Below are 136210 nucleotides of genomic sequence, written 5' to 3' on the forward strand. Positions count from 1 at the left end.
CCATTTTTTACTTTTCCATTTTGAGTCAGGGTCTTGCTAAGTCACTGTGTTGCCCTGGGCTAGGCTTGAACACGTGAGGCCCCTGCCTCAGCCTCAGGGTGCTGGATCAAAGGTATGCGCCACCACACTTGGCTGAGAATACAAGAGGCAAATCAAACAAATCAAACTAATCAAACTAACTCTCTTCACTCACTGTACCCTTCTGGTCCCCGACGGACAGTGGTTCTCAAACTTTGTGGTCTCGGGACTCTTTTACTCTCTGAAAAACTATTAAGGATCTCAAATAGCTTTTGTTTTAAGATTTGGTAGGTTATATCTACAGTTTCTTAATGTATTAAAACTTGAAGAGCTGAGATGTAGCTCAGTGATAGAGCGCTTGCCTAGCATGAGCAAGGCCCTAGGTTTGATTCTCAGTACCACAGAGAAAGAAGGGGAGGGGGCTGGATGTCAAAGCAGGCTACACAGCGCACAATCCATTAGAGCAATGATGTCATTATTGAAAAACTCCACGTGTGCTCATTAGAGTGAAAACAGCAAGTGATGTTTTAGGAGTTTCCTCCTTGTGGAGCCCTGGAAGGAATCCCTGGCTCTTACTCAGAACCTTCATTAGGCTTTGGAGTGTGACCCCTGTCTTAGGAAGACTCCAAGGAGAGGGAACTTTGTTTAACTTTTGTCCCCTGAGGTTACAACATAAATTCCAGGTCTTTTGAACTGAGGAAAGAAGGGAAAGAACAGAAAACAAATTTGTTTCACCAAGTTTCTTGGCAAGGTGCAGCACACAAGAATCCAGTATATCCCATTGAGCTCTGGCCCTAGCAAGGCAGGGTCCAGGATAAGGCCCTGGCATAAGCCCCTGGTGGGGAGAAAGGACAACAGACACTCCAGTTTGAAAAATAAAAGAAGCAGCCATTTTATTCCAAGACCGCTATTGGAGGGGGACAGGAATAAATAAGGAAGGGCAAGGGGGTTAAGGCAGGAGGCTCTATGTCTTGCAGCATATCCCACACCTTGCGTTCTTACAGCAGCCACAGCAGAAAACGCAGATGGGAAAGTGAGTGTCCCGCCTCCTTAGCCTGTGCAGTGTGGGCTGTGGAAAGGAGGGGAGAGTGAGTGTTTGGGTCTGGGAGAGGGCAAGGCGTGGGGACCAGAGCAGGAGTCTCCCCGGCTCTTACCGTGAAGCTGACCTTGGCTTCGGCTGTGTCATGGGGCTGGAGGTCTGCAAGCTGCCCTGTCTGAAAGAGAAGGGGTACTGAGGATGGCAGAGCTCTCAGGCTGCCCCACCTACCTGCTCCTGTCCCAGTGGTTGAGACCTCATGGCCCGCTGGACTCCTGGGAGGGGCCTTGCTTTCTTGCTCTTCTCTTGCTCCCTTGGGCATTCTCCTTTTTATAAACATCACAGATCTGTCACCTCCTCTCCCACAGCCCCTACTCTTCTTTGGGATATCACCCTCCCCTGTCTGGATACCAACTTCAACCTCTTGGAGCATCTGCCTGCATCTTGCTCCTAATAATACCACCAGTGACTTCTAATGTTACCAGTCTGATCGTGGCTTTCCCCACTTTAAAAGCCAACAGGATGTTCCTGGTACTTCGAGGATAAATTGGTGTCTGCAGGGCTGCACTCTGCACACCCTTGACCTCATCTCCCAGTACCCATGCTTGTCCCACCTTGCTGCTTGTTTGCTCGTCACCTGTTACTCTCCAAGGCATACAAGCACAGTATCATTTTTCTCAACGCTCTCAGCTGCCAGCCCCTTGTCCCCAGTCTGGTTGCCCTGTGGTCACTCCACACCATCTCTTATGCTATTCATGAGTAGTATTTACTAAACACAGTTGTTCATTTGTCTGAATTGTTCACAAACTAATGCCCTGACCAGGATGTAAGCTCCGTAAGAGCAAAAACCTGTCTCTCTCCTACCGGTATGGCCCACTTCATCCTATTTGCAGGAAGGCTTGACACAGAGCAGCACTCAGTGGTACAGTACAATTAGCTCAGGGATCCCCCCACCCCCACCCCATCCCTGATACTCTATCCCATCCCTGTTCCTCCAGGAGGTACCATTTCCCCAGAGCTGGCCTCAGCTCAGCAGCAGTCCCCCACTGCCACCGAGATCTGGCTTTCCATTCTAGCTGCCCTGCTGGGAGCCCGGCCTCCAAGACTCTCACCTGTGGCTGGACAATGGAGCTACTGGTCAGGCTGGCAAGGAGGAGGACCAGTAGGCAGGCAGCCTGGATCTGAGTGTTTATTGCCATAATGCAGTCTGTCTAGCCAACCGACTGTTGGGTCTAGGACTTGCTCTGGTGTCTGGGGCTCAATTTCAGTCCTTTTTATGAGGCCCACTGGAGGAGGCGGTGGTCTGAGCCCCCACCCCTTTGCCCTAGCTCATTTCCAAGAAGGTAGTGGCGCCGTAAAGGCGGGAGAGATAAGCGGGAACAGTGACAGGGGACAGAGTTGTGTCACCCTCAGCCAGCAGAGGTGTGTCTAGGGGGTGGAGCAGACGGGCCCACACATCCCTCTGGCCAGCTACTTGAGAACAGTTTTCCCCAGTGTGATGTAAACCTGTTGATCTCAGAAAAAAATCCCACTTTTTCCCCAGAGGCTGGAGGACAGAAGCAGGGTGCCCCTCTCCCACCCTTCCTGGATGCCCTCATTCATGCCAGCATGGCTGACAGACCCAGCATGGTTGCAGGGAGGGGTATCCCATTGTCCTGGGGGCTCTGTGCACATGCACAACTTCTGGGAAGGACACTGGATAGCCAGGTGACTACCACACTCGTTGGCTGAACCTCCACCATGCAGTTTCTGAATGTCAGACTTTAAGATGTGGCTCTAGTGGCTGGAAAATGACCATAGAAGGTAGCATCAACATCAGCATCTGATGTGTCTTACATGCTAGAACATTACTTTTTGTGATAGCCAGTGCCACCTGGCCTCTGTAAAGCGCCTGGGCTCTGCCAGTATTTTGGGGTCTCAGCTGCCTCCTCAGGCACTGACCCGAGTTGACTTCTCTGATGCCAAGGCTTGTGATCTTCATCACCAAGCTCTCTACCTTCTCAGAACAGAGGGGCGCAGCAGACTGCAATGGACCCTCTTATCCAAGTTCCCACTCAATGGCATCAGGACCAGCAGTGAGGGAATTGACAGCACAGAAACTGGCAAACACAGGGCTTTTTAAGAGCTGGTTCCCCAGGACATCACTGGCCGGGGGATGAACCAAGGCTGACTGCAGTACCTTTATTCCCATCTACCTGGACCACCTTGCAGTACACATGGCCCAGGGAACCCACAAACCTTGATTCCTGAGATGGGGTCCTGGCCATTCCACCTGAGCCATGCCAGAACTATCATGTTACCCGTCGCCAGAGCATGGGGAACAATACTGTCAACACTTCCTGGCCACTAAACTGCCCAGACTCATTGGACACCATGAAAATGGATGGGCCCTGGGGAGGGAGGGCTGCTCTCTCCGCCTCTTCACTCCACATGGCAGCTAATCATACCACACACTGAGATGGCCTCACAGGGGAAAACCCAGGAAAAGGGGCCAGGGAGACCAGTTATGGCACTGGGGGTGGTGGCAGGGTAGGGAGCTCAACAAGGTGACTGGCAGGCAGGCCCAATCTCAGGAGGAAGTGAAGGAGGGCTGCACACTGACCTCTGGGGGACGCAGCAGCAGCATCCTCCAGCCCCAGCAAGTGTTGCTGCACTGGCTCAGGCCAGGTTTCATCATCAGCCAGGGGCAGGGGTCACAGCACAGGCGCCAGAGCCCCGGTGTGCGGCGACAGGCTGACGGGCCAAGCCTGGCTTGCTGGCCATCTGCCCTCCCTGGGGGTGGGGGGCTCAAGGCCAGGCCCCATCATTGGCTGGTGCAGAGGGGAGGGCTTCAGCCCACAGGGCAAGGCCAGGAGTCAGGCCTATTTTCAGGAACTGGTGACATGGGAGACCCCAGCCTCTCCTCCAACAGCATGGGACATGTCCTTGACCCTAGGTCCTCCCACCCCCACCCTGCATCTGCACCCCTGGGGCCTCAGAGAGAGTATTCAACCCTTAATTCCTCCATCTCACCAACAGACTGGGCTCCAGGAGTGTGGGATGGCAGGGACTGGTACACTGCCACCAACACAACAGCTGAAGTCTTGGCCTTGAGGAGCTCTGCACTGACCCCAGTCCCTCCCCAGGCCTGAGATGGACAGACACTGACAGACAAGGCGGGGGCCACATGGGGCCAGTTTATTGCAGTTAAATACCTCTCTCTCTCTTTTTTTGCCCATTTTTCCATAAAGAAAATTAAAACGCACACACACACACACACACACACACACACACACACAACACACGCACGCGCGCACACACACACACACACACACACACACACACACTCGCGCGCACACACCCAAAAGGGAGCAGGGATCCAGAAACAAGAGGTGGAGTGGGACACGGCTTTCCTGCTTAGGTCCAGGCCCTGGGTGGCCCCCCAAAGCTCCCTCCTTCCCATAAGCACCCTGTCTCAGTACCTCTAAAGAGACCAAGGAGGCAGCAGGAAACAGCAAGGCCTCTGTCCTCCTCCCTCTGGCCCCCTGGTGAGACCACCAGGAGTGCTGAGGCTTGGGGAGGGCTGGAGAAGGGAGGCAGACAGACAGGTTGTGAGGGGGTCATTTCCAAGTCGAGCAGGATAGTGGGTAATGTATCCACAGAAATTCATCATTTCATTTCATTTTTGTTAAAAATCTACTATAAAAAAACGCAGCTGGGGGAGGGGCATGTGTCCCTCTCTGTGCTAAGGGCTGGGGGCGGGGCTTCATGGTGGAGCAGGCATCACTGCCGAGCACTCTCGCCCACCATCTCCAGGTTGTGCTGCTGCAGCTGGGCTCGAAGCAGGGCATTCTCATTCTTCAGCTCCTCAATCTGTAGGTGCCACAGGGGACAAGTGAGCCAGGGGCTAGCTCCTGGGTCCCAGGAATCCTGGGGCACCCATACTCACCTGCTGCCTCAGGAGCTCATTGTCTACCTGCAGCCGCTCGGCCTCCTTGAAGGTCTCCTGCATGCGCTGGTTGGTCTGGCGCAGCTCCCGGATGTAGTCGCAGGCCTTCGACAGGATGCCCCCTTTACTCTGGTGGGCGAGAGCATCAGACGGAGCACTGCCCACCAGCCCACCCAGGACAGCATCAGTGCTGGGGGTCAGCCAAGCTTCCCGGAAGGGGCTGGGAAACTGGGGCCACTGCAGCAATGCAAGGCCAGGTGGCCTCCTAGCCAGAGGGCAGGGGACACTTACCGCTCCTGTCTTGCTATTGTCTGTGTTACAATCTGGAATGATTTTTGAAAGTTGGACAATCCAGTTGTTGATTTTGTCCCTCCGCCTCCGCTCCACTGCAAGAAATGGCAGTAATAATGGCTACCCAACAACACTTACTGGCCCTGCCCTGAGCTCAGTGAGGCCTGGTACAGGCCCCATCCAAGGCCACAGAGCTAGGAAGTGCAAAGACAGAGCCCTGGCTGCACTGCTTCACAGGAGCATAACAACTAAAACCCCAACCTCGAACACCACACACCTTCAGGCCAGAAATCAAAAGCTACGGACTACTGGGCATGGTGGCACATCCCTGTAACCCAGTACTCTGGGAGGCTGAGGCAGGAGGACTGAAAGTTCAAGTTCAACCCAGGCAACTTAGCAACTTAACAAGATTAGGTCTCTGGGCATGAATGCATGAATGAAAGAGTGAGTGAATGAATGAGCCAGGATGTAGCTCAGTACTGGATTTAATCCCCCTTACACCAAAGCAAAGCAAAGCAAAGCAAAGCAAACCTAACCTAAACTAAGCTAAGCAAAGCAAAAAAAAAAAAAAAGAAAAAAAAGCCCTAGGGACTGTGATTGTTTTCTTTGGCCCATCCAGCATACTTATGAAAATCTGAGTAATTTAAAAATTGGGAAATTTCATGTCATAATGATCATTTGTGGCTTCTTTTGAAAAAGCAGCTCTGGACAGAGCGGGCTCCTATTCTCAGGAGGTGAGGAAGGGGTCAGAGCTCCTTTACACAGGACCCAGCAACACTCTGGTTCCCACATCCCCTGTATGGATTCTCCACCTCTTCCCAGAAACTCTGGTCCCCTGATCTTGCTTTTCTCATCTGTAAATCAAACCTGATCATGCCTTGCCCCTGGTTAAAGTCCTTCTCCAGGGCTCTGGCAGCAAGTCCCAGCTCCCCAGGCTGGCACCTGTAGCTCTCAGAGGCCTGGACCCACAGGCTCTGGCTCCTAGGAACAATATGGCCCTACACCTCGAAGGCCAAGGAAGGCAAAGTGATGTAGAAGTTCACTTCAGAAGCCCAGATTTGGGATTTCATAAAACTCCACAATCTCCCTCAGAGTCACATGCGCAACCCCTCTGGCCCATGTCACATCCTTAGGACACCTATATGGGGGAAAGCACACATCTGAGCCAGAGACCCCAGTCTCATAGCCTGGAGGCACAGCTGCCCAAACCTTCAGAAACTTCTGAGCTCAGGACTACACTGTGGGGCAGAGGCCTGGGTGTCCCCTCCTTCCATACACCCCGCCTTCTTGCCGGGAAGGTTTAAGAGGTGTATGGTGTTTGTGAAGGGAGAAGAAAGCACCTTGCGGGGGGAGGGCAGACATGCTTCTCCTGAGCTCAGCACCTCCCCAGCCCTGCCCTGCCCTGCAGGAGTGCTCCTGGCCCAGGAGCAGGCACAACCCACCTCCTCTCTTGGCCCCAACCCTCCACTACTGTGGACCAGCCCTCACCACCTCCAAGTGCCCCCCACTTGGACTGAGCGAGTCCCCCGTGAGGATTCTCCTTCCTGTGCTCTGTCCATTGTTCCCTGCTCCCAGGCCCATCCTTTCACTCTCCCCTTTCTCAGCACGATGCACCATGCTGAGTGAGACTGTGGAGGCTGGGATGCATCTTAACTGGACTCTGGAGAGAGCTCGGGCCCTATTACTGTCATAGTGAGCAGAAACCTGCCATCAGGGATAGCCACCTCTTACGCAGTAGCCAAAAGCAGCAACAAAGCTGAGAGTCCCCAGCCCAGACCTGGTGTACTACTGCCATGTCCCCCTGCAGTGTGCTCCATCCATCCCCAAGCTTTCAACAATAACCCCATTCCCCGAAGTCCAGCGCTCATGGAGCTGGGCACTGAGCTGCAGCCCCACACTCATTTCAAGCCATTTAGGGTGAGGGGGGTGACACATGCCCTTCCGTGTGCACTTCTGAAAAACCTAACCCCCTCTGCCCTGCCATGGGCAGGGAGGGACCAACCCCACTCTGTCATGCTGATGCCACAGTGCCACTATGAAGTGCCAATCCCACTGTGTACAAAGTGCCTGGGGAAGGCAGAGGGTGGGAAGGAATGTTTCCTCCACAGCCTGGGGGTGGGATGAACACGGCTGGGCTGGTAACCGAAAGGAGGCACATTAGGTAGAGAGCCAGCAAGACCCCAGAAGCAGTGACGTGAGAACATGCTGGGGGCTGTACGAGTAGACCTGTGTGCCTGGCCTGCTCTGCCCAGGGGGCGGACCTCGTCTCCTCCTCCAGGGCCTCGCTCCTTGCGTTCAGGGCCTACACTAACCAGGCTGTGCCATGTCAGGCCTGTGCCTTGGGAAAACCACATTGGCACATTTGAAACAGAGGATGGCCAAGGCCACATCCACTCTACGAACGCACTTCAGTAACACTGAATGACACTAAACACTCAATTCAGTAGCAAAGTCTGCCAGGACTCAAAGCAGAAATGGCCAAAACCACAAACAAGTTGGAGACATCGATACTCTTTTCTTAACTGACAGAATAAGTAGACAAGATTTCAGGACAGAAAGTACAGGGCCGGGGATTTAGCTCAGTGGTTCTGCTACCTGCCTCACAGGCGCAAGGTCCCAAGTTCGATCCCTGGTACCAAAAAAAAAAAAGAAAATACAAATATACTCAACCAACTCAGCCTCTGTGATCCTGAGGGAATCCCCACCCTATAGCAGCAGACACACGTCCCTGTCATGCACACAGGCCACCTCCACCAAGCCAGACCATATTCCAGCTCTGAGATAGGCCTTGATATGTTTCAAAGAACTGAAGCCATACAGTATGTTACCTGACAACAAAAGAACTAAATTAAAAATCAGCAAAAAGATATCCAGAAAATCCATAAATATTTTGGAATTAAGCAATACGCATCTAAATAATTCCAGGGTCAAAGAAATTACAAGGAAAACAAAAATACAATGATGAAAGCACAACAAATATAAATGGGATGTGGCAATAGAGGGAAATCTGCAACAGTAAACACTCTAATTAGGAAAAAAAAAGATCTAAAATCATATGAAGTGAAAAGGGGGAAGCCGGGCATGGTGGCACACGTCTGTAATCCTAGCACCCAGGAGGCTGAGGCAGGAGGATCGCTGTGAGTTCCGGGCCAGGCTGGGCTACATAGTGAGACCTTGTCACAAAAAAAGGGGGGAGCAAAGACTAAAACTTAGCAAATTAAAACTCAAGTACCGTAGAAGGAATGAATTAGTAACATTAATAATGAAAACCAATGACACAGGAAAACCAATTCAGTCTGGCCTTTAGAAGTCAGATTTCACATAAAGATGTGAATTTCTGGTGACACTGGGCCTAAATTCTGCCATGGCAGCAGTGGACTGACCTTGGAAGCCCAGTTCAGTAGGGTCCCCTCCCCTCTGTTACACCAAGTGCACTCTGCTCCTTCAGTCCCTCTTCCCCAGGGCACCAAGAGAGAGGGAAAGAGACACTGGCTTGAAACCCACTTCTGCACAGCATCCTGAGGTATGCGGACACAGGTGAGAAGAGGGCACAGCTGAAAGCCATGCTGGCCTTTGCTCCTGTCGTGGTAACTGTGACAGGGCTGCCTTTTGCTGTTCTGGAGAGAGAAAGGAGGCACATGTGCATTTAGGGAAGGAGACAGCAAGTTCTGGGTTAAGGCTGGCCAGAGGCAGAGATTCGGAATTGCACTTCAAACAGGGGCCTGGAATCTGAGAGAGGATGGCATAGAAACAGCTTTGCGTATCACTGGGTTCTGAGTGGTGGGTGAAGCCTGGGAGGACACAGAGAGGCAGTTCTCACCTCACTGTGAGTGACAGACTTTTGGAGAAAAGAAAGAATAGATGCCTACAACTGGGGATGGAGTTTTGGGAATACCAATCAACCAGTTAACCCCATGGGCCATACCCCTGGGATGGAGGGAAAAAGAGGCCAGATCTTAAGAATCCCAGCAGCCAAAGAAAGCCATTCCCTAGCCTGTCTAATGTGAAGAGGCTCCTGAGAAACTTGGAAGCAGATTCCCAGGCCTCCCCTCTGATAGAGTCATTGTGAACCTCCGGGGGAGCCCTGGAGACTGACTGTGAACAAGCCTCCCGGGAAAAGTTAGGAGGCCTTGCCCTGAGGTACAAGAGGCAAAGGAGAAGAAAAGGCGGTAGGAAAACTGAAGAACAGAAGGGAACATTCCAGAAAGGAGGGGAACAGGCAGGGTCAGATGCTTGGAGCTCAGACAGGAGAGGAAGCCAGTGGATTTGGCAATGAGGTCATCACAGGTGACCTTCAATAGAGACAATCTGGTATGGCCACATGGCCAAGGGGACAGGGAGGATGGGCACACAGCAAGTCAAATGTTCTGCAGGTGAAAGGCGAGAGGGCAAGATGCAGCTGGAAGGAAGGGGTCACGTAGAGGCTGGGAACTGTTGAGGATGACCTGGATGGAGGTGGATGGATCCAGGTACAGGTAGAGTACATGGGGCAGGAAGCCAGCTGCAGGCCACACATGTGCCACCACGCACTGTCATGTCTCAACTTGCAGCACGTCACCAGGAGCCTTGGAGTGGTCAGTGCCAGTTTAAAGGGGACAGGTACAGAGAACAAAACCAACCTGAGGCTACATGGCCACAAAGTGGTGGACCTGGGGCTGCCTTGGTAGCCAAGCTCCAACTCATCCATCCCCTTCAAAGCAGCCTGACCTCAACATGAGGCTGTCTTGAGCTGTTTTCCCCAGGCTCATCCTTTTCATATCCTACAGTCTTAGACCAAACACCTGTGTTTACCTCCTGCTTTCCTAGAATCTGGCTCCCCCTCCCACCCTAGCAGGGCTTCTCACAAGACCCTGAGTGATCTGCTAGCTGCCACCTCAGCTCTGCCACCTTTTCTTTCCTGAGTTCTGTCCTGTTCTTCAAACACACTCAGGCCCCGGATGTTTGCACACATTCTTCCTGCTGCCCACGACTCTTCCCAGGTCCCAGAGTGGCTTGTTCCCTAAGGTATTCTCTGGCCCTTGCTCAAATGTTTCCCCTCAAGAGGCCTTCAGAGCACACAGTTCCTGTTCACTTCCTCACTTTCTCCAAGAGCCCTATCATGCCACCTAATGTCACGCTGTGGCTGTATGCATCTTCTCTTTTTCCCACCACAGTGAACACTATTAACAACTGAGACCACATCTGTCCTATCATCCAAGCCCCCAAGGGCCCCAGGGAGGGGCCAGCCCAGGTGTGTGCACGCTGGCCAGAGGTCTGAAGTCAGCAAGCTCCTTAGTGCAGAGCCCATACAGGCCCCCAACCCCCACCCCATATCAAACAACTACAGGACGCAGGACCTTGGCCTGGCACTCAAGGCCTTTCCTGACCCTGCTGGGTCCCCTCCCAAGGCAACCACAGGAACCTCTGCCCCACCAAGCAACCTGACCCTCTACTCCATGCTCCCTCTAACTGATAGGTGGGCAAAGATTCAGGGGAGGCCTTGTCCAACACCCTCAGCCACATGCCCTCTGTCTACTGGGCCTCTGACACTCCTCATCAGGCTCCAGACCTGACACAGGGCCCACAATGCCCAGCCTGGGACCCAGGGTCAGTAAATATTTGTCAAATGTTAGCTGTATGGGTGTCAGTGCTCCCTTGGCACCTGCAGGCTGCTATGTCCATAATAGAACTGATCAATTGAGGTGGAAAACAACAATACTGCAGGACAAAAGGCTTCAGGGTGTGATGTGTTGTTTCTGGGAAGGGAAGGCTGCCTTGTCCTTGGTTGGCCAGAGGCAGGTCTTCCTGTGGCTTCATCCCTCAGGACCTGAAATGTTGCCGGCTGGGAGGCAGGTGGCATGGGAATGAGAAGCAAGGGCACAATAGCTGCCTGTAGAAGGTTGGCCAGGGGTAGGCAGATCAACTCGATTTTTCAAAAGGAGCAAGAGATTCATATGTGAACATTAAGGGTGGCTACTTTAGATGTTGGCTATTAATTAAAAAGCACGAGCCAGGCATGACCAAACACTTGGTCAATTTCAGTTCATGCCCTCTACCTCTGTTCTTGACACTATTCTGTCCCCATTTCAACCTTTCTGACATTCAACAGACACATCTCAGATGAGACCCAGCTGGTAACAAGCCAGAGCTGCTTCCCTGTCTGAGTCCAGATGTCAGGACTGGCTGGGGCTGGGAGGCTGCGGCCTGAGCTGGCCCTGCCTACCCCTTGCTCTTACCTTCATTGTGCTGAGCTCTCCGTCTCTCATCTCGAGGTGTTCTGGTTCCGTCAATTTTTCTAGAAGAGAGAGAAAAAAAATGGGGCACATATTATCTCAGGCCTGCGTGCCCAAGCACTTACTACAGTCAGACTTGATAATTATCTTTGCAAGGCAAACCCATACACAAAAAGGGAAGAAACATACTTTCCAAGCAAAGAAGGCTAAGAAACACATCCCGTGCCTGCTGGGCGCCAACCTGCCCAACTCCTAGGCCAAAAAACCCTCCATTCCTTCATCCCCAACAGCAGACCCTCCCAGGGTCCCCTGCTCCTGGGGCAGACACTCCTGCACCTACGGAGAGTAGGGGTGTGTCCGGGGTGCAATCGTCCTTTGCGTTCCTGTCTGAAGCACGTCCTGAGGCGTCATCATGACATAGAACTGGCCTGCAGTGACAGCGTTGGTTAATGGCAAGACAAGGGCAGAGCTGGAAATGGCTAGGGGCTTCCCTGCCTGCCAGGCCCATTGCTTCCCCTGCCTTCCATCCTGGCCTTTCCTCTTCTTACCTCCAGCCTGCAAGCTCTGGTCTGTGGTCTGTACAGACACTGCCGTTGTATCTCCCACAGTGGACGCGGGGAAGTAGGCAAACCGTGCCTCACCACTGACAGCCTCAGCAGCCGGGCTGCCACCATTGCTGAAGGGATTTTGGATTACAGCCTGGAGAACAGGAGAGAGACTGCCCTTAGCCATCTCAACCCCATTCATCCCCCTTGTTGCTGTGCTTGGTGGGTAGTACATGCTCTGCAGAGAGGAGAGTCCCTCTGTCCTGTGTCTCAGATGCCCTGAAGCCACACAGGTACTCAGCCATCACTTGCTGGGTCCCTTCATTTTACTTTAAGAGGCTTTCCTCGGAGAGACACATCTTCTTTTTCCTTTAAAGTTTTCAAGACAAGGTCTTACTATGTAGTCCAGGCTGACTTCTAGCTACACACTGGCTTCAGCCTCCCAAGGGCTGGGATTACAGGTGCAACCACCATGCCTGGCTCATCATCCCCATTTTATACAATAAAGTCAAAACAACAACACAAGGCACAAGAAGTCACTGCACACAATAGGGATCTGACTCCACAGGCCTCATCACCTGAGAGCAGCACCTGTCAGCCACCTGCCCCACCCCCTGGGGCTCCGCAAGGGCAGAGCAGTGCTACCTCTCTGCCCCCCACAAGATGCTGGGCACCTACCAGTGGGAAGGGTGCGGCGGGACCTGGGGGCACAGAGGCAGCAGCGGGGCCGGGGCGCTGGGCTGCCCCGTCCACACCCACCTGGGTCACAGCCTGCTGCCCCCCCGCGAAGGCAGCTGTGGACACGACGCTGACGGCGCCAGCTGTGTCGCCCTGGCCATCCAGCTGACCATCAGTCACCTGGACTACGCGGTATGTCACCTGCAGGGGGCGGCAGAGCAACAAGACCAGCGCTGGGGCTGGGGCTGGGGCTAGGGCTGGGGCCAGGTCTGAGCCTCTCCCAGCACGCGCGCCCGCCTGTCCTGGCTCAGCCTTCCGCCGGCCCGCAGGCGCCCAGCCCGCGCCTCACCTGTCCTCCATTATTCTCTGTTCGAAACTGGTACTGGATGTTGTGGTCGCCGAACGCCGCCTGCTGGACGCTGGCGATGGCCACCGCCGTCTGCTCCTCCGCCCCAGGGCCGTCCCCGCCTGCGGTCGGAGGAGGGTCGGGAGGGTCAGCCCCGCGCGGGGTCCACACGCCCAGCCCCTCCGCGGGCACGGGCCCAGCCCCGGTGCACCGCAAACACTCACCTTCCTGCAGCTCGACGCCCTCCTCTGCCTCGGGTCCCTTGTCGTGGCTGCGCGGGCAAAGGAGGGAGAGGGGTCTGGCCGGGGTCGGGGCAGCCCGCGCCCCCGCCCCAGCGCACGGCCCCCATTCAGACGGTGCGGTCCGACCCCAGGCGGGCGCCCGCGGGCCGGGGGACAGGGGCGTCAAGCACCGGGCGCCCCCTCCCTTGCGGCCTCCATTTTGAGCCGGGCCCGGCGGCCCTCGGGATCATGGCGGCCCGGCCGGCGGGCCGAAGGGCCGGGACCCGGGAGCGCGAGAAGACCGGCCGGCCGGGCGCTCTTACCTGGCGGCGGCTGCAGCGGTGGCCGAGGCAGCGGGATCCAGACCCGGGTCCAGCATGTCCATGGGGGGGGCGGGGGCGGGGGGGGCGCGGGGCCCAGGGGGGGAGGGGAGGGGAGGGGGAGGGAGGGAGGGGAGGGGGCGGGCGGCCGGGGGGGCCCCCGAGCCCGGCGCTCACGCCGCGCGGCAGGAGGGGACGGAGGAGACACGGGAGCCGCTCGCGCTGATCACGGGGACAAACAGTGGGGTCATGTGAGGAGGAGATGCCGCCGCCGCCGTCGCTCCAGCGCCCGCCGCCTCCTGCTCCAGCCTCAGCTGCCGCCTCCGCCCGCCCGCCGGCTCCGGGCGCCCGAGGCTCCGGGACGCCGCTCGGCCGCCCCCAGCCCGCCGCACGCGGCCCTCGGGCCTCCTTCCCTGAGCGGCCGCCGCCGCCGCGACTTATTTTTTTTTTTCACTCGGCCCGCCCTGGATTGCCGCTGCCTGTCCCCTGGGTCGCCAGCTCGCGCGCCCACCACCCAGCCTGGCCCAGTCCGGCGGCGGATCGCTGCTGCCGCCGCGGCCGCTTTCTATTTTTCCCCCCCTTTTTTTCCTCCTTTACTTGAGCTGCGCGCGCGCGGCGGCGGTGGCGGCGGCGGCGCGAGCGCGAGCCCGGGGCCGACGCGCGCGGGGGGAGGGCTGCCCCCGGGGAGCGCGCGCGCTGTCGGTCTCGGATGGCGAGCGCGCGCGGGCCCGGGTCTCGGCGGGGCGCGAGCGAGGTCGCCGGCTGGAACGCGGGTGCGGGTGGAACGCCGCGGGGCCAGACACGCTGTGGGAGTCTGGAGACGAGAAAGTAGGTCGGGTCTGAGGGGGAGGGGGACGGAGTAGAAGGGGAAAGACTCAGGGGCGCGCGCGCGCTCCCGGCGGCCTGGCAGGGCGCGCGGAGGCGCATGCGCACGTTGGGGCGGGGCCGGGGCGTGCACGCAGGGCCGGGTTGAGGCTGCGCGGGGCACGTACTCTAGGTCTGGGGAGAAGGCAGGCTGCGGGCCGGCCTGGCTCTTCCTCCCGACCCGGGACTTCAGTTCGGGAAGGTAAATGGGATGTGGCGTTTTCCAGACAGGAGCCGAAACCGCTCGGGACCCCCACCTCCTGCAGCAACAAACGCTTCTCTCAAGACGGGCCGTGTGTTTATCAATTTTATTAGGTTTAGGAGATCTTCAATATTCTCTCAAATCAAAAAAAGTATCAGCTCCGTGAAGTGGCGCAAGTTAGTGGCACGCATGCCTGCAATCCCAACACAGGGAGGCCGAGGCAGGACTGTAAATTCGAGCTCAGCTTGAGCAACTCTGCGAGACCGTCTCAAAACTTTAAAAAGTGAAAAAGGGCCCGAGACGTAGCTCAGTGCGAAAGCTGTGGGTTTAGTCCCCAGTACCAAAAAATAAAAAGTACAAAAGCTACATACAAAATGTGAGATCAGACGACTAAACTTTCCCGACTGAGGGCCAAGTTCTGCAAGAGAAAGAAAAGGTGTGAACTGGGCGGGCATGGAGAGGGGTCTGCAAGGGCTGAGTGGGGTACGGTTGTTTGCTCACCTTCTTCTGCCTCCGCTCCCGTGAGGCCTGAGACTCCGTCTCAGAGTATGGGGGAGGCGCTGAAGGGTAGTAGGCCTCTTCTTCCTCTTCCTCCCTGAATGGTCTCTTCCTCTCCCCTGGCCCCTTTCTCCTCAAGGCCTCTTCTAGCAGCCGCCCATCATATTGGGGATCCCTGGGCCTGGAGCCATCATCTCGAGGGTCCCGGGACCGGTAGCGGGATCTGGGGTCAGCAGGAGGGCGGTCCCTGCTAGACTTGAAGTCATCACAATGGGGATCTCCAGAGTGTGGGAAGTCCCTCGAGACGTCTGGGTCGAAGAGGTCATCACGGCTGCGGCTTCGAGGGGGTGCATAGGCCCGTCCTCTCCTCCCGCTACTTGCAGGAGACCTTGCAGATTCTGCGGAACCTGGCCGGGTGAGATCATCCAGAGCATCCACAGAGCGGGCTCGGGGCCGGCCACCCCCCCAGCTGCTCCCTGGCCTCTCTGTGTGGGGCTCCTGCTCCCATCTCCTAGGACTCCGAGGGGGAGGGGAGTGGCGACCCCACTCCTCATCCCGGATCGGGGCGAGGGCAGGACCCCGGGAAGGTCTGGATCGCCAGTCGTCCTCATGGAGGGAGGTGACTTCACTCATGGCTGTAGGGAAGGAGGATGTCACTGATGGTGGGAGGAGCCCAAGGGACTAGGTCGGAGATCTGTAGCAAGCATCCCCAGGGCAGGTATCAAGGAAACATGCTTCCCCGCCGCCCCACTGAACCCCAGGTCTCCTGCTTACCCCGCTCTACACGGCCATTGGGGGGCCCGGGACGAGAGGGGTCAAAGTTGGCCAGCTCTTTCTCCATGTAGTACAGGACTCTCATGGAATCATCCTGCTGATTGGCCTGGATCCGGTAGCCACTACGGACTTCTAGAGACAGAGGCGGAAATGACCAGGTTGGCAGATAGGATGCTCACCTACCCACCCACCCCCACTGTCCAACCTTGGAATGATGGGCTCTTACCAGAGGTCGAATTGCTGTCCGTGTCTCGGAGCAGGGGTACCTGGGAGCTGTGGCCGCCCACTAGAGGAGACTGGCTGTCAGTGCCTGCCCAGCCCCCTCCCCCCAATCTACTTTTCTGGCCCAGCCCACCCCCCGTCCACCCAGGCTCTCCCCAGGTCTCACCTGAGCTGTTCCTGTCGAAGTCTCCAGGGTACCCTCCAGGGTAGCCATTGTAGATGGGGCCCATGGGAATCATGGCTGGCGGTGGGGGTGGGGTCTTGGCAGGGGAGAGGTGGGCGTAGGTGCTGGGGGCATAGATGCTTGGCACGCCTGAGGTGGCTGCTTTGCCAGCAGCGTACACTAGGAAGGCACAGTGGGCATGAAAAGGCATCCAGGAGCCAGGCTGTCCTATACCATTACAGTGCTCTGGAGGGATCTAGGGCTGGACCTCCCCACTCATTCCATTTCTTCAGGACCCCTGAAGCCAGAGGACTTCAGCTTACTGAGTCCCATCTCCTACATAATTCCTGAAAGAGCTTTTGGAATAGAATGCACACTGGTGGTCCACAGCCCTGATCTCGCAGCCCAATATATTTAACGTGATGGTAGTTTGCCAACATTTGACAATCAAAAGGTTTTACACAGAACTCCAACTTTCCAGATACCTTAGCAATAAATGCCTCTGCCCTGGACCTGTGTGCTTTTAGCTGATGGTGTGCAGAGCCACCCTTCTAGGTAAGGCCCACATGCTGGGCCCACCACTATCACCACAAGCAGGAACCAAGTTTCTCCTTGGGTGGCTGGGCCCCTCTTCTAGACCAGGGACTCATCTGGGGGATCCCATGACCACGCTGCTGTCATGCCTGTTAGGTGCCCCTCCCCTCCACTAGGCACCCCATCTCACAGCCAGATGCAGCCAACAGGAGTGCACAGGGGCCTCTGGAGTTCACTTGTCTGCCTCTGCCAAGCAGCAAAATAACTCCGGGCCACACCTATTCCCACCCTGCCCCGCCTGGCTCTTAAGTTTGACAGCTCAAGGGCAAATCCTTTCTTGCTTCCTTCCTCCCCACGCAGAAGGTCTGGATGGCTGCTCCTTCAACAAAGTTACTTCCTCCTGGGGACTCCACAGGCTGCCCCCTGATTTAGTTCAGAAGGTGGGAGACTAAGGATTCAGCCCCGCCTACAAGAAACCCCTTCATTATCTCAGGTGACTTGCCCATGCTGTAATTAGCATCGAGGAGCTACTGCTTCCTGATTAGTCAGCAAGGGGCTGGGACTGCAGCAGAAGTCAGGGGGTGCCTTTGGACGGCTCCAAACTGACAGGGTCTTGGAATAGAGAAGTGCGGCCTTGGGACATAGGGCTTTGAAACAGACTTGTGCCACACTGGCCATATTCTTTCTTAGTGGTTAATTGCCAACCTGGTGGCAGCCCACCCTTGGGGCACAGCCTGAGCCAAAGCTGTCAACTGAAACAATGAGATGGGACAGGATGGCCAGCATCATCCTGCAGAGAGCAGTGGGGCCTGCTCAGGGAAGCAGCAGTCCCAGGAACAAGGCTGCCCACCACTGAGTTCAGTGACCACAGTGCGAGACAGCATGGGTGGCGCGGGGGCCTGGTCCCACACACTTTCACAGGCTTCTCTTGAAGCTCACACCGCCCCATGAGACCTGGGAGAGAAAGGGCTGTTGCCTGTCAGTCACACGGCAGGTGTGGAAGTCCCTGATCTGCAGTCATCACTGATACTGACTGTGGCAATGGCCAACAGCTAGCAGGCACGGTACACAGGCCCAGCCCTGTGGTCAGGGCTGTGCACATGAGCTCACCAGATCCCTACTCACCCGGAACAGTGAGCTCCACCTGGAGCCCCACTTTACAGGGGAGAAACTGAGACTCCAAGAGGGCAAAGTACTCACTGGGCCGCAGCCTGTCAGCCATCCGGGCATCCAGCCAGCTGGGAACCTCCACCTGCCCCCACTTGTAAATGCCTGTCATTCCCATGAATGCGTGCACTTTGGGCTGTGTGCCAAGAAGCTGGTCTACCCGACACCCTCCTGAAGGACATTAAGGAATTAGCAACAGCTGCTGTCCGTGCAGAGTGGCCTAGGGCAGTGATGAAAGGGAGATCTTTCTCTCTTCCTGTGGTGAGAGGGAGATTTTCATTTGGTTTTTTGTTTGTTTTTTTGGTGGTACTAAGGGTTGAACCCAGGGAATGCTGAACTACATCCCTAGCCCTTTTTATTTTTTTGAGAGTCTCACTAAGTTGCCCAGGCTGGCCTGGAATTTAACAATCCTCCTGCCTCAGCCTCCCAAATAGCTGGGATTACAGGCATGGGCCACAATGCCTATCTTAACTTTCTTATTTTCTTTCCCTCTATTTGTCTTTGGCCCCTTCATCTCTTGTCCCACTTCTATTCCAAATCTTCCACAGATGCCCACTCTGATGTGCTACATAAATAGGCTCTACACAAAATGTGCATTTGGTTTTTTGAGGCAGGGTCTCCCTTTGTAGTTCAGGCTGGCCCTTAAACTCACTGTGTAGCCCAGGCTGGCCTTGAACTCTTGCAATCCTCCTGCCTCAGCCTCCTGAGTACTGGGATTACAGGCGTGCACCACCACATCTGGCTGAGATTTTATTTTGGGGGGGAGTTTCAATTTCCTGTGGATAATATTTTGTATTAATTGGACATTTTCCTTTTACCACGTGCATAAATTATACTTTCAAGAAAAACCTCAAGGTAAATGAAAATTAAGTTGAAGTAAGTGAATGATAATGCAAAATAGCAGGTACTCATTGACCTATTTTCTCACTGCTAACCTCCTGCCACTGGCACTGTCCTGAGGGACAGGAAGACGTGTCCTACTCCATATAGGACATACTTGAGGGGTACTTACAGGCCTCTGGGCAGCAGCACTTCTGCGGGCAGCAGGGGCACCTAACGTAACAGCAGCAGGTGTGCGGGCAGCACTGGCACCAGCAGATGCCCAGGAGGAGGAAGACGAGGAAGCCAGCCAGGCACACCACGACCACGAAGAGCCAGTCTGCAGAGATGAGGACAGGCCCTGAGCTGGGAGGGGCAGGGAGGGACAGAGAAGGAGGGACAGGCTCCAAAGGGCAGTGCGGAGCTCACACTTGGGAGAGGGGACCCATTCTGCAAGCTCATGGGGGAACCTGCAGCCTCTGCTGGATTCTCCATGCCCCAAAGAGATTGGGGCGCAATGGCCGAGGGCTGCCCAACCCTCTCCAACCCAGCCCAGTCCCCAAGTGAGGGACTCCCCTGGCTTCAAACAGACAAAGCAGAAAGCAAGAGGCAGCCTGGCCAGAGCAAGACAGACTGTAGCCTCCAGAAGAGGGCACAGAGCCACAGCCCAGACCCTAACCCTGAAGAACACAGAGGACGCCAGTCACTTGAGCCCCTGCCTACACGCCAAGCCCATCCCCAGCCAGCCCAGTCCACCCGCAAGCCTACAGCAGGCCACTACATGTCCCAGAGTCAGGCAGGTTAGTGGGGGTCCACAGCGAGCAGTGGTTAGGGGTCGGGGAGAGTAACAGAAGTGGTGTTGGGGCTCCTGGGAGAAGCCCCCTACTGAGGACTCCACCCTCCCGTACCTTCCATGGGCCCCGCCTGAAAACCAGGTAAGAGCTCAGTCACCCCTGAGGTCCTGCCTGGAGGGACAAAAGAGAAACAGGAAATTATGCTGGCCAGAGCCAGCCCGTGCCACCCCTGCCCCTAAAAATGCCCAGCTCCAGCTGGGCAAGGGACGGTGTGCCCTGTGGTACACAGGGAGGAGCTGGTGGCCCAGGAGGTGCCTGTCCTCCACCCCTGCTGGGGGGCTTCCTTCACACCCTCCACCCACACTCTCTGGCCCCACAGGGACCCCCGCACACATCCCGTGGGCTCCTGAGAGTCAGACCTCAGTCCCCGCCTCCGTCCTCCCCGCCTATGTGGACCCTGTCATCCCGTCAACCACCCTGTTCTGTCAGGCCCAGTAGGCACAGTGCTGCTGTAGCCCCTAAGAATATTCTACAGTCTAAAGAATATAATTCTGTATATAATAATGGATTATTTTTATGAGTCATAAAGGATGTATGCTATCTTTAAATAGAAGAAAGGGCCCATGAAGGCAAAAGTACCTGTGGCCCAGAAAAGTCAAATGTGGTCTTAGTTCTGTGACCCATGGGGTATCCAACCTCTGTTCATGCATTCTGTCAGATACGCACATTGCCCAACCCAGTTTTTGCTTTCCCTCAGGTGCCACAGGAACAGCTCTGTGCCCCACAAGCATTGTATCACACAAGCCTACACACACACACACACACACACACTGCCCCACAGCAACACAGCCTTCTCCAAAGCTCACATCACGTGCCCCGAGGAGAGGGCAGAAGCATGTCAAATAGTGGGTCCCAAAGTGTAGCCCTGTCTGCAAAGCCAAAATTCTTCAAAAGAGATTGGATCACTTGAGTTTTAATCAGTGGGTGAATCCACTGATTAGGTTACATTTTTCGGTATCTTTGGGAGGTGATGGAAATGAGGTGTGGCCTAGTTGAAAGTGAATCATGGGGCGTGACCTTGGAGACTACCTGGGTCCAGACCTTTCCTCTGGCTTTCTTCCTCTCTCCACTTCCTGGCTGCCATGAGGTGAGCAGCTTTCCTCTGCCATACTCCTCCCACCATGATATTTCTGCCTCACCTCAGCCTAAAGCAAATGGAGCCAGCTGACCATGGTCTAAAACCTCGAAAGTTGTGAGCTAAAATAAAATTTTTCTTCTGTAGCATTGATTTATGTCAGATACTTTTTTTATAGTGACAGACAGTTGACATACTAAGGCATTGTTTGTCTTTTTTCCTGTCCTTGTCTCATAGTGTATAGTGGGGGTTTCCAGAGGCTTGGCGACATGATGACATCATTGCCCGGATAGCTAATGGTTGTATACGTGTGTATCTCGTACTTTAAAAAGTTCCCAGTTTCCTGAAGCAGGAGAATTATGAGTTTGAGGCCAGCCTGGGCTATATAAGGCATTCAAGGCCAGCCTGGATTACATGGCAAGACCTGGCTCAAAAAAGAAAAGGAAAAGAAAACTTCGCAGTTTCAATTTCTAATGTTTAGCAACTGCAGATAGACCTCACAAAAACTTTGAAACAAAACCTCCAAGATCCTCAGTAATGTTTTAGAATGTGAACAGGTCCTGGGGTAAAATTCTGAGACCCACTGGTACCAATTGTGAGTTTTACCAAAGGTTCCTGGCCACAGGTATGTGAGCTCCACTACTGGCACCTGGGCTCCTGTCCTGCAGCAGGAGGACCCTGGGCCGTGTTCCATCATGTGCTCTGCACATGCGCGTAAGGATGCCACACAGCGCACACCACCCCAGAGGCTGTGTTGGCTTACACAGAGCACCTGGCCTATGACAACACCCCTTCCATGCACCCCTAGCCAGACCAGGGCTGCTCATGACACTCACCCTGCCCCTGCCTCATTTTAGATACTCTTAAACATGCACGCTCTGTGTAAGTCATACAGTGCCACCCCAGCAGGGCAGAAGGCAAAGTTGCCCTTCTGGCAAGGGACTTGGGTTGCACTGTGGCCCCAGGGATGTGGCAAAAGATGGATCCAGCCTCCTGTTATACAGTTGGCCCTAGGTATCCAGGCACATTAAAAATGGGAGTGGGGGGTTATCCTCCCCAAACATGGACAGACTTTCTTCCTGACCATTCCCTAAACAATACAGTGCAATACGCACTTACACAGCATTCACACTGCAGCAGGTGTCCTAGGTTACTGCTTAACATGGAGGATTCCAAGCATGCAGGAGGATGTAGGTAGGCAGATGCTGTGTGAGTACTGTCATTTTATAGAAGGAATTTGAGCATCTCTGAATTTGGTGTCCTGGAACTGAGCCCATGGATACTAAGGGACAACTATATACACAATCAAATCTCCCCACCCACTTCCTCACTTCCGATTAACTCTGATCATATCTGTGTGTTTTTTTAAAAAGAGACTGGGACGAGGCAACTAGTTCGCAATTCTATCCACTTTTAGTTTGGCTCAGGCTGACCTGAAATGCTGCAGGGGGTGGGGTCCCTGCCTGGGGTGCAGGGCAGAGAAGCCCAAGTGACTGGCAGTGCTGCAGGGGAGAGCGAAGCAGGCAACAGAGCCCAGCGAGTGGGCCAGAGGGCGGAGGGCAGACACAGAAGTGGACAGAAGGGCTGTCGCCCACCTCCCAGGGCCCAGCCCCACTCACCAAGGACGATGAGCTCTGCGTAGGCCTCATTGTTCCCCTGGAGGTCCTGAGCCGAGACCACAGAGCAGTAGTACACACCACTGTCCCCCCAAGCCGTCTGCTCAAAAGTCAGGTCAGCATCTGGGCATGAAGAGAGGTTAGAGGGCTCCTCAGGGCAGGCACCTGGCCCCACAGGGCCCGAGTCCTCCCATACCCATGGGCCAGCTGGGGAGGGGCTGCAAACAAATCAATCAAAAATTAAACCATTTTCACCTCTGGAGTGCAATGTTTTTCTCTTTTCTGGTACTGGGGTTGAACCCAGGGTCTTTGCACTGAGCTACATCCCCAGCCTTTAGTTTTTTCATTTTGAGACAGTGTCTCCCTAAGTTGCCCAGGCTGGGCTTGAATGTGTAACCCTCCTTCCTTGGCCTCCCAGAGTGCTGGCATTACAAGCGTGTGCCACCACGCGTACTTTGTTGGGTTATTTCACAAAGTCTGGGATATAGACATCGCCTGCTTTTGTAGGAGAGATGACTTAAACCACCCAAACTTCTATGGATCACTGATGCAGAGCTGCAACAGACCGACTCCAGGGCCAGCACTTTTCAACTCAGAACACCTCTCCTATGACCTCTCAAACCCAAGGTCGAACCTCCCCTGACACAGCCATAGAGCTGGGCCAGAGGAAGGAGGCACTGCTCCGCAGGCCGGGTTCCAGATAGGAAGTACCCAGGCACCGAGGGTGAGTGGGTGTGATGTGTAGGAGAGATGGACTCTCCCAGGCCCAGGCCCTGTCCTTCCATCCCTACATTCTAGGTCAGGCCTGGGGCTTGGGGACGCTCTGGTCTGCAGCAGCCCTAGGCAAGGAGCCTGTTAATTATGCCACGAATGAAAGTGTTTTTAGCACATCCGGTTTCCTAACTACTCCTCAGACCTTAATTAGTTAAAATTTCTCAACCATATACCAGTGAGGGGCAGGATGGCACCTGCTTGGCAACGCTGCCATAGGCCCACAGGGGACAGAACAGGCTAGAGATGAGCACCCCAGCCAGGAGAGCCCACAGGTGTTCTACACCACTCCAAACACCTTCCCTGGCCCACAGGGCCCTTGGGACACTCGGACCTCATACTACCAGGTCAGCCACATCCCTGCCACCTCCTTCACTTGCTATGTACCTGCTGGGCTTGGGCCTGCCTCAGCTTCCCCTCCTGTGGTTCTGTTTCCCCAACTGTGTCTCCTCATGGCTGGTTCCTTGTCAGTAACCAAGCTTCAGCGTGGAGGAGCATTCCCTGGCTGTCCTACCTTGCACAGGTCCCTTGTTCAAGTGCTGTCTCTGCCCTGGTGACACCAGGGGCTTCCTGCCCCAGAACTGAGTCTGTCTACATCAGTGGTGGTGAACCTATGGCACATGTGCCACAGCAGGCTGTTCATATCATTGAAAGCTCTCAAAGGTTTGCCATTACTGGTCTAGGTCATGCTGGCCTAACATGGGGCCTGTCCCAGGGTCAGAAACAGCCCCTCATCTCCTTCCTTAGCGTCTGTTGTCTGTCCCGGCATTCTGGACACATTACAAACAGACACTTATTCCATTCAGCCAACATTCAGTAAACACCAAATGTGTCTGATGTTTGGGCAGCATTTGAGGCAGGTGGTGTACAGGGAAGCATGGGTCTCAGTTTGGTGTGTGTACCTCTGGGCTCCCCTAGACCCTGGCAGGAGATCCCTGAGGTCAGAGTTCCTTTCATAATAATACTGAGACATCACTTGACTTTTCCCTTCATCTCTCCTGAGTGGACTGTGGCCTTTTCCACAGGATACTCAAAGAAGCTTTGAGAATCCAGCTTCTTCTTCTACTCTGCCAGTTGTTACAGAGATTTACAAAAGTAGGAAACAATGTCACTCTACTCATTAAAACTTTTTTTTTGGGGGGGGTGGAAAATAGGTTATATTTTCATAAAAAGTACTTTGTTTTTTGAAACAGGGTTTCACTATATAATTCTGGCTGGCCTTGAACTCACTATGTAGCCCAAGCTGGCCTCAAATTCATGACAATTCTCCTACCTCAGCTTCTGAAATGTTGGGATTACAGGTGTGCGCCATCACACCTGGCAGAGAAAATATGTTATTTTTATAATAAGTTTATGATTGTCTTTGAAATATTTTTAAAATGCAGTTTGCTAGTTACAAAAACACAAGCTTGTAAGGTCCTCTATAATTAAGAATGTAAAGAGACACTGAGACCAGGCCTTTTGAGAACCACTGCCGTGGAGAACTCACCCTGGTAGACCTCCTATTCTAACTACGGAGGAGAGACAAATAAAAACTAACCATATTGCATATCAGACAGTGATAAGCAGGGTGGAACAAATGAAATGGAAAGGCAGCAAGTACCAGACAGGGTGGGGGAGCTGTGCAACTGTAAATAAGGAGGCCAGGAGGCTCCCAGAGGTGACCTTCTGACCAGACATGGCGGAATGACAGCTAGGACTCCCCTCTGGAGCCAGGCATTTAGCCACCATTTACTGAGCTATTACTATGTGCTAGGCCCCTCTGCACGAATCCATTTCACTGAATCCTCAAAAACAGATTCTCCTAAATATAGGTTTTCCTGCAGTGCCCTCTTGGCCATCATTTCCATCTGTGTCTTCGAGATACATCAGTGGGTGGCTGCTGGGTGCAGTAGCCTGGGGCATCCACAGTTACTGCTCACACAGAGCTGTGCTGCAGGAGGATCTGGGGCTGTGGGGCCAGGTGAGACAGGTCAACAGAAGCTGCTCAGCCGGGGAGAAAGTGGCCAAGAAACTAGAGAACCGACCTGGCTGGAGTGTTCACCCTAGCCTGTTCCTGTCCCACAAGGGCCCAAGACAGAGGTCCCGTGAGATTCTGATCATGCACCTCCCCGCCCCAGTACCAGAGCACAAGAGCTGGTCCCTGCCCATAGCTGAAGAGCTGGACAGGAACCCCGCTGTGGCAAACAGTTATAGAGGCTAGAAGCTGAAACCTGGGTTCTCCAGGGCCGGATCTGGGCTTTGGTGTATTTTGTTTGGACTGTATGATGTTTTTAAAATCCACAAGAAATATGGCTTTCCGGCTTCTTCTGATCAATCCTAAGGCCTCAACCTACTTCCTTCCTGCAGGGTGGACCTTGTTCCTGGTCACAGTGCCTGGGCATGGTTTTAATTGTTTCAGGTGCAGGGAAAAGATCCCAGTCTCCAGCGGGAACACAGTAGGCCTCCTCCTCAACTCTGGCCTCTGCTTCCTTATCCATGCATAGCAGGGGTGGCCTCATGATTTCCAAGGTCCCAAGGGCTCTCTGCTCCAGTACTGCTGAGAATGGTAGGAACAGGGCCTCAGATGCACAACGTTCCACATTGCCTGAAGCAGGGAAGGGGAGGAGGCACAATCCACCCTGGGTGGAGGGACACCTCCAGTCTACCCAAGACTACCTTCCCTTGTAAGCCCAGGGCAGCTGGTGACCCTAAGAACACCAGAGAGGTCCACTTCGCCCTGCCCCCAAAGCTGAAGTACAGGAAGCGCCTGTGGCTACTGGGCTTCTGTGAGGACATGGTCACAATAAACATTTACCTGTCATGGCCTGTATCAAAGGTGGCTCAAGTCAAGGCAGTCTGAAAGACCCAGGCCTCCAAGGTCTCTGGACACGAAGGTCCCCCTTAGACAGACCGAGCGTGGCTCTGGGGTTTTGTGCCCAACAGAGGAGCCCAGATTCTAGCCATCCTCCACAGGCACTCTCCCTGTGTGGTTGTCCTGATGGGGCTGGTGCAGGTTGGCACAGCGTGAACCCCCAAGAAGCCTCAGGAACAGGATGGTATGGGCTGAGCTGGTCCCTCCCCTAAAACAGGACTGATGGGCTTTGCCTTTTATCTTTTATCTCCCTCCCTACTCTTTCCTGTGCCCAGGATCAACACCCTATCTTTCTGTAAGGCAGTGTAAGGACACACCCATTATGTGGGTGAGCCCTCACCCCTCACCCACTGCTGCCCATCCCCTCCCCTCTGCCTTCTGGATTCTCCAGGGCCCAGTCCCAGACCCTCCTCAGATCATGCTGACAGACGTCATAAGGTGGGCACGCCCAAGTCACTGCACACAGTGACTACCACATCTTCTTTCCACCACTCAGCACTGTCTGAAATCCTCTTACTCCTTCTAAACCTGCTTGTTCGCTGCCATCCTAACTCCCTGAGCATGCCATCTCCTGGGGCATGGACGTTGGCTGTTCTGATCTCCACTCTGTTTTCAGCACCTACAAGAACACTTAGCACCTCTTGTAATCCCAGAACTCTGAGAGGCTGAGGCAGGAGGATCAAAATTCAAGGAGAGCCTCGAAAACTTGGCAAGACCCTATCTCAAAATTTAAAAAATGGCTGAGAGTATATCTCAGTTCGATCTCCAGTACTGGGGGAGAAAAAATCATGTGTCCCTTTAGATCACTCATGTCACCTCCCCTTTGTCCCCTGAGCAAGCACAGAGTCTAGGGGCTTGGCCCAAGGTGGCTGAATTGGAACTCAGCTCAAACCAGCTGTGACCCTAGGCAAGTCACTTTATCTCATTGGGCCTGGGTGAAATAATAGTAATAGAAACAACTCCTTCCAATTACTGTGTGGTCTAAATGGGTTAATCCATGTGAACCTCGGTTAGAGTCTGGCTCTTAGAAGGCCCTTCGTCAAGAGTCATTTCTATAAACTCTACTTCTTACTGCAGGTACCATTAAGTGTTATTATAAAATAAACCCCTTCCTCTCCATCACCCTGTTTCCTTTATCTGCAAACACTTGATATTCTATATTGTGTTTGTCTCCCTCACTGTGATGTGAGCTCCATGAGGGCAGTGAATTTGCTGGTTTGGTTTATGGCTGTGTTTTCAGGGTCTAGAACAGCACTTGGTATACAGTAGGTACTCCATAAATCTCTGAGATAAAGAAATGCATGGATGTATGAAAGCAAGGACTCTTCCCTGCATGGGTCCTTTCTGACGTGGATGCTCATGCACTCTGGGCTGAGGACCAGGGAGCCCACCAGCCTCCTCTCCCGCCCTGCCTCGCCCCACATACTTCCCGTGATGGTGATCCTCCGGCCCTGGTAGTAGTCTCCCAGGGTCACAGCGTTGCCCTGCTTGGTGGCCACAACCCTGACAGTGCGCACGCTGTCCTGGCACTCCACATACGGGTTGTAGCCGGGGTTGCCAGCTGCCAGCTGGGCATTGATCTGGTTGCTCACACTGGCTGGGGAGAATGCATCAGCGATGCGGTCCCGGCAGAAGGACTTGTACTTCCAGATCACAATGGGTGCCGTGAGGGTCGTGGTCATCTGGTAGGAGCAGGGCAGGGTCACAGGCTGGAATAGGATCACTACATGGTAGGGGTTGGACACGGTCACCTGGATGGCACTGGCAGGCACTGAGGGCAAGAGGAGAATCAGCAGGGACCACTGTGAACTCAGGGAATTACTTCAACAAGAATGAGCAACATCACTTGTCACCAAGTTGACACTTACAAGCATACGGTGTTACAGGGTGCCTGACACTCATTGTTCCTTAATCCTCAGAATGGGTGAGGCAGCTCCCATAATCGTGCCCATTTTATAGGGCCACGGGGCTGAAAAGTGGCAGATATGAGGTCGCAGGGCCAGATTTCTGGAATGTGCTGTCCATCTCTCTTCCCAGACCTGGCCATTGAACCCTGAGGTTCTCTTCCTTTCACCGCTCTCACAGAAAGGGACGCCTCTCTGTTATGGGCAAGCGCAGAAGGACACACTGTCCCCAGGGCTCAAGGAAGGCCTCACTTCAAAATGAGTTGCCAGGGGTTCCAAGCTACCCGGGCTGTTGTGAAATTCGCAGTTGTTCGAATGAACAATTCATTTGAGTGGCAGACACCATCCCCCTCCATCTCCATCAGCCTCACCCTTCACCCTAGCCCAAAGCCACCTCAAATGCGTTCCCAAATGTGCTTGGTGAAAGATAAAAGACCCAGTCCCCGCCAGAAAGAACACCCGACCCAGATGGGAGCCTGCCAGCGGAAGATGGTTCAGGTCCCGAAGTCCATCTCACCGACTCCTACGTACAGATACTGTGGAGTCCGCGGGAGATGGGTGGGGTTGGGGTTGGGGGGAGTCCCCAATCCCACACCCACTCGAAGCCTAGGAACTATTTATTTCTTTTTCCAAGGAAATATCTGACCCAGACTCCAAATGCCCTCTCCCCGTTACCCCAACATTTAGGAACTCGGAGTGCGCCCAAGACCCCATACCGGACTCTCCGGTGATCGGGAAGGCCTTCACCCCTGCCCTACAAAGAGTCCCCTTCTTTCTCTAGTTTCGGGGGCTGATAGTGCCGGAGTTTCACTTCCTGCTATCTCCCAACAGAGGAGAGGTAGCGCTCCGCGAGACGGACGGGGGAATCCCCTCACTTGAGCACGCAGAGGCCTCCCTAGATCGGCGGATCTGGAGTTCCAAGTCTCTCTCCAGCCACCACCCCACCCCCCCGTACTCCCACCTCCGAGGCCGCTGAGAACTGTGTCCACCTCGCTTCTGCAGCGCCCCCCGCCGCCACGGTACCCGTACCCGTACCCCGTACCTGTGCACCAGGTGCTGAGAAGGAGCCACACGAAGGCGACCGTGGCCGTTTGGGAGCCCGGCCCGCAGGAGCGCGGAGAGGCCGCCGACGCCATCGCCACCGTCTGGGCGCGTCGGGCCCGCGCGTCCCCTCCCGAGCACCCGAGAGTAGGGGGCGCGGCGAGCTCCAAGGCCGGCGGGGTTGCGCGCTCCTCCTCTTCCCGCTTCCGTTCCTTGTTCTTATTCCAAGCCCAACCTGCCGCGCTCCAGGAGTTTTAAACAACAGAAATAAAGTGGACGGAGCGCACGCTTTCTACTCTGGGGGAGGGACACTCACTGGCCCCGCGGCCAACCTCAGGGCCACTCTACCCCCCGCGCGACCCGGGCAATGGATCGGGCCAGGTACACAGGGGTGGAGGCCCAAGGGCTGGGCTTGGGGTGGGCGGCGGGGAGGGGCTCCTCAGCCTCCCTCCCCGGAAGTGGGCTGACCCAGGTGCGCTCCTGCCCCCCAGGGCCTGAACCAAGTGACCGGCCCGCCAGGAGGGAGCCGACAGAGCGCGGGTCGGTTCAAGAGCTCCGGCCTCGGCCCAGCCAAGCGCACTGAGATTCTCGAGAGCCGAGACGCACTCGGCGTGATTCACCTGTTGACAGTGGGCGGGTCCCCCGCGCACCTGTTTCCTCCCCGCGCACACCCCCGTCCCCAGCCGGCGGTGGACCCGCCTAGGCGCGCCCTGCGGGGAGGGGTGAGTCGGAGCGCGGTCCCGGGCGCCTGATTCCCCGCTCACCCTGGGATTCCTCAGGCTCCGGTGAGCGAAGGTGCTGTGGGCTTCCTGAGCCTCCCAGTTAGGTGACTTAAGGAGTTAAGAGAAGTCCCTGAAAGGGAAGCTCTGCACCCCCGAGGGACGTCCGAGAGGAGTCGGACTCTCCTTAGCTGGAATTTATTGCGAAAGTTTTCGCCACCTCCCCCTACTCCCAACTCTTGGTTCGGCCCCAGGCCATCCCTTGCCCCAGGCCAGGCCTCCGGAAACTCAGGCTCTTAAAGGGGCCAGGCGGGGGCGCAAAGTCAGGGACCAGTTTCCGCCCAGAAATCCCGGGAACTAGCCACCTGCGCCGGGAGTGGAGCGCGGCGCGGCGCGACTCTGCTGTCCCCCGGTGGCGCCGAAGGGAAGCGCATCCTGGCGAACACTGGTCGTTTTCCCACAGAGAAGTTGCAAAGTGGCCACTGGCTGGTGGGTCAGGTAGCCAGGCGTGTTTTGTTTTACTGCATCATACTCAAGTCACGTCACGTCCCTCTGCGCAAAACCACGCCGTTGCTCCTCACTCCCAGCAGAAACCAAAATACTCAGAATGGCCTGATCGCCCCTCTAACCTCACCTTCTGCCTCTCCCTGAGGTTCAACTTCGTCCTCAGTGACCTCCTCTTTGTTTCTGAATCTGCCTGTCTGATCACCTCAGGGACATCACCCATGCTACTGCTCCGCCTGGACACCCTTCTGGAGCTGTCAGCATGGTCCTTCATCTCTTTTAGGGCCTCACTTAGAGGTCACCTTTGTAATGACCTCTTCCCTTTCTACCTATAAAATTTCAACCTGTCCACATGCCTTCACCATCTTAAATTTTATTATGATAAATTATACACACCCTAATATTTATCATTTTAACCATTTGTGAGTGTAAACTTCAGTCGTCTTAATTACATTCACAATATCGTGTGCATGTCGCTACTACCTGTACCCAAACCTTTTTCATCATCTTCAATGTAAATGAAACATTCCCACCCCTTCTTGCCCTGCACCTAGCCACTAGCACTAATTCTACTTTTGACTATCAAATTGCTTCATGTTAGTGGAATTATATAACATTTGTACTTCTGTGTCCAGTGTATTTCATGAAGCATGTTTTCAGTACCCATCTGTTTTGCAACATATATCAAATTCAAAATTTCATTTCTTTTTATGGCTGCATAGCAATCCATTGTAGATCACTGTAGGTGTGTATCACATTTTATTCAGCCATTTATCTGTTGATGGACGTTTGGATCATTTCTACCTTTTCTCCATTGTAAATAGTACAGCTGTGAACATCAATATAGAGATATCTGCCTTCAGTTCTTTTGGATATACACCTAGGAGTGGAATTGCAGGTGGTATGGTAGTTCTATTTTTAATCTTTTGAAGAACCACCCAACTGTTTTTCCACAGTGGCTGCACTTTTGTACATTCTTACGAGCAACGCATGAGGGCTGCAATTTCTCTACATCCCCACCAACACTATTATTATCCATTTTCTTGATTTTAGCCATCCTAGTTAGTGGCGTTTCATTGTGGTTTCCATCTGCATTTCCCTAATGGCTAATGATATTAAACATCTAATCTTCCTCAGAAGAAATATCTATTCAAATGCTTTGCCTTTTTTTTTTTTTTTTTTTTTTTGAGACAGGATCTTGCTGTGTAGTTTTAGACTGGCCTTGAACTCACTATGTAGCCCAGGCTGGCCTTGAACTCTCAGTGATCCTCCTGCCTCAGCTCTGTGAGTGCTGGGATTACAGGCATGCATCACCAGGCCTGGCTCCTTTGCCCATTTTTGAATTGACTTTTTAAATTGTCAAGTTGTAGGACTTCTATATATATTCTGACTATTAATCCCTTGTCAGATATACACTTTGCAGTCAGTTCCTGCCCCCTTCTCTGGGTTTTTGAAAAATATCTTGATAATCTCCTTTGATGCACAAAAGTTCTGAATTTGATACTCAATTTATCTATTTTTTCTTTTATTGCCTGTGCCTTTAACAACATGTCTATGTAGTTGTTGCCAAATCCAATGTCATGAAGATTTCCCAGACATTCTCTAATAGTTTTATAGTTTTAGCTCTTAATTTGAGACATCTTAATTTTTGTATATATGGAATAAGGATCCAATTTTATTCTTTTACATGTGGATACCCAGTTTTCCCATCACCATTTATTAAAAAGACTGCCCTGTCTCGCATTAAATGATTTTGGGTCCTTAGTCAAAAATCATTGACTATATATGTGAAGGTATATTTCTGGCTTCTCTTTTCTATTTTATTCATCTCTGTGTCTCCCCTTATGTTGGTGCCATACTATTTTAATTACTGTAACTTTGTAGTAAGTTCAGGTTGGGAAGTGTGAGTCCTTCAAATTTATTCTTCCTTTTCTTTCTTTCTTTTTTTTTTTTTGTATTCCTTTGTTACTGGGGATCGAACTCAGGACCTTGTGCTCGTGCCATGTCACCACTGAGCTAAATCCCCGGCCCTATTCTTCTTTTTCAAAGATTGTTTCAGCTATTTGGGGACTCTTCCAATTCCACTTAAATCTGAAGATTTGCTTTCATTTCTTTGACAAAGAATTTTGATAGGCATTGTGTTGAATCTGTAGATCACCTATGTTAAGTCTTCCTAGATATGAAAACAGGATATCCTTCTGTTTACTTGGACATTCTTTAATTCCTTCTAGAATTTTTTTATAGTTTCCAGTGTATAATTCTTTCACTTTCTTGGTTTAATTTATCCCTATTTATTCAATTCTTTTAGGCACTATTGTATGCGGAATTTTTTTTAAATTTCCTTTTCACATTGTTTAGTGGTGATGTATAAAAACACAACTAAATTTTATTTGTTGATCTTGTACCCTGCAACTTTGCTGAATTTACTTATTAACTCTAGTAGCTGTTTTGTGGATTCTTTTGGGTTTTCTAGATATAAGATCATGTCATTTGTGAATAGAGATAGTTTTGCCTTTTCCTTTGAAATTTGGATGACTTTTCTGATAGATGTGGGTAGATCTTCCCAAAATACCTGTGGTAAAAATGAGCATCCTCATCTTGTTCCTGGTCTTAAAAAGAAAACTTTCTTTTAATATTGAGTATGATGTTAGCTGTAGGCTTTTCATAAATATCCTTTACAGGTCAAGGAATTTCTCCTCTTGTTAGTTTTCTGAGTTTTGGTTTTTTTTTAATCATGAAAAGGTCTTAGATTTTGTCAAATTCCCTTCCTGCAGCAATGAAGGCGATCATATGTGATTTTTTTTCCCTTCATTCCTTAATAGAATGAAGGAAACGTCAGATTTTGTATTGACTAGTTTTCTTACGTTGAACTACTCTTGCATTCTTGCCCAAATCTTACTTGATCATGACAGATACTCCTTTAATATGCTAATTGAGTCATCTTGCTCAGTCAGATTTTGTTGAGGCTTTTTGTTCAGGAAGGATACTAGTCTGTAAATTTCTTTTCTACTGTGTCCTCATCTAGCTTTTTGGTTTTAGGATAATGCTGGCTGCATAGAACAGGTCTATTTCTCCCTTTGATTCTATCAATTTTTGCTTTATATTTTGAGGTCCATTATTAGGTTGTAAATGTTTATGAGCATTATATTTTCTTGCTATACTGAACATTTTATTAATGTGAAATGTCCTTGTTTCTTGAGTTAAAGTCTATTTTGTTTGTTACTTCCATAGCCATTGCACCTTTTTACTTTATTTGTTTTGGTTTTTTTGGTTTTTTGGTACCAGGGATTGAACTCACAGCAGGTGGCATAACCATTGAGCTAAATCCCCAGCCCCATTCTTTTTACTTTAAACGTATCTGTGTCTTTAGATCTAAAATGACTCTCTCATAGACAGAATATACTGGGGGATTTTTTTCCAGTGAGGGGGGGTTGAACCCGGGCCTCTGCACATGCCAGGCAAGCATTCTACTATTGAGCTATATCCCCAGCCATTTTTACTTTTTAAAATTTTGAGACAGAGCCAGGGATTTAGCTCAGTGTTTATTGTGCTTGCCTCCCAAGTGCAAGATCCCGAGTTCAATCCCCGGTACCAAAAAAAAAAAATTTTGAGACAGAGTCTTGCTAACTTGCCCAGCTTAGCCTTGAACTTTCAATCCTCTTGCCTCATCCTCCCACATAACTGGGATTATAGGTGTGAACCACCATGCTCTGGATCATTTTAAAAATCCATTCTTTCAACCACTGTCTTTTTAAAATGAATTTTATTTTATTTTATCCTTTCCCCCCTCAAGCCCCCTCCCCTCCCTATGTACAAAAGCTTTGTTTCTATTTTTTTCTATTTTCACTTTTTTTCTTGTCCCTTCCTTCCTTCCTCCCTCCCTCCTCCCTTGTTCCCCTGTGCATTTGAACACTTTCCTCCCATTTCCCAACGTCCATAATAGATTTCAGTCCTAATTTCCACTTTCGGTTTCTCACACCAGAGAAACAATGTGGTATTTAAACTTGTGTGTCCGATTTATTTCACTTAAGAGTATTCAACCACTGTCTTTTGATGTAAAGAAATTACTATAAGGAGTGACTTCTTCCATTTTGTTACTTGTTTTTATATGTCATAATTTTTTTCTTCCTCATTTTATCCATTATTGCCTTCTCTCGCGTTTTCTTTTCTTTTTTGTAGTAAAACATTTTAATTCTTTTCTCATTTCCAACTGTGTATATTCTATAGTTTTTCCTTTGTATTCATCATACAACATCCTAAAGTTATAACACTCCATTTTGAATTTATACCAGCTTTAACAGCATGCAAAAACTTGGCTCCTGTATAATTCTGTCCCTCCTTTTCTGTTGATGTTACAAATTACATCTTTACACATTTTTCCAATACCAAAGATTAATGATTTTTGTGCATTTTCTTTTATATCATGTAGGCAATAAAAAGTGAAATTGCAAGCCAAAATGACAATAAAATTAGCCTTTATAATTGCCTATATATATCTTTACCAGAGATCTTCATTTCTTCATATCACTTCAAATTATTATCTATGATCTTTTCATTTCAACCTGAAAGACTCTTTAGCATTTTTCTTGCAGGGCACATCCAGTGGTAACACATTTCTTTGGCTTCCGTTTATCTGGGGATGTCTTAATTTCTTCCTGATTGTTGGGGGACAGTTTTTCTGGTTATAGAATTCTTGGTTGACAGATTGTTCTGTTTTGTTTTCCTTTCAGTACTTGGTATGTATCAGCTCACTACCTTCTGGCTTCCAAGGATTCTGATGAGAGTTTTGCCAATAATCTTTTTGAGGATCCCTCAAATGTAACACATTATTTCTCTTTGCTGCTTTCAAGATTTCTTTCTTTTTTCTTTTTTGATAGTTTTGCTAAATTGCCCCGCCCAGACTGGCCTCAAATTCACTTCCACTCTGCCTTGGTCTCTTGAAGAGCTGGGACCACAGATATCACTGCGCCCAGCAAGACTTTTTTTTTTTAACATTTGCAAATGTATACTTTAATATGTATAAAGTATATAAACAATTAGGCAAACTTGTGGAGAAGCTGACCAAGATACATAAATTAGAAGATACAAGTATCCATCTAAATTTTCTGTTTCTTTTTTTGTTTTTGCAGATTAATTTTTTTTATTTCTATCTTTATTGGTACATTTTAGGTATACAATACATTTACATTTATCATTGGGTGCTTGTACCTGTACATGATGTATCTTAGTTCTTGTTTTTTCCCCCATTACCTGTGCTCCCTTCACCCCTTCCACCCTTCCCTATTTACATAGGCTTTGTTTCCATTTTTTTTTTCTTTTCTCATAATTTTTCCTTTCCCTTCTTCCCTTTCCCCTTCCCCTCCCGCCACCCGTACACCTTTGGACCTTTTCCTGTTTCAAATTATCAGTTATTCATTTTAATCATTTTCATCCTTATTTACACGCTCAGTTTCTCACACTAGAACAACTATTTGGTATTTACACATGTGTGTCCTATTTATTTCACTTAAGAGTATGGCCTCAATATGCATCCATTTAGCTATAAATGTCTCTGGTTTCTCATTCTTTATGACTGAATAGTACTCCATTTTATAAAAAAAAACCACATCTTCTTTATCCAGTTTCCAGTTGATGGGCACTTGGGCTATTTCCAAGCTTTAGCTATTACAAACTGTGCCACTATAAACATAGGTGCACATATATCGCTATGGTATGATTCTTTTAATTCTTTGGGGAAGATACCCAGCAGGGGGCTAGCTGGGTCGAATGGGACCTCTAGTCCTAGTTCTTTGAGGTATCTCCATACTGATTTCCACAGTGGTTGAACCAGTTTGCAGAAGATTTATTAAGGTTGTTTAATATACAACTTTTCGTATGTCATTTTAGAAGTCCTTTATTGTGAAGGTAATTCTTTTGTCTGATGACAAACAGCAGCCATGATCATTATTCTGGACCTCCACGTTGGATAAACTCCATTTCCTCTTGAGATATAGGTTTCCTTCTGTACTTCTGAGGTAGAGTCTAGTATTTCTGCAGTGTTCAGTGGACCCAGATGCATTAGCAACTCTGATGATTTACTTCCCTTAGAATGCTGTGAAATTGCAGAAGAGTGAGATGGGATCCCTGCTGATCTCAAAGCTTCTGACAGAAAAGACAATCCTAAATCCAGTGCACCAGCAAGACTCTATCTGTTCCTTGACAGCTTGATTATACTGCATCTCTATGAGTATCTCTTTGGGTTTTCCAACTTAGCTGAGTCTACTGAGCAGTTGAGATTTGTAGATTTATATCAGGAAAGTTTTCGGCCATTATTTTTTCAGATATAGTTCTTTTCTCTTTCTCTTCTTCCTTTGGAACTCCCACAATATGTATGTTGGTCCCCCAGATCCCTTCAGCTCTGTTCAGTTTTCCTCTATCCTTTTTCTTTCTTTCCTTTAGCTTTAATAATTTCAATTGCTTTATCGTTTACTGATCTTTGTTCCAGCTCATCAAATCTTTTTTTGGACCATTCTAGTGAATTTTTTTTAATTTCAGCAATTGTATTTTTCAGCTCCAAAATTTTCCTTTTTTTGTAGTTGTTTCCTCTTATATCCTCTTTGTTGATACTCTCATTTTGTTCATATATCATTTCCCTGTCTTTGTCTATGCTTCCTTTATTTAAAACAGTTAAGTATTTGTCTAGTGAGCCCCCACCCAGACTCCCCTCTATCATGGGTCATACTTTGTTTCTTTGTAAGGTGCATGTGGGGTGTGTGTGTGTGTGTGTGTGTGTGTGTGTGTGTGTGGTTGAATATAGAAATTTGAATCTTCTATTGGTGATAACTCTGGAAATCAGATTCTCCCCATCCCCTAGGATTTGCTGGGTTTTATTATTGTAGTCTGTCTCTGTGCTAAGCTTAGGATTTTCTGAGCTTGCACCCTTCCTGAGCTTGTGCAGTCTTTCTAAATTCTCCTATGTATTTGGTTGCTTTTGAATGCCCTAATCCCAAAGTGTCCAGCATCCAGGAGTGTATAAAAGCATCCAGGAGCTATCTGTCCCTTTATGTTCTCTGGAAGTCCTATGAGTTGGTGGGTATTGAAGCAATGGCAGCCTGTCTCTGAGTCTGCATCTCTGTAACTGAAAGCAGTAACCCACAATGAGGACACAGAGCCCTGATAGCTGGAGGACAGGGTCCTTATTGCTCACCCCCAGTAATAACACTGGCTGAGCACTTTATTTACAACAGCACGTCAAACCCTTACAAGAACCCTGTGTGGTCAGTGTCATTAAAATCTTCTGAAAATGAGGAAACTGAGGTTTACAGAGAGAAAGCCATTTGACCGGCCTTCCATTACAAGAAGAGGCTTCCTTGCATGTTCCACAGATATGTGTGAGAGAGAAAGCAGCTCCCAATGGCTGGGGGCTGACTGGACACTAATAATGGGTCTTGGTGTTGCTGAAAGGTGTCCTGGAGCTCACACCAGATCATGGTGTTCTCCTGCTGAGCATCAGCATTTCTCACAGGACATCATCAGCCTCTCTCTGTGACTATGAGTCAGTGCAAAAGTAAGTGCATTCTGCAATTACGTCTGCACACATAAAGAAAACAGGAACATTGTTCCAGCCACAAAACACCAAGCATCCTCCTGCCCCAGCTGCTATGAGTGCTGCTTTTGCCACCTGCAGTTTTAGCTTCACTCCATTCTGCTCACCTTTTAGATAAGATAGAATTAGTCCCATTTGTGGCAGCACCCAATCCAGAGCGACTTCCCACCTCTTTGAACTCTTCCCCAAACCACATGACAGAGCCCAAATCCTGTAAGTCTCTTCTGATAGCTTCTTGCTGAGATGCTGCACTATTCCTTGCGGTATGATATCTTGCCTCGCTTCATGAGTCGGATTTATCCAACTTACTTCACAGGTGTGTTTCTGATGGTCTCAGGAGACCGACACACACCAAACCGTTCTCACCCCAAGGCCTTTGCATGTGTTGTGTGCTTAGTCCAGACTTCACCACCTGCAATCTTCATGGCTCATCTTTAAAGACATCTGCTAAAATATCAGTTCTCCAGAAGGCCTTCTCTACTTACCAGCCCCCCACACCCGTTTGTCTGTCTGCCTGTCTGCTTGCTTGAAACAGGGTCTTGCTATGTAGTTCACACTGACCTTGAACTCACTGTTTAGCCCAGGCCTGCCTCAAACTCGTGATCCTCCTGCCCAGACTCCTGAGTGTTGGGATTACTCACCACTTCTTTGAAATACTCTCTGTACTAGTTTGCTACAGCTGTTGTAACAAACACCACAGACTATGTGGCTTAAACAATAGACACATATTTCTTCATAGTTCTGGAAGCTAAATGTCCAAGATCAAGGTATTGGCGTGTTTGGTTTCATTCTGAGGCCTTTCTCCTTGGCTGGCAGGTGGCTGTCCTAGGGAGGTATCCTTATATAGCCACCATCTCTGTGTATTTTCTGTGTCCTAATTTTCTCCTCTTATGAGGACATCAATCGTATCAGATTAGAACCCACTCTAATCACCCCATTTTAACTCAATTACATTTTAAAATTCCCTTTTCCCAAATATAGTTGCATTCTGAGATCCTGGGGGTTAGAGCTTCAATGTGGGGGTGGGGGCACAATTCATCCCACAGTAGTCTCTACCCCCAGTTTTTCTCTCCTCACTTTTTCCTTTCAAGGCATTTACTATGATCTGATGTTGTGGTAGTCATTCATTTGTTTGCCATTTATCTTCTCCCAGTATAAAGACAGTATTGCTCAGCAAATATCCCATGTGTCTCTCTACATTTTTCAGACCATCTGTAGTTAGGTGAGGCTATGTGATTAATTCTAGTTAGTAGCCTCTAAGGAAAAGTAATGTGGGTCCCTGCCAGCCAAAGCATTTAATTCCCAGTGCATGACTCATTATCCTACCTTCTCCTAGCATAGCAACTAGTGATATTCCAGGTATATTGGTAGGGATCTCATGGGGTGGAGCTATCCACTAGCCAATACCAGACATATAACATGAAAAAAGAATTGTGTTACACCACTGAGATTCCAGAATTCTTTTGTTACATAGCACAATCTAACTCATCCTGACTAATATATTCCCACTAGAAGGTAAGCTCTAAGAGGTCAGGGACTTTGCCTACATCCCTAGTGCCTGGTGCAAGGTGGGTAAGCAGTAATTATTATGGAGTAAGTGAATGTGCAGGGTATAGGGAGGTGAAGCTGTGACTAAAACCACTGTCCACAGTGGACATGGAGCATGAGTGAGAAGTAGACACTTGCTATTCTAAGTCACTGAAGTTTGGGGGAAGCTTACCATAGTAACAAATAGCCTATCTTGACTGATTCCAAAATTAGTTTTGAGACAGTTAGAGGAAACAGACTTCCAGGGACAAAGGGCAGTTACATTCCTAGGCCTTATCTTGACACCTGCTACCCATGAAAATATGGTATATATGGTATATTGTCTTCCTTACCTTCACTCTCCAGAACAATCTCATCAATCTTGAAACTTGAAGGCCAACATGCCTCTGCCATAGTGTCTCCAAGAATAAACTAGATGAAAAATAAAAGTGTTGAGCAGCCGGGCATTGGTGGTGCACACCTGTAATCCCTGCACTCTGGAGGCTGAGGCAGGTGTATCAAAAGTCTGAGCCCACCCTGGGGACTTGCGACTCTGATAACCTGTCTCAAAAATTTTTTTAAAAATTCTGGGGAGGAGCTTAGTGAGAAGGCCCTGCTTTAAATCCCAGCACCACAAATAAATAAATAAATAAATAAAACTTTAGGAAGACAGAGGACAAACAGGCTGCTGGGCTCTTAATCTGTTCCTCCTTAAAAGGATGATTTATGTTTTCTTCTGAGGCAGTCAAGGACTTAAAAGCTGCCTTTGCTAAAAACAGTGACTCTTTACTTGTGTCTACAGATACCCGATGGGTAACTAAAACAGGATATAGCTTGACATCTCTGCCTTCATTTTGTATCTGTCTCCTTGATTACCTTAAAACTTTGGGTCAGATCCCTGCTCAGCCCTGTGTGTAGGGGAATGTTTAGGCCTGTATGTTTAGGGAGTACCTGTCAAGAGCTGGCAATCCAAGGCTTCTTTGCCCTAAATTTACCTAACCTATCTCATCCTCCTTTAAGACTGAGGACACCAAGATAAGAGATTCACAGGGACCCTCAACTTTCAGCTTTTTCCCCCTAGAATGAGCACCTAGAAGTCTCTAGTCACCTTAGAAATCTACAACTTAGAAATCTAGTGGAAATCTACAGCCACCTTAGATTCCAGCAGAACCCTCCACACAGCCAAGATGGTGCCTGGAAGTGCTCATCTCAAAGGAACAGAGCTGCCCCTCAAGCCATGAGGATTTCTCCAGAGCTACAAACCAGGCCTGAGATAATCATCAACCATATCCTAGCCCACCTCAGCAGCCCCTTAAAAACTTGTGGCTCTTCCTTTGTTAGTTAAGAAGCCAGTCTGGTCAGAGCCATGCCACCGTTAGCTCCTCAAGCTGAAGTCTATTTCTTTCACTCTCCTTTGTTAAGGGGCTTCCCTAATCTCCACCAGGACTGTGCCCTCTTTAGCTTATCTTCTTCTTAAGCTGAAGACCCTTCCTGTTTTCTCTTACTTTCCAATTAAGGCTTTTGCTTGTAAATTCATGCTGTTTCCCTGGTTTTGATTTCCATTTTCACAGAAGCAAGAACTCATGCTAGCTGGTAACAGCTTTGGTAATGAGGTGCTGCTATAACGAAAACTCAAAATAGCACTATCTTAGATACACTGGGAACAAGGAAACCTCCTCCAAAGGATGGAGACTGTTGTCTGAGATGCTTTGGAATTTCAATAATGTCCTTAAAGAACTTGCAGCTTTAGGAGAATCAGTTAGAATGTAGGATATTAGGAGTGAATATTGGCAAAGTTGACTGAAAATTGAGAAAGACAAAGGCCCTTGTAGTATCTTCCTACTGGATTTTAGAAATGGTATTGACCAGAGACTTCTGAGCGTCTCGCCTTCCTTCCCTTTCTGATGGACAGGAAGCCATTTTGTCCCAGTTCATCGTAGTATATTAGATATGTATAGGGTATATAATTGGCCTTTTTAGTTCATTTGTTCCGGCTGAAATTTACTCATTTTGTTTCCTGCACAGCTCCTGTGGATATTTGAGTTTTCTACCCTACAAGCTATAAGAAGCCATTTGGTGACATTTATTAATTATATTCCTGAAAGCACATGGACTAACATTCATTCTATGCCCAGGGCTAATCCATGAGTTGCATGGGTAACTTCACAAAGCCCAGCATGGCTCCCAGAGTCGTCCTTTTGTCTCAGTCTGCTGTGCTGGCCACCCTGTGGCTGATTAGCCTTTCTTTCCCAACTCTGTGGCCCCAGTCATCAATCAGCTGTTCCCATAAGAGTCCCTGCCACGGGGCCCTACTCTCTGGCAACGAGATTGTCCTGAAGTGTGATCATCCAGGGGCACTCTGGTATTTCTCCTCCATTCTCGAGGAGGCTCTCTTCCTGATCAATTCAATGCATAATATAAAGAACCTGCCTGGGGGCAGCCTGCAGTTGATCAACCCTCAGCCTTCCCAGTCTGGCCTCTATAGTTGCCAGGACAATCACAATACCCTCATAGTGGAATATGAGATTGACTTCCAAGATGTCACCACCCTGCACATTACACACAAAACTTTGGACCAACAGCCCCTGCAGAATGAGACCCTGATGCTAGGAGGCAAGGTGCTCATCTTCACCCAGTGGGAGCCCTGGCAGGACTGTAACCACTGTGGGGTGCCCGGTGAGTGAAAGGGCCTGGGCTATTGCTTCGTTGAGGAGCCCCAGAAGAAACTCATATCCTGTGGACTCTATGTGAGAGAGGAGAAGCTGGCACACAGCCACTTGAGACCTGAGCTGCAGCTAGAAGCCTGTCTCATACCCTATGACCCTGCTAAGGAAATGGAACAGCCATACTTCATCTTTGACATTTACCAGCTGGGCAAGTTGACTGACAACATGTGACTTACCTGGCCCTTGGCCTCCATCTACAGGTAACAGCATTATGCACAACTAAGTAAGGCAAAAATATTCTAGGAACCCAGACAGGGCTAGGCCCTCAAGAGAGTCAGTGCAAAAGATGAAAACACATTACAACTGTGGCCAGAGGTGCATCTGTTAGAGGCCAGGCCTCAAGAATGACCAGGCCTACATACCTCTCCAGGGAACAAGATAATTGACATCATGTGGTCCAATAAAGTCTAGATAGACATCAGTCACCTCAGTGGGTGACCAAGACTTCCTGATCCATCCCTTCCTAAAAAAGGTCTTTGTTCTTTCCATGTACACTTGCTATGTGACCTGCTGCTCCATTGGATCAATATTACCTAAGCAGCTATACTTGTAATCTTACTGGTTGATCATAGTTTTGATCCACGTTGTACTCACCTAGTGATTTTCCTCTATAAAATTTCCTCTGTTGAAGGGGGGTCTGCAGCAACCCACTTTTCGGTCCCCTCCTATCTCTCAGGAGCTCTCTCTCTCTTTCTCTCAATAAAGTTTTCCTACTCTTAACTTCCATTGTTCCTTAAAATTTATTCTTCGATTTTGGAGAACATGAACTCAGTGTACCTCCCATCTAGCAGGTTGGAAATTATATTATTTCCCTATATCAAAAGGACCAGGGCAACCGTCCTACCTTTGGCTTTCGCCTAGCCTTTGTCTCCTGTGTCCTCCTGGGCTGAGGTTTCCCTCCTATAGAAAACCAGGCTCCTTCTCCAGTTTACCATCCTTCATGTGTGCAGGCGCGCTTATCAGGATGTTCATTTGGCAAGCATTCCCTGGTGCTGCTTCTCAGCTGGGCCTTGGGAAGGTGATGTTGGGGACACTGTGGTGATTAGAAAGACCCAGTCCCTGCTCACACAGGTGCCCAATATGCAGATGTAAAACCTAGAGACTGAGATACTCAGCCCCATGTGTCAACATGGTGAACCTAAGGTCAATAGGGACACTAATGTGATTTCCATCCCCTGATTGGTCCCTGATTTATATAGTCATGATTAGTTGATTTTCTTTAAAATACTTTATTTTCTATTTTATTGATTTCAGACTTTCTTATTTCAGATCTCTGTATTGGTTGGGTTAACTTTGTTGTTCTTTTTCTAACTTCTTGAGATGCTTGCTAGATTACCAGTTTTCATCCTTCCCCCTTAAGTACGTATTTATGGTATAAATTTCACTTACACACAACTTGCCTGCATCCTATAAGTTTTGATAAGTTATTTTTTATATTTAGTCAGTTATAAATACTTTCTATTTTCACTGGAAATTTCTCTTTTGACTCATTTGGTTATTTAGATATTATATTGCATAATTTTTCTACATCTGGGGAAGTTCTTGTTATCTTTCTGTTATGTCCAGTTTAATTCTGCTGACCATAAAATATGATTCAGTTCTTTCAGCATTTATTGAGGCTTCCTTTATGCAATAGATTATGCTTATCATAGGCAAATGTTCCATGTGAATGTGAAAAGAATGTATTTCGTACAGTTGTTGAGTGCAGTATTCCATATATTTGAGCTAAGTCATTTATTTGTCATCTGGTTCAGTTCCTATCTCCATCTCTATCTCTGTCTTTTTTGTACCAGGGATTGAACTGCCTTGCACTTGCAAGGCAGGCGCGGGGCTCAATTGTTCTCTAAGTTTGGGTTTCATGCTCCATCAGTTACTGAGCCATGTATATTAAAATCTCCAACTGTGATTGTGGACTTGTCTACTTCAACACTCAGAACTGAGTGCAGGCTGGCCTTGAACTCACTATGTAGCCCAAGCTGGCTTCAAACTCTCAGCAGGTGAAACTCCTGTCTCTGTCTCCTAAGTGTTGGGAATATAGGTGTGTGCTACCACTTTCAGCAACTGTCTGTTGAACATTAATTCTCTACTCCTTAGAATACAATATAAATTTGTACTCATAGTGTCCCTACACAATGCAGAAACTTCATAACCCTGTAGCTCCATTTATTCCCCTTCTGTCTATGATACTCTTGTGCTCAAGTATTTTAAACTTTACTTATCTTTTAAACTCCCAAGAAATTGTCCTTACATTATTATATTAAATTAGTTTTATACTTAAACTTACTTTTCTGGTGCTTTTCATTTTTCCATTACGTTGCATCCATTTGGGATCATTTCCTGCTGCCTGCGGAATTCCCTTTTGTTTTACTTTTAATTGTACTCTACCACACTGAATTTTCTACCTTTTCATTTGGAAACATACATATATGTTGGCCTTCACCATTCAAGAATGTTTTTACTGTGGTATACAATTCTTGATTGGGACTCATCTTCTTTCAGTGTTTTGAAGATGTCACTCCATTGTCTTTTAGCTACTATTATTTCTATTTAAAAATCTCCTGTTCGTCACTTTGAAAATAACTGTCTTTTCTCTTCTGGCATGTTAAAGATGCCTTGTTTGGTTTTCAGAAGTGTTTTCCTATAATGTACCTAGGCATGGTTTTCTTTATGCCCATTCTGGGTGGGATTCAAAGATCTTCAACTTGTAGTTTGATTTTTTTTGGGGGGGGGGTAAGTTTTGAAGTCTTCGTCAGTATCTTTTTAGATATTGATTGTGGTCTTGTCTCTTCTTTTCTTTTGAGTCTCCATTTACATAAATATGAAAAGTTTTCACCATCTCTCATATGTCTACTACTTCACACTCTGTTGTGTGTCCTTTACTTTTACCTTTTTTTTTGTACCAGGAATTGAACTCGAGACTTTTCACTTGCCAGGCAGTTGCAGTGCCACTGAACTAAATCCCCAGCCCTTTATTTTGCCTTTGCATGTTCCAGTAAAAATATTTTTCTACTGGTCAATCTTTCATTTCCCTAATCCTCTCTCCTGTTATATTTAATAAATATGTTGTTCCAGTGAATTCTTAATTTAATAAATTTTGTTATTTACTTCTGGTATTTTCATTTCATTTTTCTTCTGTAAAGCTTCAAACTCCTCGTCTTGTCATTCTCAGCCACATTCATCATAATTCTCTTTTTTCTTGTGTGGGCTGGGGATTTGAACTCTGAGCCTCCCATATGCTAAGCGTGTGCTCAATCACCAGCCGCCATCATAGTTATCTTAAAATCTACAGTTGTTATTAATGAGAGTGTTGGTCTGATACAAGCTACCAGATTGTGGCAGTAAACCTAATTCTTTCTTGCCCATATTGTTTGAAGACTATCAGAGAGTGTGGATTCTCATATGCAGTCTCTTGGATTGATATGTTGGCCCCTGATTTAAACATTCTCGAAGTATTCCTGGGGAGCCAATTGAAATATTCCTTCAGGCCAGATCCAGCCAGCCTGTGACTTCTCACCTACCTGAAATGAAAGCTGGAAGTGGGTTTTCTCAGAGTCTCATCACCATCCCTCCTATCTTTCTAGGAAAGACTCTCTGGGCTGAAAGACAGAGACAGAGAGAAGAAGGAGATAAAGGGAAAACAACGGGGACATTGACCTCATTTTGTCTTAGATAGAGGGACTTCTTAGGATCCTGGGAAGCAAACAAAAACCCTAGATGGTTGTGTGTTGAGAGCATGCTACATAATTTTAGGGAAAAACCATTTGGTTAGGCCTAGTTCTCCTGCCTACAGGCCAGCTATGGCATTTTGAGACAAAATTCCATTTTGGCCTCTGGTCACAATGAGACCTCAATGATCCGGTGATGCTGTGATTCTCCAAGACAAGATTACAGCAGCTGAAGACATCCTGGGAGGAACAAAATCTTCACCTACTCAGTTCCTCATTGTTCTTGGATTGTTCCACTTTGTTTATCCAGATGTACTGAATTCTCTGCAAGTCATTTGTTACATCTGTTTCTCCCGATGTACTGAATAAAATGTGTGGTAAGCTGGGGGCTTTCCTCTTTGCCGCCCAGAGCAGCACTGATCAGACCCAAAGCTCAGCTTCTTCTCTAAGTCTCATTTTTCTACCTTTCCTGTATAGTAAGTTAAATTGCCTTGTGCTGCCGTGGCTCGCAGGAGACTAGGACTTACTGCAGAGGTTCTAGTAACGTCCCCTTTCCCTGTTCCCTATAGTTGTGTAGGTCTGAAACCATCGAGGATAAGTTCCAGGGTGAGTCTGGCCAAATGCAACCTGCAGTGGTCCCCACACAGGACAGAGACATGACTGAGAGGCCCCAGACTTAAGGAGCCAGGTAGGTGAACAGCAAAGACCTAGCTGAACCTCTGACCCCACCATCTCTCCCTTGTCCTCTCCTCTTCGTCACTCTGGCCTCTGTGCTCTTCAAATGCCCCAATAAAGCAGCGACGTGGCTACTTGTGGTCCTTTCAGGTGCGTGGGGAACCCCACTTCCTCTGAGGGTACCAGGACAGCTGGGCCACCATCCACCAAACAGCTCTAATCCACACACCACTCTCTTTTTCTATCCCCTTTCCCTGCTGTTTTTCTCTTGAGCAGTTATCTCTACAGTCTACCTGCCTATCTGTGGGCTCCCAATTTATGGATCTGCCTACTCACTGGCATCTCTGTCACTTCAAAAGCCATGGCCACAGTGCATTCATCATCATTTGCAGACTGGTAAAGTGTAGTGAGAAACCTGAGTCCTCCAATGTGCATGTTCTCAGCGGAGGTCAGACAAACAAGACTGCATTCCTTGGTCCAGGTCTCATGCTGTTCACAAGCATCCTTTTTGTGACCTATTAACAGTATTTTGGGGGACAGTACTGTGGATTGAACCCAAGGCCTTCACATTGACCTCTTACCCCAGTTCTTAGCTAACTTGCTAGGCTGACCAAGCGGGACTCAAAACTTTTGATCTTTTTGCCTCACCCTCCCAGAGTGCTGGTATTGCATGAGTCCACTGGCACGCCAGGGGGTTTTTTGGGGGTCTATTCTTTGGTTTCACAGTTGTGTGCTTTTGATTTGTAAAATGGCTCTCAAGCACAGTGCAAGAGAGCTGTGATATTCGTGAGTGGAAGAGAAATTAAGTAGTGTGGTGAAGTTGTTACAAAACAAAAGGGGCCAATGCCCTCACAGCCCATGCAGCAGATTGCTGCTCATCTCACTGCCCAGACCTGAGGCCCAAGCTCATGGTGACCTCACAATGTCCTGACTGGTGCTTGGTCCACTGCCATAGTGCCAGTCCGCCATGCTGACCACCTTGAGGCTGCTTCTCAGCCTTTCTGCCCCAGTGCTGGGGTTCTATATTCCTATCAGCTGTCCTGAGGGCCACAAATGTCAGCTGGCCCTGCTCTCTGGCGATGACATCCTCCTTGAGTGCCCCTTGTCTCGGGCACACTGGAACTACTCCTTCGTGATAAGCAAAAAAAGCGGGGCCATTAACTCCATGGCCTCCAACATGGAAATAACATCGGAGGGCAATCTTGCCATTACCAACCCCCTCCTGTCCCAGACAGGCCTCTACTACTGCTGGAAGGAAAACAGCCAAGTGACCCAGTTCAAGATTGACTTCCAAGATGTCCACTCCCTGTACATTACACACGAGAACCTGGACAAGAAGCCCTTGCAGAATGAAAGCCTGCGTGTAGGTGGCATAGAGATCATCTTCACCCGGTGGGAGACCTGGCAGGACTGTAACCGCTGTGGGGTGCCCGGTGAGTGGAAGCGCCTGGGCTACTGCTACATTGCTGAGCCACTGGAGGATCCCATGCCCTGTGGGCTCTACCTGGCGGAGTCCCCACATTGGTTCTCCCGCTTGAGACCTGAGCTTCAGGTAGAAGCCTGCTTCGTGGAATGTAATGACAACCCATTTGCCCAGTTGGGCTATGTCATCTTTGACAGCTTCAGGTTTAATGAGGAGTTGGCACCTTTGTCACTCCCCTGCCCCTTAGCATCCATCTACAGGTGATGAACTCTGATGAACCCTCTGCCCCTTAGCATCCATCTACAGGTGATGAACCCATACAGGTACCACCCCTGCCTCTGTCCCTAAGCCAGCTGGTCCAGGGAGATCCTGGGTAGGGGGTGTGGTTCTTTGTCCAGCATGCCTGAGAACCATCTAGGACACCAGTGTGGCTGGGCAGGTTGAATAAGGGGAATGGAGCAGGTGAGGCCAGGCAGGAAAATAGGCCAGCACATCACTTAGGGACTGTTCTTTCTCATTCCTCCAAATAGGCTGCTGGAGAGGTAGGTACAATCATTACCCTCTTCCTCCAGGTAAGAAGCCAGAGGCCTTGGCCCAGGTCACAGCTGGTGACAGAGACAGTGGTGGGGAGCACCCGGCCATACAGTCCCCACCTGGCCATGCTAACTGCTGGCCGGGCAGAGGGGCCACCATCTCCACCTCCTTTCTCATGCCAACCCCTTTCCCCTTGAGATCCTGCAACTGACTTTGTCTCCCTTGCAGGCCTGTCAGCTGGGAGGCTAACAACATCTCCTTGACCTGGGAGAACGAGCTCTTGGGCAAAAACTACAACAGGTCCCTGAACCTGGCCTCTGGCGGCCGGCAGCTGCAGATCTTCCAGCCAGCCACTTACAGGTGCTTCATGGAGCAGGAGTTCATAGCCCAGTTCAACCCCATAGCCACCCTGGAGTTTCTGGGTCCTCAGAAGAGAGAGAACAAGACCCAGGGCCCATCCAGGAAGGCAGATTCCATTCCTCTGAGGTTGAAGCTGGTGCTGCTCATGGGCACAGCCCTGGCCTTGGGGGTGCTGCTGTTCAACACCCTCTGCTCTGCCCCAGGCAAAAGAAGAAACCAGATGCTGCTGGCAAAATAAAATGAGCCCTCAGGGCCCCAGGACCTGGCCTCCTCCCCTTATTGCCTCCCTTGTCCCTCCTGTGGCTCCTCTCCTTGCCGGTGCCACATTGCCCTGTGAAATATTTGTTATCTGACCTGGGGGGATAGCCAAAGGTGACTGAGCCCTTCCTGTTTCAGCTCTGGTCTGCCCAAGCACTGGTAATCCTCACTGTACAGAAGAGGAAACTGCGGCAAGGCTGACTAGTTGCTGGAAGGTGGGGCTTCAGTTCAAACCAGATGTGGCCTGGCTCAGGCCTGGGCTCCTCAGGAGGGAGAGGAAGGGAAGCTATTGTCAGTGAGTCTCTGAGTGGGGTCAGTGGTAGCCTCATCCCAGCCTCCAAGTAAAGACGTGTGTGTGTGTGTGTGTGTGTGTGTGTGTGTGTGTGTGAGTGTGTGTGTACAGATGGGTAAAGCTCCAGCCCCACCAGGGCCTGCATGGAGCCCCCCTGCCTTCTCTGCTTGTCCCTTGACCCACTCTTTCCCCCCTGTGCTGAGGCCTTCAGGCCCAGCCACAGCTCCCCAAGTTGGGCCCCGGGTGGCCTGGACACTCATCACCCTTCCCTGCTCTTGTGGGGGAAGAAGCCCTGTCAGACTCTCCACAGAGAAAGGTGTCTGGTCTGGCTCAGCTGATCCCCCACCAGGCCTTGCTGTTCCCAGAAATGACACGCAGTGTTCAGCCAGAGTATAAGAGTGAGAAATGAAATATTAATACCTTTTAAAATTCATTGCCCTACATTTCCACTGTGAAGCAATGACAGGACAGATGGGAAGCTTTCCCAGAGCAAAACCGGGCCCTGGAGGACAGGACAGAGCGCATCCCCCTGGGACTCACGTGGCCCAGGAACTCAAGGGTTCCTGCAGAATGAGGGAGCATCCCTTGAGAATTAACAGGGGCTCACTGGAAAGCAGAGGCCGAGAATACCAGCAATAGGTGTGGTAAATGTTGTTGGACCTCCTGATGCCACAATCATCCATTACACTGCTGTCACTATTAGCCTCGTTTTGCAGTCGGGAACATCAAGGCACAGGAGGCACAAGTGACCTTCCTGATGCCACACGAGTCAGCAATGGAATGGACAAAGGAGATCTCTGTCCCCTTCTACTCCCAGCCCCTTCCCCCTGTGTCCTGCGCCAACATTCCCCTAGCTCCAATTATGGGAACTGGTGGTGGAACAGTGAGAGGCAAGTACTCACCCCTCCCAGGCTGGTCTACACAGCTCTGAATGTCTCAGGACCCACAGCTGAGGCTAACTGCCCACTGTGGCAGCAGCCCCAAAGGTGACCCCAGTGACTTCCCACCTCCTGGTGTCCACACCTTTGTGTCATCCCCTCCACTTCATTGTGGACTGGACCTGCGACATAGCTTCTAACCGGTAGTGTGTGGTGATGGTGTTGGGCTCTCTCCCCTGTGATTGACAGATTAGAGCAGAGTTGTACCAGTTTGATGACATAAGCACTTCCTGTTGTTTGGATAAGTGTCCCCAAAGGCCCATGTGTTAAAAGCTTAGTCCCCAAGCCATGATGCTATTAGAAGGTGGTAGAACCTTTAGGAGATGGAGTCTAATGGAAGGGTGTTAGGTCATTGGGGGTGGGTCCTTGAAGGGGATATGGGGACCTAGCTCCTTTCTATCTGTCTCTGTTGGGTTCTTTGTGCTTCCTGGACACCATGATGTGAGCACATTGCCCCACCATGATGCAACTGAACTAACCAACCAACCATGGACTGATGCCTCTGAAACTGTGAGCCTTTCCTTTCTATAGCTTGATTATCTCAGGTATTTTCTTACAGTAACAAAAAGCTAATGCAGCAGCCATGATGAGAAAGCCCACATGGTAAGGATCTGTCAGCTGGAGAGACTCCTGTAGAAGCTGCAAGTGGCCTCAGGAACCTGACAATGGCCTCCAGTGGACAGCCCACAAATATCCCAGAGCCTTAGTCACACAGCCAGAAGGAAGTGAAAGTGAATCTGCCAATAGGCAGTGGAGCTCAGGAGCAGGCTCTCCTCTAGGCGAAGCTTCAAGTGAAAATGAAGCTCTGTAAACACCTTGACTGCAGTCTCATGAGACCTGACAAAGGACCCAGGCATGGCTGCTGCACTCCTATCCTCAGACACTGTGGGGTTGTAAATGGGTGCTGTATTAAGACACTAAAATTGTGGCAATTTTGCATGCAGCAACAGACAATTCATAACAACAGTCTGAAAGGTCCAAGACAGCCAGACTCTATGCTGAGAGATTCAGGATTGTGAGCTTATGGCATATTTATGACCATCCCAGATGACTCCTGTTTTTCATAGGAGGAAACCAAGGCCCAAAGAAGTAGTTCATTTGCTCATGTATACAAAGTTAACGTGTCAGTTATGGCAGCAAAGTAAATATTCCTGAAATCAAGAGATTTTAAATAAACACTACTGTTTACAGGTCTCCAAATTGGCTGGGCAATTCTGACCTCAGCTGGAATAGTTCATGCTTTGCTGATCAGCTGTGAGTTGGAGTTGGCTCTGCGGATCTTGGCTGAGGCTCACTTACTTGGGAGTCAGCTCCCAGGAGGTTGGACTAGATGTCATTGGATGGGGAGATTGAGATTGCCTCCACGAGGTCACTCTTACTACATCAGCCAACCCAGGCTTGTCCACAAGGGGGTGGCAGGGGTCCAAGAAAAAAAAGCAGTCATTGCAAGGCTATGTGGGGCCCAGGCCCAGAACTTGCACTTTCTTCAGGGACTAGGCTGGGGAGGCCTCTGCTTGCCATGTGAACTGAAGGTCAAGGTTTCAGAAGGACCAAGAAGCCACCCCAAACACAGTGGCTAAAAGTCAACATTGCTGTATTTCTCTCTCCATTCTGGGGGTTGACAGTGCAGGCTGGGTCCAGCTGGGTGGCTCTTCTGATCATGCTGGGCTCTTCACCCATCTGTGGTCATCTCAGGATGGCTGAAGAGCTCTGCATCAGGGGGCAGCCTGGCAGGTGGCAGGGGGCCACCAGCCTCCCACCCTCCAGCAGGCACAATATGGCATCACTGGTTGGCCCATGAGGCCACTGCTACCGATGGCCTGCTCATCTGGAGCTGTGTGCCCCCTCTTCCCTTCCTTAGCACCCCCCACCTCCTCATATACATTCCCTACATATTATTTGAGTCCCACCCCACCCCAGTAACCTTCTGTATTAGTCAAGATGCATCTGACTACACGTTACAGAAATCCAAGCAAAGTATTTAAGCTGAGAAAGAGTTTATGGGCTCTTGGAATTGAGAAGCTCAGTGGCACATTCTGCTTCAGACACAGTTAGATCCAGATGTTCCTACAATGTCCTTCAAAGTTGTCTTCCTCCACCTCTCTGCTCCACTTTTTTTCTGCATTGCCGGAATTCTCAAGCAGATGCTTCCCAATGAGACCAATGAGATAGACAAACAATAGGCACCTAGGATAGAGACTTAAATAAACCAAAATGGGCCCTGGAAAAATTAAAACACAAAGAAAAGGAGGCTCACTGTGGTCTTCCCTGGGAAGCTAGAGGACAAAAGAAATCTGTTCTAATGTCAGAGGCTGAGCTAAAAATGGCATCCACATTGTTTCAAAGGCAAGGCTCTGTCCCTTGAGATGAGCCCTGGGAAGCTGGCATGCAAGCAGAGTCTATTCCTCCTGATGTCAGAGCCTAGGTAAAAGCAGCAACCATATTGTTTCCTTGTTTCATTTTCATGTGCTCAACAACATAGGCCAACAAAGTGTAAATAAACCCCTACCTAAACTTGGGCCCCTCCTCGGCATCCTCTCTTGGAGCCTCTTTAGCTTAGCAAGAGTTTTTCCTTGTTCTTTCTAATAACCTATACTTAGTTCGTCCCCCACTGTTATGTCCCTGGACTTCATTCTTAAACATCTTCAGGACAAGGGCCCAGAGGGAAGAGAGAAGTGGTTATGCCAAGAGAAGATGAACTGGCCTCCGGCAGTTCCAGCATTGCTTCACAGGAGCCTAGCAACCTGGATGGAAAGAGAGCACTTTTTCTTTAATGAAGTTAGGGGTGGAATTCCAGGCCTTATGCATACTTGGAAGGCACTTTACCATTATGCTAAACCATCAGCCCCAAGAGCATTCTTCTTATAACAGCAGTGTTTTCCATGTGGCAAAAATAACGGAGTGTTCACTGTGTGCCAGCACTGTTCTAAGTACTTGGCAGATGTTAATTTATTCTCATCACACTCTATGAGGTATAAATAAGAAACCCTCCCATTTTACAGATGAGGAAACTGAGGCATGGAGAGATTAAGCTCATGATTAAGGTTATGTTGATTGTTAGTGGTAGGACTGAGAGTTGCTTGCTTTTAACCACTACGGAGTTCTAGTAGAAAAATAGTAATAGTAGCAAACCCTCATTCAGAACAGATACTCCACTCTAGTCACCATGTTAGGAAATTATCGTCATCACTGTCTCAATTACTTTCCCATAGCTGGGACAAAATACCCAATACCCACAACTGAAAGGAGAGGACTTTTTGGCTCATGGATAGAACCCATACTTGGCCAGCTCCAGGGCAGAAACAGCGTAGCGGAGGAAAGCCGCTCCCATTACGGCAGCCAGGAAGCAAAGAATGAAGGGATGAGCCTGGGAGGGAGATATTCACTTCCGGGTCACAGCCCCAGTGACCCCCTCTTCCGACCAGACCCCGTCTCCTGCAGGCCAGCTGTATTGCCCCATGATCCAGTCACCTTCCATAACCTGGCCTGTGAGCCCATGAGGCCTCTGGTGGACATTCTTGATCTGAACTGTGACAGTCACCATCCATTCAGTTCCTCCAGCAACCTACTGAGGTGGGCACTCTCATTGTCTCCATTTCACAGAGGGGGAAATTGAGGTCGCATACAGGGCAGCTGGGCCTTGAACTCAGACAGTAGGTGTGGAATCTGCACCTGCTGTCCCCACATCCCATTCCTGTCAGGAGCAGAGCCAGCCTCAGAAAACTTCATGGAGTAAGTGGGAGAAGGTCCCCAGGACAGGAGAGCCCAGTGCTCTAGCGAGCCCTGTGCCTGCCTCTCCCTCTGTCCTCTGTCACCACCGGCACAGCCTTCCCAGAACCATCCGTGGACAGACTGATCCAACACAGGCTGGGCCAAAAGGGTGAAGCTAGGCAACCAGGCCGGTGGCTGAGCCTGAGTCACTGGGCAGGGCTGGCCAGGCGTGGCCCTGCGCCAAGGAGGCGTGGGGTGGGAGAGACAACAGCTGCTTCAGGGCAGCAGAGGTTCCTTTGGAGTCTTAGCTCTGCGCCTCCACATGACCATGACCTTGACACCCAGCAGAACCCCTGCAAAACAGTCCTTGCCCATCTCCCTGACAGGAAACCTGGCCAAGACACCAAGTCATATTTAACACCTTTATGAGAAACCGAGACACGGCTATTTCTAGACTTTGGGTTTGTCTGCCAAGTGCAAACTGGGTAAACATGATGGCATCTTACGGGTGGAAAGCCACCTGCTCCTCACAAAGGCAGCGACTCACTTTGCTGCTCGGATTTGTCGGGATCTCATGCCGACCTGTGGGTGGGGGATGATGGACCACATTTGGAGTGGGGAAACTGAGGCTTGGAAACAGATGGTTAATTACTCATAGCCTCATGGTCAGAATGTGTCGGGGCTGGGAATAGAATCCAGGGGGCTCTGAGCTGGCAAACTGCCCAGCTGCACATTTTCTACCCTGGCATCAACTCCTTTAAACTCTGTTTTCAGTTGTTCCTGGGAATCTGTGGAACATTCTACCTACTTTATGCTTTCTTCTTCTTTCATACTTCTTTCTTTTTCTTCCTTCTTTCTGGTACTAAAATGTTTTCTTCTTGTCTCTTCATTCCTGTTTCTCTTCTTTTTTCCTTCCACCTTTCTTCCTTTGTTTTTTCTTGATATCTCCATTTTTCTCCCCTCTTCCTTTCCCTCTCCTCCCTTCTTGTCCCCTCTTCTCTCTCTTTATGAGATAGAGTCTTGCTGTGTTGTCTAGGCTGGTCTCAAACTCCTAGGCTCAAGGGATGCTCCTGCCTCAGCCTCCCAGGTAGCTGCAGCTACAAGTTCATGCTATCATTCCTGTCTCTTGGTTGTTATTGTTTTGAAACATGGTCTCGCTATGTAGTCCTGGCTGGCCTTGAACTCACAGCAATCCTCTTACCTTAGCGTCCCCAGTGCTGGAATTACAGGTGTGTACCATCATGCCTGGCAATTTATTTTAATATTTATTTATTATTTATTTATTGGTACCAGGGACTGAAGGCAGGACCTTGTGCTTGTGAGGCAGGCAGCGGCACCACTGAGCTAAATCCCTGGCCCTTGGCAATTTATTTTTAAATCATGGCCATAGTCCTATTTTTCACAATAGCTAACTTAGAATGGGCTCGACATGTGTCCCAACTCCTCCATACATGGAAACTCACCTGGCTTCAATTGATTCTCTGTAAATGCCATTATTAGCCCCATTTTACAGATTTTGCCAGGTAACACCCACATCAGTTAGACAGCCTGGTGGCTCCTCCAGATGGAGTTCCATGTGCATGTGGGATTCACATCGCTCATGCCGCTGATGCCCTCAGCATTTCTGCAGCTGATGTTGTGGCCACTGCAGCTGAAACTGAAGTGAGGGACCCAGAAACTCCTCAGCAGAGGGCTCACCTCTGGGGAGCTGATGCTTCACTTGTCCTTGTTTGGTAGTGGTCTTTGTGGTGGGAGGTTCACAGAGGGGTCCCCAACACAATGGCCTTGCATGGATGGGGTCACCTCTCTGTGCCTCTGTGTCACCACTGTGGGAAGAGCCTGGTACCCACACCCACCACATTCTCACTGCTGGGAGGACAGAGTGAACCAACCTAGGGGCCACGCTCAGATCAGCGCCTGGCCCAGAGCAGGGCTTCATGATGCTCCCCATTGTTAGGGCTGTGCTTATTCAGCCCGGACCTTGTACCAGGTGCAGCTCTCCCTGCATGGATCTGTCCAAGTGGGAGATTCCAGGCCTTCCCAGCGGGAGCCCTCCCTGCAGGCAGCGTGTCTGAGCCCTCAGTGCTTAGTGCTGATGTTATTGTCCCTCTGTTCAGATGTCCTGGGGAAGGGATGGGGACAATTAAAAAGAACGGGACATGGGGGTGCTCAGGGTTGCATTCGAGGAGCCCTCCAGATTCCAGGCTCTTGACTTGCAGTCTCCCATCCTGACTGGCTGGCCTGCTGGCTTTGCCACTGTGCCTGTCACCCCATGTCTACCCCGTCCTCCACTCCCCCACTTCCTCCCTGCAGAGGTGAGCAGCAGACCCAGCTTCGGCTGTGAGGCTTCTCTTCCCAAGATCATTGCGGCACGGTCTTGTGATTCACTAGTGTGACCCACAGAATTATTCTCTGTGACTTCCAGCCCTCATTCATACTGGGTTCCTTCCGACACAACAACTTGCCTCCCCCAGGAGAGGGGGACGTGGGACTTGGCTTCCTCAATGGCAGATGAGAAGCCAGCATCTGCCTCAAGGGGTAGCAGTGGGGAGTAAATGGACTAACGCATTCCCAACAGGCTGTAATTCGTGGTGATTCCTGTGTCTCCAACCACCGGTGGCGGCGCATGCACCGTTGTTTCATGCATGACTGTACCACTTCTACCACCTGTGGTGAAAGCTGCTGTTGGACAGTCACACATATGCTGCTGGTGGTGCAAGCTGAGGGAACGTGTTAATCCGTGCTAACCACTTAGAGCGGGGCTGTCCCCATACTCAGGGGTTGTGTTGCCGGCTGGAGTTACCAGAACGATCAGCATGGCCATTTCGGGGTCTGTAGTAGCTATTGTTGAGTCACAGAACCTCCGTTTCTTTTCTTTTTTTTTTTTCTTTGGTACTGGGGATGAAACTCAGGTCCTTGCGCTTGCGAGGCAGGTGGAGTTCAGAACCACCAAGCTCAATCCCTGGCCCAACCTCTGTTTCTTTTGCCTTCCCACTTCCTCAGCCTGCTGCATGGCCTCATGGTCTTGAGCCACTGAGGACCACCTCCCTGGGGGACACGACAGCAGGACACAGGGTCAGGTGGGGTGTCACAGGGAACAGTGCAGATTTCTGCCTGGTTTGAGCCATGAGTGTTTGGGATCTGCCACAGCAGTGGACTCGATTTTTGACCATGCAGGTTCCATATACATCTGGATTCAATCAACTGGGGACTGGAAATATTTGGAAACAAAATTGCATCTGTACAGAACATGTGGGGACTCTTTTCCCTTGTCCTTATTTCCTAAACAATACAGCAGAACAGCTATTTCCATAGCATTTCCATTGTACTAGGTATTATAAGGAATCCAGAGATGAAAAGTCTATGGGGGGGGCTGTGTTAGGTTAGATTATAAACACGACACCATTTTACATAAGAGACTCAAGCATTCTCAGATATTGGATCTGTGAGGGCCCAGGAACCAGTCCCTGGCTACCAAGGGCTGACTGGATAGGCTTTTTGAGGTAAAATAGAAGAAATAAAGACAGGTAGAAAAAAGACAAGGAAAATCATAATATTAAAATTGTACTGTACTTTTAAGAAAAATTGCAGGAAACAAAGTTACCCAAGATTCCTACGCTTTTATTTTTGGAGGGGAGAAACCCACACCCCAAATTCCTGAGTCTAAGAGATACAGTGAATTGGGTCCATGCTTTTTTACTTACATCAAATGAACCTGTGCTTCCCCCCCACCCCATGCTACAGATTCACAGATTCCACAGACCTCCCCCTCAGGGAAACAAAACTAGTCTACTAATTGGGTGCCATATAAGCCAGCAAACCACTATCTACTCCCTGAGTGGGGGATGCCTTGGGATCCAATCTTCTCTTTGGGGGAACCTCCTCGGACCTTGTCTGGTGACATTTTTTTCTCCCAATTTTTAATTATGAAAAATTTCAAATCTATAGAATGTTCCTATTACACTCACCATCTAGATGTTCTAATTAACATTTTCTGAATCTTGCTTTATCACGTCTACTAATCCATCCTTCTGTTTATTCATCAGTTCACCTGATTCCTTTGATATATTTTAAAGCAGATGTAAATACTCCTTGCCCCTAAAATTTCAGCATGCATATCATCTAGAGTTTGGTGTTTACCATTCTTTTTTAAAGTAAAATTTGCATGCAATAAAATGTGCATCTCTTAAACATGCATTTGCTGAGTTTGGAACAATGCATACATTTATGTATTAGTAGCTCATATTAAGAGAAAATTTCCATTAACCATAAAGTTCCCTTGTGTCCTTCCCAGATAATTCCCACACCCCAGTGCACACCCAAAGGCAATACTTGTCATGACTTTTTAATTTTTTGGTATGGGGATTGAACTCAGGACCTGGACTTGCATGGCAGGTGGCAGAACCACTGAGCTAAATCCCCGGCCTGTGGTTCTCATCTTTTATACCTTTACAGTTCATTTTTCAGGGTTGATGACAAGTACATTCAGGGTGTGACCTTAATTAAATTTTGTGGTTTGTAGCTATAGTTAATTCATGGCTTCCTTCTATATTATGGTCCCTATAATCATGCATAGCATGGAAGCAGGGACTCTCAAGGAAGACAGCTGGGACAATCCCCAGAGAGGCCACTAGTATGAACAATGACTAGCCATAGTACTGTTTTAGTTCCTGCACCACACTAGTTCCCCCATCACTCACCCTGGGTCCAGATGTAGGATGCTATTGGCTGCAAGTAAGGGAACAAATTCCAAACATCTCAAAAACTAAAGGCCTTTATTATTGTATAAAACTATACTCTGCAAAGGTAAGGAGGCACTGCAGTGGTCAATGCATCTGTTGAGTGATATCCTCATGGACTCATTCTCCTTGCCATGTTGGCAATGTCATCCCTCATGGTGGCAATGTGGCTGCCACAATTCCAGCCATCATTTCCTGCAAATGCAAAACACTACAACCTTATACTTCCTTTTGCTAAAATTATACTCTGCTCATTTCTTTTCCTTCCTTTAAGTGTTTAGATTCTCTGATTTTGTTCTTGGTACTGATAGGATTCTAGCTCTTGAAGATTATGGGCTCTTTTGAGTGCTATTGAAAGAAATTACAGAAAAACAAGAAGAAAAAATGATCTCTGTCAATGCAGCTGCAGAAACAGACCTTCCTCAGCATCACAAAACTCTTCCTGCAAATTTTCTTTTTAGGCCACAACACCCTCAAAGATCATCGATATGTTTTGTGAAAGGAAACTAACTTTCCAGAATCTGCCATTAGGATTTGCTGTCTTACTTAACAATCTATTGCCCTGGGAATAATATGGGAATTGGCATGTACACTCTGAAAAGGGATAAATATTTGTGAGTCTTTTCTTTGTTAAGCCAGAAGAATGCTATTACCACCCCCTCTTCTCCCACACGAATGGAAGGAAAGAGAAAACATATGACTGTTATAAATGTTTTAGACCAACAGTTTGAGTGCATCTACTTTCATGCCAATTAATGCCTCCTCACATTGCCACACTAGCTCTGGGAGGAAGTTTCTTTCTCTTGCATTACTTTCAAGAGCAGAAACACCCTCCCCTCCCCCAAAGCCTCCCACGCACCAGCCCTCCTCAGGGATTTCCCCTTAAGGGTCCTTGCTCCGAATGTGTCACGGTCCTTTTCTAGGGCCAGGCCCTAGCAAGGAGACGGGAGAACTGAGGCTGGCATCGACCTGGCAGAGGTGAGGTTGCTTTTCCTGAGCACATGGCAGAGTGAATAAACAGCCTAATAAAATGAGGTTTCTGCCTGCAAAGAAGAAGAGTAAAGGAAAATGGATTTGGTTATCGATAATGCAGATTCCCAGTTCCCCGCTGCTGGTTCCCACTTCAATTCTGCTCTTATGCCTCAGGCTGAATAAATCTCAACACTCAAGGTACTTCAGAACCGCAGCCTCTGCAGGTGGAGTAGTTTCTGAGAGAAGGAAGTACCTGCCCAGGTCCCCTCAGAGGAAAGTTCCTGCTCATCTTTGAGGTTTTACGATCAGAGACTGAAACCCAAAACAGCTTAAGCACAAAGGGAATTTACTGGTTCTTATAATGGAAAGTCTGGGGGAGTTCAGATTTCAGAAATGGCTGGATCCAGGTGCTGAAACAATTCACTGAGGACTGGGCCTTTCTGGGGCTCTCACCTCTGCTTTCTTTAACATTAATTAAGTGTGCACACATAGCTTCTCCTCCTTGGGGCAAGGATGGGCCCTAGTAGCTCCTGCCTTACAGCCTACCAGAGAGGTAACTGAGGCACAAGCTTTCCAGCACAAGTCCTGCAGCTGTGTCTCCCTGGCTTCACCTGGAGGAGGGGCTCATTGGTGGCCTCAGGGGGTGAGACTGGCCCTGTACGAAGCGCACAGACTTAAGAAAAAGGAAGCTTGATTCTAAAAGAAAAAACAAAAAAGGGAAATGAATCACTGTGGGGCTAATCTATCTCTCACTGACAGAGCATGATCCTGGGACCCCAGTGCTGTCCTGTTTTGTCTGGAGGAAAGTGATACAGCTAGCAGGGCATCCACAGGGCTAAATTAGCTGGGCACCTCTGAGGAGGCAGTGTTGGAAGCAGAGCCTCAAGGGGCAAGATTTTTCCTTTGCACTTCTTTGTAGGCACCTGCAAGGGCAGAAGACCCCAGGCAAATCAGACTGTGATGGATAAGTGGACACAAGTGTGCATGCGTAAGTACATGCACGTGTGAATGAATGAATGGATGGATGGATGGATGGATGAATGAATGCCTACAGGAAGGGAATTTGTGCCAAGGCCCCATTTCCCTCCTCAGAAGGGGCCCAAGAGCCGTGTGGTGATGAGGAAACTGGAGCTGGACTGTAGGCCTTACGGGGGAAGCGGCAAGGACAGACAAGGCCTGAAGAGGAGAGTGCATGGGGAGAGCCCAGAGAGGCCGAACTGGACCCTGGGGTGACCACACCCGGCACCTCCCTCCACCCTGAAGGCTGGGGCACCTGGAGGCCCTCCCCACCCTCCAAGCCTCTTGGCTCCTCCTCTCCCCTCCCCCTTCATTCTCACTTCCTCTCTGTTCCCTAGACACACCCACCTCCTTCCCACCTGCGGGCTTTGGCCCTGCTGTTCCCTCTGCCTGGAACACCTGTCCCCAGGAAATTTTGAGGCCGGGTCCTCCTCAGCCCTCTAGTCTCAACACGGGCCCTCCCCAGAGCGGCCCTCCCTGACCACCTTGGGTTACTAGTCCCTGCCCCTGGCCTTTCCCAACCACACCACATGCTCTACTTCCTCTCCCAGAAACTGTTAGGTTTGTGGGCCTGTTAGTGTCACAGTGCCCAGCACAAACCCTAGCACAGAGGAGGTGCTTGGAGGCTTGTGGCCCAGCAGCTCAGAGCCCCTCAGTGCCAGGCACCTAAACCTGGCTTCACTCCCTGTCCTTCTCCAGTGCAAGGGCGCTGCCTCAGAAAAGCACCATAATACTCTTCTCCTCCCTGCCCCACCGCTGCTCACACACACACACACACACACACACACACACACACACACACTGCATATGTACTCATGGCACACAGCACAGGGCGCAGGGCTCTGGTGCAGGTTTAATGAGTCCACACAGATAGTCACTAGTACAGGGTTCTGGGCAGAAAATGGAAATTATTACACCAGACATGACGGTGCATGCCTGTAATCCCAGCACTAAGGAGGCTGAGGCAGGATGATTGCCATGGGTTCCAGGCCAGCCTGGACTATATAGTGAGTCCCTGTCTCAAAAAAATCAAAGACAAAAAAACACCAGAAAAAGATGGAAATTTTCCATGATACAATTAGTTCAGCCAAATATAACCTAGAGAGATTTCTCAGCAGGTCATGTTGAGGTAAGATAGAACAAAAAAGTAGAAAAGAGACAAAGAAAATCATAATTTCAAAATTGTACTTTTAAGAAAAACTGCAGCTTCAGGACACCACTACCCAAGTTCCAATGCCTTTTACCCTTCCAAGAAACTCCAAAAAGGACAAAAATTCCTAAGCCTGTAAATTTGGCCTGTGTTTTTCACCTATAAATCCAGCCCACGCACCCCTTTCCATCCTCAAGGACACAGCACTATTAAGGGGCGGCACATCGCTAAACATTAAACACATGCACATGGCTTAAATTCTAATGTAGCCCACCAAATGGATAGCCTGACAGCAGGAGTACACGTCCTAAGTTCACTTCTCCTGAAGGCACCCCAAGATCACATAAAACCCCTAGCCCCAGACCATAATGCACCTCTCTTTAGGCCCCACAGTCTATTTTCTCTGAGTGTGAGCTTATTTACTTCTGCCTAATAAACCCTTCCATGCTCCTCACTGATGTGTCTTGCAATTATTTTCTGTGAAAGAAATCAGTAAACCTACAACCTACACCATGTGTGTGAGGTGAGTTGACATTCCCATCTCCTCAAAGGACCTTCTTGGGCTCTGCCCAGGGACAATCTGACTTCACTGATGGTCTGAATCTGGCTTCTCCTCCAACCCTCTGCCACCCCACACCTCAGCTAGGGTCCCTGCATGTAGGAAGAATGGGAGACAGCAAGCCTGTCACCAGATGGGAGCAGCTGGATGGAAAGGACTCCTGTGGCCTTTGAGCTGGACACTCACAGCCAGGGGAGTGGGACAGAGAGGAACAGGAAGTTCCCTGGTCTCTCATCTGGCCTCTCTAGGAATTTCTTTTCCTTAAATCTCAGAGCTCAATGGTTTTTACCCTTTAGGTCCCTGGGCAATGAGGGACAGGGATTTAGAAAAGTCAGGGGAGAGGGGATTTCCAAGTAAGAACTTGAGAAACAAAATAAAACCACTAAAGTAGAAAACATTGCGGTCTACCACAGTGGCTTTGAAGCTTCTTCACCTGTCAGAGGGGCTCCACCAGCTTTCCACCAGCCACCAGGACAGGGTGAGGAGGACACCCCCCCCCCCCCACCAGGGCAGGCTCACCAGCTGACGACTGGGCCGAACGGAGCTGGAGGGGGCCAGGGGGGCCGATCGGTTGCAGGCTGACCGGGACCTGCTTGCTCCAGCTTGCTCCACCAGCTTTCCACCAGCCACCAGGACAGGGTGAGGAGGACACCCCCCCACCCCGCCCCAGGCAGGCCCACCCGCTGACGGCTGGGTTGTGCGGGCGCTTCCAACAATACACTCACCCACCCACCCACCTCCCGGCCTCTGGCCTTTTGACTGTGCAGCTACTTGGTTACACACTGCAGAGGCACAGGGGGACAAAAGCCATTGTCCTGAGCTCCAGAAGTGAACAACAGAGAGAGTGCCTGTCTCAGGCTCCCTGATGAAAACAAGCCCACTGGAAAAGTGAAGGGAATCTCTGCAATAAAGGCACACCAAGACCACCGTGATCAGTAAATTGGAGGGATTATCAGCTCCCATCGGCAACTGGACTTTCTCCAGGGGAAAAGCAGCTGAAACCTGCAGTAGAAACTTGCAGAGTGCAACCCTGCAGGAGGACAGGGAGCTCAACTTGGGACTTGCAACCAGAAATCTGCCTGAATCTCACGGGTCTGGGACTAGCTTACTGAGACTCATTGACCTATAACTGCACACTGCTGCCCATGTTGTCTATTGTGACAGCAGAGACACACCTTGAAGGAGGCCCTTTATTTTTTAAAGGTGATAGATTAATAACTACCACAAATTGTCATTCTTTAAGGGGTATTTGATGCTATGGTGTTGCTGATTGTATGACTTGGGCTAAGATGTCGAGATTGATCTAAACAGTTTTCCTTTCTGGTATAATGAAAATGAGATAGCCTCAGAGTCATTAGAGACTCAAAACCTAAAGACCAGCTATATCTGGTAGACACCTCTGAGAAGCAATCATTCCATAAGGGTTTTAAATAGACCAACAAAGATACTTACAATAAACAACTTCATAATATCAACCCAGGAACTAAACCAGGGACAGTACCAAAAACAAAAATGAGAAGGCATTTAAGCAAGCCACAAACCCAGACTTCCAGCTCACAAAAGGCAATTTTGGGGGGAAATGAGGTGCAAAAGTCTGATAACCACCTGGACACCCTGAACTGATAGCACAGGAAGTAACAAAACAGATGAATGAGGCTCTAGAAAAATTCAAAGCAGAAATAATCTCCCAGATAATTACAGAGATGGTAAGCAGAGTGAAAGACATGATTAGAGGCTCTAGTACAGAAACTGATAAAAAAAAAAAAAAATAGATGAACTCAGAAAGACGCTGGAAGCCAGGAATGCCCAGCATAAGAAAGAAATGGAAACCACGATCGCCAAACATAAGAAAGAAATGGAATCCAAGAAACAGATTCAAACAGATATTCAGGAGATTAAAAACTCCACTGAAAGCATGCAGAGAAGATTAAGAGAATCTGAAGATAGACTATCAGATATAGAAGACAGGATTGTGGTGAAGGACCATGAAAACAGAGATTTCTTAAAAAATAGTAAGGGACCATGAGAAATCAATTCAACAGCTGCTAGGTGATGCAAAGGAGAATAACATAAGACTGATAGGAGTCCATGAAAAAACAGAAGAAAGTACAATTGACATAAAAAAAACTGTTCACAGAAGTAATAGTAGAAAACTTCCCAGACAGAGGAGGAGAATTGGACATACAGATAAGCGAGGCATATAGAATTCCAACTAGCCATGATCAAAAAAATCTGCACATAGACATATAATAGTCAAGATCCCAGAAACCCAACAGAAGAACAAAATCCTATAGGCAGTTAGAGAAAAAAAACAAATCACCTATAAAGGAAAGCCCATCAGAATCATGGCAGACTTCTCAACACAAACCCTCAACTCCAGGAGAGCCTGGAGTGAAGTATTTCAAGCCCTAAAAGAAAATAACTTCCAACCTAGACTGTTGTATCTTGCAAAATTATATTTCAAAATTGATGGGGAAATTAGATACTTCCATGAAAAAGAACACCTGAGAAATTTCATGAACACCAAACCAGCACTCTAAACACTTCTAAGCAATATCCTAGAAAAAGGCAACAAAGGTCACAACTCCATGAGGCTCAACAGAGGGAAGCCACCAGACAAGGTAAGAAACTAAAGGGAAAGGGAGAAAAAGAAATAAGAGCCAACAACTGTAAAACATCATGACAAGGATGAGTCAATATCTCTGAATGATAACTATCATTGTTAATGGCCTCAATTCACCAACCAAAAGAAGTAGACTGACAGAATGGATTAGGAAGCAAAATCCAGCGATATGCTGTACACAAGAAACACACACCTAACTCAAAAAGAAATTCACAGACTGAAAGTAAAAGGATGGAAAATGGCTCTCCATGTGACAGGAAACCAGAAAAAAGCAGGGGTAGCAATCTTATTTGCAGACAAAGTAGATTTCAAACCAAAACTAATTAAGAGAGACAAAGATGGTCACTACATCCTTGTGAAGGGAACAATCCAAAAGGAAGAGATGACAATCCTAAATATATATGCACCAAATACAAATGCCCCCAACTATACAAAACAAATATTAATGGACATGAAAACCCAAATAAGCACTAATACAGTTGTAGTGGGGGACCTTAATACCCCACTATCACAAATAGACAGATCATCTAGGCAAAAAATTAACAATGAAATTCTAGGGCCGGGGATTTAGCTCAGTGGTTCTGGCGCCTGCCTTGCAAGCACAAGGTCCCAAGTTCAATCCCCGGTACCAAAAAAAAAAAAAAACAATGAAATTCTAGAACTGAACCAAGCTATTGAACAAATGGTCTTAATAGATATTTACAGAGTGTTCCACCCCACAAAATCAGAATACACATTCTTTTCAGCTGCACACGGGTCACTCTCCAAAATAGACCACATGCTAGCTCACAGGACATGTCTAAGTCAATGTAAAAGAATTGAAATTACCCCTTGTATATTATCAGACCACAGTGCGATAAAATTGGAGATCAATAACATGAGAAACTGCAAAATTCCCACAAACACCTGGAAATTGAATAACACCCTCCTGAACAACCAATAGGTCATAGAGGAAATTAAAGAAGAAATTAGACAGTTTCTACAAGTAAACGATGATGCCAGTACAACATTTAGGAATTTATGGGACACAATGAAAGCAGACCTATGCGGGAAATTCAAACCAGTGAATGCCCATATTAGGAAAACAGAGAGAACTCAGATAAATAATCTAATGCAGAACCTCAAACTCCTAGAAAAAGAAGAAAATAACAAACCCAAATCCCGCACAAGAGAGGACATTATAAAGATCAGAGCAGAAATCAATGCAATGGAGACTAAGAGAACAACACAAAAAATTAATAAATGAAAGAGTTCGTTTTTTGAAAGAATAAATAAAATTGATAAACCTTTAGCCAACCTTATCAAAAAAAGGAAAGAAAAGACTCAAATCCACGCAATTAAGAATGAAAAAGAGGAAGTCACAACGGAACCAGCAGAAATACCAAGGATCATCAGTAACTACTTCGAGAACCTGTACTCTAACAAAATGGAAAATGCAGAAGAAATGGACAGATTCCTAGATACATATGAATTGCCAAAGTTAAATGAAGAAGATATAAAAATTCTAAACACCTCAATTACAATGAGTGAAATTGAAAATGTAATAAAAAATTTACCAACAAAGAAAAGCCCAGGTCCTGATAGCTTCACTGCTGAATTTTACAAGACATTTAAAGAAGAACTAATGCCATTACTCTTTAAACTCATCAAGGAAATTGAAAAGGAAGCAATACTTCCAAATTCATTCCTGGAAGCAAGTGTTACTTTGATTCCAAAACCAGGGAAAGACCCAACCCAAAAGGAGAACTACAGGCCAATCTCCCTAATGAACATAGATGCAAAAATCCTCAACAAGATACTGGCAAACAGAATACAGAGGGTCATCAAGAAGATCATGCACCCTGACCAAGTTGGATTTATCCCAGGAATGCAAAGATGGTTCAACCTTCATAAATCAATGAATGTAATACACTGTATTAACAGAGTCAAGGACAAAAACCATACGATCATCTCAATAGATGCAGAAAAAGTATTTGACAAAATCCAGCACCGATTCATGATGAAAACCCTACAGAAAATTGGAATAGAAGGTCTTTATCTTAACCTGATTAAGACTATCTATGAAAAACCAACAGCCAACATCATACTAAATGGTCAAAAACTGAAAACTTTCACGCTAAAATCAGGAACAAGACAAGGATGCCCACTATCATCACTCCTTTTCAATATAGTTTTGGAAACATTAGCCACAGCAATTAGAAAAGAGAAAGAAATAAAAAGAATAAAGATAGAAAAAGAAGAAATTAAACTGTCATTATTTGCTGATGATATGATACTTTACATAGAAGATCCAAAAAACTCCACCAGAAGACTTCTAGACTTAATTGACAGATTCAGTAGAGTAGCTGGATATAAGGTCAACACTCAAAAAACAATAGCCTTCTTGTACACAAATAACAGACTCACTGAGAGAGAAATTAGGGAAACAATTTCATTTTACAATAGCATCCAAAAAAATGAAATACCTAGGAATCAACCTGACAAAGGAAGCAAAAGACCTCTACACCGAAAACTACAGCACTCTGAAAAAAGAGATCGAAGAGGATACAAGAAAGTGGAAAGACATCCCTTGCTCTTGGGTAGGAAGAACCAATATAGTGAAAATGGCCATACTTCCAAATCTACTATATAGATTCAATGCAATGCCAATTGAAAGTCCAACAATATACTTCACAGAACTACAGAAAACAATCCAAAAATTCATTTGGAACCAGAAGAGACCTAGAATAGCTAAAGTAATTCTAAGCAACAGAGACATGGCTGGGGGTATCACAATCCCCAATTTGAAACTATACTACAAAGCTACTGTGATAAAATCAACATGGTACTGGCAAAGGAACAGACCTGAGGATCGGTGGAATAGATTAGAAGATCCAGAAACAACTCCAGACATGCTCAGCCACCTCATCTTTGACAAAGGAGCCAACCACCATCATTGGAGGAAAGATAGCCTATTTAATAAATGATGTTGGAAGAACTGGATTTCAACCTGCCAAAGATTGAAACTAGACCCATACCTATCACCATGCACTAAACTAAGATCGAAGTGGATTAAAGATCTAAATATTAAGACAGAAGCATTAAACTTGTTAGAAGATAAGTTAGGTAGAACTCTTGAAGACATTGGCATAGGAAAAGACTTCATGAACAAAACCTCAGCAGCATGGGAACTAGTAGAAAGAATCAACAAGTGGGATCTCATCTTATTAAAAAGCTTCTGCACTGCAAAAGAAACCACCAACAGAGCTAAGAGACAACCCACAATGTGGGAAAAAAATTTTAGCAGCTGTACCTCAGACAAAGGACTACTATCTAGAATATATAAAGAATTGAAAAAAATCAGATCCCCCAAATTCAAAGACCCAATTCAAAAATGGGCATCTGAAATGAACAGATATTTCTCAGACAAAGAAGTAAAAGCAGCAAACAAATATATGAAGCAATGTTCAGCATCACTGGTCATTCGAGAGATGCAGATGAAAACAACCCCGAGATTCCAACTCACCCCAGAAAGAATGGCTGCTATCAAGAAATCAACCAATAACAAATGCTGGCAGGGTTGTGGGGAGAAAGGAACCCTTCTCCATTGTTGGTGGGAGTGCAGACTGGTGCAACCACTGTGGAAGTCAGTATGGAGATACCTCAAAGAACTAGGACTAGAGGTCCCATTTGACCCAGTTATTCCCCTGCTGGGTATCTTCCCAAAAGAATTAAAAGAATCATACCACAGTGATATATGTGCACCCATATTCATAGTGGCACAGTTTGTAATAGCTAAAGCTTGGAAGCAGCCCAAGTGCCCATCAACTGGAAACTGGATTTTAAAAATGTGGGTTTTTTTATAAAATGGAGTACTACTCAGCCATAAAGAATGAAAAACTAGAGTCATTTATAGCTAAATGGATGCATATCGAGGCCATACTCTTAAGTGAAATAAATAGGACACACATGTGTAAATACCTAATAGTTTCTCTTGTGTGAGAAACTGATAGTGTAAACAAGAGTTTAAAAGATTAAAATGAATAATTGATAATTTGAAATAGGAAAAAAGGTCCAAAGATGAAGGAGTGAAGGGAGGGGAAGGGGAAAGGAAAAGCGGGAAAGGAAAAACTATGAGAAAAGAAAAAAAAATGGAAATGAAATCTATGTAAATAGGGAAGGGCGGAGGGGGTGAAGGGTGCACAGGTAATGGGGAAAAAATAAGAACCAAGATACATCATGTGCAGGTACAGGCACCCAAGGATAAATGTAAATGTACTGTGTACCTAAAATGTACCAATAAAAGAATCTAAGAAAAAAAAAACTGTCAGAGGGTTTGATGTTGTTGGGTTTTGTTTTCTTTTGTTTTGTTTTTTGACACAGGGTCTCACTATGCAGTTCAGGATGGCCTTGAACTCATTATGTAGTATAGGTGGCCTGGAACTCACAGAAATCCTCCTGCCTCAGCCTCTTGAGTGCTGTAATTACAGGTGTGTGTCACCATGCCCAGCTTGTAAGAGGTTTTTATACTTTTGTTTTCTCCTTCAGTTTTGGGAATTGAACCCAGGGCCATTGGACTGAACTACATCCTCAGCCCTTTATTTTTCATTTTAAGGCAGGGTTTTGCTAAGTCACTAAATTGCCAGGGGCTGGGGATTTAGCTCAGTGATTCTCCCACCTGCCTCACAAGCACAAGGACCTGAATTGGATCCCCAGTACCAAAAAAAAAAAGGAAATTGCCCAGGCTGGGTTTGTACTGGTGATCCTCCAGCCTCAGCCTCCCAGAGTGCTTGGATTATAGGTCAGTGCCACCATGCCCAGCAAGGGTTTTTTTATATCACAACCTAGAATACACACACACATACACACAAACACTGCAAAATATTCCAAAAACAGCATTGACTGATGGCTGGAGACAAACTCTGATATTCTGAAAATGCCCTTCTATTTAATTTCATTTAAAAAAATACTGGTCATGACCAACTCAACTGGTCTCATGAACCACTAATGAGTCACTATGAATAGTTTTCCAATCTCTTATTAAACCCTAGAAAGTATGTTTTGTTTTGGGTTTTTTTGGTACCGGGGATGGAACTCAGGTCCTTGCGCTTGCGTAAGCAGGAGGTAAAATCACTGAGCTAAATCCCCGGCCCGAAAGTATGTTTTTTAACATTTTAAATAATGGGAGTGTTGTACCACAGAATATTCCTGTCTTAGCCAGTTTTCTGTGACTGTAACTACTGAGGGCTGATCAGATCCGCAGCTGTTGTTGAAGAAATATCGGAAAGAAATACGCGGCAGGCAGGAACGCCAGAAACAGGTCTGGTTACTACCCGTGCCCCTTTTGTTCAGCGTCTCCCTTTTTATATCCTTTTTAGCCATTATCTCATCCCTAGTGGTCTTTGATATGTAAATACAATTCCAGTTCCTATTTACAAGTCACACACAAGATAGGCACATATACATTGTAAATTCACCCTGCCATGGTAACTTTGTTAGGTTAATGAAGTTACCGGTTAGAGTCAGATAACCATCACCTTAAACAAGGAGTTATGGGAAAAGCAAATCTTAAAAGAACACATTACTTACTTTGCTTCTACAACTACCTTAATATTCAATCTATTAAGTTATCTACAGTTGCTAGAGGCAGTGTGGGAGCCTAGCAAAGTCCCAGTAATATATATTGTTCAGGACATCAGAAAGGCAAAGACTTCCAACCACAAGGTAACAATAAAGCTGATGCTGAAAGCCGAGAAAGACAATGCACTCAAAGCCCAGCTCTCACCACTCCGGAGGCCGGTGAGTCAATGCGCGGCTGAAGAATACCAACAAGGCCGACATGGATTATTGTGTTGTGCCAGATCACCACTGTGTTAAGTTTCTTTGTTTTTGAACTGCGTGTGTTTAGGCCTAGTAATGAAAAGTTTGATGAACAATATGTGACTTTTAAAATGGTAAAATGGGAACCGGAAGGCTATCTATCCGTTTACCATATTATTTGATAAAAACATTACGGGGGACCTGGGGTAATTTCTGACTGGTGGGGGCTATTCTAATGAAAAATTATATTGCAAAGAGAAAACACAAGTTTGGATCAATGGCTCCCTTGTTGGGCGAGCCACTGGTAATTGTAACAATTGTAAACAAGGTTAATGTAATGCTATATCTATGCATATGACAGCCCCGTGGGATCTTATTTGGCTACAAAGAGTAATATATTTCATTAGGACAAGAAATTTAAAAAGATCTTGAGGAAATTCGAGACACACTTCAGGCTTTAGAAACCCAACTAGATTCAATGCCCAATGTCACTATGGAATAGGCATGCTCTCAATTTGCTCACAGCCCAGAAAGGAGGGACTTGCTTATTCCTTGGTAAAGAGAGTTGTTAATATGCTAATAAATCTAGTGTAGTACAAGAATCACTAGACAAACTAAAAGATCAGATAAAGGCTCTTGATGAGAAATTTGGTATAGGAGAGTTGTCCTATGGGATTAATTTTACTTGGGCAGAATGAAAAAAACTTGGATAGGACCCCTTCTGAGTCCCCTTCTCATTATAATATTAATATTAATGTTTGGTCCTTGTGTCATCCAATGGATTTCAAAGTTTATATGGTAGTGCAGAGCTGCAGCTCAAGACTACCAAATGCTAGTGTTAAGAAATGTAGATAAACTGGATAGAACTTGTAATGGATAGAAGAATTATCCTGAAGTAAGCAGAGGGAGGAATGATATGGAAAAGTTTTAGATAACTGAATAGATTGAATATTAAGGTAGTTGTAGAAGCAAAGTAAGCAATGTGTTCTTTTAAGATTTGCTTTTCCCATAACTCCTTGTTTAAGGTGACAGTTATCTGACTCTAACCGGTAACTTCATTAACCTAACAAAGTTACCATGGCAGGGTGAATTTACAATGTATATGTGCCTATCTTGTGTGTGACTTGTAAATAGGAACTGGAATTGTATTTACATATCAAAGACCACTAGGGATGAGATAATGGCTAAAAAGGATATAAAAAGGGAGACGCTGAACAAAAGGGGCACGGGTAGTAACTAGACCTGTTTCTGGCGTTCCCGCCCGCCCCAGAGAAGAAATTTTATTATTTTATCCGAATTCTCTGTCTCCGTGTATTTCTTTCCAAGATTTCTGCAACACTACCTTTTGGAGGGAACAATGAGGAATAAAAGAAAGAGACAGAGACAATTTTCAAGATAAAAAGTAGGGACCAGGAAGAGACCTGCCTCTAGTGGACAGACTTGAATAAAACTACATGGTTGACCCACTTTTATTAGCCAGTGAGAGGCACAGAAGGAGGGGTAGCATGCATTTCATGGAATAGGAACTATAGAGAGTGGGTGGATAAGGATTAAGTTAATGAGGAACCATATTTTCTCTACACCCTGCATATTGACAACTATCCTCAGCAGATGCTGTCTTGTCTCAGAAGTGCTGGGTTATCAGGTTATCTTTATCAGCATTTCACCCATAGCCAGGGGCCATGTGGCCTTCTGCATACTTCCCTGTTCCTGAGGCAAGATAACACCAACCTCAAGACTGTGAGATATGAATTACATAGCCTAGTCCGGTCCTGTAACTAAATACCAGAACCTGTGTAACTTATAAAGGAAATAGGTTTATTTAACTTCATGTTTGGAAGTACAAGAGCATGGCATTGGCACCTGCTCACATCTGGTGGAGGGAAAAGCAAGCCAGAGAGAGCTCACTGTTATAACAAAGTCACTCCTAAGGTAAGCCATCCACCTCATCCTTGAGGGTAGAGCCCACATGACCCAGTCACCTCTTAACAGGCCCACCTGGTATCATTTCTTAATATCTCACAATGGAGATTAATCTTCAATTTGAATTGGAGTGGCGGCATCCAAGCCACAGCAGTCTGCCTGTGGCCCTCCAAAACTCATGGCCTTCTCACATACAAAATGCATTTATTCCATCCCTAAAGCTCCAGAGTCTTAACTCACTTCAGCATCAACTCAAAAGTACAAAGTCTCATCTGAGACTCAAGGCAAACTCCTAGTTGTGAGCATGTAAAAATCAAGTTATTTACTTACAATGCATAAGAGTAGAGCAGGCATGAGGTATCCATTCCCACTCTGCTGTGATTTGGATATGGTTAAATTGTGTCCTCCAAGAGATCATATGTTGGGCTTAAATGTCTGTGTGTGGCATGTTAAGCACAGAGGGCATGGGGGCATAGGTCACCAAGGCCTTGGACAGCCCTCTGCCTGTGACTGTGTTGGGCGCAGCCCATGTTTCTGACCTCATGGGTGGCATCCTAGTGCCTGCAGCTTGCCCAGGCTGGCTTTGTAGGTTGCCAGTGGTCTCAGGACCATTCTGCTCCTGTAGCTGCATTAACCATTGTCTTGGGGCTGGGGGGCTCTCTGTGGGAGCTCCACCCATGTGGCAGATTTCTGCCTGGCCTGGAAGCAGTATGGTGCATGCTTCTTGATCTAGGTGGAAGCTTCTGTGACACCACAGCTCTTGTGGTCTCTGTGCCTGCATAATGAGGACCCCATGGCTACCATCAAAGCTTGCTGCTTGTGCCCTCCAGGGAGGTGGTATGAGCCACACCTGGGCCCTCTGGAACCACTGCATGGTGCTGCCATAAACCTCAGAGGAAGCTGAGCCTGGGGCTATTTGAGGCACTGGTGAGGCAACCAAGTGCTACACTAGGGTATGGGGAGCAGTCTCAAGGCAGCAATGGCCAGAGGCACATGAGAATCACCCCAGGCTTGTTCCCCAAAACCATTCTGCCCTCCTTGCCCCTGGACCTGTGTTGGGAGCAGTAGTCACCAGGTCTCTACAATGCCTCTGTGGCCTTTATCCCACCATCCTGATACACAGCATCCACTGCCTTTTATCCATTCTAATCTCTTTAGCAAGTGGTCACTGGGCCACACACATAGTATTCTCCCCTGAAAATGCTCTTCTCTAACATGTGGTCAAACTGAGAGCCTTCTAAATATTTCTACCTTGCTACCCTTTTTTCATTCCATTTTTAAGTCACTTTTTTCCTTTCTAAGCTTAATGTAAATGGTTAAGAGTAACTATACAGTGCCCTAAATGCTTTGCTGTTTAGATACTTCTCCACCAAATATTCTGTTTCATTGCTTCCCCCTGCCCAGTACTGAGGATTGAACCCAGGGCCTTCTCCCTGAATTACATCCCTAGGGAACCCCTCTTTTTTGAGAAGGTTCTTGCTAAGTCACTAAAATGTCCAGGCTGAGCTCGAACTTGAAATCTTCCTGCCTTAGCCTCCCAGAGTGCTGGGATTACAGGTGTGGTCTACCACACACCTGTTCCAACTGTATGGCAACTGCCAAAATCCCACTATCAAAGAATAAAAATGGTAAAGATGGGAACTTATTGGTACATATAATTTAAAAGTCCAGATATAAGTAGCTTCAGGTGTGGCTGGATCCAAGGGCTCAAAAGATGACAAGAGAAGTGCATCTCCTCCCACTCTGCCAACTCCTCATCCCTCAGTGACAGGCTGTCTCCTCTCTGCTGGGTAATAACAGCCACCAGCAACTCACAGCCACTTCCCAGCATTGCATGAAAGACTTGTACTGCATATTGCTAGCCTGGGAAAAGATCACCCTTCAAAATTCAAAGCAGGTTCTACTCAATGTGTTCTGCTCTCACATCATCAAAAAAGCACAATACTGTGGGCCGAGGGTTTAGCTCAGTGGTTCTGTGCCTGCCTCGCAAGTGCAAGGTCTCGAGTTCAATCCCTGGTACCAAAACAACCCCAAAACAAAACAAACAAAAACAGCACAATACTGTAAATCAAGCCCGTATAGTCAGGGTCTGCCTGCATATAAAAAATACTCTTGAAACAAGTATTAAAATAAAGATATGGGAACTAGGCCTGGTGGCTCAACTCAACTTGTAAAAAAATAAGAAACAGAAATAAAAGGCATTCAGATTAGACAGGGAAAGACAAAACTGTCTCTATTCCCAGGTGACATCATTTTTTATTAAGAGCATTGCAACAAATCTATAAAAATAGAAATAATCAAAACAAAAAATCTTACTAGAGCTAATAAATGACATTTTCAATGTTTCAGGAAACAAAACTTAAAATAGCAGATGTAAATCTAGTTGTATCAATAATAATATTAAATGTTAGTAAATTAAATGATCTGATCAGTAATCAGATCTTCAGACCAGATTTTTAAAAGTTAAGATCCATGCAACTATAAACAGAAAAAATCATGAGATTCAAAGACACACAAAAAAATGATGAAAAATGATGTATCATGCAAATATCAACCACAAAAAAGCTGGAGGGGAAACAGGAATGTCAGATAAAATAGAGCCTGGAAAAATATTATAATGATGAAGAGGGACACTGTATCATAAAAGGTTCAGCCCATCAGAATATATAAAAATAAACATATATATATAAACATATACCCAATAATAGAGTACTAACGTACATGGAACAAAGCTGGGTGACATGAACAGAGAAATAGACAAATCCACAATAATAACTGGAGACTTTAAAACCTCATTTCCAATAATGAATAGAACAACAAGGCAGAAGATCAACAAGAAAATAGAAGATTTGAGGCCAGGGATTTAGCTCAGTGGTTTCTCTGCCTGCTGCGCAAGCGCAAGGGCCCAAGTTCAATCTCCAGTACCAAAAAAAAAAAGAAAAAAGAAAAAAAGAAAAAGATTTAAATGACACTGTAATTCAACTAGAATAATAGACATCTATAGAACACTCCACCACCAACAGCAGGATGTGTATTTTTCTCAAGTGTATATGAAACATTCTCCAAGATAGGCCATATGATAGGCCATAAAACAACCTGTAAAAAAGTCAAAAGAATGAAATGTAAAGTAAGTTTTTTGACAAAAATATGATGTCAGAAAGTAATTTGAGAAACTGACAAATAGGTAGAAATTAAATAACAAACTTTTTTAGTGATTATTATGGTTTAGATCAAGAATGACTCCCCAAACTCTCATGCACAGAGAGGCAGGGCTTTGGGAAGGTGACTGGATCATGGGGAAGCTGTAGTTGAATGTGATAGCTGAATACGATATTAGGAGGTGGGGCTTACTGGGAAGGGATGGGTCACGGGGGGTGGGCCTCTTGGAAGGGTGCTTCTCCCTCCCAAGTTTCTCCCTTGTTTCTCTGCTTTCTGGCCACCATAATGTGAGCAACTTTCCTTTGCCCAGGCCTTTCCACCATGCTGTTTCTGCCTTGGAGCTCGCTGGCCATAGACTTTAACTGTGAGCCAAAACAAACTTCTCCTCCTTTAAGGTCTGGATGTCAGGTATTTGTCCCAGTAATGAGGAAATTGACAGTAATGCCCCCCCACTTTCAATGTTGAGATGAAACCCAGGACCTCACACAAGCTAGGCAAGTGCTCCACCACTGAGCTACACTCCTCAACCCAATAACACACTTTTAAATAACCAATGATATGAAGAGATCAGGAGAAAGTTAAAACTTTTTTGAGAGAAATAAAATGAATACACAACATATTAAAAGTTATTAGGGCCAGGGATTTAGCTCAGTGGTTCTGCCACCTGCCTCTCAAGCGCAAGGTCCCGAGTTCGATCCCTGGTACCAAAATAAAAAGTTATTAAATGCTTATTTTAAAAGATCAACAAAATTGATAAACTTTTAGCTAAGCAATGTGAGGAAAAAAGGAAGAAGACTATTAGAATCAGAAATGAAAGTGGACACATTGCTATTAACCTCACAAAAATCAAAATCGTTATAAAGGAATACTATGAACAGTTGTAAAGCGATGAATTATGTAACTTAGTTGATATCTTAGTCTGTTTTGTGCTGCCACAACAGAATACCTGACACTGGGTAATTTATAAAGAAAAGAAATTTACTTTTCACCACTCTGGAGGCTGGGAAGTCCAAGATTGAGTGGTCATAGCCAGTGGGGGCTTCTCATAATTCTCATAGCATGGCAGAGAAGTGGAAGGATAAGCAAGCCTGTGTGGAAGAGGAAGCACAAGGGGCAGAGTCACTTTTAGAACAACCCACTCTTGGGGTAACATTAATTCACCCTCATGACCCAATCTCCTCTCCTCAGTTCTTACCCCTCAACACTGCTGCATCTCACATTAACTTTTCAACACACACATTTGGGAAACACATTCAAGTCATAGTACATGAGATGGATAAATTCTTAGACATAAACTAATGACATAGACTCAAGAAATAATAGACAATGTGAATGGACCACTAGTAAGAAGTTGAACTAGTAATAAAAAAAAAATTCTTCTTGGGCCGGGGATTTAGCTCAGTGGTTTCACCACCTGCTTCACAAGTGCAAGGACCCAAGTTTGATCCCTGGCACCAAAAAAAAAATCCTTCTCCCCCTGGCCCCAGCCAAACCCCAAGCCCAATGGCTTCACTGGTGAATTCTTCTAAAATTGAAAAGAATTAATATTGATTCTTCTCAAACTTCTCCAAAAATTGGAAAAGAAAGCAACAATTTCCATTTCATTCTATGGGGCCTGCGTTACTCTCATACCAAAACTATACAAAGATACCACAAAAGAATTACAGATCAGTATCTCTTATGAATGTAGATGCCAAAATCTTCTATTATGCATAATAAAAAATCAGCAATATAATGACATTTATATACCATGACCAAGAGGAACGTTTTCTGGAAATGTAATAATGGCTTAATATTTGAAAATCAACGAGTGAGACATACCATATTAATAGAATAAGAAACAAAAAGTCTGATCATCTCAATGACATAGAAAAGCATTTGAGGAAATCTAATAGGCTTTCATGATTTAAAAAACACCAAATAAACTAGGAATAGAAGAAAATTTCCTCAGTTGATAAAATGTATCTTTCAAATTCAGAGCTCAGGACATAGCCCAACGCTAGACTTCTTGCCTAGCGTGAGTGAGGACCTGGATTTTATCCCCAGCACCACACATGCACACACACACGCACACATACACACACACACACACACACACACACACACGCACAGAATTAATAGTGGAAGACTGAAAGTACTATATTTAACCTTTATCACTTCAAACACACATTATACTTCAGGTTTTAACCAGGGAAACTGGGCAAGTAATAGAGATAAAAGGCACCCAGATTGGAAAGGGAAAAGTAAAACTGCCTATATGAACAGGTGATTTGAACTTGCATATGAAAAATCCTAAAGATTCTACTAAAAACTATGAGAAATAAAAAACAAGTTCAGCAAGGTTTCAGCATACAAGATTAATATAAAAAAATCAATTGTATTTGCATACTCTTGCAACGAACAATCCAAGAATATAATTTTTTAAACTATCCAATCCGCAATAGCATCAAAAGAAGGAAATACATATATATATGAAGTGGAGGAAATTATTCTTGGAAAACTAAAAAGCACAATAGAAAGAAAATATGGCAATGGAAACAACTCACACATTCATGGATTGGAAGACAAGCATTGTTAAGATAGATGACAATATTCCTTAAATTAATCTATGAATTCAATAAATACCTACAGAATCTCTTGACTTCTTTGTAGAAATTGACAAGTTGATCCTAAAATTCATATGGAATTCCAAAAGACTCAAAATTAGCAAATCAATCTTGAAAAACAGAAACGAAATTGGTAAACTCAAAGTTTCTCATTCCAAGACTTTCTACAAAGTAATAGTAAGCAAGGCAGTGTGGTGCTTCCATAAGAATACTCATGTAGGGCCAGGGATTTAGCTCAGTGGTTCTGCCGCCTGCCTCGTAAGCGTAAGGACTTGAGTTTGATCCCTGGTACCAAAAAAAAAAAAAAAAAAGATGAGAATACTCATGTAGATCAAGGGAATAGAACTGAAAATCCAGAAATAAACCCACGAGTCTGTAGGCTGATTTTCAGCAAGGCTGCTGAGACTATTAAACAGGGAAAAGAGTAATATTTTCAACAAATGGTGATGAGACAACTAGGTAGCCACACGCAAAAGAATAAAGGTGGATCCTTACCTTACCACATATACAAAAATTGATTCAAAATGGATCCAACCTTGAATGTAAGGGCTAAAACTTTTAAACACCAAAGGGAAAATACAATGGGGAAATCTTCATGGTCTCATAAATGGCGATGGATTTTTAGCTATGGCAGAAAAAACAGAAAGATAAGCTGGACTTTACCAAATTAAAATCTTTTGTGCTTCAAAGGACACCATAAAGAAAATGAAGAAAATAACTTCCAGAATGGGAGAAAATATTTGTAAATCATATATCTGATATGGGATTTGTATCTTGATTATGTAAAGAACACTTATAACTCAATACTAAAAAGACAATTCAATTTAAAAAATGGACAAAGAATCTGAGTAGATATTTCTCCCCAGGAGATAAGTGTATGGTCAATAAACATATGAAAAGATGCTCGGTATGGGCCAGGGATTTAGCTCAGTGGTTTCACCACCTGCTGTGCAAGCACAAGGACTGGAGTTCGATCCCAGTAGAAAAAAAAAAAAAAAAAAAAGAATGCTCAGTAGAATTTGTCTTTAGGGAAACGCAAACCAAACCATAGTGAAATATTACTTCTCACTCCCTAGGATGCTTAGAACTTGAAAAAAAAATCAGAGAATACCAAGGATATGGAGAAACTGGAACTCTCATGCACTGCTGACATGAATGTCAAATGGTGTAACCACTTTGGAAAACAGTCTAATAGTCCTCAAATTATTAAACACAGAGTTGCCATTTGACTCACTAATTCCATTCCTTAGAGAAATCAAAATATATGTCCACACAGAAACTTATACACGAATGTTTATTTCAACAGTATTCATAATAGCCTAAATGTGAAAACATACCAAATATTCACCAACTGTTGAATGCATAAATACAATATAGTAGATCTTTACAATGGACAATTATTCAGCCATAAAAAGAAATGTAGCACTGATACATGATATAACACAGATGAACCTTGAAAACATTATGCCCAATGAAAAGAGCCAGTTATAAAAGGCCACATACTATAAAAATCTGTTTTATTTGAAATGTTCAAAATAGTCAAATGTAGAGACAGAGACTAGATTAGTGGTTATTTAGAGCTGAGAGGAGAGAGGGGATGAGAGCTAGTTATAGAGTATGGGTTTCTTTTGGGGAGTGATGAACATGTTTCTCAAAATAGTGTAATTATTTTCAAAGGATGACATGACTTTGTTCCCACATCTAGAAATCTACAATATGATTCACCTACAGGAGACTGTGAAGTCTCCAAACGGCATCCCTACCTGTCACTAATACCACTAGTGCTGTCATATCAGCCTGCATCTGCTGAAGAGCTTTCTCTTGTCCTGGAGCCTACTCGAGTTTTTGCATTTCAGATCAATAAGTAAATGAATCCCAGCAGTGCTTTCAAATAAAGTATATGTTTACTCCAAAACCTAAAATGGCCCATAGGCATTGTGCCTTCCTCTTAGTGTCATAGGGACCTTGATACAGCAACATCTGCTTCACATAGGGAGGGATATCTCAACACACCCCAAATCACTGGACCTCAAGAACTTTCACTGAGGTGATAACCCCAGATGTTTGAGGGATTTATTTTTCCCCTCTGGCCTACAAGTGTTTTGCCAACATGTCTAAAGCAGTTGCTACTTCTTGTTCATTAGAGCCAATCATCATAATATCATTAATGTAATGGACCAGCATGATGTCCCAAGGGAAAGAAGGGTGATTAAGGTCAATTCAGATCATGTTATTGTCAGGTAAAAGGGCTGAAGACCAAGACCAGACCAGGCCACAACAAGCCTTTATTAGGGGAACAGATCTGCCGGGCTGTCTCTGAACAAAGGAGAGACAAAAGCAATATGGCCGGGGCAGGGAGAGTCTTTTATAGAGACTGGGGTGGGGTTTGTAGGGGCTGAGGTGGGGTTGAGTGAGGTAGTGACTAGGGAATGGAGGAGCTGGTGATGTCACTAGGTGGTAGGAGGTGAGCGAGTATTGGGTTGCTCTCTAGGCGGGAACAGGGGCATGCTGGGAAGAAGGGTTTGTTCTTTGGTGGGAGCAACTATCTTGGCATGATGTCACACAGGGGAGGGGGCAAGGCACAATAGGAAGAGGGCAGCTACTATACATAATAGCTGCTGAGGTGGTGGGAGACCTGTCAGTTATGATGTGGAGCCAGTACATTGATACACCCCTGAGGTGGAAAGTGAAGACATGCTACTGGCTTTATCAGCTGAAGACACACTACATCTAATAGGTTTCACTGAGAAGTATAGATTTTAAAAAATCTAGATCAATAGCTGCACATCAGGTGCCAGAATATGTATTGCTTGCTCTAGCACCAAACTCCATTTGGACTAACAAGTACAACTAAAGTCACCACCCAATTAAGTTTACAATGAGCCATTGTCTTTCTCCAAGATTCACCTGTCTTTTTCACAGGCCAAAACAGAGAGTTGAGTGGGGTGGTGAGTCCCATTCAATTGTATCTCTGAAGTCCTCAATGGTGGCACCAGTCTCTACAATTCCACCAGAAACGTGATACTGCTTTTGATTTACTCTTTTCATCAGTAGAGAGAATTCTGGAGGTTTCCAGTTGGCTTTTACTGCCATAAAATCCCTACTCCACTAGTTAGGAGTCAATATTGAAATTTTTCCAGTTACTCAAGATTTCTATCCAACTATGCTTTTCAATGTTGAGGAGATAAATGGAATGGTTTCAGGGACCCATAAGGCCCTCTTTGTGACAGACCTTCTTTAAAATTCCATAGCCCCTACTGATGGATCACAGTGGTGTTCTGGATCTCCAGGAACAAGTAAGTTCAGACACAGTGTCCTGTAATCTTTGGATAGTCTGCTAGCTTTCCTTTCCTCATGCATAGTTACTTTGTCGGTGGCCACAAGTGTGTTTGGAGAAGTCTAAGAGGAAGATCCACAGCACAAAATTTTGGCAATATAACAACTGTTTCCTCAAGGGTACCTAGCCTCTCCTTCATTCAAGGATTCAAGTGTGGGAAATAATTGAGAGGCTAGGACTCTCTATTTTGGTCATCTGGGTCAGACTTCTATTCTCTATTCTCCAGAACTCACTCATTTAATTCAAGGAAGGGGTTAGTAGGCACACATTTATTTCCTTTCCATGACAAACTAATGAATGCCAAGGATCTCTGTGAGTCAAACCATGCTCATGGCTGTTTTACCACCCACTATAATAACCACGCTCACCTCATCTTTGGTATATAAGTGCCACAAAGATCTCTGCCACTCTGGGTTTACATCATGCCTATTGCACTTAGAAAGTCCAGTTCAATGGTAGCTATTTCCACAAACATTCCACAAGCATACAAAGAAGAGCTACCACAGAACTCTTTAGAGATGTGACAATAGACTTTCATAAATTTATTTCTGATGGCTACAATGAAAGTTATGTCTCCTTGACCCTCCCAGTGTGTGTGGATGAGCAAATCATACATGATAACACCATGCTAGCATTCATGGCGTCTCAGTCTTTGGATACTGCATTAGTAATCATTCTGTTTCTAGTACAGAATACAGTATCAACATCCACAACTGAAAGCAAGAACATTATCTTTTTGTTGTTGTTTTTCCGGTACCGGGGATGGAACTTTCGAGGCTAGTGCAGCACCACTGAGCTAAATCCCCAGGCCATGGGAACATTACCTTTTGATTCAATGTTCCACAAGTTTCAGCCCATTGTTGACTATCTCCAAAACAAAACATCATGCCAGAAGAGTATAGTGGAAGAAAGCTGCTCACCTCATGACATCCAGGGAGCTGAGAATAGGTTAAGAGCTCAAGGAAAGTTATACCTTCAAAGTCACATCTCCAGTGACCTATTTCCTTCAACCAAGCCCCACCTAATAGCTCATTCAGTTTGAATTCATCAATGGGCTAACCCATTGTTGAGGTTAGCAACCTCAATATGAATCTTTGAAGGACATTTCATGTTTAAATCATAACAGATATCTTCTGCTACAGTGGGAACCATCAAACTATAGCCCACAGGTCACATCTATCCCACAGAAAAGTGGCTTTTACACTTTTAATTGAAATCAAATCAAAATAATAAGAATATCTGTGACACATGAAAATGATGTGAAATTCAGAGTTCAGTGTTCATAAAAAATTTTTTATTGGAACACAGCCATGCTCATTTATTTACAAATTATCCTTAGTATTTCCATGACAATGGGAGAATTCAACATTTGCAAACTGCAACTGGCCCATAAAACTTAAATCATTTACTATCTGGCCTTCTATAAGAAAAGTTTGTTGATTAATACCCTGCAATATACCAAGGAAACTACGATGTTACAGCATAGTACAGCCAGGCCTCCATTTCCATAGATTTCACATTTGTGGATTAAACCAGCTGTGGATTGGGAAAAAAATTAAAAAAAAAAAAAAAAAAATATATATATATATATATATATATATATATATATATATATAAAATCTATACTGAATGCCTACAGACTTTTTTCTTGTTATTCCCTAAATAGTACAGTATAACAACTGTTTACATAGTATTTATTTTGTGTGAGGTATTATGAGTAATCTAGAAACTTTACAGGAGGATATGAGTAGGTTATAGGCGAACAGTATGCTATTTTGTATAAAAGACTTGAGAATCCTTGGATTTTGGTATCTTTGAGGGATCCTAGATCCAATCCTCCATGGACACTGATGAATGACTGAATAGGCAAACTCTGGATCCCTGTATCAGTCAACCCAACAAACTGTTAGAACTGTTCCCAACCCTTTAAGCTCAAACACTGAATCTTTGCTTAGCAGACCAATATTAATAAATTTTATCTGATCTAACTTTATCTTCTTCCTTGATTCCCCCACACACACATCCATTTCCATATATATTCCCCAGTTTTCTGTTGATATAAATTGGAAAACAGAAATTGGCAATTATTTGGATGTGCATTGTATCTGGGTCACTTTTTACCTCTCCCCTGGGGTTCTGCTGAGCCTTGAGTCATAGATTTCAGAAGCAAGAAGAAGTGGTAGGAATGAATCCTGAGGTGCATCAGCAGTGCCTTAGAAGGTGATTACCTTAGGGAAGACCATTACCGTTTCTTCAGGCAGGGAAAACTCACCTTTGTAGGGAGGAGTGAAAGGGCTGCTTCAGTTGGCAAAGGGATGGCAGAATGTAGAAGTGTGAAGTCCCTAGATGTACTGATATCTACTCACCCCAATTTTTCACTCCAAGGATTCCATTCCTTCCCAATCAACACCCTGACTTTAACAAAAAGGACTCTGTGAGGTTGGATTTTCAATTTTTGTTGTGATTGAGCCACCCACAGAATTAGACTTTGGTTTTGGTTTCCAGAAATCTCAGCCCTGTGACTATAAGAAATAAGAGTTTCTTTCAGGGCAGCCACAGAAGCTTTCAGGTCCCTTATTCAGAACATAAGCTGGGAATTTAAAGCTCTGAGTTCATCATTTTCTTTCCTCAAGTTTTCCAGCACAGTAAGAAGCCACGAACCAACCCCATTACATTCCTTAGTTTCACTAAAATGTTCAGGGGAAGCAAAGACTTGGTCATGCAGAGCCTTGCCTTCAATAGGAACTTAATATAGCACACTATTAAGATCTAAATAACTATTTTGCCACTTCGTGCCATGGGCTATCACTGTCTCCTATGTCACTGGAAACAGGGTCATTAATGACTTTAAATCTAATTAGGTCAGAGAACCAATTCCAGAAAACCCAAAACTCATTTGCAAGATTTTTAAACCACTTAGTACTGTCTTAGCAAAGCTGAACCTCTGACCACACACACACACACACACACACACACACACACACACACACCCCACAACCATTAAATTGTGAGAGTTAGTGGAACTGTTTTCTCCAGAGCTTTTTTTTTTTTTTTTCAGTGCTTGGTGCTGAAATTCAAAGCCCACAGGGCAAGAAATCAGAAAAGGAAAATAGAAGTAAGGTTAGGGAAAGCAAGGAACAATCTGGAGCTCACATGCACAAACGGGCATCCAGGAGATGGACTGAATTACCTGTCAGTACTTGTTGCCTCTGACCTTGGTTGTACGGATGTCCTACCAAAACCAGAATCCTTCATCACTGGGCTAACCATATCCACTTAGCCCAGGAGTTGGAGAAACTGGAGGATCAGGGAAAGTGGGAGAGTTGGGCCCTGGTTGCTGCCTGATGCCTATGAGAGGAGCCAACAGATAAAGCAGCAAATGGTGTAAATTATAAAATGGTTGCCACTTCAACTCTACTCAATAAGTCTCCCACAAGAATGTCCCCTGTGACCCACCATAACCAGAAACACGTGGGCATATAGGGAAGGAATGCTGGGAAATGTAGTTTAACCTACCCAAGTTGACACTGTACAGAGCCACCTTAGACTGTCTTTAATCAGTCTCCCACTGTCAGGAACTGGAGCCATCCATTCCTCTACCTCCCTAGAAGCAAGCACACCTCAATGAAGCACCTCCCAACACCCTGAGCAGAGCACAATCTAGCCTCATATGAAAAAGCAGATTCCTTTCAGCTAATGTGATTTGGCCTCAATTCTTCCAAAACAAGAACCTTGACAGAATTGTACTCAGGAGGCTGGCTGAATGACAAGAGCAACTCCATTAGCTCTTGGGAAGAGATTTCTCCGCTGGTGTCAGAGTAGAGGAGGAGGAGACTTCTGTGCAGGCCATAATGCAACAGAAAAAGGTGTCTTCAGCCAGGAGAGGCTGAAGGTGGTCAGCCTTTGGGGAGCACTGGCGGTGCTGCTGGAGAGATGTCTGGAGGTCTCTTCCAAGTTGCAGGCGCAATGACATCATCTCTCAGTCTTAGGAGTTTTTTATTCCTTTCAGATTTGAAAAAGAATGATTTGAGCCTTTGTTAGGACTTGTGTCTAGATGTCCCACCAAAGCCTCAAGCAGTCATAGGTGGAGCTTTTTCAGAGGTGGCTGAATCTAGAGTGTGTGATTGATTCATGGTGCTAGGATTAAGGTTGCTTGGATTAAGGGTGGGTGATTACTAAATCACTGATTGGTTTGGCACTGCCCTAATGCTGGTAGACTGGATACAATATAAGGAACACAAAGAGGCTTGTCTTGTCCCTTGCTTGCTTACTTTGCTCCCTTCTGCCTGCCATGAAATGTTTCTCCTCTTCGATGCCTGTCTGCCATGCCACTCTACCTTGTAGCCAGCAGATTATGGACTGAAACCTCTACAAACTGTGAACTAAATAAACCTCTCCTTTAACTTGTGAGTATTGGGTATTTTTTCTCGCCAACAAGAAAAGTAACTAAAATAACCCCCGACTCCCGACTTGGGAGAAGCTTGGAGTCCTCCTTGCTATATCAACAAACTCTCAAGGAGGCTATTGTTTTCTCTGATGGTATTCAGGGTGTCATGGTCTCAGTCAACAGGCTACATTTCTCAATTTCCTTTGAGAAAGAGGCCCAAAATCAGAAGTGAGTAGAAGTCTTTGGTTGGGGATCTTGGGAAGGCCCTGCCTCCCAGTATTGGGGATGGAACCCAGGGTTTTTTGCGCACTAGGCAAGCACTCTACCACTGAGCTACACTACTGGCCCCTTTTTAAATTTTTATTTTGAGACAGGGTCTCACTATGTTGCCCAGGCTGGCCTCAAACTTGCAATCCTTCTGCCTCAGCCTCCTGAGCAGCTGGGATTACAGGCGTGTGCCACCACTCCTGTAGGAAGTCTGTTTAAAATGAGCTGAATTGTCCAATGGTAATTTTTCTTCCCCACAATATTTTCCTCTCCTCTTTTTTTAACACAACCCCCACCCCACCCCAATATGGCAGAATGGCTGAGGCTCCTGCAGACATTCTGTGATCCTGAGGCTTAAAGCTACATCTGAAAGGTGGTGGCAGGGCAGCCACCTGACATAGGAACCTGGTCCCTTGTGATAAGAAACCCACTCCTTGGGCCAGGGATTTAGCTCAGCGGTTCCGTCGCTTGACTTGCAAGCGCAAGGACCCGAGTTTGATCCCTGGTACCAAAAAAAAAAAAAAAAAAAGAAACCCACTCCCCAGCCTTGGAACACATACTTCCAGTTCTGTTATGTGAGAGAGCAATGAATCACCTCTTCCAGACACTACTGTTTAACTTGTGTCTCCTGCAGCTGAATACAGAATTCTTGCTACATGAGAGAATATCCTTTGTAGTAAACTGTATGTCATGATTGGGATCCAAATGTTCCCTCCAAAGGCTCATTGTGTTGTAGGCTTGGTTTCTGACTGGCTTGTGGGAACTGATGGATAACAAAGCCTCTAACATTGTCAGTGGGTTAATCCACAGATGAGATGATAATGTAATGGCATTGGAAGGCGATGGGCCTACCATATTTCCCCCAAAATAAAATCGGGTCTTATATATTTTTGTTCCAAAGGATACAGTCGGGCTTATTTTCAGGGGATATCTTTTTTATGCACAGCATTCTACATTTATTCATGTACAAAAATCTACATTTATTCAAATAGAGTCATGTCATCTTCTTCTGGAATATCGCCATAACTCTCCAAACCCCAAATTCTGGCCTGAATTTCTTGCAACTCCATTTCCTGTTGAACCATTGACCCCAATCTCTCACGTCCAGCAATAGAGCTCTCCTTAAATGAGCACTTCTCGTCCACGTAGCCTGCTTGTAGTGCATCAGCAACACAGCTGTCAGTTATTTTATCCCATAAATTCTTCACCCAAGTCATGACCTCTTGCAGGCTGGGGGCTTCACAAAGTTTCCATTAAATCAAGTGTTAACGGAAGACTTATGAGAGAGGAGTGGTAACAAAAATGATGACAGTTAAGAATGACAGTTCACACAAAAGCAGCAAAAAAATTGCAGGCACCAAAATTCAGAAAACATTTTATTTCATGTAAGTGCTTTAAGTATGTCTGTTACAACATATGATATATTGAATTGTGGAGATTCATGTTAGATACAACCATGTCTGTTCAGTATCAAATCATTATTCATACACTGTGTCTGTACTGATTGGCCATTCAGCAATAAGTCTCGGGATCATCTATTTATGTAGGTGTTTACCTCTTGTCCAAAAGTGCCCACTTGAGTATTTACAAATACTTGAGTTATATTATTTTAAGTAGTAATGTCAATAATATTATTTATTTTTAATTACATATTAATGTTATTTTATAATTCAATATATCTATCGTGCATTGCAACAGACATACTAAATGGATCCATCTGGCTGATGATCTTAACTAGGGCTTATTTTTGAGGTAGGGTTTATAGTACAACCTTCCTGAAAAATCATGCTAGGGCTTATTTTCAGGTTAGGTCTTATTTTCAGGTTAGGTCTTATTTTCAGGGAAATACAGTAGTTGCAGGAAGTAGGTCACCGGGGGCATCTTTGCCAAGCACACCTTTTCTCAGGTCATTCACTCCTCTCCACCTCTCAGCCACCATGAGGTGAGCAGCTTTCCTCCACCACACCCTCCCATGATGCTTCTGCCCTGCAACAGTTGTAAAGCAACAGAGTCTGCTGATCTCTCAAACCATGAGTCAAAACAAACCTGTTCTCCTTTAAGTTTTATATGTCAGGTATTTTGTCCCAGCAACAGAAAGGTGACTAAAATATCGTACTGTTGTTCCCTCCCTACAAGAAGACTGGAGTTTCCTGCCCTGTTGGATTCAAATGGTCAATACAAAGGTGAGCAGAAATGCCACCTCTCCCTTCCTGGCAGAGGTGAGAAGAGCCAGTGTGCATCTCCCCTCGTTCTCTTTTTCTTTCCACCATGACAGCCAGAAACATTTCTGTTAGTGGCTTCCTTGTGGTATTCTCAGATAGTATTCAGGGTCCCAGTGGACTCACTCTTTGTTTTAAACCACTGAGCTTTTGAGATTAAGCAAAAAATGGCCTGGCCAGAGGGAATCAGAGGGTAATGAGCTCTTTGGAAAGGCTACTCTGGAAGGGATTCCCAGAACATGACTACATCAGCCCACCTCTGAGATTCCCCTTCCATCCCAGTCGGGAGGCACCATCATACACAAGTCCCACCCTCTGCCTGGGGTCCTGAGGTCCAGAAATGGGCACCACTTGGGATGGAACTGCCTGTTGCTTTTCAGTTTCACTGTGGCTTGTGTGGAAATGTAACTTACACATTCCAAACTGTACAAGTCCTAAGTGTACAGTTCATCCCTTCTGACCTGTATATATGGATGTGTATTCTGCACCACTATCAGGGTACAGAAAATTTCAATCCTTCAAGAAATTTCCCTTATGCTTCTTTGCAGTCAATCCCACCCCACCACTCTGGACATAACAGAGGTGGAGGCAGCTACTATTCTGAATTCTATCACCATTAATTAGGGTGGTGTACTGGCGATTGAACCTAGGACCTTCACACAGCTACGTCTCCAGCTCTTTTTTATTTTGAAGCAAGGTCTTGCTAAGACACTGAGTTGCTCAGGCTGGGATTAAACTTTCAGTCCTCCTGCCTCGACTTCCTAGAGTGCTGGGATTACAGGTGAATGAATATCTCTTAATCCATTAAGCAATATGAGAGAAAGTCTCCGTAGTGAAGAATGAACCATGCCCTGACTTTTGCCCTTAGCTGTTGGAAGGTCACTCTAAATTCTGGGAAGCCTCTGCATGTTGAACACTCTTGTATATGGGCGGCCTCGGGTCACAACAGATAATTTCTAACAATGTGACTTCTGGTGGGGGCTTTGGGCCACACACACCAGCTCGGTGGTGAAGGACCCTGGAGTGGTCAGTGATGTCTATTTGACTGACACCAAGGCTTGGGTGAGTTGCCTGTTCAGTAGGACCATGGGGTCCTGTCCCACCCGGTGCCGGGAGGAGACAGCAAAACGATAAGATGTTGTCAGTCTGACCCCAAACTCCGCATACAGTCTTCCTAGGTGTGCACAAGGGACAGGTTCCAGGACTCTCTGAGGAGACTGGAAGCTGTGGTGTTCCAGTCCCTTATATAAAACAGCAAGGATTTGCCTATGGTTCACACACATCCTCCTGTGTACTTTAGATCATGTCTGGATGGCTTATACCACATAACATGATGTCACGGCCATGTAGATAACTGTTAAACTGTATGGTTTAGGGAATAATGAAAAAAATCTGCACATGTTCAGTAGAGAGGGCCTCCACCCCCCAAGCCACCACCAGGGATTTCAATCCAAGGTTGGTTGAATCCACAGATTTAGAAGCCTGGGGCATGGAGGACTGACTATCTATGTATCTACCTGTCTATCTATCATCTATCTATCTATGTATAATGATACATATTACATTGAATAAATAAAATATACATCTTTTTTAATATATAAAATCCTAATTATTTGTGATGCATTCTGACATTTTCTTTTCTATTTTATTATTTCCTTTTCTTGTGCTTTTTAATGTTGCGCATGGCCCACTAAATTGATTTCCCAACTGCCTTTCGGGGCAGTGACCTGAGTTTCTGCAGTGCCATGATGCAATCCCATGGCAGGATCTGGCAGCTTGACTGTGACGTGATCACCCTGTAGCCTGGCCAGGCGATGCCCTGAGCCCTGAGCATTAGTCGGCCCTGCCCTGGCCCCACAAGGCCTTCGGGGAGTGCCCACCAGAGCCCATGCACCTTCTCAGGCCATGCTCCCAGTCTCCAGGGCGCTGGGTCCCCACACAGCGCTCGGAGGCCACTCCAGGGTTGGCACAACTTTCCTGGCGCACACACAAAACTAAGAGGTTGCCAGCGGCAGTCCTTTGTAGGCTGGGGAGTGAGAATGGAGCCTGGGGTGCAGGCAGCTTGTCCACACTCAGGCATGAGAGGCCCCTTGAGGTAGGGAGGGACCCAGAGAGCCAAAGACAGAGCCTCCATTTGTGGTGAGCTGACTGCAAACAAGACTCGGTTCACGGACCCACCCAGAAAACCTGACAAGGGCCTCAAATCCTGCCTGCCTCTCACAGGCTGGAGTCACTGCCCTTCCTGCTGTCCCCTAGTCCTCCTACCTCCTCCCACCAGGCCACTTCCTTTACTTTCTTCCCAGGCCTGGCTGTCTGGGACGAATCTGTGGGGCCTCCTCCCACTGCTTTGCACCTCGCCTCAGGGGCAGATCCCTCCCTCCCTGCCTTGAACAATCAGAGGCCACAGGGGAAGAAGTATCTCATAGCACTTTACTTCTCCTAACCTGGCCCAGGGAGCCAGAAGCCCTCAGGGGCTGGCAGGGTGGACAGGTGGGATTCGGCTGTTCAGTCTGAGTATGGCTGCCATCCAGCTGAGTCTTCCCTCTCCTGGCTTCTGGTATGGACCACGTTGTAGGCTCTTAGAGGGGAGGGAGGAGGCTGTTAGAGGGGAGGGAGGAGGCTGGTGTGGTGAGCTGGTGGGGGGCCCGATCTCCAGGTGCCCCGTGTTTGCTGGACGTACCTGCCCTGCTTCCGGCACAATCGGGACCACTGCCTACACTTGCCGCCTGTGGGTGAGGAAAACAATCAGCCACACGTTAAAACAATATTGATTGTGCATGCTCTGGGGTTGGGGGATGGGCCATCGACCCTGTCCCTCAGGAAGCTGCTGATCACTCTACACAGAGTGTACAGCCTCTTGTTAAGAGACACACATGAGAAGAGCCAGTGGAAAGTTTCCACATATGCACAGGGATGAGCTCTCAGAACATTCAGACTGCTTTGTTATATTATAGATTCGCTTAGCACATATTTATTGTAGACCTACTAAATGCCAGGCACTGACCTGGGAACTGGAAACATAGTGGGGAACAAGAAAAAGAAGACCCTGCCCTTGTACAGCTGACTTTCTGGTAGGGGGGACCGACGAAGAAAACTAAGACAAATGCATGGATGCTGATGAGGGCTATGATGGAAAATAAAGCCAAGAAGGAGTCAAGGATTATGGGGTTGGATCTTCCAATGCTGAACCAACACTGCCATCCCTATAATAAAACCATTTTCTACATACTGCCAGATCTGACTTCTAATAGTTTGTTTTGTTAAACAAATTTTTATCTATGTTCATACTTTTTTCTTCTATTTATTCAGTTTTAGGATTAGCACAATGTTGATTTCCTAAAATGAGGGGAGAAGTGTTCCTTCTTTCTTCTATTTTAAATGTTTGATATAATTTATCAGTTAAAATGTACATGAGCCTGTTGTCATATAGGTAGGTTTTCAAGCTAGGAATATACTTTCTTTAATAGGTGCTATTCAAATTTTATATTTCCTCTAGAGTCAGTTTCATTAATTTCTCTTCCAAGGTACTTCTTAGAAGTTGTCAGATTTATTTCAAAAAAGATTTTTGTAATATGCTTTCTATAGCCTTTTAAATTCTGTAAAATCTGTGGTAATGTCTCCTAGATCTTGACATTGTAATTTTAAAAATGTATAATTGATATTGTGGAAAAGGAAGTAAAGGTCTGAAGGAGCAGGGGAAGCGGGAGGGGTAGGGGAAAGGAAAGAAGGGGGAAAAAAAATATGAGAAAAGGAAAAAATGGAAACAAAGTCTTTGCAAATAGGGAAGGGTGGAGGGGGTGAAGGGAGGGCAGGGGAATGGGGAAAAAAATAAGAACCAACATACTCATGTAATGGTACAAGATCCCAATGATGAATGTAACTGTATTTTATACCTAAAATGTACCAATAAACTTAATGGGAAAAAAAAGGAGTCAAGGAGGCCCAGGGGAGGGGAGCATCCTCATAGGGATGGATGGGGGCCTCTGGGAGGAGGTGATATTGGGCAAAGGCCTCAAGGAAGTGAGCAGGGGCCAGTGGAGGCAGGAATAGAGGGAGGGAGCCCCAGCAGAGGAGCAGCCACGCAGAGGATCCTGGGTAAGACAGCGCAGAGGTGTTCCAGGGACAGGAGGGAGCTGAGGCTTGGCCCAGTGTGGCTAAGAAGGATCTCAGAACCCAGAGGAGCCAGCCATGGTGATATACACCTGTAGTCACAGTCCTGGAGGAGGCTGAGGGAGGAGAATCACAAGTTTGACTCCACCCTGGACAATTTAGCAACTTAGTGAAAATCTGTTTCAGAATTGAAATTTAAAAAGGGCTGGGGATATAGCTCAGTGCGGGAGGGAGGCAGAGCCATTTGGGAAACAGCGATATGCTCACCATGTCATGGCTGCCACCTCGCCTCACTCACCCCTTGCCTGTCTGACCTCCTCTCCTCCTCTCCCCAGTTTACTCAGCCCCCACCACCCTGGCCTCCTCCCACCCCCACCGCTATAATCTCAGTTTAGCCCTGCCTTCGGGCCTTTGCACTTGCTGCTCCCTCTACCTGGGTTTTTGTCTTGTAAATCATCTTTTCATCATGAGGAATCATTCTGACTTCATCTCAGAGGGCATTCCTCTCCCTCCCTCAGTCTGGTTCCTTGCTGTGGTTTGACAAATAGCCTCCTCTTACCCACTGTGCTCATTCGTGCTCTCATTTGTTTATAGTCATCACCCCTGGGCCAGTGATTCTTACATGCTGTGTGATGTTGCTGAACTCCTCGACCCTCTGAGACTTAATTTCCCCACCTGGCAGGGAACAGAGCGTGGCTCAAACTCAGGAGCAACAAACACATGTAGAGCCACTGAAGCAACTGCTCTTGGCCCCCAGATTCGAGGGTCAGGTATGTGTTACCAATCTTGTTTTATTATTCTTAGTGTTCTGTCTCCTGCTTTGAGGCAAAGAAAAAAAAATGTGGCTGTGCCCATTACCCTGATGAGGAAGTTGCACAAGAGAGGCAGCGACGTTTGGCATAGGTTGGACAGCCTGAGTGAGAGTTTATCCCCTCAAACTCCAGGACTGAACCCGGGAGGAAAAGGAGGAAAAGAAGAAGAAGAAGATGGAAAAGAAGTCTATTTTCTGACCATTTGCATGAATCTGGGCCTCATGATTTGCTTTGACCAGTAGAATATTGTAGCAATGAAAGTGGCCAGTTCTAAGCCTGCACATTTTCTCTCTCTCTCTCTCCCTCTCTCTCTCTCTCCTTGGGCACCACTGTGTGTTCAATCTTAGGCTAGAACAATAGAAAATTAGACTATGAGGTGAAGAGTCAATGGGCCATAAAAACAGGGCTCCCTGTTGGCCTTCAGCTAACCTCAGACACATACGTAAACCCAGCTGTGAGCAGCCCACACCTCCAAACTGCAGCAGGGGAGCTGAATGGAGGGCCTGGCCTGCTGCACAGCTGCCTATGTGCCTGGTAAAGACAGCCTCACCCAAGGGCCCTCAAGAACCCGACCTTGGGTCAGAACCAGGCCCCTCTGGGACTTGGTGCCCTTCCCCCTAATCCCATTCTTACTGGTGAGGATGACGATGCCTGTGATGAACAGCACAGCCGCCACCAGCAGCCCCTGTTTCCGGAGAGTGGGCTCATCTGCAGAGAGAGACATGGAGGGAGGGTGAGAGAAGCCTTGACCTTTCCTCCCTTTCTCCTCCCATGGGTAACTCACCATAGTAAAAGGGGCTGTCCTCATCTGGACCTGGAAAGAAAGACAAGCCACAAGGCAGAGTCAGCAGAGGTCTGTGCAGTGAAGGAGTGGATGGCAGATTCAGGAAGTAGGGACATCTGGGTTTCAGCCTTTCTATCCTTAGAACCAAACACAAGGTCCTTACTGCAGCACACAGTCTGCCCCCATCACCTCTCTAACCTCATTTCCTCACTCTCTCTACTACTGACCACACTAAAGCCCCATAGGCCTCCCTGCTGTTGAGCATGCCAGACACCTTCTAACCTCAGGGCCTTTGCACTGTCTGCTCCCTCTGCCCAGAATGGTCTTTCCCTAGACATCCACATGACTCCTTCCTTCACTTCTTCAAAGCAAGGCCTCCTCTGCTCCTGAACATGAAATACTCCCCTGTTACCCTCTAACCCTAACCCTGCTTCATTTTTCTTGATAGCAAGTTAAAACCACCTGGTATATAATTATCATAATTATTATTTGTTGTCTTTCTCCACCCACTAAAGTGTCAGGTTCTTGGATGCAGAGACTTTGTCTTTCTTGGTCATGGCTATATCTCTCGCACCTAAATCAGTGCCTGGCACACACAAGGCACTCAGTGGTTTTGTTTGTTTGTTTGTTTTGTTTTTTGCAATACTAGGGATCGAACACAGGACCTTCCTGTTGGGGACTAGGCTATGTAATTCAGATCTCACAGTCTCAGGAACCAGGAAGTATGTAGAAGGCCACAAACCCCCTGCCTATGGACAGAATGCCAATGACCTGGCACTCCTGAGGCAAGACAGCATCTGCTGAGGACAGCTGTCAATATACAGGCATTTGAGTGTAGAGAAAATCTGGTTCCTCATTAACTTAACCCTTAACTACCCATTCCCTATAGTTACTGTTCCATGAAATGCATTTCCCCCTCCTACTGCGCTTCTCACTGGTTAATAAAAGAGGGCCAACCACGGAGTTTCATTTGAGTCTGTCCACTAGAGGCAAGTCTCCTTCTGGTCCCCCGCTTTATATCTTGAAAACTGTCTCTGTCTCTTTCTTTTGATTCCTTGTCATTCTCCCCAAAAGGTAGCTAAGGGTCTGATCAGCCCTCAGTACCTTACCATTGAGGTACATTTTTATTTTTTATTTTGAGACAGGGGCTGCTAAGTCTCTAAATTTCCTAGGCTGGGCTTAAATTGTGATCTCCTGCCTCAGCCTCTGAGAGTGCTGGGATTACAGGTGTGTGCCACCATACCTGGATGCTCAAAGAGTTGAACGAACAGGTGAATGGACTCCTTTTGTTACCTGTATGCATAGCATTCCCTTCATGCATGGTTGGCTGGAAATGTGGGACTAGGTCTCTATTGAAAGAACCAGGTGCCTTGAAACAGAGGCCCACTACCCACAGCTGACCTTACCCAGCTGCACCCAGAAGAACCAACCAGCAGAACCACCCAGCTGAGCACAACCTACATTTCACATGGTGGAATTAAAAGCTAAATAAACAATGACACTTTTAAGCCTCTGAGTTTTGTTATGGCTTGTATGTAGCATTTACATCTACTCAGATATTATTGTGCACTCTTCTTTTCCCAAACAAGATGTTATTCATTCTCTCAACATACCGGTCCTTCAAATGGCTCTGGGCTGGGGACATTCCAGGTGCTGGGAATGCACAGAACCTGGGAAACTGATGTTTCCAGTCTGGAAAGGTAGTTACTGACCAGGTGGCTTTGGGTTGTGGTTGTCATCCATCTGGGAGTGTCTGTCTGGCGTTGGTCTGTGGTAGAGGGCCGTAGTACCTTCACTGGGATGGGTAGAGTGCGTGCCTACAGGTTGGGGAAGGGAAGGTGGGAGTCACAGAGGCAGAAATAAGGACATCACTGCAAATCAGGAACAGGGAGAGCCCCCCCCATCTATGCAGATGGCCTCCAAGGGACAGGCACTCTGTCCCCTCCACCTGGGGAGATGGTAAGCAGTGGTCAGCCCCTCCTCAATCCAGTCAATACTGGCTGCCCCATCCCCCAGCTGGCCCCTCTCCTTAAACCTCCTGGCCCTCACATGATCCAAGACTTAAAGGTAATACCTGGCATGGTCAGACAGGAGGACTTATAGGACTCTGGCCCAGCCACCCTGCCTGGAATCTCCTCTCTCTCTCTCTCTCTCTCTCTCTCTCTCTCTCTCTCTCTCTCTCTCTCTCTCTCCCTCCCTCTCTCTCTCTCTCTCTCTCTCTCTCCATATATATATATACACATATATGATTGAATCCAGGACCTCTGTGCTACCCTCAGCTCTTTCTATTTTTTTTTTCAATTTTTTTGAGACTGAAGACAACAGCAATGCAGTCATAATGATGATGCTTAAGCTCCTTGATTCAGCTCTGCCTGAAATGGCATTCCCCTAGGGTCTACAGAACTTCTACAGTCAATACATCTGATGTTTTTTTTCAAATCGAGTGTTTTGTATTTCACAACTGAAAACCTCCTGCCCTAACATGAAGAAGACAGATAAGACAGATACCAAGGAACCATCCATAGCCCCATTTCCTGGCATCAGCCCGGAGAAGGGAACTGAACAAAAGAGTCCCTAGGATGCTCCCTCTTATGGATGCTTGGTGAAAATTAGCTTTATTGAGGCTCTGAGAGGTCCTCCCATAAACAAATATGTTTAACCCATAGTTTCCCAAACACCTTTGACCACAAATCAAAACAATTTTTAAAAATCTACTTGCAGCTGAAACAGGTGGTTTGAGCAGTGGACATGAGAAATGCTGATTTAGATAGGGAATCAAATAAAATAAAAACTGGAGGCTGCTCTGCTCAGCCCCATGCTCTACCTTCCCTGCTGCTGGCCTGTGGCCCTGGATCCGTCACCAGAAAAAAAGCACTGGTTCCCATTGGTGGCTGGGTCTCAGTCTCTGACTCAGCTGTGTGCCCAACTTGCTGTGGGGTCTCGGAGAAGTTCCTCTGAGTTTCTGTTTCCTTAACTGTAAAATGGAGATAATGGTTACTCTGATCTCATAGTGTTTGGGTGAGGATTGAAGGAGGTGATGCGGGTACAACACTGGAACCTGTGCCCCTCACATAGTAAGTGCTGTAGGTGTTTGTGTAAGGGGAAAGCACAAGGTTGCTCATGTGCCCTGAAAGCCACCACTGTGCTCATCAGGAGGGCGTGACTTTGCTCACTGTGCCCAGCCCCTATGGGGGCCCTCTTTGTATTATTTTATTTTATTTTTTTGGTACCGGGGATCAAACTCGGGACCTTGCGCTTGTGAGGCAGGGGCCGGAACCACTGAGCTAAACCCCCAGCCCTGAATTATATTCTTAAAAAGTTAAAATTATTTGAAAACTTTTTAAAAAAATGAAGATACAGAGAATAGAAAGAAAGAATGGGAAGAGTTTCTAGGGTTGTCTCCAAAGTTCTATTCTTTGACCTTCGCAGTAGTGACATTGGTGTTCAATTTGGGGTAAATAGTTCAGTTGTAGACTTCTGGATTTTGTACTTGTCTATGTGCATGTTATAATTTACAATTTCAAAGCGTGTTTTGTTTTGTCTTTTAGAACTGAATTGAGTTGACTGGATGCTCCAACACAAAGTAAACTGGGGGACACAGAGCAGGGGTGGGGGCTAGGGGAGTCAGGACTAAAGTGACCAGACAGAAATCCAGAGCGGCACAGGAAGCGGGGACTCGGCCCTGCCCTCTACCCCTGCCCACTCACCATCAGCAGGCCCACTGGAGGTCGGAGGAGTGGACTGGACTTCTAGGTGGTCTGCATCTGGCATCCCAAAACAGAAAGTTAGGGAGAGAAGAAAAGTAGAGAAAGACCACAGATAAAGATTGGGGGATTCTCATAGCATCTTGGTTTTGATGTAATGAAATGACTGAAGTAATCTAGCCATTACTTTGCTAAAGACCTCAATCTTGATGCCTGGATCTCCCCTACCTCAAGACCTGGACTCCTACATCAACCATGCTAAGGGCTCCTTCTTGGGCATCTTGTTGCCAGTTAGTTTTACTAAGACTCGGAGAAGTCCTTCCTAGGTTGGTGTTCAGCTCAGTTTTCCAAATACCTTTAACCACGAACCAGCACCCACCTGCTCCATCCAATAAGAGCCCTGGCATCTCCTTTGAGGAGCATCCTCCCTGATTCAGTGGGGCTGGTACCATCTGTTGGAGGTTGTCATAGGACCCAGGCCTACCCAATCAGTCATCTGTGCCTGTCCTCACATGATCAGCTCATAGGTGGGCACATCACCCAAGGCTGGCCAATGACACTCAACTCTGGGACATCTGATGGATTGGGGAGGTAGAAATTCTCTTGCTTTTGGATACTCAGTAGACCTCTGGGGGCCATTTTGGCCCCATAGGAGGAGAAGCTAACTGACAATGAAGGCAATACTGAGAAAACAGAACTAAGAGGGGGTGCTTTCCCTGATAGCCCCTAGATTAAGCCATGCCTGAAGGCCTATCCTGGGATTTTTTTTAGTTACACAAGTTCATAGATTCTCCACTTTGGGCCAAGTTTGAGATTTATCTTGACAGATCTGTTTCCCCTTCCTCACCTGGCACTTGTGTTAAAACATGAGTGTTCAGAGTAGTTGGATCCACCGTCGAAAGGGATGTGACGTTCTCCAATCCGTGTCCTGGAGAATCAAAGGTGAGATCAGGAGGGAGCCTCTGGTCCCTTTTTCTCACCTTTGCTCTCATTCTGACCAACTTTTGGAAACACTGGGGGCCACTCCATGGGTCCTGTCTACTTCTGGAGCCACTTAAATTCAACTGTATCAATCTGTGATCCTGGAAGTGTTGTACGTTATGCTCATGCCCCATACATGTCTTAGCTACTTTCCTGCCCCTGGGACAGAGTTCCCACACCTGCAACCTAAAAGAGGGAAGGTTTATTTTGGCCACAGTTTTATCTACGGTTGGTTGGATCCAAGGCAGAAATGCCATAGTAGAAGGGCCTAACAGAAGAAAAAATGCTCAACCCATGGCAGCCCAGCTGTAATGAGAGAAGGGAGGAGCTGGGGAAAAGAATAAACCCTTTCAAGCCACGCCCCCAGTGACCCACCTCCACGCCCCAATCAGGCCCCACCTCCTAGGCACGTTCAGCTATGAACTCACCAGTGGATGAATCCACTGATGAGTAGAGCATCCCAAGATCCAGTCACCTTCCACACACACAAGGCTTTGGGGGAACATTTTAGATCTACACCATAACACCCTGGGGACCTTCCTTCAGCCCCCTCTCTCTACCCCATCCTTGTGGGCTGGTCTAATAAATAAGCCTTTGGTGCTAGGGCCAGCCAGGACCCTGGTTATAAATGCTGCTCCCACTTCCTTCCCGTGGGACCTGGAGCAAGCCTCAGTCGCCTTGTCCGCACAGTGGGGATTATAACCGGATCTACTTCACAGGGCTACAGAGAGGGTGAAAGGAGACTGAGTAGGAAAACAGTCTCCCCACGTGTCACACACACAGAGTCAGTGCTGAACACATCCACTGCCCTGCTCCAGTCTCTGTCCCTCTCACCCAGAAGTTCCAGCAGCCTCCTCCCTGGTCTCCTGCTCTGGCCCTGCCTCCCCAGTGTGCTTCCCCCTGCAGCCAGAGGGAGCCTGTGCCCACCTGAGTCAGGGCAGGCCCTCTGGGCTCTGAGCCCTGCCCAGGCTGAGGTCTCAACTGGCCCATTGCCCCTCCCTCTGGTCTCCATCACCTTTCTGTCTCCTCCTCTTTCCACTCGGTCCCTGGCTTATCCAACCCAGCCATGCAGGACAAAGCTCATGCCCCAGGTAGCAGCATGGCTCATTCCCTCTGCCCCAGTGTCATCCTTCTCTGGGAAGCGTTCCTTGACAGCAGCCTGTTTGAACAACCTTCATTCCTCTCCTTTATTTTCCCCAGAGTGCTATCACCTTCTAGACTACTACACAATTTGCTGACTTGTTGGTTACTGTCTATCTTTGACCTTATAATATCTACTGCTTTTTTCCATCGGTGCTCAGAAATGCTGCGTAGTAGACACTTAATGAATACCTTTCTTTCTTTGTTTTTTAAATTTCTGCAACAAGGTCATTGAATTCACAGCTGAATGTGGCTAGGAAGTGGGGCCTGATTGGAAGTGGTCCAGGGGGCGGGGCCTGGAAGGGTGTCCTCTTGTTCCCCAGCTCCTCCCTTCTCTCATTGCTTCCTGGCTGCCATGGGTTGAGCACCTTTTCCTCTGCTAGACCCTTCTACCGTGGCATTTCTGCCTTGGAGCCAACTAAGGCAGCTGGCCTTGAACTTACACTATGTATCTCAGGCTGGACTCAAACTAGTGGCAATCTCCTGCCTCAGCTTCCTGAGTGCTGGGATTACAAGCATGCACCATCACACCCAGAGGTGAATAACTGAAAGAATACAGGAAAACCAAAGAGAAATGGGGGCATTTTCAATGGAGCAAGTGGTCTGGGTTAAGGGAAAGGCGGGGCAGTTGTAATTCTGGCCCTGAACTTTAGTTTCCTCATCCATAAAACGGGCATGACAGTATGTATAACAGCCAATGCCCACACAAGCCAAGGGGCACACCACCTGCCTTGTGGAAGGCATCTGCAGAGGCCAGCGAAGTGACCCCTTTGAGGAACACTTTGCTGGCAAGGTTGACATGCGCCTACTCTCTGGACTAGTGGCCCACCTTCACTTTACAGCGTATCACCCGGAGATCCAGGGAGCCACTGTGTTGAGAACCCAGGTTTCCTGGCTGCCTAATAGAAAACTGACACCAACCTCCTGGCCAAATCAAACAGGCTGAGTCCTTCTTGGAGCTGAGACAGAGGGTGCTCAGCAGGAAAGGCTCCAGGCAGACTCTCTAGAAGCAACCACCAAGCTCTGAGGCATCCAGAGAGGGTGTAACCCCAAACCTGGCTAGGGGTCCCCACTTCCTGGCGCAGGCTCACTAGGGGGATTGAGGAGATAAGATAGAGAATCCAATCTCACCAGTCCCCGGGGCTGCAGGGCAGGGTCTTACCTCTGGTGGGCACAATCAGGCCAACGATGGTGAGGAGACACAGATGACTGGAGGGCAACATCTGTGGGGCGAGCAGGAGCAGGAGCAGGAGTAGCTGAGGCACCGCCTGGGGCAGCCCTTGGAGGTCCTGCCGCCCGGGCTCCCTCCTCCCGGAAGCTGGCACCTCTGGCTCTAGGGCCCCCTTGCTGCCAGGGCTGACCAAAAGCAGCCTTTGGGGCACAGTGTGGGTCTCAGAGGGGGAGATCCCAAGCCTCCACCCCTTCCTCTTCCTGTAGATCCAAAAAAAAAAACACAAGAAGCCACGGGCCCACCTGGGCCCCCAGCGATGCCAAGGATACAAATGCCCCAAGCTGCTCCCCCAGCCACGCACTGAACCTCGGGAGGGCTGGCAGGGCAAGGGAGAGGGACTCTGGGCCGAGCAGATGAGGGCTCCCCCACTGCCTGGGGGCACAGGGCCGGAGCTGCAAGGAGCTGCAAGAGGAAGGGTGAGTAATGCACTCTCCATCTCAGGGGAAAAAGTGAGCGGGTGTCCGGCGCCACTGCAGATAGCACGGAGCCGAATGTGGGCAGCTCAGAAAGGGGCTGCGTGCCAGGAATGGAGCAGAGCTGGGGAGACTGAGGCAGGAGGCGGGACCCGCGCGGCCGGCTAGCAGAGGGAAGTGGGCATGCATGGGAGGCGGAGAGGCACCGCCCGGCCGGTCCCCTGCCCACCTGAGCCGGCGCGGGTAAGAAGGGCTAAGGGGCGTCGGAGCAGCGAGGGGCGACTTACATCAGAGCCGGGGGTCTGGAGCCGAGCGGCGGCCGCGAGGGGCCAGGGCAGTGGGAGCAGCGTCCAGGCGAGGGTGTGGCCAGGAGAGCGCGGCGGGCGGGGACCCAGACGGGCGCAGTCATTTCCTCTTGGGTTTCCTGGCTTCGGAGCCCCGGGTGGGAGCAGGCGGGGGAGACGCGGAGGACGATGGGGGGCTGGGGTGGCCTCCACCCACCCCGCCGGGGGCGGGCGGAGGTGGGGGAGGGGGAGGGGCCTCTCCGGAGGTGTGGAGGGAGGGGTGTGGGAGCGAGGAGAAGGCGACTGGGGCCTGGGGACGGAGGAGGAGGACTACTCTGGGCACGCAGGGGACAGCGACCCCGTTCAGTTCTGCAGCCCCCATCCTTGTGTGCCCACAGATGAGAACACACAGACAGAACAGGGCGAAAAACCAAATGCACATTTATTAAGCTCAAGACGAGGACACCCGGGGGCCAGGGCACGGATGCTCCGGAAGGAGACAAGGAGGTTGGGGGAGCAGCACACGGGGTTCCCGGGGAGCTGGGGGTGGACTCCCAGATCCCAGGAGCTGGAGGCCTGAGTCCCTGGGTCTGGGGTGTGGACAGGCTTTTTGGGGGATCGTCATTGCCAAGGCCTGGGCAGGGACAGTGGGGTGCAGCGGCTCCAGCCTTTGGGTGGGTGGGGCGGCTCATTCGGGGGAACGTCCCCGGCGCGGGGCTGGGGTCCCCACCGCCTTCACCCGGTCCTCAGGCTCCCGCGTCAGGCGGGGACAGCAGCGGAGGTTCCCGGGGCTCGTTTTACACCCCGCCGCCACCAGGAGCTGGGGAAAGAGGAGGGGCTGTGTCAGCGCTCGGTTCCCCTCCCCAGAGCCCTCCGGCTCCGAATCCCCAGGTCCCGGAAGCCGGACCCCTGGGGGCTGTCACTCAGGGGCCGGCACTGGGGACCTCTTGCCTGCTCGCACCCAGCTACCTGATCGCTGTGGGCAGATTACTGTGGCTGCTGTCTGTCCCGTAGAATGAAGTCAAGGAGGGAAACAGCCCCCGCGCTCGACGCCAGCCTGGGCTTTGCTGGTGTCCTCTTGCCAGAAAGGGAGTACCCCGCTCCCTTCTTCACCCCCAATCTCCTCCCAGGCCCTCCTGCCTTTCCTGTGTCTTGCATCCTGTTCATTCTGCCCACTGCAGACCGTCCTTCAGCTGGGGGGTGGGGGTGGTCAGAATTCCGCACAGATTCTAACTGGGCCCAGGTGTCAAAGCCGGACACGAGCACCCACGCTGCACCCCACCAGCACCCACAAAGCCCAGTGTTAATGTCCTCAAATTTCCTTAAAAGAACGCGGACCAAAATCTGCAGTTCCACACCCAATTTCCTCAAGCCCCTCTCCTTTTTAGTTATAACAATTATATAAGAGGCAAAGAGATTCCTGTCTTTTGATTTATTTTCAAAAGTCCCTGGAAAGGATGCAGTTCCACAAAAAAACAGGTCAAGATATTTTTGTATAATTAAAACTAACACACACACACACACACACACACACACACACACACACACCCGCCGCATTCTCTACCCTCTCTTCCCTCACACCTGCCATCGCCCTGCACTCACCTTTTCCCCACCCCTCATTTCCATCCCCTCCTAACTTCCCTTTCTACCTCCTCCATGCCCACCTCCATCTCCACCTTCTACACCACGTATCCCTCTTCTACATCTCCGGCCTTTCTCCGCCAGCCTCATACGACCCACATCCCCACAGCTACTTTCCCTAACATGAATTTTTGGTGATTTTTGTTGTTGTTGTTGTTGTTGTTGTTTTGGTACCAGGGATCGAACTCAGGACCTTGAGCTTGTGAGGCAGGCGGCAGAACCACTGAGCTAAACCCCCAGCTCCCTAACATGAATTTTTAAATCTATATTCTATCCATCTCTCTTTTTGTTATTCTGATTTGATTATTCAGAAGACCACTCTCTTTTCCTTTCTTTTCCTTTCTCTTCATCTCCACCCTAGATGGGCCCAGCTGAAAGATAAAATCTAGAAAGCATTCTACATTCCTGTGGCAGGGTCCCCCATCCCGGCTGGCAGACCTCCTTCTCCCACCCAGGTCCCTCCTTCCTGGGCTTATGCCTTTCTCCCTTGGGAAATGGGTTTCTTCTTGCTTTTTGAGGTTGATGCCTTTTGTTTCTGTGAGTCTTTGTACTGTGGACTCAGGATGTTTCCTGTCCTGCTGCCCCCTGGTGGCCGGACGTCTTCCCTGCGCGAGGCTCAGCCGCCTGCGGAACTGTCCCTTGCGCCTCAGTTGAGGCCCAAGCTCTGGTGTTTCAGTGGCTGTCCCCATACGGATTGCCCTTTCTGCTGCCACCTGCCAACCCCCCAGACCACACATGTGCATTTTCACCTCACCTGAGGACGGAAGCTCCGACTTACAGGACTTGCAGGTGGGGCTGTGGAGGAAAAGAGAGAGAAAAGAGCATCAAGGGTCTGGCAGGTCAGGCCTTCTGGGCCCTTCTACCAGGGCAGCACCGAGGCCCCAGGCTGCCCCGCCACCCCCCTCTCCCCACCGCGGCCAGACCTCTCAGACCTGGAGTCTGCTTTTCTGCACTTCACCTTCTTGCCTGTTGGGAGACATGGAGACAGAACGAGAAGCTAGGGACAGAGGACAGGATGCAGACAAAAGCCAGCAGAGAACCTGAGGTGCCCAGGGATGCCAGGGCAGCCCAGGGAGGGCCAGACTTACTGATGATGATGATGATCCCCAGCAGGAACATTATGGTGGCTAGAGTCAAGCCCACTGTCTGCACCGTGGCATAGTCTAGGAAGACCATAGGGAGGTCAGGGCGGCGATGGGCCTCAACCTTCACCCACCCAGAGCTGCCAGCCAGGGGCCCCAAACTCGGGATGTTACAGGCCACGCTGATGCCCTTCCAGTGGGCTCACAGGAGGACAAGAGCCAGGGCTGCGGCAGGATCAGTTAGTTCCCTTTGGGCTCTCTGCTCGCCACCCTGCTCCCCCACCCTCTCCCTCATATGAACTCATGCAACTGCTTCCTCCCTGGTCCTGGTCCTGGTCCTGTCCACCATTGTCACCCACCTCCACTACTGAAGTCTGTTTCTCTGTGGTCTTGCCTCCAAACGATAGGGGACCTTCCCACAGCAACTGGGTCCTGCTCAGCTCAGAGCCCTCCCTCTCTGGCTCCCACTGCACTCCAGGAAAACACCAAGATCCTCACCAGGGTCCTCAAGGCCCCAGTCCAACCCACTCTGCCCCTCAGTCCTCTACTCCAGCCACAATGGCCTCCTTGATGTTCTCAGAGTGCATCAGGTGCCTCAGGACCTTTGCACTTGCCATCCCCTCAACCCAAAAGCTTTTCTCTAGATAGCCACAAGGCTTCCTCCCTGAGGAACTTCTGAGATTTATTCAGATGCCAATTCAACCTTCTCTGTCTACCTAGAATTTTCCCATCTTCTCAACACTAATTCCATTCCCTCTTTTATTTTCCTTCATGAGAGTTATTCTCCTCTCACAGTCTTGTCTCATAAGTAATTTTCATTTTATTTACTTGAATATCTGTCTCTTACTGAGTGTTAGATCAAGGAGGGAAGGCAATCTTGCCCATATTGCTGACTGCAGTGTCGTCAAGAGGCTGGGACATTGCCTGGCATAGAGCATGTGCTCAGTAAGTATTTGCTGAAATGCCAATTTGTGGAGCATTCATTCTGTAACAGCTGTGAGCCAGGCCTTTGGCTTCAGGCAATTGACTTTCATATTATGATTAAGCACTCATCAACAAACTGCACAAACCAAAAAAAAAAAAAAAAATACTCAAAAGTCCAAGTCATTGCTGGCTGTGGTGTGGCTCCTTTTGCCAGGGAGTCAGGGAGGGCCTCTCTTAGCAAGCAGTCATTATTTGATTTGAGGCCAGAAGAAGGAAAAGGAACCCTAGCCAGCTGCAGGGAATGCTAAGGAGGTGAATTCCTGGCAGAGCAGCAAGTGCAAAGGCCCTGAGGTGGGGAGAAAATTGACATATTGAAGGAACAGTGTGAGTGAGCAAAAATGGGTAAGAGGAGTATGTGCAGAAGAAACTGCAGCTAGATCCTCCAGAGTGCAGTAGAGCTTCGATGCCATGAAGATGGTATAAAGGCATCATCTAGGTAACTCTTCTTCACAGGCCTCAGAGGTGGGCACTACTGCCATCCTTTGTTTACAGAAGAGCCCAGAGAGACAAGTCACTTGCCCAAGGCCACACAGCTAGGGAATGGATAAGCCAGGACTCGAATCCAGGGGACCTGGGCTCAGTGTCATTGCTTTTAAGGTGTTCTCTGGCTGCTTCTCTAGTGATTTCAGTGCACCTGCCTGCGATTAGAACATATTTTAAGTGCTCGTTGAAGTGCCTGGGGCATTAAAGGGGCTCCAAGAGAGTATGAGACCACTTCCCTCCCCAATCGGGTTCTCCCTCCACACAGGCAGCTGATGTGACTGTACCAACGTGGCCACCTGGCCAGTGGCCCATGTATCACATAGCTGCAGCTGGAGCCTTCAGCAGTAGCCTGTGGGAGCCTGCAACTACCCTTCCATCCAGCCCTAGGGTGCCCCCATCACAAATTCTGATACTCACCATAGAAAAATGGGTCAAATTCCTCAGGACCTATGGGAAGGAAGGCAGGAGAAAGAGGGGGAAACATATTTCAATGCTAGCTTTCTTAACGTTTGGTGGAGGATACTAGGATTCAACCCAGGGCCAAGCATTGCACTACATCCCCACCCCTTTTTATTTTGAGACAATATCTCACTAAGTTGCCCAGGCTGGGCTTAAACTTGCAATCCTCCTTGCCTTGGCCTACCAGAGTGCTGGGATTACAGATGTGCACCACCTGCCTGGCTAAATTTCTTAACATTTTAAAGGATCTGGATGGCGCCACTGGACCCACAGGGATTTCTCTGTGGAAATCAGAGAAAGAGGCCCCTTGCTCTGGATGACATAGACTCATGGCAGGATACAGGCTTGACAAGTGGAGCATAGGAAAGATTCCAGCCCTCACTCATTCATTCCATCAGTCGGTTCCATCCCCTGCAAAGTGTACAATGTACTTGACCATACATGGCAGTCCTGGTCCTAGACTGCTTAGAAATCTAATGCAAGCAATGGACTGAAAAACACAGATGCAATCCCATTTACATATGATGCCAGAGGTTGACAGACCCCAGTCCAACTGGTAGACCCCTGCATCTATGGCTGCTCCTGAACACTCCCTAAATCTTCCCAGGTATCTGCTCCTGCTCTCTTCCACTTGCTCCTCCCACAAAATCTAGTGCAGAGGAGCTGTGATGATTCATATCCTATATTACTTATTTCTAAGACACCAGCAATGTTAAGATTCGACGTGGATTTTGCAGTGGTATTCCTGGTATGTGCGGATGTGTATGTACCACACAAAACACATGAGACACACTCATCCACTAGAAGACTCACCCTGATTTCAGAAATGCTAGTGCATAGGTAAAATGCTGGTGTGTTGTGGGGAGTGGTGGTACACATCTGTAATCCTAGCACTCTGGGAGGCTGGGGCGGGAGGATCTTAAATTTGAGCACAGTCTGGGCAACTTAGCAAAACCTCATTTCAAAATTTAAAAAATAAAAAGAGCTGGGTATATAGCTCAATGCAAAGGCCCCGAGTTCACTCCCTAGTACCACTACACAGTCTGTGGATCTCCCCTTTCTCATCTCTCACCTCCCTGCCACAAACCCCATCTGCCTTCAGGAGAGCACAGATCATCTTCCCACTGCAGAAGTGATGGTCCTCTACTTCCTCTGCAGTTCTCATTAGGTCTTATCTTCTCTGGAGCTGGATTCTGCAGAGCATGAGCAGTTAGGAGAGAGGTGCCAGAGTGATGGCATAGTGTTCTTCTCCCCCCTTCCAGGCTCCTCAGAGAAGGATAGGTCCCTTGAGGTTATGTGGGGCCATGTAACTAATTCTGGCCAATGAACTGTAATTAGAAGTGTCATTGTCACTTACAGGCTGGAGCATCCAAGTGCCCATGCAAGAGCTCTCTCTTGTCTCTGGCCTGGTGACCTGAACATTCAAGATGGCCGCTGCTCTAGTTTTCTTTGGTAGAGAGGCCTTTCGTGACACGGAACATCTGTGAGAAATAACCTAGTGGTCCTAACCCACTGAGGCTGCTGGTACTATTTGCTTCCAAAGCAAAGTGTAGCCTAAACTGACTCATACAGGGGTCTCTGAGGCAAGACCACGAGTGGCACTAATTCATGCAGTGTGTTAGTTCTCACTTTTCAGGGCTCTATCCAGTCTTCCAAGAGGAAGCCTTAGGTTGGTCCAGATGTGTCATTAATAGCTGCCAGCACTTGTTAGTCTCCCCCCTTACCCTAGAGAAAATAAGCTTGTGCTCAGAGTCTTCAGCAGGAAACAAAATCTATGTAGAATTTTATGACAATGGTGGATTTTCTTATTTATTTAGCCAACATTGGATAGCATTGACTCTATGTCCAGCTGCTTCTAGGCTCCTTACAATATTAAGATTTAATCTTAGCAGCAACTCTGACACAGGTAGTATCTCCCTCCTCATTTCATAAAATGGGATGCTGTACCCAGAAAAGTCAAGTCACTTGCTTAAGATTTGTTTTTATGCTTGCCTTTAATTAAGGCAAAAAAAAAAAGTCTTCATTTTACACTTGTGGTGGCAATATAAAATAAAGCTAATGAAGTATTAAAAGTTAATCCTGGAAGTATGAGGCAGGAGAATTGAGAGTTTGAACCCAGCCAGGGCAACTTAGTGACTGAGCAAGACCCTGTCCCCAAATAAAAGGCTGGGAATGTAGCTCAGTGCAAAGGTCTAGCGTTCAACCAATGCCCAGTACTGGAAAAAAGAAAGGTTAATCCTTTGAAGTAAAAACATTAAATAAGTAGCAGTGCAGGGAACATTTGACATTTGAATACAGGCAAAATCTTGAAGGTGGTACTCAAAAGCATCCAACTGGGGACACGGTGTTTTAGAGTCACCTGGGCTCTGTATTAGCTCCCCCACCAGATGCTGGGTAAATTTGTTTGACTCATCTCTGCTGTTGATCCTGGCATTTACAAAAGGCCCTCCAAGAATTTTCCTGGAATGAGTGAGTGAATAAATGAATGAATGAATGAACAAATGTGAGGCCCTTCTGGGCTGCAAGAGGCTGCAACAAAGGTGGAAAGGTTGGATTATCTCACTTTTGTCTCCTGGTTTTCCGCACACCCTCCTCCAAAGTTCTCAAGAACCCACTGTATGAGTGCCAGTCCCAGAATCCTCTTGGGCTCCTCCATGGGTGCAGGTGCTCCTGCTGGTCCCTGCTGGCCCAGCAATCTGAACTCTCAGGGTGTGGCTGGGCTAAGGGTGGAGCCAGGAGGCAGAAGAAGGAATGTGCACTACTTCTGGCCAGTTGCCAAGGAGAGATCAAGAAGGAGGTGGTTGCTATGCCAACCAGGGCATCTTGAGGGGTGATGGGTCCCATCACTGCAGGCTGGGTGGAGTGCTGTGTGAGGGTTGAGGGTTGGGCCCCATCTTGACTCTCTCCTTTTGCACCTCCTCTTGTGGGCCCTGCATGGCTGGTTTCTGGCCAAGCTGAGGGTCCCTCTCAGGTACAGGGACCCAGGCCCAGGTACATTCATGCACCCCCTTTCTGTTTGCCCCTAATTCTCCCTCCTGTTCTCTGGCAGGTGGAAAGAGCCTCACCTCCATTCCCTTCTCTCCTCAGCAATTCATTAATTCATTTCCCTAAGCAGCTTGCAATGCATAACATGCTTTTCCTTTCCCAGGATTTCCCGAGACCTGCGGTCCCCTCTCATGCTGTGACTGGGAGAAGGGGGGTACTGAGGCGTCTGTCCTCCCACTTCGGCCTGTCTGCTGCCATCGATCCTGCTAACCACCACCTCTGCGAAAAGAAGCCCTGGGCTCCCGCCAGACCTGCTGGCTCAGCCCTGCCCCCTCTCCCTAGGGTGGCTTCCAGCCTCTGCAGCCCCCCCACCCCGCCCTGCTTCGCATTCTGCAGATATGGCTCAGTGCAGCAGCCCCCACCAGCTAGGAAAGGGGGAAGGGAAGGAAAATTCAGAGTGTAATTGGGGCTCCCTTTACTGCCAGGGGCTCCTCAGCGTCCCTGGCCCTGCCCCCTCCCCCACTGAAGTGTTCGGTCCCTTGCTTCTCAGCAGAAGGAAGCTCACCATGGGGGACTGTTGGGGGGACAGTGAGAGTGAGTGTTCAAGGGAGTGAATACCGGGGTTAATGGGTGTCAAATATAAGTGGTCTGCTGCAGGATGAGGGCGGGAGGGACATCTGTGCACACCCAAGTGCACCTCTGGCACTGGAAACCACAGCTGGCTGTGGGCTGGGAAGGAGGGTCCCACCATGCCATTCCCACCCTTGAGGGTCACTGCAGTGGTTTGGGCCCCACCCCATGCGGGCCCCTTTCTGCTCCTTTCTCCTTCCCTCCTTCCCTCTCCACAGTCATCTCAGTCTCGGTGTCCCTTCTCTCTCTCTGCTTCTCTCTTTCCCCGCGTCTTCCCGTCACTCGGACACTCTGCGAGTCTCCTACCTATCTTTCTGGATCTTTGTGTCACTGACTCTAGATCTCCTGCCTGTCTTGGTCTCTTTCCGTCTCTCTCAGATTCTCTGAGTCAACCCCCACCCCCATTTCTCTCTTCTTTAGCTGTTCCCCTTTACTCTGAGCCTGCCTGTTCCGGATCTCACGGGCGTCAGTGCTGGACTGAGAGGGATGTGGACCCCCTCCCGTTGTCCAGCCCATGCTCCTGAAATCTTACCTCTTTGGCTGCACTCCTCAGTTCCCAAAGCCCATCTCCTTCCGACTTCCACCACCACTATGCTGGACCAGCCACCCGGTTGCTATAGCAACCTGTCCGTGCCCCCTTTCTCCTGGGACTGTCACTCTCTAATTGTAGATTCCGCACCGGACGAGGTCGCCTGGGAGCCGGTGTCCCAGAGCCCTCAAGGGGCCTCTAGGGGTGCGTGACCGAAGGCTCCGCTGGGGAAGGGGCCGACACCCTCTCCTCACTCCCCTCCCTTTTCAGGACTAGACTCTCCGCGCACTCTTAAGCTCTTAGATCCGGGAGCCCACCCTCGCCGCCCGAGCGCCCACTTCCAGGCCACACGCTCACCATCTGTAGGGGTCTGGGTTGGGGTCGCCATGCTGAGCAGGAGCAGGGGGCTGCTGGCTGCTGAGGCAGCGAAGGTGCGGCTGCGGCAGCTGGAAGCAGGACAGACTGGGGGGGAAGGTGGGGGGAGCCCTGTGTTGGGGGTGCCTGTAGCCAATGGGGGCCCGGAGAGCCCGCCCCCATCCAGGCCACCCCCGCCCCCGCCCACTGCCGGCCTCCCCGCCCTTTTCCCAAGGGTGGGGGCGCCCCCTGCCGGGGCCAACGGGGCTCCCAGGCTTTCGCTCAGAGGGACTGAGAGATCAAGAAAGCGCTGTCAGGAGAGAAAAGCACGTTTTATTGGTGGTGTGGGAGGCACGCGGAGTCCGTGGGACAGGGCTGGGGAGGGGGCAGGCGCGGTGGCTGGAGGCGCGCGGGTGATGGGCGGAAGGCGTCGGGTGCCAGGGGAATCCTGTGGGGCGAGAAGGGGGAGAGGCGATGCGGACCTTAAGCCCTCCCCCGGCCATCCTCCCACCTGGCACTTCGCCCCCTTCAAGCTTCCCTCCCTCTCTTCTTCCCTCCACAGCCGGGTCTGAGCTGCAGGACCTGGCTGAGTTCCAGATGCCAGGTGTCTCTACCGCCTGCGGGTGGACAGACCTGCGGGGGACACAGAGTTCGGGCGTCATGAGGGGTAGCCCTGTGGTTTGGGATCAAGCCCCTTTCTCTGTGCACCCAGGGAAAGCCAGGAAGGGGGTTCAAGGAGCCGGCCGCCCTCAGCCCCAAACACCCGCGGTCTCCCCAAACTCACGGCGGATGGAGCTCCGGAAAGTTCCCTCCTCTTCATCAGGTTCCCCGGTTCTGGGAAGGGAGAGGGAGAGGGAATTGGGGCTGGGAACGGAGACCTTTTCCCACACCGAGTCCGAGGCCCAGAGCGGGCGAGGAGCGGGCCGGGGCGCCCGAACTGAGGGGCGTCCAGGCGCAGCTGAAGTGTGTGTCAAGAGGCCTTCCAAGCAGGGGATGATGAGGACCTCTGGGGTCGGGAAAGGGACTGTGGGCGCGTCAGTGGGCCCCGGTAGACTGCCGGGAGATGGCCTGGGTTGGAACCCCAACCCTCATCTCCCAGTGACAGTGATCTTGAGTACGTGACTTTACCTCCCCGTGCCTCAGTTTCCTCATCTGTACAGTAGGGTTGATGATGGCAACACTTATATACTAGGAAGCACTGGCTCACAGTACACACTCAGTGCATATTAGCTGCTACTTACAACGAGGTTTATCATTGTTTTCACAGGCAAAGGTATTCATACTTTGCCTGTGCTTTACATTTTTATTTAAAGATGAATCGGAGCCTAGGAAGAGGACTGCGAGCTAAACTGGGCCGCGAGTGAAGTGATCTCATTTCACTGCGGCTCGCTCTTTCCCTGCACTTTCTCTGTTGTCGCGCTTTGTGATTTTACATCTGTGTGGCTGTTGGAATCCATGGCCACAGGGCTGGGACCTGGACCAGGCAAGGCGGGAGGTGAATGCATCGCTCGATCCCAGGAAATGACCTGGGGCCTAGCACATCGTAGGTGCTTAGTAGGTGCTCACTGAAACAGGTTGGGAGGACTTTCCGCCTTGGCCCCTGCGCCCCTCTAGAGCGAGGAGGAGGCGGGAGAGGGCGGGGGAACGGCCTCTTACCTCTGCTGCTGGTTGAACTTGCACCGGCACCTCTTGCCTGTGAGGACGGGGAGGAGGAGCAGAGGCTGAGTCCCTCTAGGAGGCGCCCCGCCGCGCTCCTGCGGCTGTGCGCCCCGGGAGGGGTGGAGCCCGGGGAGTGGGGGCGTGGCGGGGAAAAGAACCAGGCGGACTGGGCGTGGTTTGTACAGGCGTGGGGCGTAGTGGGCGGGTTTGGGCGTGGCCTAGACGGGCGGGGCGGGGCGGGCCGAGGCACTCACTGAGGATAATGAGGATTCCCAGAATGAAGAGGATCCCGGCTATGGTGAGGCCTCCGATCCGAAGGGATTGGTAATCTGCGGGCAGCAGTGATGTGGGCGACAGCAGAGAGAGGAGCACAGCAGCGGATTGGGAAGATGTGGGCAGGGCAGGGAGGAGGAGAGAAGACAGGAGATGAATAGGGATAGGGAGATATAAAAGAAGAGGAGGTGGGGGCAGGGAGGTGGGAGGGAGAGACAGGGCGGTGGATTAGGGTTCGGGTGAGGATTGGGGTAGGTGGAGGAGGGAAGGAGGAGGGCGGGGAGGCATTGGGCAGGGAGGGAAGAAAGGGCAGGAGGTAGCTGGGGATGGGTTAGGAGATACTGAGAGACTGAGTCAAACTGAGAGGCGGAGCGGGATCAAACAGAAATAGACACAGAGAGGGACAACCAGACAAGGGAGAGGAGACAGAGCAAGAGAAAGACAGAAGGACAGAAATATAAACCCAGAAAAGGGGAGGGCAAACGGAGGCCCTCCCTCCAGCTCCGCCTCACCATAGGTGAATGGGTCCTGTTCCTGTGGTGCTTCTGGAATGAAAGAGAAATCTGGGGTTAAATGCTTCTTGGGATCTTGGACCGGAAGGAGCATGAGAAGACATGGGCTGAGAATTTGGGGGTCTGGGACCATAGGCAGGCTGCCCACCCTCTCTGGGTCCTAGCTGTCCCCTCTGTGCTGCCCTGGGTAGGGTAGGGCCGTTTCACTGCCCCAGCGCCCTGATGTAGTACAGGTTGTTTTCGACCCCATCATCCAATCTGGGAGCCAGCTTCCATGCCGCTCTCTCCTTTGCCTGACCTGAGGCACTTTCCCCTCCCCTAAATGCCAACCTGTAATTGAACCCTACATGGAGACCCCCAATTTCCGTGAGTTCATTTAGGGTGGGATCTTCCACCTGGTTCCCGAATTGTGTCCCACCCCCACCCTCAAGGCCTCCCTTTACTCACCTGCATTGGCGACGGAGAGAAGAACCAGGAAGACAACCAAGACATCACTGAGGGATGCCATCGTCCTGAGAGACAACAGAGGGACCGGGAGTGTGTACTCACCGCCACCTCTGAATCCAAGGGGTTAAGTCAGAGACTGTCTAGGGACTTAATCATGAAAGTGTTGGTTACCCAGCTTAGTTGCCTGAGAAACAGGCTTCTCGGATTGGGACCATTTCACCAAAGCAACTCACATAACGGGGCTCACATGTGACGCAACACAGCAAAGTTAGGGGTGAGACAGTCAGTCTGCAGACATCTCCACAGGCCTCCACCTCCACAGCAGGGCCCGGAATCCCCAAATGCACCCCAGCAGAGGAGCCAGGATGCCACCTCACACAGGTGGAGAGACAGACACACCCCAGTCCCACCTGCCCCACACGGTGGCCTTGGCCTCCATGTATCAGGACAATTGCCGCTCTCCTGCCCTCGAGGCTGCCCGCTGTCTGCTTGACCCTGGGTATAAATATCTCCCACTTCACCCTGGAGGAATTCGCCTCTAAGGCCACCATGGCAACAGCTTTCCTCCCGCCCCTCGGGGGTCAAGCACAGTCCTGTTGGGTGAGGCCCAGCTGCCCCATGGACACAGGCTGCCCCTCAGGGCAAGGCCACCCAGCCTACTCTCCTGGGAGCCATGAGAAAAGGGAAAATACTCCATCTGCCCACCTTCGGGTGACATCTTTCATAACTAGACAACACCAGGCGAGTAATGTGAGGCCCATGCTCATGGGCCTGGGAGAGAAAAGACAGATGCCAGAGCCAGGGACACACTTGCAAGGGTGCATGTTCACACACACACACACACACACACACACACACACACACACTGGGTGGGGCTGGAACAGAGTCAGACAACACCCTTTCCCCAAACTGCTAGTTGGAAGAAGATGGGATGTAGACACAGTAAGTAGGGTGCACATAAGCCTCCCTGGGCCTCCAGTTCCCCAAGACGGTGACACAAGCAGCTCTACCTGTATTTAAACCCCACGCCCAGCCAGGGGGCTCACATGGCAGCGGCAGAGAGGGCAGGAGTCGCACCCCCACTCACCCTCACTTGGCCAGCGGAACCCCAGTGTCACACGCTCTCCTTCTTGGGCCAGGCCTGCCTGGGAAGCACAGGCTGGCCACTCCTGCTCCCAAAATAGGCTGCCCAGCCAGGGGAGGGAAGAGGTCTGGAGGGAAGGGGTGGGGGACGCTCACCCCAGTCAGGCTGTCCCCTGCTGAAAGAAGGCCCCCAAATGTCCGGTTGTGCCCCTGGGGGCTGAGCACTTTGGACCCCCTGGCCCAGTGCTGGATGCGCCACCCCAGGCAGGCTCCCCTCCTGGCCCCACCCCACCCCTACCCTCCCTCCCTAACCAGCAGCTGTAACTGGAGCCCAGGCTGGAGGGGGGCCAGGGGGCGGCCCCCAGCCCAGACCGCCCTGGCCTGCTCGGTTAACTCTCTCAGCTCAGACTGAGGAACAGCAGGCAGGGTGTATGGACACGCACATGCGCACGCATGCACGCACTCACCTTGGCATAGAGCGCTGAGCTGGGGCAGGGCAGTGATTTTCTCGCTGCTCCCTGGGAACTGGGCCCAACTGGGGCCTAAGGTCAGGCAGCCCAAGTGCTTAGGAGCCCACTCACCCCTGACCTCCGAGTTCTGTGAAACTCTTGACAGTACTGTAGGGTTGTTTGTGAGCAAGGGTGGGGAGTTAATGTGTATGTGTCTCTGTGTGTGCTGTCTGCTGCTGACTAGGATCCCACCAGGCACGCACACCACACACACACACACACACACACACACACACACACACACATGGCCACAGAGAAACCCAAAGACACAGACATGCAACTAGCATGTCTTATACCCAACACAAAAGACAGAGATACACAGATCTGCGTACACGCACACACTCATGCTGATGGATTTCTAGAGAGACACTGAGAGCCACACATCTGTCCACTCTTACAAACAGAAAGATACACATTTTTGTGAAGACGTGTTCACAAATGGCCCTACAGAAATACACAGAACATATAAAATCATTCAAAGACACAGACACAGCTAGTGAAGACATGGAGGGCAAAGACCTTGTGCACACACAGACCATGTTCCATGGCCACACAGAGAAGCAGATACAGTGTCAAGGAGACTCCCGCATCACCAGCCACTCTGTCACAGAGCCACACACACAGACACATGCACTGTGCACACATGCACTGTGCTCACACACCACCCACGGCCAGACAGCACACAGCTGACCACACAATCACAGACACAACAGTCTAACGTTCTGGGCTCACACTCCAGAACCACAGAGATATGTTGAGCCTTGAACTTTTCTTTCCCTGAGCTTCTGTGGCTCTAGGAAGAAAACATTTCTGGTGTTCTCATGGGCAGGCCCTGGTGACAGAACCCTAAGGTCAGGATTGGACTCTGTACTCCTCATTGTGTGATCTTGGGGAGCCATTGGAACTTCTTTGTCCTTCAGTTGCTTGGGTTATAAAATGGAAAGATGGTTAATGTGATACACGTACCCCTGGCCAGTCTCAGAGGTCTCTGAACTTGACCTTGTCTTATCAGCTCCATGTCAGAAATGGGAATACTGAGGTTTAGTCACATGGTGCTAATTCTTGAGAGCTCCCCTGGTGGTAAAGGATAGAAATGCCTCCATGCTTAAACTATTGGAAGCCTGCCCAGATAACGGGTCTGCAGGACTGAGGCAAGAGCATGTACACAGGTTCACACTCATGCGTGGGCATCACACACATACCGAGGCACCTGCTCTCAGAGAATGCAGGCAGCTCCGAAAGGCTCCCATATCCCTGTCTGTCTGAGCCCTCTAAGCCTCTGCCCCTAGCGGCCCTGCACCCCGGGGCCACCAGCAGTCCCCGGTTAATGATAACCCTGCTGTTTATGCAGCCCTGGGCGGGGGGGACAGGGGACACAAGGGGCCAAACAAGGAGGGGCATCTGGCCAGTTCTTGGCCAGTCCAGCTTCCTTCCCTGAGGGATCCAACTCTGGAGCATTAAGGGTCCCAGGGTGGAAAAGCTTGGAGCTTTGCAGCTGTGTCATGTTGCCAGTGGCTTAACCTGTCTGTCATTCAGTTGCTCCCTTTGTAAAGTGGAAAGGAAAAGGGTATCCACCTCAGAGGGAGGTCAGGATGATTATCCAAACAATCTAGAGCACTGAGAACAAAACCTGGCATACAGTAAGTGATTTTTTAAAAAATTAACTGTCTTCGCCTGCCTCGAAAGCGCAAGGTCCCAGGCACCAAAAAAAAAAGAAAAAAAAATTAACTGTCTACTGGGCGTGATGGTCCACGCCTCTAATCCCAGCACTCCAGAAGGCTGAGGCAGGAGAATCACAAGTTTGAGCCTGGCCTGGGCAACCTATTGACTTAGTGAGACCCAGTGTCTAAATAAATAAAAAAAATAGAGCCTGGGATATAGCTCAGTGCAAAGGCCCTGGGTTCAATCCCCAGTATTGTGAAAAAGGAAGTGAGCTGTCATCATTGTCAAGGCAGCCCTTCTCACGCACACTGGAGGGAGGACGCCACTGGGCCGGGCACGCTGTCCGTGTGGGCTCAGGCCTAGCCTTGTCTTCTCTGTGTCTCCAGCACCAAGCTCTTTATTTGCACTTTCAAAGACCCTGTAAAGAGGTTTATCACACCTGCTTTTCAGCTGGGGAAAACGAGAGCCTTTCTCAAATCACAAGCTGTTCAGTTCGGGACTAGGACCTGGAGCCAGAGTTTGGCCCCAAGCCTGCTAACCACTTCAGGGTACCCACCCTGTGATGAACCCCAAGAAGGTGAGTTACTGTAATCATCACACTAAGTCCTCTCCCCAAACTGGAAAGTGAGTACTAATCAATGCCCCCATTCGACAGGTGGGAAAACTGAGAACCTGGGAGGTTGAATGGCTGAGGCCAAACAAGACTGGGCTGGACCCCGGATCTCCACCTCCAGGTGGTGCTGTTAAGCCTCAGATCCTGCTAGTCTTCTCTGGTGTGCACCTCAGGGCAAGAGAGGCCATGTGTATTCCTCAGTCAGGGGTGTGTCTCCTGAGCCCAGGCAGTGAGGTGATAGTGGCACCATAAGACTAAACCTTATGTGCCTCAGTCTCCCCATCTGTGAAGTTGGCATAGTAATGCCACCCACTTCACAGTGTTGCTGTGAGGACAAAGACAGGCAAAAGCAAAGACAGGCGCATAATATATACTTGGTAAATATTATTAGTAGGTCACGTTGGGTAACAAGTATCTCTTTTTTTTGTATTTTTCATATTTAATGAACAATTATTCACGAATTCTGATCTCCAAAGAAAGAAACAAAATAACATGGAGAGATCCTGGAGCCAGCTGCCCGGGTCTGAACCCTGCCTCTGCCTGCAGCTGGATCAGATCACGCTGAGCTCAGGTCACTTGACCTCTGTCCTCAGCTTCTCCAGCTGTAAAATAGCGATGAGAATAGCACGGAGCCCAGAGGGCTGTGGTGAGACTAGAGTCAGTAAGTAACAGTTTGGCGCAGAGTCGTGCTGAAGAAAGAGCTGGCATCATTGTGGTTACGTATTTCCTGGGGCTAATCTCAGTGTCAAATGCGCTCGGACGTTAGAGAGTTAATCTCAGGGGAGAGGAGGGAGGAACTTCCAGTGTTTGGGGCAGGGCAGCGGTCCTTCCAAGGGTGGCCACCAGAGGGAGCAGCTGGACCTGCTCTGGCCCCTTCAAGCCTTGGGGACAGCACCCACCACACCCTCCGGGAGCCTGGGGAGGAGGCTGGCTGGGAGTGGCCAGGACGTCCCCTCAGACCCAGAAGCTTTTCCTCCCACCTCCTCCTCCTCTCTGCAGAGCCATCCAGTCCCCACCCGAGTGACAAGCTGGGCAATCTGGGGAGAGGGCTGGCTGGGAGTGGCCAGGATGGCCTCAGCCCTGGGCGGCCCCGCCTCCTGCCAAAGAGCCATTCAGTCCCTTCCCCGGGGCTGCTCTTCCTATGGCCTCTGACCCCTCCTCCTTCTTACTCCACTCTGCCTGGCACACCCTGGGCCCAGCACGTCCCTTTCCCAAATCTTCAGGGAGAAGGGGCGTGGGAGGAGGCAGAGAGTACTGGGCTCTGGAAAGAGGGGGGAGGGAGCTGAGAAATAGACACCAGGCAAAGGGACACACACACACACACACACACACACACACACACACCCGACAGAGACCTAAAGAGACAGAGACAGGGAAAACAGAAACAAAGATAGACAGAAATAGGGACCAAGATTGGGGGGGCGGTGCAGACTAACAGAGAGGGAGAGGCAGCAAGACAGGGAAAGAGAAAGAAAATCAGGCACCAAAGAGGTAGAGGGAGAAGGGCAGGCTGTGAGATCCTGGGAGCCAGGTCCCAGCTCCCTGTGGCGGATCCAGGGCCACTGGGCACAGGAGATGTAGGAGCCCCGGCAAAACTGGGTCCAAGATAAGTGGAGGAGGGGCCCTAAGTCTGGGACAGGGGGCATGGCAGGGACAGGGCCTCTGCTGCTGCAGCTGCTGCTCCTGGCTGGGGCTGGGGTGGGGGTGGCCTGGAGACCCCCAAAGGGAAAATGTCCTCTACGCTGCTCCTGCTCCAAGGACAGCGCCCTGTGTGAGGGCTCCCTGGACCTGCCTGAGAGCTTCTCCCCGACGCTGCTGTCACTGTGAGTGTCAGGCCCTCTGTGGGCCTGAAGGTGAGGACAGGAGTCCTGGAACCCCAGAGGTGGGGGTGGGATGCTGGGGTCCCCAAGGAATCAGGAACCTATCAGGATCTCGGGCAGCAGAGGATGTTGGGATATATGAAAGGGGGCTGCTGAGATTTGGAAAGGTGCAGGGGGAATGCTGGGGCCAAGCAAGGTGGGCAGCTGCCCTGGGATGCAACAAAATGTACCCTTGCTCGGGTCACGGACTCCTAGGGAGCAGGGGGCTCTGCTTCAGGACCAGATGGTTGCAGAGAGAGTTTTCTCCTCACTCACTCTTGCCCATGCTCATTCCCAGCTCACTTGTCAGGACTGGAGTTACCCAGCTGAAGGCCAGCAGCTTTTTGAGAATGCCATCCCTGCACCTTCTGTGAGTAGTGCCTGGTTGGGCCAACCCCAGCTGCAAGGCGTGGGTATTCATGCACAGGCATGGGGAGGGCGTGTGCGTGGAGGCTGGCAATGGCCAGGCCAGGTTCTTGCACATGCAAGGCTGTGAACACACATGCATGTGAAAGTATCTGTATCCCTGCACACACTCACACCCACATATAAGTGTGTGCACCCTTGCCTGTGTGAGCTGAGGGTGGGGCAAGGTTAGAATGACAACTAAGTGCCCCCACTCTAGAAAATTCTGTCTTGCTCCCTGGCCAGTCTCTTCACGTCCAACTCCTTCTCCGTGATCGAGGATGATGCGTTTGCCGGCCTGTCCCACCTGCAGTACCTGTAAGTGGGGCCCGGGGGTGGGAGAAGCAGCAGAGGTCTCTCTGTGGCTTCCAGAGTAGGGGAGGTTGAGGCTGGGCCCAGAGATGTCTGGACACAGTCTAAAGAAAAATTTCTTAAAAGCTCTGGGGATATAGCTCAATGCAAAGGCCCTGGGTTCAATCCTCAGTACTGCAAAGGGTGGGAGAGAGAGAGAGGAGGAGGGAAGAAGAAAAATATGGTGGACCCAATGGCTATGGTGCTGTTGGTGATAACGTCTGCGGGGCAGTGTCAGCGACAGTAGTCAGTGTGGTGGGAATTGGTGATTATGGTATTGGTGTGGATGCTGGGAACGGCCGAGAGGAGGACGCTGGCAGTGGTATTAAGGACAATGTGCCGTCATGGGTGCTGCATTTGTTGATGATGGTGAAAGTGTTGGTACTGATGAGAACACTGGCAGTCATGGTGCTGGGAGTGGATGATGTGCACACTGGGAATAACAGTGATGCTGCGGGCACTGCACTGCCGGTTTGTAGCAGTGGTGGCAGTGCTGGTGACGAGGGCGGTAGTCTTTTGGTGCCGATCCTGAAAGTTGCAATGGTGACGCTTGTGGATGTTGTTGGGTTGGGGCTTGGTAATTAGGGTTGACAGTGGGAGAGGTGGTGATGTTGGTGGCGATGGGGATAATGGCAGGAATGGGTGCTGGGGTTGGCAGTGGTGATAGAAGCACAGGTGAGATGCCAGTGCTGCTGTTGGCGACGATGGCGGCAGTGTCCACGGTGTGGCTGCCAATGACTGTAGGGCAGGTTCTTGGCTCCTGGGATGGTGGGCTGGGCCCTTAGTGAGCAGGCTTTTCCTGGGGTTGGTAACGGGGGGGCGGTGCCGCACCTCCCGGTGGCTCCTGGCTTCCATGACGTGAGCCCCTGAGCACTGCAGTCCTCCCCCTCACCTCCCCTCCCCTCCCCTCCACAGCTTCATTGAGGACAACAAGATTGGCTCCATCTCTAAGAACGCTCTCAGAGGACTTCGCTCGCTCACACACCTGTGCGTGCCTCCAGTGCCCCACCCCACCCAACAGGTGCCTACCCTCACCCCAAGGACACAGAGTCTCCCGGGGGCTGCTGACCATTCCTTCTCCTCTCTCTTCACCAGAAGCCTGGCCAATAACCACCTGGAGGTCCTCCCCAGGTTCCTGTTCCGAGGCCTGGAGACCCTGACTCACGTGTGAGGCTCAAGGGGGCTGGGCGTGTGGGGGTGGGAACCCGGGGGGTCTGTGAAGACTCTCACCTATTTTTCCTAGGCCCGTGGGGTGCTATCCTAGACCCTTGCCTAAGGAGGGGCCAGGGAACATGGTCCCAAAGGGTAGGAGCCAGGTTGTAGCCTCCCCGGCCTCTTGCCCCAGGGACCTCCGTGGGAACCCGTTCCAGTGTGACTGCCGTGTCCTCTGGCTGCTGCAGTGGATGGCCACCGTGAATGCCAGCGTGGGGACCGGGGACTGCGCGGGCCCCACCGCCCTGACCCACATGCAGCTCCGACACCTGGACGCCAAGACATTCAAGTGCAGAGGAATAGGTGGGGGCTTTCTCAGAGGAGTGGGAGGGACAGCAGTGGTCCCAGGGGAAAGCAGGAGAGCAGAGGCAAAGGCTGCCAGGGCTGAAGCACTGACCTCACCCCCTGCCGTGCCACTTCCCGGCTGGGAGACCCCAAGCACATAGCATTACCGACTGAGCCTCAGTTTCCTCATCTGTAAAATGGGAGTAATAAACAGTGACGGAGGATTGCTGTGAGGATTGAATGACGTGTCCATGCCTGCACAGCATATGACATGGCCTGGAACAGGAGGCCCTTAATTGTTCACTCTCTTTGATATCAAACTGACCACTCTAAAATTCTTCTTACATGCCAAGAATTGTGCTGGGACCTGCATGTGCCATGTCACTTCACTTATTTTACCTTCCTTTTGCTTTTCTACAAATGCATTTTTGTACCTTTTTGGGTGCAGGGCAGTGCAGAGAGAACAGCAGTGGTGAACACAGCCCCTCACAAAGCCCAAGGCCCAGAGAAAAGCAGGGCACCCCAGATGGTGACCTACCACCCAGAATGGTCAAACCCGGCACAGGGGAGGTGCAGAGAGAGGGCTCGCACCAGGGCAGAGTAAGCCATGGGAGCTCAGAGGTAGGGCCACACAGAGCGGGGTCAGGAAGGTTTTCCTCCAGGGGTGGACCTGAAGATCTTCACACAGATGCTATGAATAAACTAACAATGTAACAGCAGTAGCTGGGTGTGGTGGTGCATGCCTGTAATCCCAGCACTCTGGGAGGCTGAAGCAGGAGGATCACAAATTTGAGCCCAGCCTGGGTGACTTAGCAAGACCCTGTCTCAAAGCAAAAGGGAAAAGAGCCTAAAGATGTCTGTCACTCAGTGAGAAGGCATGGGTTCAATCTCTAGTACCACAAAAATAGTAGTTGTAGTAATTATTATCTGTAATAGGACATGTTTTTGGTCTTTGGAACTCACAAAATGGGGGATTTAGCTCAAGACTCTTTGTTTTGTTTTTGCTGTGTTGGGGATTGAGTCCAGGGCTTCGTGCATGCTAGGCAAGTGCTCTACCACCAAGTTATACCTCCAGCTCAGAGGGCACTCTTTATTGAGTCATTCAACAAACATTCAGTGAGGCCCACACTGTGCCTGGGCCTACAAGAGGTGATGGGTCCACCGGTGACCAAGATTCCTGAGTCCTGGCCTCCGGTGACTTCCTGGGGGATTGGGGTAGCAGACATTAAATAAAACATGACCTAAGTAAGTAAGTGCTACCCATTGTGATGAATGCAGGGAACAAGATGTTAAGGGGGAGTCCTCTGTTATGGGGGTCAGACAAGGCTTCTCTGAAGAGAGCACACTAGGCATATATTTAGCCACAGGGAGAAGAGAGGGAAGGACACTCGGTAGAGAGGGATCAGCATGAGCAGTGGCCCTGAGGCAGTCTGCAGCCTGTCCTGTTTGATGATCAAAAGAAAGCAGATGTGCTGGGGTTAGTGAGTGAAGAGAGAGACACCATGAGGTCAAAGGTGGCAGGGGCCTCACTGTGCAGGACTTTGCAAGCTAATTATCATGGAAGCTAAGCTGTTCTAACAAAGAGTCTCAAAATATCACAAATTAGGGAAGGCAGATGGGACCAAGATGAGCTGTCCAGGTGGGTGGAACAGCTCCTGTACAATGTCCTTGTTTTTGTGTTCGAAGCCAGGCTGTGACGTATCCATATATCAGCTTGTGAGAAAGAAGCGGGGGAGGACAAGTCCCATTTTCACACAAGCAAGTTATACTTCTGCTCTTGTCCATTGGGATCTTTGGTCTTGACATGACCACAGCCAACTTCTAGGAGGGTGTTGGTAGGGGTTCCAGGGTAGTGAGGCTTCAGGCTGAGCAGCCTGGTGGCCAGCTCCACTCAAGTCACGGAAGATGAGATGGATGGGATTTGGTTGGACAGCTGGCTTCATAGGGCACTTAACCTCACCATCCTCATCTGTGACGTAGAGATCACAACAGAATATACCTCACAGGAATGCTACCAAGCTAGATGAATGATTACCTCTAATCCCAGCACTCTGGGAAGGAGGGGAAGGAGGATCCCAAGTTCAAAGCCAGCCTGGGTAACTTAGCAATTTAGCATGGTTTTGTCTCAAAATAAAAAATAAAAGGTGGGGCTGGGGATTTAGCTCAGTAGTGCCACCGCCTGCCTCACAAGCACAGGGTACCAAGTTCAATCCCCAGTACCAAAAAAATAAAATAAAAGGATCTGGGGATGTAACTCAGTGTAAAAGTTCAATCTGAGTACCACCACCGCCCCCCCAAAAAAATTAAACGTGCTGTTTCTGAGGGATTATTTAATGATGCTGAGCAGCTCAGAAAATACAATTCACATTGTGAGTTAACATATCTATAGATAAAAAAAGATTTTTTTCCTATATATCTGTACAAGCTATATATCCCTACAAACTGAACACCATGAATGGCCCTCATTGCAGAGATAGGTAAACTGAGGCTTCGTGAGGACCCTTGGGGTCTCCTGAGTCTGCCTGACTCTCCCCTGTCACCCCCAGAGCTGACCTGGTTCCAGACAGTCCAGGAGTCAGCGCTGGGTGTGGAGCCCTTCTCCTACCAGGGGGAGCCCTACATCATCCTGGCACAGCCCTTTGCAGGACAATGCCTGATCCTTGCCTGGGACTACAGCCTGCAGCGCTTCCGGCCCGAGGAGGAGCTGTCAGGTGAGCCCCCTGCTGTCCCTTCCTGCCTGCCCCCAGCCTGCCCGAAGACCTGACTGCCTCCCACTGCCCACAGCGCCCTCGGTGGTGTCCTGCAAGCCGCTGGTGCTGGGCCTGCGTCTCTTCGTGCTGGCCGCCCGCCTGTGGGGAGGTTCACAGCTGTGGGCAAGGCCCAGCCCCGACCTGCGCCTGGCCCCGCTACAGGCCCTGGCCCCACGGCGGCTGCTGAGGCCCAATGACGCCGAGATCCTGTGGCTGGACGAGCAGCCGTGCTTCGTGGTGGCCGATGCCTCCAAGGCAGGCAGCACCACACTGCTCTGTCGAGATGGGCCTGGCTTCTACCCCCGCCAGAGCCTGCATGCCTGGCACCGGGACACGGATGCCGAGGTCCTGGAGCTGGACGGCCACCCCCACCTGCTGCTGGCCTCTGCCTCCCAGCGCCCAGTTCTCTTTCACTGGGTTGGTGGCCGCTTTGAGAGGCGTACAGACATCCCTGAGGCTGAGGACGTCTATGCCACACACCACTTCCAGGCTGGTGGGGATGTGTTCCTGTGCCTGACACGCTACATCGGGGACTCCATGGTGAGGCTGGACTCAGCCAGGTGGGCAGGACTCAGCCAGTTGGGCAGGCAGCTAGGATTTTCAGCACAACCACCCCATGATGGGGATTTCAGCACTGAAATGTTCTTAGGCACACTAACCTCTGACCTCCGACCCAGACTCACATGCTGACCTTTGAATTCTGACCCTTCCAACACTGAGTCCAAGGTTGTGACTCCCTCCAGACTAGCTGCCTCTAAAACACCCTCCATCTCCCAGAACTGACATTGCTCCCAAGACTGTGATTCTACACCCCACACGTGCACAAGCTCTGGCTCTGTAACGCTGACACATGCCAGGAAGTTTAACCACAGTCTCGCCCCTCCCCACCCTGACCCCACACCCCCAGGGCTGACACTGGAGTTAGGCCCTGCCCATCCTGTGCCACTCCCATTCCCAGCACTCTTTCCAGAGTGAGGTGCAGCTAAGGGAGCATTCGAAGTCCAGAAGAATTCCGGAGTTGACAGGGTCTTTGGTGGGGAACAGACTGGAGACAGGGATGGGAGCCAGGGACCAGGGAGGAGGCTGGAGGGGGTGGAGGATGGGCCAAGGTGTGACCAAAGGAAGTGGGAAAAATGTATAACTATTAGGGACAAAACCAACAGATTCTGTTGCTGACTCTTCTATGTGTGGCACGAGGAAGAGAAAGCTCAAGAACAACTCTGATGTGTGGCCTGAACAGCTGGGTGGTGACATTCATTTTTTATTTTTGGAGGATCCTAGAGATTGAACACAGGGCTTTGAATGTGCTGAGCAAGTGCTCTACCACTGAACTATACATCCCCAGCCCATGGGTGGTGACATTTTTAAAGTTTAAAAAACCTGCAGCATTTGGGGGACCTGCAGGCCCATTTCCAAGCCGTTTCAAGTCCTCCCAAGCCTTGAGGATGACAGGCCGGCCTGGCACTTGGGCCCCTGGCCCTAACTAGCTGCCTTGCCCCACAGGTCATGCGCTGGGAGGGGTCCATGTTCCGCCTGCTGCAGAAACTTCCCTCACGCGGCGCCCACGTATTCCAGCCGCTGCTCATCGCCAGGGACCAGCTGGCCGTCCTGGGGAGCGACTTTGCCTTCAGCCAGGTCTTTCGCCTTGAGTCAGACAAGGAGCTCCTGGAGCCGCTGCAGGAGCTGGGGCCCCCGACCTTGGTGGCCCCCCGCGCCTTTGCCCACATCACCTTGGCTGGTAGACGCTTTCTGTTTGCAGCTTGCTTCAAGGGTCCCACACAGATCTACCAGCATCACGAGTTGGACCTCAGTGCCTGAGACTGGACAGGACGTTGGACTCGGCTGGGGGCCAGCATAGGGAGTCTCAGGCATCTGGATGCCCTCTTAGCTGGCCTCCTGGCCCCAGCCAGTCCTGTGAGATACTGACCACAGGCCAAGTTCACCAGCCACAGGTCCAGACTCTAGTCCACCTCTTGGAGGACCTGGGCTAGCTGGGGTAGATGGAAGGTCACAGCTACTGGACCTTATGAGCCGACCTTCCAGTGTGGCACAGCATCCCAAGTGACTTGGGGGCTCAGGCTGAGGCCTCAGCGAGCACAAATACAGAAATCAAAGGGGTGCATAGCTCTGGCCATACCTGGAGGTTATCCGCTAGATATCTTCCCACCTACCTGTTCCCTATGAAAGTTGAGGTGAGAGCATATCTTTCCCCTCCAAACTCAGTCTGACCAATCGCAATCATGGAGAAGTGCCCGCCTCCATTACGTCACAGTCGCTGGGCAGTTTTTCCTGCCAGATCCAGTAATTCCCTCTGCAGCTTGTGCGCATGTCTATTGCCAGAAGCGATTCCCGCATCTCCTCCCTCTTTCGCAGGTGCGGGCATGGGTGGCCGGTGAGAAAGGCGGGAATTGAGAGGTGTCTCGTGAAGCTCCCGGTACCCCTCCCTGAAGGACGCCAGGGCCAAAGACAGATGAACTCAATAAATGCACTGTGCCCCCGCCCAGCCAGTTGCTGTGGGACCCTTGGGAGAGGGAATTTTGTGAATGGCGTGGGATGAAGCAGGTGTTTGGCACCTCCCGGTGAGACACCGTGGGGGCTCTAAGGACTGTGGGCTCAGGATTATGGGTGGGTGGGGTGCTTGTGAGATCTTGGAGGGTCAAGGAGTGATTAGGGGACAAGTCACAAGTTTATCGTGGATCTCTTTTTTGAGGTCCTGTCTTAAGGGCATTATAGGAGATATTTTGGGTGTTTTGGAAACTTTATGAGGTAGCTCATGGGAACATTTTGGGTCCCTTATTGGCTATTGGGGAGTCGCAAAGGAATTTGAGGCTCAGTAGAGAATCTCACAGTGTGGCCACTGTGTATTAGGGTAGTGTGAGATGTCTCACAGGGACATCCGGGTACTCGAAAGGACTCAATAAAGTGGAGTCTCAGGGTGAGTGAGAGGGCCATAGAGGTCTTACTATCACAATCAAACTATTTCGCACTCCCAGGATGGTAGGCTGACCCTATATCTTTGTTTTTCTGGGCTAACAGAGTCCGGTGTTCATCTGTGTGCCCCAGCAATCCATCTGGTTAGGGCTCCCACTCACAAAAGTGTTCCCTTTTTGCCACTAGAATTTCCTCAGTTGCACATGAGGCTCTCCTGGCTGTGGAGGCAGGAAGCAGGCCCTGCTCCACCAGGCCATGAGGCCCTGGCCTTTTCCCAACCCAAGAATCAGCTCCCAGCTTCTGTGCCACTCCCAGCCGGCAGCCACCTCCTCCTGTCCCCACTTCCCACCCCAGCGGGCGCACAGGGAGTCTAGTGGCCACCTTGACCAGAAGCAAGATCATTTTATATTAAACATTGAGCACAGAGCCCCCTTCCATGAGAGGTAAGATGCAGCCCTAGTAAGGCACCTGGGGAGAGGAGGGCGGTGCCGTCTTGGGCCCAGGACACGGGAGTAGAAAAAGCCCTCAGTGCTCCTCTGGCTAGTTGGTCCTCAGCAGTTGTGAGCAGAGCCTGGAAGAGGTGACGGTGTCAGCTTGTGAGCAGAGTCCTTTCTCCCCATGCACACGTGTGTACGCACACACCTCACTCCCCGTGCTCTCCTCAGCACCAAGCTGCCTGTCTTACCTGGAGTGATGAGAGGTGGGCCATCTACGGCATGGTGGCTGAGGAAATAAAATGTGGTGAGATCCATATCCTCCCCAATCATCCTGTCCCTTGGAGGCTAGACATCACAGCTTGCTCAGACACTGCTTGCTGGCTGCCTTTCCAGTGTTTGTGCAGCACTAAGGGAATGTGGCGTTTCAGAATTTGGGGTCCCCTGTGGATCATTAACTATGAAAATTAAAACTGAGAAATATTAGTGGTGGGGCCCAGGAGCCTGTCCTCTTTCTGCAGCACCTGGAAAGCTCTTTCCCCCTGGAAAGTGTTGTGCATGAGGCAGGGATGCCAGGGACGCATCTCACCTGGGCTTCTGGTTGAACTTGCATTTGCATTTTCCACCTGTTGGGGGAAGGGAAGTGGTCAGAGGAGGAGATGCACAGCTCTCCCAGTCCCTCCCCCGCCAGCTCCTGCACTCACTCAGGAGAACAATGAATCCCATGGCACACAGAATCGCAGCACAAATGAGCCCGCCGACCCGGAGCCTGTGCCAATCTGGGAGAAAAGCAGAGGGGACCTCAAGGTCAGCCCAGGTTCTCCTCATCCATCTTCCCCATGCACTTGATTGATATATACTGAGCTTCTACAGTGTGCAGGGCTCTGGGATGTGATAGTAAGAGAACAAACCAAATCCCTAGCCTGGCCAGTGCACACACTCTAGTTTATATCCATGCAAACAAGATATTTCCTTGTTGGGTCAGCTAGAGATAAGCAATATGAAGGAACATAACCAGAGTGAGGGATAGAGAGCCAGAGGGCAGTTCTTTAGAGAGAGTGATCAGGAAAGGGCTCTCTGAGGAGCCACACTGATCAGATATCTGCAGGGGGTGGAAGTGTGAAAGTGTTCCAAGCACAAGGATCAGCAGGTGCAAAGGCCCCGGGGCTGCAGTTTTCTGCTATGTCTGAGGACCAGCAGGAGGCCGGTGTGGCTGGAGCAGGAATGAGGGGCAGTAGAGGAGGTGAGGGGGGAAGAGCAGGCTGGTAGAAGGAGTTCAGTGGAATCTGGAGGCAGAATGATAGTTTGGGTTGAATTGTTCATCTCTTCCAGGAAGATGCCCCATGTCCAATGTCAGCCCTCCTCCCAGTGATTGGCTGGACCTAATGGCTTTCTGTGGACCATCCTCACTTGCTGCATGCGTCTAACTGCCTTGCTGGCCTAGAATCCTCCCCTGCACCTGACTATCATCTTTTGTTTTTCTAATCCACTGCTTCTGTGGCTCAATGCCCTAATCTTAGCCCCTTCCTATGCTGGCCCCACATCAGACCCTCAGCCCAGCCCATGCGGCACTGTTGGTACAGAATAGTGTGTAGGGCAGGGAGGGGCGAGGAGCAAGCGCTCACCGTAGTAGAAAGGACTGTCCTTATCTGTAAAGAGAGAAAGAAGAACATGAATTCGGGACAACAGCCCACTCCAGGGGTCCCAGGGGGAATGGGGGGCTAAGTGGGACACCTCTGACTCACCTTCTGGGTCATTGGCGTCCAGGGGAGGCAGGCCTGGAGGAGGGGCAAGTGGGAAGAGGGGGCATGGTGATGCTGGCCTCAGCAGAGCCCTTGACGGGGCCCATGGAGCCTGGGGGCCTCCCCTGGCACCTTGGGGACAGTCAGCACCTCCTGCAGGCATAGGGGTGCTGCCCCGGCCTGGCTGCCTCAGCATCATGGAGACAGGGGCTCAGCCACCCCCCCCACACACCTTTGAGCCCCACCAGCATTTGCCCACCCCAAACAGGTTCTATTCTGAGTGGTTTTGCCCAGCGTTTGGTTGAATACTCCCAGACACGGGGCTAATCCAGGTCTCTGCAGAAAGAAACGGGACTTTTCTCATCAAGGTGACAGATGGCTTCTGTTCCCAGGGCTGTTTGCCCCATGCCAGCTGCACTCAGAGTCCACCTTCCCTACTCATGCACAGCCCACCCATCCCGAGATGTATCACCAACCCCTGCAGGGATTCCTGGCTACCACCTCAAACCCACTTTATGCAAAAATGCAACTTCACACCCCTGCCCAATGGACTCCCAGTCTGCCCAATACAGTGGGCAGAAGGAATGCAATGAAAGCAAAGGGCAAGGGTCCCATTCTGGCTAAAAGCACTGTGCTACCTCAGCTCTGGGCCTGAATGCTGTGAAAGGATTACTCATTTTTAATTATGTCTACAGCACCAACACACGTGCTGATTCTGGGCTAGGTACCGTTCTGTGTGCTTTACAAATATTAATTTGTTTAATCCTCGCAATGACTCCGTGAGTAGATGTTGTTATTCTCCTTGGATTTATAAATGGGGAAGCTGAGGCACGAAGTGTTCTGGTCACTTACTACATCACCACCAGGCTCAGAGGTGTTAAGGCAACCCTGGGCTGAGCCTTCTCTCCTCCACATCCTCAGATTTACAAGAGAAGAGGGAAGACAGTGGCTTTTTCTAGCTGTGTGAGTCACCGCTCTAAGAGGCCTTGTCCTTGTGTGTCCCTTGATATCATGAATGTGACACTTCTTACCCTTGAGGAGATGCTGTCCCCAGTGGCCACCACTCACTGCCCTGGGGAGACAGGAGCAAGTGTGCTCATACAGCTTGGCACCACCCAGCTGGGGTCCCGGGGGCAAGGCACCTTGGCGGCCAGGTACTCACCGGCCAGGAGGACCAGCAGGCTCAGGGCCACCCCTTGCATGTCAGAGCGCTGCCCTAGAGGAGGCCAGGGAAGGGGTCCAGCTTTAGCAGGGCCACCGGGGTGGCTTCCACCCCCTCCCCCTGCTCCACAGGTCAGCGCAGGACCATGGCACCTAAGTAAGAAGGAGCCCGAAAGTCAGGTGGGGTCAGAGTGAGGAGAGGCAGCTGTGTAACTCGCTGGACAGGGCCTTCCAGCCTTCGGTAAACAGCTCCAGCAACCCACTGAGGGGCCACTGCCCAGTGCTACCCTCATCTGTGAGGTGGGGAAACGGAGGCTCCCAGGGGTGAAAATTGGCGCCAGGGTTCCTGGCTAGGAAGCAGGATTTCAACCATGCCTGGCTCCCTAGCCCGGGCCTGTGAGGGCCTCAGGGTGCTTTGGGAAGTAGGGTGTTGGGAGCCAGGTGGCAGCAGGCCCAGGTTCTGGGGAGTGCCTGCATAGACAGCTTGGAGCCTGCCCGGCTCTGCCCAGACTCTGTAGACTGAGTGGGGAGGAGCTAATGCCAGGCTGGGGGAGGGACAGGAGGTGAGGGTCCTGGCCGCAGCCTCGGCTCCATCTTCTGTTCCACCCTGCCCCTGCCCCTCAGCCCCTACAGAGGACCCTCACCAGCTCCAGTCCTAGCAGGCTCTGGCCCCAGCCCCAACCCCATCCCAGACCCTGAGTCCACCCTAGCCCAAGCCCGTATCCCCCCAGACTCTGGGTCCTGCCCAGGACTGGCCAAGCTCCTGCTGCCACCCAACACTTCCTCTTCCCCTGTCCTGGCCTGGCAGCCGTCTGAGCCTCCACCACACTGGATGCCTGGAGAAAGACCCTGTCCCTGTGCCTCCCCTGCCTGCTCCCCACCCCTGCTCCACTGCTGCAGGCACACACGCATGCGTTGTCACAGTCTCGATAGCCAAAGGTAACACTCACCCCAACACCCCCCGCCCCCCATCGGGCCTGGGACACTGCCTGGTGCTGTGTTTCACTCATTCAATTCCCAGCGACCCTGAGGTCATCTATCCAGTCCCCATTTCCTTCTCTTTCCTTCCTTCCTTCCTTCCTTCCTTCCTTCCTTCCTTCCTTCCTTCCTTCCTCTTGAAGTACTGGGGGTTGAGCCCCGAATCTTTGCACTGAGCTACATCTCCAGTCCTTTTCATTTGCCTACTCTGACATAGGGTCTCACTGGGTCACAAAGTTGCCTAGGCTGGGCTCAATCTTGTGATTCTCCTGCCTCAGCCTCCCAGAGTGCTGCAATTATAGACCTGTGCTGCCTCACCCACCTTCCTACCCACATTCCACCAATGGCAAAGCCCATGCCCAGAGAGGGGTTGGCCTCTCAGCCACCAGCCACCGTGGTGCAGGTGTGTCCTTCGAGTCTGCAGACTCTTGCCCCTCCTCGTGACCCCCCCGGGCTCCGGCCTGCTCCGGGTTTCCCCACTAGCTCTGAGCGCTATACCCATAGCTTCAGTTTGAGCAGCTTTTTGGCAGGAAGAGGGCCTGCAGCTTCAGGGAGCATTACCCAGGCATGTGGGACCCCAGGAAGGTTCGGGGGCAGCTGGAGAGGGTGGTGGGTGGGGACACAGTGGGCAGGGGCACGGGTCCACAGGTGGACAGACCGTCTAAAGCCTCCTCAGGAGGTTCTGTTTCCACGCGATCCCAGGAAGCTCAGTGCTTGTTGTTGCTCACCCCACCCAGGCCTGTTTTCAGCTCTTAACCTTAATTCCCTGGTCCCTGCTTGAAGAAGCTGGCACTGTCATTACCCCATGTTGCTGTCAAAAACTACCCGCCCCCAGCTCATTCGGCTCAATGTCCCATGCCCTGTCACCTAGTGATTCTTAGGGCTCATTTCTTAAGTCTTTTTCCACGGGCTCCTCCAGGCTCCCTCTGGTCTGGGAGGTCCTGGCAGCCCCATTCCCATGAAACCCGGGAGGCGAGGGATGTCAGGCAAGCCCCTGTCTCTCTGCCCAAGGATCCCCAGGCCAGGCCACCTGGAGGCTACAGGCAGCTGGGCGCCCTCTCTGGTGCTCCTGTCCCAAGCTGTTCTCTGCAGAGGCCTCTGTCGGCTTCCCGATGACCTGACTGCAGTTGCGGGGCAGCCTCAGAGAGGAAGCAGTCGGTGCAGTGCAGGAGGCTCTCTGTCCAATCGCCTCTGTTCCTTCCCCACCCCAGTCCTAGGACCATTTCGGCCATCTGCCCTCTGCTGTCCCCTCTTGAGAGTAAAAGTTCCCTCAATTATGACTGTCCCCAAATTAGAGGCCGGGTCCAGTTCATAGAGCTAGAGGACCTGGTCCTACGCATCTGAAGTTCAGGGCCAAGCCCAGCGTGGCGGGGCGACCAAGCCAGCTTCCCTCCCTGACTGAGAAGAGACGAAGGAGGGAGATGAACCTCATTTGCCAGGGTATGCGGAAGGATCCTTGCAGTGACTACCCACTGGCAACAAAAGGGAAGAAGCCCTACAGCAGAATGCCTGCATTGCGGCCTCCCCCAGCAGTGCCCACAGTCCTGAGACAATACAGCAAAAGCTGACCGAGTCAGACTCACTCATTCCTCCCCGTGAGCCCTGACCATCTCCTCTGAAAGTCAGTGTGCACTGATCTGCTTATCTGAAGCTAAAATAAAAGGCCTTCTGTGAGGGAAAAAAAAGGTCTTGTCAAATTGCAACTTTAAACTTACAATTTTAGACATGGTGCTGGCACCCCTAGGAGACCTACAAGGTGCCAGATGATCTAGAAAAAGATATTCTTCAAAGAATCCCATTTGCTACCAAGGCTCTTTTTCCGTGTCCTCAGACCCTTACAAAAACCCCCATCTCTCACCCTCATGGCGTGATTCCACTCTTGGAAATTTGCCTGCTGTTTCTCTCTCTTGACTGACCTGAATAAACTTTGTCTTTCTTCTTATTCTTGCCTTGGTAAATTCTTTTACCACCTGCATCACCAGCCCTCTATAGGCTGTTTCTCACTGCACCCCTGCATCCCCCAAATCTCCTAACCAGCTCCCCATTGTTCAGCTTCTCCAGGAACTATCCCCCCTTTCCTAGCAGTCTCTAGGTCAATGCCTAGACACCCCCATCCACCCAATGCACCTGAACACCCTGATCTATTTAGATACCCTCATCTCCCCCCAACCCCCAATCCATTTGCCTCTGCTCCATTCAAACACCTCCAATCTACCACATACCACCATTCCAGGTGTCCCAAGCCTCCCCTGAATGGGTCCAACCCTCACCCCAGCTGTCCAAGGCCCTCAGAGAATGGTGGGAAGGGTCACCCAAGGGGAGAGGACGGACCTTCTCCAATCTCCTGTCCCCAGGAAAGGATCTAAAAGGGGAAGATCCCAAGGGCTCTAACAGCAGAGCTCCTCTGGGGTAGGGGCAGTGAGGGGAGAGGCAGGGAGAGCTTGGAGCAGAGCCGAGGTGGGGTGGGGGTGGCTGGGGACACTTGGAGGGAGGGACCCCAGCCGCTCACCTGTGGCTCCCTGGCTGAGTGGAGGAGGAGGTTCTGGGAGAGAGCGAGAAAGTAGCTGCCAAGCCTGAGTCTTTATCCTCAGCTGCCACGCCCTGAGCAAACCTGGGCAGGTAGAGAACCAGCCGGTCTCCCCGAGGCTCAGGGGCTCGGGCGCCACATTCCTCTCTTAAAGAGACAGCTCCTCCCCCTCCCCAGCCACCGGACAGGGCGCTCCCTGGGTCACCAGGGCCACAGCAGCCTCAGGTGAGGTGGAGGGAGAGCAGGGCAAGCTGGAACTTGGTCCCTCAAAGTAGGGAGGCACTTTCTCCAATCTCCTGAACTCTGAAAGAGACCAGGACGGGGGCAGGTGCTGGGGTCTTTAGTGGCAGACCTCTGTCTGGCAGGGCCATGGAGGAAGGTGAAATATCCAGGTAAGGGCCTTACTTCTTCGATTTAGTCAGTGCGTTTTGTTTGGGGCAGGGCTGCTGGCACTCCTAGGGGATTTAAAGGCCCTTCGAGGCCAACCCTCTCTGTTGACCAAGATTGAGGGCCAGGAGAAGACGCTGATGTGAGGGACACAATACAACAGCAGTAGGGGTGGGGGCAGGTGGGGGAGCTTGGGCCTTCAGGGCGGGTGCAGCCCCACCCTGCCTTGGGGAGACTTCAGAACTGCTCCCCAGAACCAAACCAGAGTCCCCCAGTCCAGCTCCTCCCAAGCATGCGGGCCGGGGGCCCGGGGTGGGGTGGCCTCCCACTCTAGATGAGGTGCCCTACACTGTGCTAGGCTCCTTCCTCCCCACCTCCGCCCTGTCCTGTCCCCTCCCTGTGGCATTCCTTCCGGCTGGGGTCTGAACAGGCCCCCACATGGTCCCCTGCTGGGGGTGCCCTCTGCCCCCAATTCCGCCTTCTGCGACAGAGGGACTTTTGTCCCCAGGCTGGATGGAGAACAAGGCCCCATTGAGTGGCTCTCAGAGGATCGGGGTCACCGGGAGGGGCAAGGCCAGCGAAGGGGTAGTTCTGCCCTGGCCACCAGCTGGACTCCAGGCCACCACCGCCAACAGCCTCGTGGGGGTGGGGAGGAGGGCCACAGGCACCAGGCCAGGGAGAGGGTGCTGTTGAGAGTACACAGAACAGGACAAGGGCTTGGGGTCACAGCTCTGTGGGGACTGGGGTGCTGGCGGCGGGAAGAAGGACCCCACTTCTTGTCGAGAGGGAGGGCAGGAGCAAGCAATGCTCGCCCAGCTGCACACTTTCTTTACCTGCTCTCCCCCATCCCCCGGCAATTTCTCAGTTCCAGGCCTCACATTAGGACGAGACCTCCTGCCACTCCCATTAAGGGTGGGGTGCAGGCCCTACCAGGAGAGTAGGGGCATTAGGGTGGCCCTCCAACCAGGAAGCGCAGGAGGAGAAACAGAGGAAGCAGAGGCCCTGGGGAGGTTGGATGAAGGGTGGTATATGGATCCCAGGTGGGCTAAGAGGGTCTTTGTGACTGGACCCACATCTCTTCCCCAGATCCATTAACCTTGAAGGTCCGGGGCGGGGCCGCCGGGGGAAGACCCCTTGGTGGTCTTGGGAGTGGGATGGTGTCTCCCTCTGCTGGACATATCCGGAACTGCAGGCGCC

At 49.3% G+C, this 136210-nt stretch overlaps 10 protein-coding genes and 3 long non-coding RNA genes across 53 annotated transcripts in view; 5 read left to right on the forward strand and 8 right to left on the reverse strand.

Annotated features, from left to right (window-relative positions):
• Positions 1 to 885: 885 nt before the first annotated feature.
• Positions 886 to 2369, reverse strand: Hamp (hepcidin antimicrobial peptide). Its single transcript, XM_004858837.3, has 3 exons — positions 2167 to 2369; positions 1173 to 1232; positions 886 to 1087 (listed from the first exon to the last, which is right to left on the reverse strand). Exons 1-3 carry the CDS (start codon positions 2251 to 2253, stop codon positions 983 to 985), a joined length of 252 nt encoding a protein of 83 aa, XP_004858894.1. The 5' UTR covers positions 2254 to 2369; the 3' UTR covers positions 886 to 982.
• A 1840-nt stretch (positions 2370 to 4209) lies between these two features.
• Usf2 (upstream transcription factor 2, c-fos interacting) lies at positions 4210 to 14235 on the reverse strand. 4 transcript variants are annotated; one of them, XM_021239682.2, is made up of 10 exons: positions 13599 to 14222; positions 13279 to 13325; positions 13058 to 13176; positions 12790 to 12909; positions 12034 to 12184; positions 11826 to 11913; positions 11489 to 11547; positions 5274 to 5368; positions 4983 to 5111; positions 4210 to 4906 (listed from the first exon to the last, which is right to left on the reverse strand). In XM_021239682.2, exons 1-10 carry the CDS (start codon positions 13658 to 13660, stop codon positions 4817 to 4819), a joined length of 960 nt encoding a protein of 319 aa, XP_021095341.1. In that variant the 5' UTR covers positions 13661 to 14222; the 3' UTR covers positions 4210 to 4816. The 4 variants fall into 4 exon arrangements, with proteins under 4 accessions (XP_021095341.1, XP_004858891.1, XP_012932988.2 ...); XM_004858834.4 differs by having other exon boundaries at positions 12709 to 12909; XM_013077534.3 differs by lacking the exon at positions 11826 to 11913 and having other exon boundaries at positions 12709 to 12909; positions 13599 to 14235.
• A 518-nt stretch (positions 14236 to 14753) lies between these two features.
• Positions 14754 to 29936, reverse strand: Lsr (lipolysis stimulated lipoprotein receptor). Of its 7 annotated transcripts, none has more exons than XM_021239562.2 (11): positions 29718 to 29906; positions 28955 to 29188; positions 27435 to 27779; positions 22387 to 22506; positions 19747 to 19803; positions 19032 to 19178; positions 16322 to 16498; positions 16160 to 16219; positions 15934 to 16065; positions 15163 to 15794; positions 14754 to 15079 (listed from the first exon to the last, which is right to left on the reverse strand). In XM_021239562.2, the coding sequence occupies exons 2-11, from the start codon at positions 29046 to 29048 to the stop codon at positions 15044 to 15046; spliced, it is 1800 nt and encodes a 599-aa protein (XP_021095221.2). In that variant the 5' UTR covers positions 29049 to 29188; positions 29718 to 29906; the 3' UTR covers positions 14754 to 15043. The 7 variants fall into 7 exon arrangements, with proteins under 7 accessions (XP_021095221.2, XP_012932967.2, XP_087047189.1 ...); XM_013077513.3 differs by lacking the exon at positions 29718 to 29906 and adding an exon at positions 27877 to 27977 and having other exon boundaries at positions 28955 to 29573; XM_087191063.1 differs by lacking the exon at positions 19747 to 19803 and having other exon boundaries at positions 29718 to 29936.
• Positions 14909 to 20913, forward strand: LOC106010611 (uncharacterized). 2 transcript variants are annotated; one of them, XR_001184370.3, is made up of 3 exons: positions 14909 to 15097; positions 15299 to 16091; positions 16612 to 20913. It is a non-coding gene; the product is annotated as an uncharacterized LOC106010611 (long non-coding RNA). The 2 variants fall into 2 exon arrangements; XR_015443072.1 differs by having other exon boundaries at positions 15299 to 20913.
• Positions 29937 to 36450: 6514 nt separating the features above from the next.
• LOC147823998 (uncharacterized) lies at positions 36451 to 62948 on the reverse strand. Its single transcript, XR_015443073.1, has 4 exons — positions 62827 to 62948; positions 45533 to 45610; positions 42859 to 43047; positions 36451 to 39720 (listed from the first exon to the last, which is right to left on the reverse strand). It is a non-coding gene; the product is annotated as an uncharacterized LOC147823998 (long non-coding RNA).
• LOC101715752 (protein FAM187B) lies at positions 41305 to 47712 on the forward strand. The gene is given in 3 exon segments (XM_021239566.2): positions 41305 to 42214; positions 46249 to 46367; positions 47590 to 47712. A coding segment is annotated over 1 exon segment (753 nt). The 5' UTR covers positions 41305 to 41432; the 3' UTR covers positions 42186 to 42214; positions 46249 to 46367; positions 47590 to 47712.
• LOC101716091 (protein FAM187B-like) lies at positions 46397 to 48932 on the forward strand. Its single transcript, XM_021239565.2, has 2 exons — positions 46397 to 48037; positions 48540 to 48932. The coding sequence occupies exons 1-2, from the start codon at positions 47322 to 47324 to the stop codon at positions 48907 to 48909; spliced, it is 1086 nt and encodes a 361-aa protein (XP_021095224.1). The 5' UTR covers positions 46397 to 47321; the 3' UTR covers positions 48910 to 48932.
• Positions 62949 to 91040: 28092 nt separating the features above from the next.
• On the reverse strand, positions 91041 to 102297 carry Fxyd5 (FXYD domain containing ion transport regulator 5). 6 transcript variants are annotated; one of them, XM_013077485.3, is made up of 10 exons: positions 102090 to 102297; positions 101321 to 101589; positions 98885 to 98965; positions 98041 to 98097; positions 97158 to 97307; positions 96046 to 96150; positions 94334 to 94363; positions 94183 to 94257; positions 91308 to 91353; positions 91041 to 91205 (listed from the first exon to the last, which is right to left on the reverse strand). In XM_013077485.3, exons 1-10 carry the CDS (start codon positions 102209 to 102211, stop codon positions 91133 to 91135), a joined length of 1008 nt encoding a protein of 335 aa, XP_012932939.1. In that variant the 5' UTR covers positions 102212 to 102297; the 3' UTR covers positions 91041 to 91132. The 6 variants fall into 6 exon arrangements, with proteins under 6 accessions (XP_012932939.1, XP_012932940.1, XP_012932942.1 ...); XM_013077486.3 differs by having other exon boundaries at positions 91041 to 91225; positions 102090 to 102273; XM_013077488.3 differs by having other exon boundaries at positions 101321 to 101514; positions 102090 to 102266.
• Lgi4 (leucine rich repeat LGI family member 4) lies at positions 101688 to 127356 on the forward strand. 9 transcript variants are annotated; one of them, XM_021239843.2, is made up of 10 exons: positions 101688 to 101805; positions 117829 to 117955; positions 120149 to 120220; positions 120502 to 120573; positions 121522 to 121627; positions 121702 to 121773; positions 121952 to 122121; positions 124650 to 124814; positions 124888 to 125393; positions 126357 to 127356. In XM_021239843.2, exons 4-10 carry the CDS (start codon positions 120537 to 120539, stop codon positions 126669 to 126671), a joined length of 1371 nt encoding a protein of 456 aa, XP_021095502.1. In that variant the 5' UTR covers positions 101688 to 101805; positions 117829 to 117955; positions 120149 to 120220; positions 120502 to 120536; the 3' UTR covers positions 126672 to 127356. The 9 variants fall into 9 exon arrangements, with proteins under 9 accessions (XP_021095502.1, XP_021095503.1, XP_004858906.1 ...); XM_021239840.2 differs by lacking the exon at positions 101688 to 101805 and adding an exon at positions 118468 to 118652 and having other exon boundaries at positions 121522 to 121593; XM_021239844.2 differs by lacking the exon at positions 117829 to 117955 and having other exon boundaries at positions 101699 to 101805.
• On the reverse strand, positions 102505 to 111435 carry Fxyd7 (FXYD domain containing ion transport regulator 7). 4 transcript variants are annotated; one of them, XM_021239847.2, is made up of 7 exons: positions 111237 to 111424; positions 107808 to 107928; positions 106694 to 106723; positions 104816 to 104890; positions 104660 to 104693; positions 104482 to 104522; positions 102505 to 102906 (listed from the first exon to the last, which is right to left on the reverse strand). In XM_021239847.2, exons 1-7 carry the CDS (start codon positions 111414 to 111416, stop codon positions 102884 to 102886), a joined length of 504 nt encoding a protein of 167 aa, XP_021095506.1. In that variant the 5' UTR covers positions 111417 to 111424; the 3' UTR covers positions 102505 to 102883. The 4 variants fall into 4 exon arrangements, with proteins under 4 accessions (XP_021095506.1, XP_021095505.1, XP_087047200.1 ...); XM_021239846.2 differs by having other exon boundaries at positions 104651 to 104693; XM_087191074.1 differs by lacking the exon at positions 107808 to 107928 and having other exon boundaries at positions 111237 to 111435.
• Fxyd1 (FXYD domain containing ion transport regulator 1) lies at positions 111547 to 115514 on the reverse strand. 8 transcript variants are annotated; one of them, XM_013077489.3, is made up of 8 exons: positions 115364 to 115514; positions 114125 to 114189; positions 113678 to 113710; positions 113147 to 113221; positions 112890 to 112926; positions 112018 to 112067; positions 111816 to 111866; positions 111547 to 111681 (listed from the first exon to the last, which is right to left on the reverse strand). In XM_013077489.3, exons 2-7 carry the CDS (start codon positions 114183 to 114185, stop codon positions 111844 to 111846), a joined length of 279 nt encoding a protein of 92 aa, XP_012932943.1. In that variant the 5' UTR covers positions 114186 to 114189; positions 115364 to 115514; the 3' UTR covers positions 111547 to 111681; positions 111816 to 111843. The 8 variants fall into 8 exon arrangements, with proteins under 8 accessions (XP_012932943.1, XP_012932944.1, XP_021095508.1 ...); XM_013077490.3 differs by having other exon boundaries at positions 115212 to 115498; XM_021239849.2 differs by lacking the exon at positions 115364 to 115514 and adding an exon at positions 115135 to 115354.
• Positions 127357 to 128166: 810 nt separating the features above from the next.
• Fxyd3 (FXYD domain containing ion transport regulator 3) lies at positions 128167 to 134752 on the reverse strand. Of its 3 annotated transcripts, none has more exons than XM_013077491.3 (8): positions 134609 to 134738; positions 131123 to 131176; positions 129964 to 129996; positions 129844 to 129867; positions 128923 to 128997; positions 128808 to 128844; positions 128470 to 128507; positions 128167 to 128355 (listed from the first exon to the last, which is right to left on the reverse strand). In XM_013077491.3, the coding sequence occupies exons 2-8, from the start codon at positions 131160 to 131162 to the stop codon at positions 128336 to 128338; spliced, it is 267 nt and encodes an 88-aa protein (XP_012932945.1). In that variant the 5' UTR covers positions 131163 to 131176; positions 134609 to 134738; the 3' UTR covers positions 128167 to 128335. The 3 variants fall into 3 exon arrangements, with proteins under 3 accessions (XP_012932945.1, XP_021095509.1, XP_012932946.1); XM_021239850.2 differs by having other exon boundaries at positions 131123 to 131274; positions 134609 to 134694; XM_013077492.2 differs by lacking the exon at positions 129964 to 129996 and having other exon boundaries at positions 134609 to 134752.
• Positions 134688 to 136210, forward strand: part of LOC101707772 (uncharacterized) — a 25226-nt gene continuing 23703 nt past the window's right edge. For 2 of the 6 annotated variants that reach the window (XR_015443077.1, XR_015443078.1), the window contains exon 1: positions 134688 to 134851. This is a non-coding gene — a long non-coding RNA (uncharacterized LOC101707772). Of the gene's footprint in view, positions 135019 to 136210 lie in introns of all 6 variants that reach the window. The other 4 variants (XR_015443076.1, XR_015443079.1, XR_002387544.2 and 1 more) reach the window with 3 other exon arrangements.

The sequence above is a fragment of the Heterocephalus glaber genome, unplaced genomic scaffold (genome assembly GCF_053883595.1).
Source record: "Heterocephalus glaber isolate CG9 unplaced genomic scaffold, H.glaber_assembly_v1.0 deba00001561, whole genome shotgun sequence".
Taxonomy (NCBI): domain Eukaryota; kingdom Metazoa; phylum Chordata; class Mammalia; order Rodentia; family Bathyergidae; genus Heterocephalus; species Heterocephalus glaber.

Excerpts from the sequence above, each read along its gene's own strand:
- Hamp (XM_004858837.3), bottom strand. The coding sequence starts at position 2,253 with ATGGCAATAAACACTCAGATCCAGGCTGCCTGCCTACTGGTCCTCCTC. Across the intron at positions 1,233-2,166 it reads GCTCCATTGTCCAGCCACAG|ACAGGGCAGCTTGCAGACCT; the intron begins GTGAGAGTCTTG and ends CTTCTCTTTCAG. Across the intron at positions 1,088-1,172 it reads AAGCCAAGGTCAGCTTCACG|CCCACACTGCACAGGCTAAG; the intron begins GTAAGAGCCGGG and ends TCCTTTCCACAG.
- Usf2 (XM_004858834.4), bottom strand. The coding sequence starts at position 13,660 with ATGGACATGCTGGACCCGGGTCTGGATCCCGCTGCCTCGGCCACCGCT. Across the intron at positions 11,548-11,825 it reads CGGACACACCCCTACTCTCC|AAAAATTGACGGAACCAGAA; the intron begins GTAGGTGCAGGA and ends TCTCTCTTCTAG. Across the intron at positions 4,907-4,982 it reads ATGAGCTCCTGAGGCAGCAG|ATTGAGGAGCTGAAGAATGA; the intron begins GTGAGTATGGGT and ends TGGCACCTACAG.
- Lsr (XM_021239562.2), bottom strand. The coding sequence starts at position 29,048 with ATGGCGTCGGCGGCCTCTCCGCGCTCCTGCGGGCCGGGCTCCCAAACG. Across the intron at positions 27,780-28,954 it reads TCTCAGCACCTGGTGCACAG|TGCCTGCCAGTGCCATCCAG; the intron begins GTACGGGGTACG and ends TCTTGCCCTCAG. Across the intron at positions 16,066-16,159 it reads GGACAGCAATTCGACCTCTG|AAGTCCGTAGTGGCTACCGG; the intron begins GTAAGAGCCCAT and ends CTCTGTCTCTAG.
- LOC101716091 (XM_021239565.2), top strand. The coding sequence starts at position 47,322 with ATGCTGACCACCTTGAGGCTGCTTCTCAGCCTTTCTGCCCCAGTGCTG. Across the intron at positions 48,038-48,539 it reads CCCTTAGCATCCATCTACAG|GCCTGTCAGCTGGGAGGCTA; the intron begins GTGATGAACTCT and ends TCTCCCTTGCAG.
- Fxyd5 (XM_013077485.3), bottom strand. The coding sequence starts at position 102,211 with ATGACTGCGCCCGTCTGGGTCCCCGCCCGCCGCGCTCTCCTGGCCACA. Across the intron at positions 96,151-97,157 it reads ACAGGCCAGCAGCAGGGAAG|GCACGCACTCTACCCATCCC; the intron begins GTAGAGCATGGG and ends CCCAACCTGTAG. Across the intron at positions 91,354-94,182 it reads AGGCATCGTCATCCTCACCA|GCGGCAAGTGTAGGCAGTGG; the intron begins GTAAGAATGGGA and ends CCTCACCCACAG.
- Fxyd7 (XM_021239846.2), bottom strand. The coding sequence starts at position 111,416 with ATGGGGGCGGGCTCTCCGGGCCCCCATTGGCTACAGGCACCCCCAACA. Across the intron at positions 106,724-107,807 it reads ATGGGGTTTGTGGCAGGGAG|GTCCTGAGGAATTTGACCCA; the intron begins GTGAGAGATGAG and ends TCCTTCCCATAG. Across the intron at positions 104,694-104,815 it reads GGGGATCATCATCATCATCA|GCAAGAAGGTGAAGTGCAGA; the intron begins GTAAGTCTGGCC and ends GTCTCCCAACAG.
- Fxyd1 (XM_004858850.4), bottom strand. The coding sequence starts at position 114,563 with ATGGAGGCCAAGGCCACCGTGTGGGGCAG. Across the intron at positions 113,711-114,124 it reads TCTCTCCGTCGCCAATGCAG|AAGCACCACAGGAACAGGAC; the intron begins GTGAGTAAAGGG and ends CTTTCATTCCAG. Across the intron at positions 113,222-113,677 it reads ACAGGACCCATTCACCTATG|ATTACCAATCCCTTCGGATC; the intron begins GTGAGGCGGAGC and ends TGCTGCCCGCAG.
- Lgi4 (XM_013077483.3), top strand. The coding sequence starts at position 119,636 with ATGGCAGGGACAGGGCCTCTGCTGCTGCAGCTGCTGCTCCTGGCTGGG. Across the intron at positions 121,594-121,701 it reads CTTCGCTCGCTCACACACCT|AAGCCTGGCCAATAACCACC; the intron begins GTGCGTGCCTCC and ends TCTCTTCACCAG. Across the intron at positions 125,394-126,356 it reads GCTACATCGGGGACTCCATG|GTCATGCGCTGGGAGGGGTC; the intron begins GTGAGGCTGGAC and ends CTTGCCCCACAG.
- Fxyd3 (XM_013077491.3), bottom strand. The coding sequence starts at position 131,162 with ATGCAAGGGGTGGCCCTGAGCCTGCTGGTCCTCCTGGCCG. Across the intron at positions 128,845-128,922 it reads GGGATTCATTGTTCTCCTGA|GTGGAAAATGCAAATGCAAG; the intron begins GTGAGTGCAGGA and ends TTCCCCCAACAG. Across the intron at positions 128,508-128,807 it reads AAGTTCAACCAGAAGCCCAG|CCACCATGCCGTAGATGGCC; the intron begins GTGAGATGCGTC and ends TTATTTCCTCAG.